Source organism: Pyrus communis, chromosome 6, assembly GCF_041283825.1.
Source record: "Pyrus communis isolate YQ-2024b chromosome 6, ASM4128382v1, whole genome shotgun sequence".
Taxonomy (NCBI): Eukaryota; Viridiplantae; Streptophyta; class Magnoliopsida; order Rosales; family Rosaceae; genus Pyrus; species Pyrus communis.
The window spans coordinates 7,925,569-8,067,054 of record NC_142570.1 but is presented as its reverse complement, the minus strand read 5'-3'; the positions used below and the strand labels follow the sequence as shown (position 1 = coordinate 8,067,054).

At 37.9% G+C, this 141,486-nt stretch overlaps 13 protein-coding genes, 1 long non-coding RNA gene, 1 other non-coding gene and 1 pseudogene across 22 annotated transcripts in view; 9 read left to right on the top strand and 7 right to left on the bottom strand.

Annotated features, from left to right (window-relative positions):
• Nucleotides 1–239, bottom strand: part of LOC137710293 (importin subunit beta-1) — a 4,978-nt gene extending 4,739 nt beyond the window's left edge. The window contains exon 1 of the mRNA XM_068449225.2: nucleotides 1–239. This exon is cut by the window's left edge and continues 68 nt beyond it. The gene's annotated coding sequence lies outside the window, so the exon portion shown is untranslated.
• Nucleotides 240–24,870: 24,631 nt separating this feature from the next.
• Nucleotides 24,871–28,758, top strand: LOC137709875 (luminal-binding protein 5). Its single transcript, XM_068448853.2, has 8 exons — nucleotides 24,871–25,138; nucleotides 26,079–26,346; nucleotides 26,433–26,647; nucleotides 26,741–26,983; nucleotides 27,064–27,543; nucleotides 27,652–27,806; nucleotides 27,911–27,993; nucleotides 28,088–28,758. The coding sequence occupies exons 1-8, from the start codon at nucleotides 25,081–25,083 to the stop codon at nucleotides 28,587–28,589; spliced, it is 2,004 nt and encodes a 667-aa protein (XP_068304954.2). The 5' UTR covers nucleotides 24,871–25,080; the 3' UTR covers nucleotides 28,590–28,758.
• Nucleotides 28,759–31,021: 2,263 nt separating this feature from the next.
• Nucleotides 31,022–36,821, bottom strand: LOC137710775 (glutamine-dependent NAD(+) synthetase). The gene is made up of 13 exons (XM_068449898.2): nucleotides 36,314–36,821; nucleotides 35,690–35,995; nucleotides 34,965–35,188; nucleotides 34,711–34,814; nucleotides 34,364–34,498; nucleotides 33,854–34,022; nucleotides 33,305–33,440; nucleotides 32,774–32,912; nucleotides 32,454–32,630; nucleotides 32,159–32,326; nucleotides 31,872–31,967; nucleotides 31,546–31,674; nucleotides 31,022–31,444 (listed from the first exon to the last, which is right to left on the bottom strand). The coding sequence occupies exons 1-13, from the start codon at nucleotides 36,505–36,507 to the stop codon at nucleotides 31,220–31,222; spliced, it is 2,202 nt and encodes a 733-aa protein (XP_068305999.2). The 5' UTR covers nucleotides 36,508–36,821; the 3' UTR covers nucleotides 31,022–31,219.
• Nucleotides 36,822–37,703: 882 nt separating this feature from the next.
• On the top strand, nucleotides 37,704–45,197 carry LOC137710370 (ABC transporter F family member 3). Its single transcript, XM_068449326.2, has 18 exons — nucleotides 37,704–38,160; nucleotides 38,727–38,942; nucleotides 39,228–39,417; nucleotides 39,545–39,753; nucleotides 39,913–40,059; nucleotides 40,415–40,543; nucleotides 40,644–40,745; nucleotides 40,864–41,010; nucleotides 41,283–41,345; nucleotides 41,506–41,552; nucleotides 41,661–41,720; nucleotides 41,878–41,960; nucleotides 43,197–43,291; nucleotides 43,527–43,613; nucleotides 44,102–44,189; nucleotides 44,459–44,544; nucleotides 44,693–44,755; nucleotides 44,863–45,197. The coding sequence occupies exons 1-18, from the start codon at nucleotides 37,960–37,962 to the stop codon at nucleotides 44,983–44,985; spliced, it is 2,136 nt and encodes a 711-aa protein (XP_068305427.2). The 5' UTR covers nucleotides 37,704–37,959; the 3' UTR covers nucleotides 44,986–45,197.
• Nucleotides 45,198–45,521: 324 nt separating this feature from the next.
• TRNAG-CCC (transfer RNA glycine (anticodon CCC)) lies at nucleotides 45,522–45,592 on the bottom strand. The gene has a single exon. It is a non-coding gene; the product is annotated as a tRNA-Gly (tRNA).
• Nucleotides 45,593–46,381: 789 nt separating this feature from the next.
• On the top strand, nucleotides 46,382–46,859 carry LOC137710865 (uncharacterized). The gene has a single exon (XM_068450018.2). The coding sequence runs from the start codon at nucleotides 46,432–46,434 to the stop codon at nucleotides 46,660–46,662; it is 231 nt and encodes a 76-aa protein (XP_068306119.1). The 5' UTR covers nucleotides 46,382–46,431; the 3' UTR covers nucleotides 46,663–46,859.
• A 1,081-nt stretch (nucleotides 46,860–47,940) lies between these two features.
• LOC148696214 (uncharacterized) lies at nucleotides 47,941–48,464 on the top strand. Its single transcript, XR_015963530.1, has 2 exons — nucleotides 47,941–48,077; nucleotides 48,274–48,464. It is a non-coding gene; the product is annotated as an uncharacterized LOC148696214 (long non-coding RNA).
• A 2,465-nt stretch (nucleotides 48,465–50,929) lies between these two features.
• On the top strand, nucleotides 50,930–55,280 carry TRE1 (trehalase 1). 2 transcript variants are annotated; one of them, XM_068449928.2, is made up of 12 exons: nucleotides 50,930–51,834; nucleotides 52,774–52,893; nucleotides 53,031–53,146; nucleotides 53,269–53,369; nucleotides 53,475–53,584; nucleotides 53,684–53,756; nucleotides 53,841–54,008; nucleotides 54,098–54,185; nucleotides 54,317–54,416; nucleotides 54,505–54,718; nucleotides 54,916–55,018; nucleotides 55,184–55,280. In XM_068449928.2, exons 1-11 carry the CDS (start codon nucleotides 51,191–51,193, stop codon nucleotides 55,003–55,005), a joined length of 1,824 nt encoding a protein of 607 aa, XP_068306029.2. In that variant the 5' UTR covers nucleotides 50,930–51,190; the 3' UTR covers nucleotides 55,006–55,018; nucleotides 55,184–55,280. The 2 variants fall into 2 exon arrangements, with proteins under 2 accessions (XP_068306029.2, XP_068306028.2); XM_068449927.2 differs by having other exon boundaries at nucleotides 54,916–55,280.
• An 11,083-nt stretch (nucleotides 55,281–66,363) lies between these two features.
• Nucleotides 66,364–69,214, top strand: LOC137711449 (short-chain dehydrogenase TIC 32 B, chloroplastic-like). The gene is made up of 9 exons (XM_068450691.2): nucleotides 66,364–66,378; nucleotides 66,455–66,626; nucleotides 66,711–66,942; nucleotides 67,076–67,155; nucleotides 67,242–67,398; nucleotides 67,850–67,931; nucleotides 68,044–68,131; nucleotides 68,224–68,270; nucleotides 68,378–69,214. The coding sequence occupies exons 2-9, from the start codon at nucleotides 66,503–66,505 to the stop codon at nucleotides 68,579–68,581; spliced, it is 1,014 nt and encodes a 337-aa protein (XP_068306792.2). The 5' UTR covers nucleotides 66,364–66,378; nucleotides 66,455–66,502; the 3' UTR covers nucleotides 68,582–69,214.
• A 2,313-nt stretch (nucleotides 69,215–71,527) lies between these two features.
• Nucleotides 71,528–75,099, top strand: LOC137711352 (uncharacterized). Of its 5 annotated transcripts, none has more exons than XM_088695692.1 (13): nucleotides 71,528–71,717; nucleotides 71,808–71,947; nucleotides 71,995–72,068; nucleotides 72,283–72,356; nucleotides 72,441–72,535; nucleotides 72,752–72,849; nucleotides 72,942–73,025; nucleotides 73,313–73,393; nucleotides 73,516–73,599; nucleotides 73,722–73,817; nucleotides 73,910–73,992; nucleotides 74,372–74,460; nucleotides 74,610–75,099. In XM_088695692.1, exons 3-13 carry the CDS (start codon nucleotides 72,027–72,029, stop codon nucleotides 74,948–74,950), a joined length of 1,167 nt encoding a protein of 388 aa, XP_088551818.1. In that variant the 5' UTR covers nucleotides 71,528–71,717; nucleotides 71,808–71,947; nucleotides 71,995–72,026; the 3' UTR covers nucleotides 74,951–75,099. The 5 variants fall into 5 exon arrangements, with proteins under 5 accessions (XP_088551818.1, XP_088551817.1, XP_088551816.1 ...); XM_088695691.1 differs by having other exon boundaries at nucleotides 71,538–71,717; nucleotides 71,803–71,947; XM_088695690.1 differs by having other exon boundaries at nucleotides 71,542–71,717; nucleotides 72,267–72,356.
• Nucleotides 75,100–75,383: 284 nt separating this feature from the next.
• Nucleotides 75,384–79,999, bottom strand: LOC137710615 (uncharacterized). Of its 3 annotated transcripts, none has more exons than XM_068449684.2 (9): nucleotides 79,823–79,999; nucleotides 79,575–79,710; nucleotides 78,012–79,238; nucleotides 77,754–77,844; nucleotides 77,434–77,591; nucleotides 77,296–77,347; nucleotides 76,782–76,861; nucleotides 76,596–76,689; nucleotides 75,384–76,485 (listed from the first exon to the last, which is right to left on the bottom strand). In XM_068449684.2, exons 3-9 carry the CDS (start codon nucleotides 79,179–79,181, stop codon nucleotides 75,899–75,901), a joined length of 2,232 nt encoding a protein of 743 aa, XP_068305785.2. In that variant the 5' UTR covers nucleotides 79,182–79,238; nucleotides 79,575–79,710; nucleotides 79,823–79,999; the 3' UTR covers nucleotides 75,384–75,898. The 3 variants fall into 3 exon arrangements, with proteins under 3 accessions (XP_068305785.2, XP_088551813.1, XP_088551814.1); XM_088695687.1 differs by having other exon boundaries at nucleotides 79,803–79,992; XM_088695688.1 differs by having other exon boundaries at nucleotides 79,575–79,723; nucleotides 79,823–79,940.
• Nucleotides 80,000–83,972: 3,973 nt separating this feature from the next.
• LOC148696213 (guanosine nucleotide diphosphate dissociation inhibitor 2-like) lies at nucleotides 83,973–85,547 on the top strand (annotated as a pseudogene).
• A 22,208-nt stretch (nucleotides 85,548–107,755) lies between these two features.
• On the top strand, nucleotides 107,756–110,498 carry LOC137710500 (dof zinc finger protein DOF1.8). The gene is made up of 2 exons (XM_068449541.2): nucleotides 107,756–108,539; nucleotides 108,995–110,498. The coding sequence occupies exons 1-2, from the start codon at nucleotides 108,516–108,518 to the stop codon at nucleotides 109,910–109,912; spliced, it is 942 nt and encodes a 313-aa protein (XP_068305642.2). The 5' UTR covers nucleotides 107,756–108,515; the 3' UTR covers nucleotides 109,913–110,498.
• A 3,071-nt stretch (nucleotides 110,499–113,569) lies between these two features.
• On the bottom strand, nucleotides 113,570–115,971 carry LOC137710633 (uncharacterized). The gene is made up of 3 exons (XM_068449708.2): nucleotides 115,518–115,971; nucleotides 114,432–114,580; nucleotides 113,570–114,015 (listed from the first exon to the last, which is right to left on the bottom strand). The coding sequence occupies exons 1-3, from the start codon at nucleotides 115,692–115,694 to the stop codon at nucleotides 113,877–113,879; spliced, it is 465 nt and encodes a 154-aa protein (XP_068305809.2). The 5' UTR covers nucleotides 115,695–115,971; the 3' UTR covers nucleotides 113,570–113,876.
• A 4,337-nt stretch (nucleotides 115,972–120,308) lies between these two features.
• On the bottom strand, nucleotides 120,309–122,851 carry LOC137710656 (BTB/POZ domain-containing protein At3g05675). The gene is made up of 2 exons (XM_068449740.2): nucleotides 122,398–122,851; nucleotides 120,309–121,792 (listed from the first exon to the last, which is right to left on the bottom strand). The coding sequence occupies exon 2, from the start codon at nucleotides 121,728–121,730 to the stop codon at nucleotides 120,435–120,437; it is 1,296 nt and encodes a 431-aa protein (XP_068305841.2). The 5' UTR covers nucleotides 121,731–121,792; nucleotides 122,398–122,851; the 3' UTR covers nucleotides 120,309–120,434.
• Nucleotides 122,852–137,701: 14,850 nt separating this feature from the next.
• LOC137741624 (uncharacterized) lies at nucleotides 137,702–139,678 on the bottom strand. Its single transcript, XM_088695685.1, has 4 exons — nucleotides 139,242–139,678; nucleotides 138,675–138,746; nucleotides 138,237–138,380; nucleotides 137,702–138,070 (listed from the first exon to the last, which is right to left on the bottom strand). Exons 1-4 carry the CDS (start codon nucleotides 139,444–139,446, stop codon nucleotides 137,985–137,987), a joined length of 507 nt encoding a protein of 168 aa, XP_088551811.1. The 5' UTR covers nucleotides 139,447–139,678; the 3' UTR covers nucleotides 137,702–137,984.
• Between the last annotated feature and the right edge of the window lie 1,808 nt (nucleotides 139,679–141,486).

Below are 141,486 nucleotides of genomic sequence, written 5' to 3'. Positions count from 1 at the left end.
CGGAAGATGGAGGAGGAGGAGAGCAGAAGCGCGGCGACTCTGAAACCCTAGCAGAGTGTGGGAACAAAAGCAAATATGCCAATATTGTAAAAGCTGGGATTTGCAAAAAACAACGATATCTTGTTTTTATGATTTCTCCAGGGTTTCCACGCGGGGTCTTCGGCGAGTGTCAGCGAGTGGTTTAAGGAGGGAGAAGGGGATTGGAGGTGAGGCGGTTTGGTGGGGCCATGGGTGTTGGCGAGGATGGGCTTGGGCTGGCCGTGGTTTGGTTGGGCGTGGTTCGTACGATGTTGTGGGACGTGTGGGATGGGGTGTCACTGTATTATTTAGCACCGTTATTATTACAGTTGTTTATTTAATTTTGTATGATCCGCTGAAAGGCGCTAATCAGTGTTCGCCACAAAATTTCATTTTGTAATTTACGTGTTGCATTTGTGTTCAACTGCAATTTTCACAATGTATTTAAACATGAGAAATGCTAAGGAGTTAGGGGACTCTCTCTGTCACCTCATCATTTAAACGTCAATTCTTATGCTAATCAGTTTTTCAGGCTTTCATTGTGTCAAGATGTGAATGTTTTCAATGATGACTTTCGACCTCCATAGAGTCACTCGTCGCACAACAATAATTTCATTGACGGACTTAGAGTCGTTCTCCACTTGCACATCTTCGTAATTTCTTTTATCAACAAAGTTTCCAAAATGTTGCCTCATGTTTAGTTTTTGTCTTTGAACTCTTCATATTCGTTTCTTCCATCCTCCAACTTAACTTATACATTGCATGAATGCTCCTTCCACCAAATTTGTCTTCTTTACCGTCAAATTTAAGGGTATAGTGGTCTATTCATGACATGCCCCAATCCCGATGTCCGAAGAACAATGGAATGGACACATGTTGGCCGACACCCGAGAGTGATGCAAGCCATTTCATGAATGCATATGCCGAGAACATATGAAACATGCATATAAATTTTACACGTAACTATGCAATGTAATATTCAAATACCAACCTTACAAAATAATAGTGATAATACATGACATGTTCAAAGCATATTACTAATTTGAAATACAAGTGGAATGAATATTAGAAAATGTGATTACAAGAGGAATGGGTCCTACACTGAGAGGACTCGAAGATTCCAATGCGGGAGTGCCTGGACGCCAGAATTGTACGCCTCGATTCTAAGTCCTGAGGGGGCGCAAACAAAACATGAGTAGACCAAGTTGATATATAAGTAATACTGAAACAGTTATTCATCAACGTATTAACCCCCAAAGTTTATGAAAACTCAATATAACATAATAAGTAATAGGTTTTCTGAAAACCCTGGCATGCCATAAAACCTTTCATAAAACATATATCATAAATAATGTGCTTAGCAGTGTTATCATAATCGACCAAAGCCACTACATCACCTGACCGAAGTCAAATATAAATATTTTCCGACCAAAGCCAAATATAAATATCTTTTGACCGGAGCCACTACATCACCTGACCAAAGCCAAATATAAATATCTTCCGACCGAACACAAATATAAATATCAATCGCCCGTAGGCTCATAGTATGGATAACCATTAAGTAAGCACATAAAATCATGAACATAATCTTTCCAAAATATATATCTCATTGGAGCTCCATAGCTCGAACATCATATCATAAATCCATGTTCATAAATATCTCAGTAAACATAAATTTAATAAAGCGACCACGTTTTATGAAATGTTTATGAGTAAATCGGATTTACGCTACCCCCCCCCCCCCTAAATTTATCGTATTTTATTGTATCAAACATATGAAATTACCAAATTGCCCTAGAGGCATGAACGTTGACCGTTGACTTTGACCCCGTTGACTTTTTTGGGTTTCGGCCGGGTCCCCCCATTAGGTTCTTCAATGTCCTGAATCTGTTTCCGACATCCGTTTTCCCAAAATCAATAGTTTTGGTAAAGTGTTATTAATTTTTACCTTTATATGCTTAAGTGCATTTGTTTGTGACGTTTCTGTCTTCGCTAGTTTGCACGGCTCGTCGACGGCGAAGTATATGTGAGTGGACCTCCTTCCAAAATGCATGATTTTACTATTAGAAATGCATACATAAAAAACATGATTTTATGGATACGTTTTATGCAACGTTTATGAGTAAATTAGATTTACGCTTTATGATATATCATGCTTTACTGGAATTACATTCACTGATATTTTTACGAATATGATTTATGATATGATGTTGAGCTATTGAGATCCGATGAGATATATATTTTGGAAATATTATGTTCATGATTTTATGTGCTTATTCAGTGGTCATTAATAGTATGTGCCTACGGACAAAGGATACTTATATATGGCTATGGCCGGGAGATATAGTGCCTACGAGCGGAAGATATTTATATTGGCTTCGGCCGGGAGATGTAGTGCGTACGAGCGGAAGATATTTATATTTGGCTTCAGCCTGGTGATGTAGTGGCTTCGGTCGGAAGATATATATATATATATAGCTTCGGTCGGGTGTTGTAGTGGCTTCAGTCGATTATGATACTACTATTAAGCACACTATATATGATATATGTTTTATGAAGTTTTATGGCATGCTAGGGTTTTCAGAAAACCTATTACTTACTATGCTATCGAGTTTTCATTAACTTTGGGGGTTAGTATGTTAGTAAATAACTGTTTCAATACTACTTATATATCAACTTGGTCCACTTATGTTTTGTTTTGCACCCCCTTAGGACTTAGATTTGAGGCGTACAATCCCCGTGTCAAGGCACTCCCGCATCGGCATCTTCGAGTTCTCTCGGTGTAGGACCTATTCCTTTGTTCATTCAATTTTATATTATTCATTTTTAGTGTCTTGGATTAGTTGTATGATTTGAACACGTTCCACAATTGCATATTCATTATAATTAAATTTACAAGTTTCATTTATGTTAGTTATTTATTTTTAGTTCTCATGCATTCTTTTATGGCTTTGTCCCCTTCGGGTGTCAGCCAGCATGTGCCTACCCTGGTATTTGAAGGATATCAAGGTCGGGCATGTCAATTCATACAAAAAACAATCTAATTTATTTAAAAATGAGAAGAGCTTGGCTCCTTAAAAAGGTTAAGGAGGAGTTCCTCCTCAAAACACTTCATGACCTACTCACAGAATTTCAAAACAGTTCATATTATAAATTATTACGAAAAGATTATCTCTATAAAATATCAATTAAAACTAAGACTGTTTAGTCAACTCTTAAGAAATTACGATTATAAGCATGAAATTCTATGAATAAGTCACAAGATATTTTAAGAAGAAGTTTCTCCTCAATCCTTGAGAAGCCAAGTCTTTCTCTTTGAAAATTTCACTTTTTTTTTTTTTTGGATGAAATTTCTATTGTATCTCTCAACTTAATGGAAAAGGTGACAAAGTTAACATGAGGGAGTTTTAACGAAAAGCCCATGGTACTGTTCACTTTAACGGAAAACCACATTTTTACACTAAAAAGTCAATCATGGTACTATTCGCTTTACCCTTTATTTTGTCCTTATCATTAAAACTCAAAAATTTCAAACCCTTTTCATTAGTTTTCCTTTAACATAGGGCGACTCTAACATAAATGACTACTATTTAAAAAATGATATAATTCGAGGATGGGTGAGAAATTACTAGTAAAGTTCAAGGACGAAAACTAAACTCGTGGCATAGTTCAAGGACCTCTATTACAATTTAGCCTAACTTAGAGACAAAAGCCTCTACTAATCGCATATGCAACAAAGTTTTTCAAGCTTTCGTTGTGCCAAGATGTGAATGTCGTCAATGCTGCTTTCGACCTCCATGGAGTTACACATCGTAGATGAAAATATCGATGACAAATTTAGAGTCGCCCTCCACTTGCACATTTTGTAATTTTTTTATCAGCGAAGTTATAGACATCTCATAACGTCGCAAATTTTAATGGAAATCATAAATCCACCAAGATTCTTAACACCGGCTAAAATAGAACTCTCATCATGAATAATAAAATCATGCATACTGTTGATTCATTACTGACAGGGCAAACTTTATTTTGATCATATTTGAGGAAAGTAAGAGAACCGGATCCCCTCAGGACCCAAAGGAATTGAGCTCAATGATCAAATGATTTGGGCCATTGAAATTTAATCTAACGGCTATAATTATTATAACTTTTAGAGAGCCCCCTATTTGTAGCGGTTGGATCAAATTTCAACGGCCCGGATCATTTGATCCTTAGGCTTAGATTTTTTGGGTCTAGAGGGGATTCGGTTCCGAAAATAAGATCCATTTAATACTTTGAGCATATCTTCTAGGGACATAACTTGGCTGCTGAAAAAATCAGCAACAACTCCTGCTGCTAGCAAATCACAGATGGACACGTGTCCAATCTGTAATTAAAAAATCAATTACTTGGACACATGTCCATCTATAATTGGTCAGCCACAGGAGCTGCTGCTGATTTTTCAGTAGCCAAGTTGTGTTCATCTTCTAGCACTAAATTGTGAATTAGAAGCAACACATTTGCCTCAAAGAACTCTTTGCAAGACGAGTTGGGATAAGAAGAAAAAATAGCAATCGAATTATTATAATGAGTAACTAGATTAGGTTCACACACACTATGTGTGAGTATAAGCATAACATTTTTAAAAAGAAAAAATATATATATGGAAAAGTGAGAGAGAGGAGATTTTTTTTTTTTAATTAGAGATGCTATGATGACATGTGGGTGAGGTTATAAACAACAAAATTTGGTTTGTGCAAAATTACACTACTACTCATGATTTTATTGTGTGATAGAAGATCAAATTATTTTTTCACTCTGTTTTTGTTGACAAATAAAATTTCGTTAATAGGTCGTTTAGATATTAACAATCAAATGACTAAGAAAAAACATAATTCTACTCACACTTCGCAAAATTCCCCCAAAAAAAACACAAATGTTGTATAGTTTCTTCATGTTGGGAACACAAAAGGCACATAAAATCAGCATTATAAATACAATTAACAACTTTTAATTTTGTTCACTGGGTTGATATGTGCTTAATAAACTACATTAGGGAATCGGTTACTTTTAATTTTGTTCACTGGGTTGATTAAGGCATTACATTTTGGAAGAATGGTTAAGGGCAATCGTAGGATCATAAATTTTTGGGCCTTGACACGTATAATTCAGAGTGATCAGAATGCCCTAAGTGTGTAGGCAAAACCAAACTAAGGCTCACTAAACCATACAGTCCGTACTTGGGTGCTTCAACATGCAACAGAGTGGTAAACGGGACCAATTCCATGAAGGGGATTGCTCGTCTCCCAAGCACAGGAAACCTGTTCGGGCTTTGATTAGGAAGAAGCCATGAATATCTTTGGATATGTATAATTGTAAAAAGACTATGTTCATGTATCATGTTGAATATTTTCATGCAATCAAGGGCTGATAAAATATCAAATTTGTATTTTAGAAGAACTTGATTGGCTGAAAACGAAATAAAGCCTTTAAAGGCAATTTGTACAAGATTCTTCTCGGAAATCCGGAATTTCATCGAAAAGAACAAATTGAACCAATAACAAGTATATTAATAAAATAAATAAAAAGTTAATCATAATAAGAATGATTGAAACCTAATATTCCCATGATTGAGGATAGACAAGCTCTCCTAAAGCGCAACGTTATAAGCATGATGATAATGTGTTGTATGCCTATTTAACTGAAGAATTATAGAGAGGGTGAGAGGGACGGCAAGCAGAGAGAAATTGAGAACTGGGTGAATTCTGTAGCAATTTGATGTTCAAAATAAATTATATAGCTTAATGTGATATGAGTATAATTTATCGCACTATGGTTGAATTTTAACTAATTGTGCCTTTATTTGTAGTAATGAGGAAGGGAGAATCATTGTCTTTCAAGTAATATATCACAATCAATAAACTATCTAAAAGATATTGTAGAATCCAATACAATCTACTAGGCTTCCTTAAGACTAAAAACTGGAGGTCTCGAGTTCGAAACCTGTTGCTGGTGTGGAAGCAAAATTTATAGCCAGGGGGAGGCTGAAATGCCACTGTGAGTCTTCCTGGCCCCCATAAGGGGTGGATAACTATAGCTTGCCACCAGTTGTGAAAATTTTGATGATTAAAGTTTTAGTTTTTAAATACTTATCGTGTTGGATGAATATTACTCGCAATGTACGTCGTAATAACTTCCAATGTGTGCATGAATAATCTGTCAATTTCATGCACATGCAACATGCAAATTATAGAATTTGCTTCATTATCGTTGCGAGCGAACAAATATATTTGGAGCCCTGGCCTTCTAAAAACGCATATAATTCACTTTTTTCTTTTTTCTTTCTTGGATTGTATTTAACCAACCTACGGAGTACATGATATGAGTCATATGACATATATATGCATAATTTTTTTCTCTGAAGAAAAAAATGAAAACCTAAACTGATGTATTTTGCCAATACTATATATTTTTAAGAGAGACTATACACAACCATTGAGAGATCAATTCAATTATACTCATATCACATTAAGCTATATAATTTATTTTTAAACATCAAATTGGTAAATGATTTCAAGACTCTCAGTCTTTAAATTTAACATATAGTTGATGCGTCTATGTTTGTTCAATTTTTATCTATACATATGAAAAATAAAAATTCACATGCAAAGCATGTGTGAAAGTTCCGAGTATCATTAATGATATCATCGACCATGGACAGAGGTGTAATGAAAACCTACTGGGGGCAGAAGCGCCCCCCACTCATGTAATTCATTGTTATTGCAGACTGCAATTATATAGATACACTTGTTATATTTCAAGAAAGTATATGTATTTAATATCAAGCATGCCTTCATATCAAACATTATATAGCATTGATTCTCGATATATCATCATTTAAAACCATTCCCATTATCATATGGGGCATAAGCCATACCATAATATGGTTTTTTTAGTTGTTTTTCGAGTTGCCTCCATTAGAAGAAATTTATAACTATGTCCTTGACATCGATCCTTCAACTTATTAACAAAGTGATTCGTCGATCCAAACGTACGTAAGCCCTAATTTTATCGAGTAAATAAATCGGCCTTAAAAGCTAATTGGTTCCGCTAGCGCAAAATGACATCTCAATTTAATGCACAATGTCTAATGTAGGGTGAGAAAACATATTTCAAACAGGAGGTTAAATATAACTGTGGACATCGAAATTTCGGTGAAATGAATGTTGACCAATAATCAAAATTTCAACACTCACGTGTCACATAAATTTTACATGTAGCGTGTGACTCAATGAAAAATCGAAATAAATTGGAAAAGTCATCAAATAGGACACGTGTCATTACTTGGCAGAAATGATTTATTTCATCTGATTATTTAAATCCAAAAATCAAGTTTTGAAATTCTATAAATAGGAAGCCAAGGCATTCATTTAGGGGGGAGAAAAAAAGGAAGAAAGGGAGAAAGAAAGGAAAAAAAAAAGAAAGAAAGGAAGAGGAAGAGAAAGAAAGAAGGGAATTTACATCACACCAAAACCTTGAAGCCTTGAAACTCTAAAGCTCTCAAGCAAAATCCCGAAGGATCAAGAAAACAATCTTCGTTCTTTGTCAAACCCTCCTTCAAGGTCAAGCCCCAACGGCCCTTGAAGAACTTCCGCCGACTCAAGATCAAGCCCCGACGGCCCCTTGAAGAAAGTGTTCATCATCCGTTCGTCCTAAGATCAAGCCCCAACGGCCCTTTGGATCAACAACCTCAACAAATCCACACATCCAAACAGTCTTCAAGATTAGGCCCAAAAGCCCTTGAAGATCCGCTCATCCATCAACCCTCAAGATCAAGCCCCGACGGCCTCTTGAAGAAATCCATACACTCAGTCTTCAAGATTAGGCCCAAAAGCCCTTGAAGATCCGCTCATCCATCAACCCTCAAGATCAAGCCCCGACGGCCTCTTGAAGAAATCCATACACTCAGTCTTCAAGATTAGGCCCAAAAGCCCTTGAAGATCCGCTCATCCATCAACCCTCAAGATCAAGCTCCGACGGCCCCCTTGAAGAAATCCATACACCCAGTATTCAAGATCAAGCTCAAAAGCCCTCGAAGATCCGTTCATCAACTGTTCATCCCTAGATCAAGCCCCGACGGCCCTTTGGATCGACAGCTCATCCACAAACCTACACCCTACGAAGATAGAATCAGAGGATCAAATTACAAAGAGATTGTAACCCCAAAATCATTAAACACAAAAATATATTTTGTTCGCGTTATTCTTGTCTCTTGTTTTCAGGAACTTTTTCGTGTTTACAAATTTGGCACGCCCAGTGGGACAATCTCTACCTCTCATCTCTATCCTCCAATCATCAAAAAACGCAAATGGCATCAAGAAAGGATCAAGCTGTTCCTGCAATCAAAGCAAAGAACAAGAACATCATCGCCGCAAGTGGTGATATTTCGGGCATCGTAACCCGAAGTAAGGCAAGAGCTCTTTTTGCCGCGGCTTCCGCCCCTGCATTGACTCTGTCAAAGGAACAAGAGCACCTGAGGTACGAGCCTGTGATCACCCTAGCCTCGCTAAAGGCATCAAGGGGGGAAAGCCCGAGGAAATACTCAGAGTCCCTACTCTCCGACGCTGATTCGAGCGGCAGTACAACCATGCAAGTTATGACCACTGGAGCAACTTCAATCGAGGAGCAGCTAGCTCAGATGAATGAAGCAATCGCAAAGCTCACACGGACTGTGGAGGAGAAGGACTTGCAGATTGCCGCACTTGTCAACCAACTAGATGCGCTGCCCGACGTGAAAGTCGACCCAAATATTGGCCTATTAAAGAAAGAAGACGACGAAGAAGAGGAGCCACCAGTGGAGAAAGTTGAAGAGAAGCCAAAGCTAGACCAAGAAACGGCATTCATGGGATCTCTCTCTATCCAGCAGCTACAGGAGATGATCGCAAGCACTGTCAAGACACAGTACGAAGGAAGCTCGCATGACTCCGTACTGTACTCAAAGCCTTACTCCAAGAAGATTGATGCTTTGAAGATGCCAAGGGGTTATCAGCCCCCAAAATTCATGCAGTTCGATGGAAAAGGCAACCCGAAGCAACATGTCGCCCATTTCATTGAAACTTGCAACAATGCTGGGACAGAGGGAGACTACCTCGTCAAACAGTTCGTGCGTTCGCTGAAAAGTAACGCTTTTGACTGGTACACTGACCTCGAACCTGAGTCTATCAACAGTTGGGACCAGCTAGAAAGGGAATTCCTCAACCGTTTCTACAGCACTCGTCGTACTGTAAGCATGCTAGAGCTGACCAGTACGAAACAGTGGAGAGATGAACCTGTCGTCAACTACATAAATAGATGGCGCTCCTTAAGTCTGGATTGCAAAGATCGGCTTTCTGAAACCTCTGCCATTGAGATGTGCGTTCAAGGCATGCACTGGGGGTTACATTACATCCTCCAAGGCATAAAACCAAGAACATTCGAAGAGCTAGCAACTCGTTCCCACGACATGGAGCTGAGTATCGCTAATCATGGGAAAAAGGAGCCAATTACTAACTTCAATAAGGAGAAAGTATTCGCCCCAAATGTAGACAAGACCGGGAAGAAGCCCGCTAAGGAAGCTTTCACCGTCAACGCTACCCCCATCAAGACCTCTTCAGCGCCCATCAAGACCTCCTCAGCGCCCATCAAGATCTCCTCCAAGAAGAAAGCGAAGGAGATAAAGACAAGTGAGCCTTCTCGCACCCAAGACAGATACAAGAGCACCTTGAGAGAGTTGGAACAGAAAACGTACCCTTTTCCTGACTCTGACATGGCTGCCATGTTAGATGACTTGCTGGAAAAAAAGGTGATTGAGCTACCCGAATGCAAGCGTCCTGAAGAAATGAATCGCACAAACGATCCTAGGTACTGCAAGTATCATCGTATTGTGAGCCATCCTGTTGGCAAGTGCTTCGTTCTCAAAGAACTCATCATGAAGCTAGCACAACAAGGGCAAATTGAGCTCGACCTTGAGGACACGGCCGCAACGCATACCACTACAATTGCGTTTGGATCGTTTAATCCTGTGCCTCTCCAAATGACACCTGACCGTTCCCGTGAATGCTTAAGTTGCACGGCACCTCCTACACAACCATCACTGGAGAGAAGCGACCAAGATACACATGCTAATGATGAAGAAGGATGGATATTGGTAACCTACAAAAAGACAAGGAAACCAAGACCACAAGTCATACAGCCAAAGGTGGAACAAAGAAGAAATCACCACGGCCGCAACAATGCGAAGCCTAAAAGAAACATAAAGCATAATAAAACAACATATGCTAGGGAACCTATGGAGCATGAGCCACGCATTCCCGTTTCCTTGCGTGAGTACTTCCCGAATGACTTTTTCCAACAGTGCACTACCGTGGCCTGTCACATGGTTGAAGTAGAAATAGAAGAGCCCTCAAAAGGCAAAGCTATTGCCACTGAGGTAGAAAAGACCCTTACACCTGGAGAAGGTCTGCCAACACACTTTAGCATCGAGGAAGCGCTACCATTGCCAAAAAAGATGCGAAGAGCACTAGCAGCAGTCTTGGCAGGTCCCGACGACCACGAAGTGCAAGAAAGTAACGACGAAGGCTCGAAGCTTCAGCCACATGAATGTGCCACATGTTGTGCCACCCATGACGTAATTAACTTCACTGACGAAGACCTACTGTTAGGATCAAAGCCTCACAACCGTCCTCTCTTCGTCTCCGGGTACATAAAGGAATACAAAGTCAACCGCATGCTTGTGGATGGTGGGTCAGCCATAAACATCATGCCAAAATCAACAATGACCATAATCGGCATCAAGGTGAATGAACTATCCCTGAGCCGTCTGCTGATCCAGGGTTTTAACCAAGGAGGACAAAGGGCGATAGGTATGATCCGAGTAGAGATGACCATGGGAGAGCTCAAATCAAGCACGATATTCCACGTGATTGATGCAAGAACTTCCTATAGCTTGCTCTTAGGAAGACCTTGGATCCACGCAAATGGGGTAGTGCCGTCCACCCTTCACCAATGCCTAAAATTTTACCGAGAAGGAGTGAAGGTGATCCAAGGTGATACCAAGCCATTCACCGAAGCCGAATCACACTTTGCAGATGCCAAGTTCTACATGGATGAAGAGACGGTACCCGAAGCCCTTCCGGAAGAGATCAAATCCACGGGCAGAGCAGCACCTAAAAAGCAGGAGTGGCAAGCCATGCCTAAAAAACAAAAAGAGCAGGCCGGGCCATCTTCAAGCAAAGATGATGACGAGTTTGCTAAACCTGCAACAACCAAAGGGAGTAGGATGCCGTCAGAAGGACCGAACGCACCCATATTCCGGTATATCCCAATGTCAAGAAGAAAGAATGGTCAATCTCCATTCGAAACTAGAAAAGCCGATACACAGTGGCACACGGATAATGTGAACTTGCTCAAGACAAATGCAGTTTTGCCTTTGACACAGCTCGGGGGTGCTAAGGTCGCAAGACTACCACAAGGCTTCATAAAAGCTCTACCAAAGAAGGTGGAATCAAGCTTTCTTCCAACCAAGAGGACCGAGGAAGGTTTCGACCCTAACGCCTACAAACTCATGTCAAAGGCCGGGTACGACTTCGCTTCTTCTGCGGTGGCTGGAAAGAAGGTTTCAAACACTGTCAATGACGAAGAACGTAACCTCACCAAAACTCAAAAGAAGTTGAAGGAGCATGGTTACGGAGTTGACAACAACAAAGCCGGACTTGGTTTCACACCAAATGCACCTGTGATGATTTCAAGCCAAGCGAAAAACACTAGCACTCAATATGTCAGCATGAGCATTGAACAAGACCAAGAAGAGCCTAAACCCTCCCATCGGACGTCGGTCTTCGATAGGATGAGCCAGTCAAGCTCCAGAACTTCAGTGTTTAATCGCATTGGTGGTCAAGACCGAACCTCTGTCTTCAAGAGGCTTAAAGCGCCGACATCCCAAAGCTCTGTTTTTGAAAGGTTGTTAAAGCTTAAGAAACAAAGCAACACAGTTATCTCTCCTCTGCAACGATCAGCTTCAGAAAGATTTGAAGATAATGAGAAGCCTTTTGGAAAGAGGAAGACAACACCAAAGGGAGAAAAGCTCGATGGGTTAGGAGGAAAAGACGACGTTCGAAGCTTGATTCCTTCAAGGATGAAGCGCCAAGCAATCCTAGAGGTTGACACAAAAGGACCATTGAAGGTAAGGAGGCGCATCATCGTCCACACTGGCAAATCTTCATGCCAACAAACCCAAGAGAACGGCACTGAAGATGAAATCCCTAAGAAAGATGTCACTTCTGGCTCTTTCGACTCAAAGTCTTCACCTCAACCGCTGGGGGCATGCTCCAAAACCATGTCAGTCAAGTCAAGCGAAGATGAAGGATGGATTCATGTCACTCCGAAGAAGCTGCACGAGAAACATATGTCTTGTCCACAAGTTCACCAATCGGAAAGGGGGCAAAGCAGCTACCGTCAACCTTCAAAGCTACATGAAAATGTTGAGGATGATGAAATTACAACACAAAGATCGTTCATGCGGGATCTTTTCTTCCTCGAAGACGTCTTCAATTTCTCGATCAAGGCTCCTTGTTATGAAGATTGTGAGGAATGCATTTCGAAGAAATTGGACAAGCAGCAACCATCTTGTCCACAAGTTTATCAGTCGAAAAGGGGGCAAAACAGCTCCTGTCAACCTCCAGAACAATGTGAAAGTGTTGGAGATAATGAAATTTCGACACAAAGATCGTCCATCCCCATCACAATGTGCGACCTCTTCCCAGAAGACTTCTTCAATTACCCGGTCAAGGCTCCTTCCTATGAAGATTGCGAGGAACGCCTCTCCCAGAACACCAGACAATCCTTATGCCGACAAGCTCGAGAAGGCAGCACCGAAGAGGAGATCCAAGATGTTTTCCACGTCACGGTTCAAGAAGGTAAAGAAGACGAAATCCCCGAGGAAGATGTCACTGCTGCACCACCACAGCTCGAAGATGGGGGGCAAGCCACAATCGATGATCTCAAGGAACTCAACTTAGGTACAAGCAAGGAACCAAAACCTATCTTCGTAAGTGCATTATTAAGTACATATGAGATAGAGGAGTATTATCAGTTGTTGTTAGAGTACAAAGACGTCTTTGCCTGGACCTACAAAGAAATGCCCGGCCTGGACCCTATCATCGCTGTTCATCATCTTGCGGTCAGGCCTGGAACACGGCCGATAAAGCAAACTCAAAGACGCTATCGATCTGAGCTTATCCCACAAATCGAGGTCGAGATCGACAAGCTAATCGAAGCAGGCTTTATTCGAGAAGTGCAATACCCCAAGTGGATCTCCAACATCGTCATTGTCCTTAAAAAATCAGGACAAATACGTGTTTGCGTAGACTTCCGGGACCTCAACGATGCTTGCCCAAAGGATGACTTCCCCTTGCCAATTATTGAAATCATGGTGGATGCAACCACTGGACATGAGGCATTATCATTCATGGATGGCTCTTCTGGGTACAATCAAATTCGCATGGCCCTCGAAGACGAGGAACTAACAGCCTTTCGTACTCCAAAAGGTATCTACTGCTACAAGGTAATGCCCTTTGGTCTAAAGAACGCTGGAGCTACGTATCAACGCGCAATGCAGAAAATCTTCAATGACATGCTACACAAAAATGTAGAATGTTACGTAGATGATGTGGTGGTTAAGACGAAGAAAAGATCAGAACACTTGAAGGATCTGCGAATAGTGTTCGAAAGGCTGCGAAAATACAACCTCAAGATGAACCCGTTAAAGTGTGCGTTTGGCGTCACCTCTGGAAAATTCCTCGGCTTCATCGTCAAGCACCGTGGTATTGAAGTAGACCAATCAAAGATCAAGGCCATTCAAAGCATGCCCGAGCCAAGAAACCTGCACGAGCTGAAAAGTCTACAAGGACGGCTAGCCTTCATCAGACGCTTCATCTCTAACCTCGCAGGGCGTTGTCAACCGTTTAGTCGCCTTATGAAGAAAGATGTTCCATTCGTATGGGACAAAGCATGCCATAATGCTTTTGAAAGCATAAAGAAATATTTGTCAAGTCCACCTGTCCTGAGGGCACCTGTGCCCGGGAAACCACTCATATTGTATATTGCTGCTCAGGAAAGTTCAATCGGAGCACTCTTGGCGCAAGAGAATGAATCCCAAAGAGAAGGAGCACTATACTACCTCAGTCGAACTCTCACCGGCGCTGAGTTGAACTATTCCCCAATAGAAAAGATGTGCCTCGCTTTGGTGTTTGCCATTCAGAAACTCAGACATTACATGCATGCTTACACCATCCATTTGGTTGCTAAAGCCGACCCTGTCAAATACGTTATGACTAAGCCAGTCTTGACAGGGCGACTCGCTAAATGGGCTTTGCTTCTTAATCAATATGAGATCATCTACGTCCCAGCTAAAGCCGTCAAGGGACAAGCGCTAGCAGACTTCCTTGCCGATCATCCAATCCCAGCTGATTGGAAAATCTCAGATGACTTGCCTGACGAGGAGGTGTTCTACATCGACATCTTCCCGACATGGACGATGTTCTTCGACGGATCCGCACGAGCAGACGGAGCAGGGGCAGGAGTAGTATTCATGTCACCACAAAGGCACATACTACCTTACTCCTTCCAATTGAATGAGCTATGCTCCAACAATGTTGCTGAGTACCAAGCATTGATCATCGGGCTCCAAATGGCGATCAACATGGAAATCACAGCTCTTGAGGTATATGGCGATTCCAAGCTCATAATCAATCAACTCTTAACTGAATATGAGGTGAGGAAAGATGATCTCGTCCCATACTTCCGGTTAGCGACCCAACTGCTACAAAGGTTCGAAGCTGTGACACTAGAACATGTGCCAAGAAAGGAAAATCAAATGGCAGACGCTCTCGCCAATCTAGCCTCAAGTATGACACTAGGAAAAGATGAAGTTGCAGACGTGCCAGTTTGCCAAAGATGGGTGATTCCTCTCGTTAATGAAATGTTACTAGATGATACAAATGTCATCTCAGTACTTCCAGTCGATGCTGAAGAGTGGAGACAGCCGCTGATCGACTACTTAGAGCACGGAAAGCTTCCAGATGATCTTAGACACCGTTCCGAAATACGTCGACGAGCACCTCGCTTCCTTTACTACAAAGGAACACTTTACCGACGCTCTTTTGAAGGACTGCTCCTGAGATGCCTAGGTGAGGAAGAAGTTAATCAAGCCATGGAAGAAGCACATTCAGGTATGTGTGGGGCACATCAATCTGGACCAAAGCTACATTTCCAGCTTAAAAGAATGGGTTACTACTGGCCGAGCATGGTGAAGGACTGCCTGGAACACGCCAAAAGGTGCCAAGCCTGCCAATTCCACGCCAACTTCATACATCAACCGCCTGAACCATTACACCCTACAGTTGCTTCATGGCCGTTCGACGCATGGGGATTGGACGTTGTGGGACCAATTACGCCAAAGTCATCTGCAGGGGAAGCTTACATCCTAGCTGCAACAGATTACTTCTCCAAGTGGGCTGAAGCCATACCTTTAAGGGAAGTAAAAAAGGAAACTGTTGTTCGTTTCATCAAGGAGCATATCATCCACCGATATGGGGTGCCTCGCTACATTATCACGGACAATGGAAAGCAGTTTTCCAACCGACTCGTGGACGAGCTTTGCGACAAATACAAGTTCAAGCAGCACAAGTCTTCCATGTATCATGCTCCGGCCAACGGCCTCGCAGAAGCATTCAACAAGACGCTGTGCAACCTCCTGAAAAAGGTAATCGGCCGAACAAAGAGAGACTGGCATGAAAGAATAAGTGAAGCACTTTGGGCATATAGGACTACACATAGGACTCCTACCCAAGCTACACCTTATTCTCTCGTATATGGCGTAGAAGCTGTTCTACCGCTTGAAAGTCAAATCCCCTCACTAAGGATGGCTATACAAGAAGGCTTGACTGATGAAGAAAATGCAAAGTTGCGCCTTCAGGAGTTGGAAGCGCTGGATGAGAGAAGGCTCGAAGCTCAACAACACTTGGAATGCTACCAAGCACGGTTAGCCAAGGCATTCAACAAGAAAGTCCGCCCAAGGTCTTTCCAAGCCGGAGATCTCGTGCTGGCATTGCGTAGGCCTATCATTACAACCCATAAGACAAAAAGCAAGTTCACATCAAAATGGGATGGACCCTACGTAATACAAGAGATTTACACCAATGGCGCCTACTTAATCACGGCAGAAGACGGGTTGAAGATCGGCCCCATCAACGGCAGATTTTTGAAGCGCTACTACCCCTAAAGCAAACGCGCCACGCTCCTGGCCCGCAAGAGCATAAACTGTGTACGGCAAAATCATCATAAAAAAACCATCACTCATTTGAACTACGTCATGACTTGATCCCTCCTCAACCAAGGGTACGTAGGCAACTTGAAACTTCAAAACTTCAAGTACAGTCACATCTCAAAAAAAAAAAAAAAAAAAAAAAAAAAAAAAAAAAAAAAAAAAAAAAAAAAACGCTTTGAAGAATAAAGAGCAAATTCAAGAATGCAAACATTTTATTTCTTTGAAGGAAAAAGTCTGATTACAAAAGAAAAAGGGCGGAAGACACTACTTGAAAACTATGTCCCTAAAACTAAGGAGGCGGTCTTCAAGCAAGCCTTCCAAAGCCTTCAAAGTCTCTACCTCAGTGAGAGACAGGATGGGCAACTCCATAGCCATGTCTTTCTCTTGTTCTAGGCGTGAAATCTCCTCTTGGCATTGAGAAAGTGTAGCTCCCTGCTCCCCGAGAACACTTTCAAGTTTTGATGCCTCGATGCCAAGCTGTTCTTGTTCTTGCATCAACGTATCTAGATGTACCCGGACAGAAGCTAAAGAAGTCTCTGTAGATTGATAATCTCCCGAAGCAGCTTGCTGAGAAGACCGGGCTTGGGTTAGTGACAAGTCTATTGCAGCAAGTTGGTGAGCTCTAACATCTGGACTCAACTTCTTCGAGGAAATAACACGCAAGGAAGAATACTCAGTTGAGGCGGCCATAATTTCGGCGATCTTGATCTTCAAGGATGAAGAATCAATGTTAAGATTGTCAATTGCAGAAATAAGTTTCGACAAGTCCTCTTTAAGCAACGCAAGGTCCTCCGACGGGCATTTCAAAATCCTCCCCTCAATATGGCTCTTGATATCCATTGCCGCACGAAGATTGATGCGATGAATAAGCTGCTCAGTACCACTAAGGTTTGGCCCTCTCAGAGAGATCTCAGAGCTAGCTGGCAAAGGTGTATAATGCATGACGGGATCTTGCATGCCTCCACCTACACACGGCAAACTTGGGAAACTTGACGAACTTGGGATAAGCTCTGTACCAGGTGGATCCCCAATCTCCTCGCCTGTGGGTAGGTCGCCTCCAAATAGCATCTCCGTATAAGAATAAATACCTGTGGTCGCCAAGTCAAAAGAACAAGAAGGCCCAACCTAAAGAAAACAAAGAAAGCTGTTAGAAACAAAAGCTAGAACAATGAAAGCAGAAGAAGTCATAAGAGAGAAGAAGATGCATACGTCTTTCTCAAACGACACACTACCATCGAGTTGAGGGAGCCTAAACACTTCTTTCTTCTTATGACGAAAATTGACATCGCTATCAGCCTGAGCGCCTTCAAGACGTCGCTTGTTTAAAACTTGTTGACCCTGCCGCAAAACAAGTCCATCTTCGTGCGAATCAACTTTATCACCGGCCTTCAGATACATCCAGATGTTGAGAAGACAAGCGTGGGCATTGAGGGACTAAAACCACTGGTCTATCTTGCAAAGTAGCAGCACTCGCGCAATCAAAAGATATCAGTTGTGTAGGAACCACAGAACACCCCTCCTTCAATACATTGAGGTGTGAATGAGAAGAATTGGTACCACTTGCCATCCCCGAATTCTCATAATATACCTTTGACCACCAACTTATGTAAGCACGGGTTACTGGACTACTCTTGAACTCGTCTTTTGCCGGCAGGGTGATAGAAGCATTTGTACATGCACGGGTACAAGACTCCCAATGCATATACACGGCTTGCAAGGAGTCTAATTGGTTTCTTTCCTTCAGCTTGCCTGGCACATGTTGGACAAAACCAAATTGCCTGCTGAAACGGTGGGGACTATACGGCTGAACAATGCATCGATCTTCTTGCCGCAAAGAAACATACCCTGAGCGAAGACTTACAAGGTAAGATAAGTCTGAGAAGCGAAGATGCGAATCGTCCATGATGCCTCGCCGCACCGAGCCAACTCTCGCCAGATAGTCCATCTTCAAGCCTTCGCAGCTTCTAAACAGTGCTTGCGCCTGGGAATCATCGAGGCTCTTCGAAGAAAGCACGCCAGAATGCTTCGTCATCAAAGGCCCTGACTTGTTTAGAGTTGAAGAAAAAAAATGAGTACCGAAGTACTCACCCAACCAACCATACACATAATGGTAGGGAAGAACCGCGGCACGATCTTCAGTGTTTGCTGAGTTCGAAACAACACTCAAGCCATTATAAATATTGGCCAAAACCGGGATAGCAAGACTGAAAGATTCACCTGCAGCCATCTTGCTAGCAACTTTGAAAACCCCAGGACGAACAAAGTTGACGTCGCCGATTGGAAAAACAAACTTACAAAGCCAACAAGCTAAGAAAGCAGCTAGGTAAGATTCTTCCACATGCTCTGATGCTATGCCAAGGTCCTCAAACGCTCTCAACTCGGCAGGGGAACGGCGCCTAGCTGAACCAATGGCACCAGATGGATATGAGTCTCCCTTTGGCTTAGTGGTTTTGTTGCAACTTCTTCTCTTCGAGGACTTCTTGTACCTTGTGTCCTCCCAATACCAGAAGCGGATCCATGAAGAAATCTTCACGCCTGATTTACTTCGAGCATCTTGGAAAAGCTTGTGATATGCCCAAAATAAACAGCGACAACTCGCAGGCAATCCTCGGTTATTGCAGAGAGAAAGTTCCTCCGCACTAGGAACGACCTCGTCATAAAACTTACCTTGGATTGGCAATCCCCCTATCTTGTGGAGATCCCAAAGTGAAATTGACATCTCTCCTTGAGCTGTATGAAGCGTGTTAGTCGCTGAACACCAATGCTCGAAGAACGCATGAAGGACAGAATGATGGAGATCATAACTAAACAAAGATGCGTACATGGCATGGTAAAGGCCCATGCTAGTAAGCACATGTTTAGATCGGCCCAAGACATCTTCAAGCCACTCCCAATAAGACTCATCAAAAACAGCTTCTCCGGTAGTCGACAAGGCATCATTCCAAGCCATAGCTCCGCTGCGGATGTGATCTCCGAGAAGCTTAAACGAAGCCGGATGACTGTCATGAGCATGGTGTGAAGGGTTCAAGATAAGAATCCCCGGTGAGCACGCCTCCCTCTTCGTATTTGATCGAACAAAGTTTGCCACCTTCCAAGATACTTCAGAAGACCACGACTTAATATGCATGGAGTTGTCTTTTGTAGGAAGAGCAAGCGCCTTAAGGCCAGTCAGTGGGGCGTAAATCTTCAGAGTTGTTCCCCTATCTTGCGAATCATTTTCCTTCGCAAGAATGGTAATGGTGTTGCTCTTAAAACATTTGAAAAATACCATGACCGCAAAAAAAAAAAAAAAAAAAAAAAAAAAAAAAAAAACAGCCACAAAACTTGAACAGCAGGACAACAGACAGTGCAATGGTGTGCAGCGATGACGGTGCAGCAAGCAGCAACAAGAGGCACAACAACGTCACCACCGAGGAAAATTATGATCAAAAGGCACTACACAGCATAAACTCGCTGCAGTCTTTTGCATAACCCCACACGGTAAAAGTGACACACTGCAACAAGCTCCAAGCAGCGGCAAGAGGCACGGCAACGTCACTACCAAGGGAAGACTGTGACCAAAAGGCATTACACAGCAAAAATCCCTTTGCAATCTTTGCACAACACCACTCTTTCTACACCACCAATTTACGCGTTCCTGGGTTCTTCGTCGATTTGGCAGCCTCAGCCTTGCAGATCACCATATAAAAAAATTAATAAAAATATATATATATATATATATATATATATATATATAATAAAAAAACAAAAAAAAAAAAACACAAAAAAAAAAAAAAAAAAAAAAAAAAAAAAATGCAAGAACAAAATATAAAAGACAAAAAAATTTTTAACGAGGTTCCTCCACAGTCAGTGTAACTGGAGTACGTCCTTGGAGCAGTAGGAGCTCACCCAATAATCCACTATCAACCAAATGGGAGTTTACAAAGTGTTGGTAATCTCACAGCCCAAATAACCCAATACACCCAAAAGCTCTCACACACCAAAGAAACAAATAGAGGAAGAAATATAATGAATAATTTCTTCTCTATACATATAGCTCAAAGCTATTACAAACAACAACTACTTTGGTAGATGATTACTAACCAAATGAAGCAGCAGCTTCTCTTCTCTATTTGCAGTTTTTTTTTTTTTTCTCAGCAGAGTATTGAGCTCTCTCTTCTTCTCTATTTTCTCCAAAACCGAAATGAGCTATCTTCACTTTTTTTTTTCCTTTGCTTCAAGGGCTATTTAAACCAACGGATGTGGAAGAAAAAAACAAAAACACTTTCCTGTTTTTCCTCCCTAAAACAAGGAAAATGTTTCTCCTTTTCTTCCTTTATAATTTTTTATAGCCAAAAGCATTTGCAATTGTTGTCTAGCTGAAAGCATAGCCAAGTTGGCCACTTTCCAACATAAAAAAAAAAAAAAAAAAAAAAAAAAAAAAAAAAAAAAAAAAACTTTGGTGGATCAGTGCCACCGAAGGAGGAAAAAAAAACTTAGTGATGTATATGTTTTATTTGTATTTAGCACAATACACTGAATAAAATAAAACATGTCCATTAATCTTCAAGAAATTACAAGCATGAAAAAAAAAAAAAAAAAAAAAAAAAAAAAAAAAAATACAAGATTGGAGCTTTCACAAAGGATGTTCACGTGAAGCCCCATTATTTGGCAAAACTCTCGGAGCGGAAGGCATCAGAGCGGGAGGCATCGAAGATAGAGCATTCGAGGCCTCAATACTTGGCCAAACACTGGAAGACCCAGGAAAAATGTGCCTCTGGAGGAAAGACGAAAACCTTTGACGGTCACTTTGAATCTGACCTTCAGACTCTTGTAGCTCATCAAGCTTCCTCTTCATGCCCGTCGAATAGTTGTTTGCAAGCACGTGCAAACTTCTATTCTCATACTTCAGCTGCTTGATCTCTTGCTTGAGACTTTCCACCTCTGCCATCAACGATTCAACCTGACGGGAGCAAGCAAGTAGGCGTTGGCCCATGTTGGACACAGAGCCTGCACACTGAACGCTGAGAGCGAGGGATTCTTGAACGGCCAACTCATCGGACCGTCCTGACAGCAGCCTACTATCTTTTGGAGTGAGGAGGTTCCTAGCTACTATTGTAGCTGTTGTGGCGTCCTGCATCACGGAGTCTTCACCTGTAAGAGGACCGTTAGAAGATAAAAAAGAAGGGCGCCATACATTACCTTGACCGGGTGCAACCGGATCGCTGCTGAGACTCAAATCTAAGCAAAGGTTCGATGAGTTAGTCATTTTTTTCAAAGGTGTTCAGAGAGAATGGGTGGATGAAGATAATTCTCAAAAGGCCGGAGACGATTTTCAAGAATGGGCAATTTTCAGAGTGTGTATGTTGGAGTGATCGATACCTCTGTAAAAAGCCAAGCGACACGACCACCGATTCAAAAATCCGGATTTTCCTGCGTGAAGTTCGGCGACGCGTTCGTGGCTTTTCAGAAAATGCGTTCAACTTTGTCAAAAGATATCTGACAAAGTCGAGAACACGTGGAGGCCATCATCGCAACTACACGTCTTTAGCCGACAAGCGCAAAGTTCGGCGACGCTTTCTCTGCTTTTCAGAAAACGCGTGCAACTTTGTCAAAAGTGGCGCTCGTTCAGAAATCGAAGAGGCGTCGTTCAGAAATCGAAAAGGCGTCGTTCAGATATCGAAGAGACGTTTGTCGACAAGGGTAAAAGAACGGTACCACCACTTGCTATTAAGAAATCCCTATATGTGTCGACCTTCGTCTTTTATGGCAAGGCAGACCTGAAGAAAATGCCCAACTCTTCCTCACCTCTGAGGGCGCACTCCCAGCAAAGCCTCTCGAAATACACAATTCTTCTTCTTCCTTTGAGAAAACCTATTCAACCTTTGAAGATACCAGATGCCTGGAGTACAGATGACCCAGGAGGAAACGATAGATTGAAGCATGTGCTGATTCATTCACCGCTTCTTCAAAAGCAAAGGTATCTCATATCATCAAGGGCGAAAGCAAAGGTATCTCATATCATGCTTTTTCCCTATCTTTTCCTTTGCCCTTGTTCTCACCTGCCAAGACAAGGACAGAGAAAGCAATATGTCGGAACCTCCACTCAAACCAGTTGCCACCAAGAAGTGAAGCACCATTTAAATGCAAAGGTTGCATTCAACTCCTGCATCGGAGGACAAATACTACAAGAGAAGATGCTAAACCTGCATAAGGAAATACCACTTCTGCAAAGGGGAGCAAGTAAGGCAAGTGAAAATGATACATCGAAGCATGTGGAGACAAGCACAACAAATATATGTGTTGATTCATTCGCTGCTTCTTCGAAAGCAAAGGTATCTCATATCATGCTTCTTCCCTGTCTTTTCCTTTGTCCTTGTTCTTACTCGCATGGCAAAGTGAAAGAAGCAATCAGCCGGCACTTGGAGTCAGTCTTCCGATCTGGAACCGACTACCTGGAATCTATTCCTGATTGCTTACCTAGTATTGCTCTCGAGTAGTCATCTTCAACGGTTGATACACTGCCAGAGAAGGGACAAGGAAACTTCAATCTTTCCGATTCGTATTCAATACGAATTGGAAAGATTGAACAAAGAAACAGGTCAGCACCTCCACTTCGTACTTGCCTGCCATATCCTGAAACCGCTCGTAGACCTTCGGGGGGAGACCAAAAGAATCCTGCTGCCCAGTTCAAGAGTAGCACAAAGGAAAATCAACGAGTGGAGGAGACCAGAAGAATCCTCCAGCCCAGTTCAAGATCAAGCCTCAATGGCCCTTGAAGAAATCACAAGTCCGATTCAAAATCAAGTGTTCACCACCCTTGAATCAAATTCAACTCCAGATAAAAGGAGTAAGTTCAGACCTTCGGAGGAGACCAAAAGAATCTTCCAGCCCAGTTCAAGATTAAGCTTGTGGAAAATCAACGATTGGAGGAAACCAGAAAATCTTCCAGTCGAACTCAAGATCAAGCCTCGATGGCCCTTGAAGAAATTTCCAGCTCAATTCAAGATCAAGCCTCGACGGCCCTTGGGTTGACATCTACATTAAGGGACTTCAAAACGCATCTTCTACACGTGACAAGCACATGTCTACGACGCGCCTTGAAGTGGGGGCATTTGTGGACATCGAAATTTCGGTGAAATGAATGTTGACCAATAATCAAAATTTCAACACTCACGTGTCACATAAATTTTACATGTAGCGTGTGGCTCAATGAAAAATCGAAATAAATTGGAAAAGTCATCAAATAGGACACGTGTCATTACTTGGCAGAAATGATTTATTTCATCTGATTATTTAAATCCAAAAATCAAGTTTTGAAATTCTATAAATAGGAAGCCAAGGCATTCATTTAGGGGGGAGAAAAAAAGGAAGAAAGGGAGAAAGAAAGGAAAAAAAAAAGAAAGAAAGGAAGAGGAAGAGAAAGAAAGAAGGGAATTTACATCACACCAAAACCTTGAAGCCTTGAAACTCTAAAGCTCTCAAGCAAAATCCCGAAGGATCAAGAAAACAATCTTCGTTCTTCGTCAAACCCTCCTTCAAGGTCAAGCCCCAACGGCCCTTGAAGAACTTCCGCCGACTCAAGATCAAGCCCCGACGGCCCCTTGAAGAAAGTGTTCATCATCCGTTCGTCCTAAGATCAAGCCCCAACGGCCCTTTGGATCAACAACCTCAACAAATCCACACATCCAAACAGTCTTCAAGATTAGGCCCAAAAGCCCTTGAAGATCCGCTCATCCATCAACCCTCAAGATCAAGCCCCGACGGCCTCTTGAAGAAATCCATACACTCAGTCTTCAAGATTAGGCCCAAAAGCCCTTGAAGATCCGCTCATCCATCAACCCTCAAGATCAAGCCCCGACGGCCTCTTGAAGAAATCCATACACTCAGTCTTCAAGATTAGGCCCAAAAGCCCTTGAAGATCCGCTCATCCATCAACCCTCAAGATCAAGCTCCGACGGCCCCCTTGAAGAAATCCATACACCCAGTATTCAAGATCAAGCTCAAAAGCCCTCGAAGATCCGTTCATCAACTGTTCATCCCTAGATCAAGCCCCGACGGCCCTTTGGATCAACAGCTCATCCACAAACCTACACCCTACGAAGATAGAATCAGAGGATCAAATTACAAAGAGATTGTAACCCCAAAATCATTAAACACAAAAATATATTTTGTTCGCGTTATTCTTGTCTCTTGTTTTCAGGAACTTTTTCGTGTTTACAATAACTAAGCTCTCTAAAAAAACCCTATGACTATTACCTAAATTTGTAGGATGAGCAAACAATACCGTTTTAAATCGTCTAGAGTCTTCATACGATGCGTTTCGCCCTCGCCGTGAGCGATACTTGTTTCTTAAGCGATGAGCACTTCTCGCATCTTCGCCATACACGTACACCCTTTACCAAGATCAACGGACCAGACCATCCCACATGATGGTCGAATATGATTGGCCAAGCTCCCAGGCCTCGCAACCTGATTGGTCCACTTCATCACAAATGACATGGTTCCACGAATTGCTACCGTCCGATGACAGACACTGAGTCACAGATGCGGACAGCGTACGTATCTACCCCTATAAAAGCTCGAGTGCCACGCGCGGTTCAACACTCAGAAACAGAGAACCAGAAACACCAAGGACTCCTCCAAATTCCCCCGAGAGGTCAGAGAAGCCATCATTCATTGCACTACGATATCGGACGCAGAGAGAAAACGCGGAGAGCTTTCGTACCTGCGCAGACGCCATGGCTAGCTCGTGGAGAGCTCGCGGATCTCTCGTCGTGCTTGCGATCGTTACATTCGGTGAGTGTTTCGGTTTCTGAGTGCTGGATCTGGTTTTGTATTTTGTTCGAGATTTTGTGTATTCTTGTTTTTAATCGGGAAAATGCGGTGGATCTGATTGTAATTTGATGTCTTTGAGCTCGGAAACGATGAGATTTATGGATCCAGGTTGAATTTTTTGTGGATTTTTATTAATGGATGGTGAATTTTGGTGTTCGTTTGAACTAATGGATTATAGTTTTATGCATAATTACGTTGAAGTGTTGGAGTAGATCTAGCTGGATTGAAAAAGTTATAAAATTGTTTGTTCTTGATTTAACTGTGTAATGATTGAGGTCCGTAAGTGATTAGATTGATATATTTGGCTGTGTAAATATACTTGTTTGAAATTTATTTACATGATTTCGTTTACATCAGGTGAAATCGAAATGAAAGATGAGAAGAATTACAATGTTTAGTATTTTTTATCGATATTAGGGTTTAGTAAGATAATTTGATGAATTTTGTTAAGAAATGGAATTTCCCAACGTTGAGGAGATATAGATCTTGCAACCGTTGTGGTATCGTTTCTTATGGCAATGTCATAAGAATTGTTGGCTGTATTGCTAAGAAACTATGCTTTATAAATGTTATGATAATAATCACTGCACAGCTTGCTGCTAGTTTCTGTTAAATTGTTGTGTCATTTGCTAATTGCGCGACGTGCCAATGCCTTGTTTGGAAGGAAATTATTTTGTGTGGTGATTGAACATTGTCACGTGATATAATCAATGTGTTATAATATTGGGTGAGCGGGTTTATACGTTAGGTTTTGTGTTATTATAACCAATTCACGCGGGTGGATTGATTATACCACGTTTCGTGTTACTACGCAATGATTTCTTGTTTTGAAGCAATACGTTATTATCATTTACCGTATGTGCTACTTATATGTACTAACATGGAAAGATCTGCATTACAGGGTGCCTTTTTGCAATTTCCATCGCGAAAGAAGAAGCGACCAAGTTGGGAACAGTCATTGGAATTGATCTTGGAACCACTTATTCCTGTGTTGGTGTTTACAAGAATGGTCACGTGGAAATTATAGCCAATGACCAGGGTAACCGTATCACCCCCTCATGGGTGGCCTTCTCTGACAGTGAGAGACTGATCGGTGAGGCTGCTAAGAACCAGGCAGCTGTGAACCCTGAAAGGACTGTCTTTGATGTCAAGAGACTTATCGGACGAAAGTATGTGCTTTTCTTTGTATGTTGATGATTTAAAATCTTTTGAGCAGGCTGGAAGTTAATACTGATTGGTGCTTATTCTTTGGCAGGTTTGAGGACAAAGAAGTTCAGAAAGACATGAAGCTTGTTCCTTACAAGATTGTTAACAGAGATGGAAAACCTTATATCCAAGTGAGGATCAAGGATGGTGAGACCAAGGTTTTCAGCCCTGAAGAGGTCAGCGCCATGATTTTGACTAAGATGAAGGAAACAGCCGAAGCATTCCTTGGGAAGAAAATCAAGGATGCCGTCGTTACTGTTCCTGGTGAGTAAAACATATATTTAACCTAATATCCTACCAAGTATATATGATTGTATTGGTCATATATCTGACATTGTTTTCCTTTTCAATACGCAGCATACTTCAATGATGCCCAAAGACAGGCAACCAAGGATGCCGGTGTGATTGCTGGGCTGAATGTTGCTAGGATTATCAATGAACCAACTGCAGCCGCCATCGCATATGGTTTGGACAAGAAGGGCGGTGAAAAGAACATCCTTGTCTTTGACCTTGGTGGTGGAACTTTTGATGTCAGTATTTTGACAATTGATAATGGTGTTTTTGAGGTTCTTTCCACAAATGGAGACACTCATTTGGGAGGTGAGAAGCCTCTCTGTTTAACTACTTGCTTATATTTTATCATTGTGGTCGGTTGCTGACGTATGTGTGCTTCTCTGCAGGTGAGGACTTTGACCAGAGGATCATGGAGTACTTCATCAAGTTGATTAAGAAGAAGCACGGAAAGGACATCAGCAAGGACAACAGAGCCCTTGGAAAACTCAGAAGGGAAGCCGAGCGTGCCAAGAGAGCACTCAGTAGCCAGCACCAAGTCCGTGTGGAGATTGAATCCCTTTTCGATGGAGTGGACTTCTCTGAACCCCTCACCAGAGCTAGATTCGAAGAGTTGAACAATGACTTGTTCAGAAAGACCATGGGACCTGTGAAGAAGGCTATGGACGACGCTGGCTTGGAGAAGCGCCAGATTGATGAGATTGTGCTTGTTGGTGGAAGTACCAGGATTCCCAAGGTCCAACAGCTTCTTAAGGACTACTTTGATGGCAAGGAGCCAAACAAGGGTGTGAACCCTGATGAGGCTGTTGCTTATGGTGCCGCTGTACAAGGAAGCATCTTAAGTGGAGAGGGTGGTGAAGAAACCAAAGGTAATACTCATTTCTCTTCTGACACAGATAATTTTGATATATTTGATAAAGCGGTAATTAGATGAACTGCTGTAGCAACCACTGACAAATGTTTACTGTGGTATTCAGATATTCTTCTCCTTGACGTCGCACCTCTCACCCTCGGTATTGAAACTGTTGGAGGAGTGATGACCAAGCTTATCCCAAGAAACACCGTGATCCCAACCAAGAAATCCCAGGTTTTCACCACCTACCAGGATCAGCAGACAACCGTCTCCATTCAGGTAATTGTTTTTTGTCAATTTGATGATGATAAAATGATTAGTTTAGTGTCTTCATGTAAATGGATATCGGTTTCTTAATGGATTCTATCCCGCTTTGATCTCAGGTCTTTGAGGGTGAAAGGAGTCTCACAAAGGATTGCAGGAACCTCGGTAAATTTGATCTTTCCGGAATTCCTCCAGCTCCAAGGTCCGTATACGCTGGCATTCAATCTTCCCTTATGATTTGCCACCCATTTGTTTCCAATGATTCTAACAGTATTTCATTCCTCTCTTGTGAACAGGGGAACTCCTCAAATCGAAGTCACATTCGAAGTGGATGCCAACGGTATCCTGAACGTCAGGGCAGAAGACAAGGGAACTGGTAAATCCGAGAAGATCACCATCACAAACGACAAGGGTCGTCTCAGCCAGGAGGAGATTGAGCGCATGGTTAAGGAGGCAGAAGAGTTTGCCGAGGAAGACAAGAAGGTGAAGGAGAGAATCGATGCCCGCAACAGCCTCGAGACCTATGTCTACAACATGAAGAACCAGATCAATGACAAAGACAAGCTTGCTGACAAGCTTGAGTCCGATGAGAAGGAAAAGATTGAGACCGCGACAAAGGAAGCCCTCGAATGGTTGGACGACAACCAGACCGCCGAGAAGGAAGACTATGACGAGAAGCTCAAGGAGGTCGAAGCCGTGTGCAATCCCATCATCTCAGCCGTCTACCAGAGGTCAGGAGGTGCCCCGGGTGGTGCCGGAGCCTCGGAGGAGGACGATGAGTCACATGACGAGCTTTAAAAGAGTAGTTTATTTCATTTTCATCGAACACAGTTGGAAGCGGTGAGGAGAGAGAGGGGTTATAGGTTTAGGGGAAGAAGACTTTTACTGTAATTTTTCCGATGGGATTAGAAGAAGCCGAGGGCGACGAACATCGACTCTCTCGGCTTATCGGGTCTTTTTGTTAGAACATGTAATTTCATTATTTTGATAAAAAAAAAAAAACAGTTTCAAAATTTGATTTGTCGTCGGTCTTCATTGCTGGTTAATATCATGCATATGCTATTAAGAGCATATTTAAAGAAAATGTTAAATTTTAAACATAAAATTTGAATTTGACAATTTATATGGTATTTTGATATTTTTAAAATTTTGCTCTTCATTCTGTATGTTAAATTAAATATTATTTTATTACACTATTTTCTTTTCTATTTATTTTATTAAACTATTATTTTATGTCCCTTCTTTCTAGATTTCTCCTATCATCTTCGTCCCCACCGAGTCCTCCTTCTCGTCCACCCTCTTCACCTCCTCTCCCTTCCAGTCATTCACCATCTTCATCCTCGAAGTCTCTGAGACGCCTTTCGTCGAACACCTTCAGTGCAACAACTCGGCCTACCCGCTCACCATCAAAACCTTCTATCTGGACTTCCTGATCGACGACCCAGAATGCGATTTGTTCAGATCCAACGGCGGGGATGTTGTCGTTGTTGGGTTTGTGTTGTTTTTCCCAAATTACTCCACCTTTTTGGGGAAGCCAGGGTTTTACATAGAAGACCTGTGTTGTGAGGGAGTGCTATAGGAGGGAGGGGCTGGGGGAAGATGCTGCTCTCAGCGGTGGTGAAGCTGGCGGTGAAGATGCGGTACGGCAGAGTGGATGAGCGGCGCTTCTCAGGTTTGAGTGAGAAAGGAGAGTTGTAGATAAAAAAATATTTGACTCTGTTGTCAAATTTGACAGTGAGGGGAGAGCTGCTATTTCATGTTAAGCCACATCAAGTTTGATTTTTAGTTGGAAAGCATTGCAACTTTTTTTTTTTTTATACTGTTATGGCTGATTTAAACATTTTAACATCTCATTTGAAGGTGCTCTAAATTATCTATTAATTAATAATTAATAGGGCTTAAAAGATGATTAAATGCATGCATAATCTGCTTTACGAACCAAGTACGAGTCACAATAAGAGAGTATTTATGTGCCCGTACAGCCGTTTGTTCCAAAATTAATAAGAAAATATAAAAAGAAGTTGTTATTAGTATTTTTGTTGGAAATTGTTATTAGCTCTTTTCTTGGTCACGAATGAATAAATCTACAACGTTTTTAATTTTTATTTTGGGTTTAGAAATGAATTTTTATTTTGAGTATTAGAAAGGAAAGACTCATGATGTCAGCAAATAGAGATAAATGCTATTAATCGCTTAAAGCAGTTCCACCGGGAGGTGGTTAGGCCGGCACTCAGCCAATCCACTCCAGCCCGTTCCATTGCCTGGCACCCAGCCCAAGCTGGTCTCCAGGCCAGCCCAAAATTGACAGACCTTGAGACCGGTCGATCTGACGTCAGCGTGGCGTTGGACGGCATATGATGTCAGCCTTTTTTTTTTTTTTTTTTTTTTTTTCTTGCGCCAGAGAGGGCGTTGTTGTGGAGGTGAGGAGCGGAGCTGGTCGAGGCGGGAGAGGGTGTCGGGAGGGAAGGAGCCACGGAGGGAGAAGGACGGGAGGACGAAGCGACGACATCAGAGGTGTGGAAATGCAGGAGGATGAAGCGACATCGTTGAAGGATAGGAGGTGTAGAGGAGCTTGTTGTTGAGGTTGGCTTGGGATTTGAAGGACAGGAGGGCAACGACGTCAGAGGAGGTTTGGAGGCGGCGGTGGGAATGGATTATCTGTGCTGGGTGGATGGCGTGCAGGAATGGAGGGGAAGGGAAATGTGGAAGATGGGAAAATAATAATATTTTAATAATAATAATATATATATATTTTTTATAAAGTCAGAAAATAAAAATAAAAATATTATTTTTTATTATTTTATAATAATAAAAATAATATTTTAATAAATTGACTAGGCTATTTTTTTTAGGGGTGGAGATGCTTTAGCCTATTACTATTCACTAGAGTATATTACTGTTCACTTAAGTGGATAAATACGCTGGGTGCTGGCGCAAAGTCTTAGGGGTGGAACTGCTCTTAAGAAGGTCGTGAGTCGTGACGACTGACGGGAGCAAAAAAAACTCCCACTTCTCTTTCAGAAAAATGGAATTTTCAGATCTTTTTAGGGGAGCAAAGGGAAACATGACCTTGCTACAATTGACTCTTGGGCTCTTGTCGATGGGGTTCAAACTCTCGAGTAACGATTTCTCATTTCTTGTGCTACAAGGCTACGGGGGTTTTAACTCTCGAAAAATAATGCATGTGCAATAATTTCCGACATTTGCAAAATTATCAATTCTAACCACCATGAATAACGTGAATCATTTATTAGATTCAATGAAATTATGTACAGAAACCTTGCATGAGCAATGAAGGTTTCATACACAGCTATAAGAAATTGAATATATGTATTTTTTCGCTTGTTAGTTTATCATTTTTTTTCCCTTTTTTCTCTTTCGAAGAAAGAAAAGGAGGAGGAGGAAGAAGAAGATGAAGAAAATAAACCCTAGAGTCCAACATTTGGATTGCCTGAGCCTGCTGCCACAACTCCCATCCCACCTGCACCATGTGGAGCATCAACCAACTTGTCTTGGTCACTTGAATCTCCCAAAGGAAGCCTGTCACCGCCCAACTCACGTACGAGATCATCAATCTTCCGGAACTGATACGGCCATCTCGCATTGTATAGAAATTGGCGAAGGTCAAACCGATTATCCTCGGGTGAATAACTCTGCATGAAGTTGAAATAAAATGAGATATTCCAATTGATGCTTCAGAACACGGATAACATTTCAGACTGAACTTTGTTTCTTAAAGTTGTCATGTTTATACCTCAGCGTGATAGGAAGGTGTTAATACGGTCATTTTGTGTCGATTGATAGAGTAGTACTTGAAAAAGTGCTTCACTTTCTCAGCCACTTCTCCTGGAGTCAATTTTGCACCCCATCTGTAGCAGAGATTCTGCAACAAGGAAATCGTATTATAAGATGAACGTCCTTAGAGAACTGCAAAAGATTTCACTACTTTACAGAATTGACAATGCAACAGGTAAACGTGTCCTCTGAGAATTCCATGTAAGAAAAATACTATTTGACGACGGAAATGGGAATAGACCAGCCCATACTACTTAAGCGGTTTCCATAAAGCATTAGACTAACCTTGAACATGGACATGGGACCACAGCGGAAAATTTTGCGCATCCTTCCATAGACGGAGAGTTCCTCATACGTCATTCCCATGTCTACTTCATCCAGCTGTTATACACAGAACAAGTTATTAAATTCACCTATCTCGTATGGATAGGACAGGTGCCAGGACTTGGGAGCAGAAAACATTTTCCGCAGGTACTCCCCCCTATTACATCTAACATGTTTCCAGGAACAAATTTTACAGTTGAGGAAAAATTACTGATAATGCAATTGGATAGGTAAAGACGAGCTACTACCTGACTATAATTGGAACGTATAGGCTCCAGTTCAGCAGTGGGTGGAGCTGCTTCAATATCTGCCAGTGAAGCATAACTAAGATGCATGGCAGCCCATCGCAAAAATGCCCGAAGATCCTGCTTACTAATGCTTCCAATAGGATTTATATCAGCTGCACTGCAGTCATACTGTACAGGAAAAAGAAGAGTACTCAGATATAAACCAGTAGGCAGATCAAGTTTATTAAGATATGACAAACCGCCCACAAGTAATAGAATTTATTAGCATACACCACAAGAAAAAATTCTACAATACCTTGGTGAGATAACCACGCAATGCTTCATCCACATTGGAGCTACCCAAAACAAGATAAAACCCAGGTTTGTTATGAACCCAAGGTAGTAGTGATGCAAACATAAAAGCCAGCACCATCCTTATTCTAGCTTGAATGTTTTGCAAACCTAAGTTCTCACTGTTAGATCCGCCATCTACCTATCAAAATAAAACGAGGTTGAGGATTCAATTTCAAGCACAATTATTTACAGTTTTAATGCAATGATGATCAAATCCCAATTACCATTATATAGACATTCAAACATGACAAATGGAGTAATTTGATGCCAGACAGTTTTTACCTTGTATTTTGGTCGTTTTCCTGTTACTGTTTGAAACAACGACAGAAGTGCGGAAACAACACCATCTATGGGAACGTCAAGATGCCATGAGCCAATTTCATCTGCTAAAACTTTTGCCCGTGACTTTGTTTCTTCAGAGCTGCAAGGAACAAACTACATTAGTATCATTTACGAGCACATACCTGCACGATGTTGGGATATTTAGAAATCTGCTGCAAGTCTACAACGGAAATTTCACTAATTTGTAAATAATTGGTTCTCAGGCGTTACTAAAATCCAAAGAAGGAAAAAATTATGATGCCTTCCCCATTTTATTGTATTTCCTTTTCATATTAAATGATGACATTCAATGTTCAATAGAAACCACAAAACATTAAATGTTAATCTTGTTGTAGCATCCAAGAGAAGATTTTAATGCTCCTACCTGAAAAACAGTTAATGCACTGGAATTTGCAACATAAGGAAATCAGACGCACACAGAATAGTGCATGGCTCACACAAGGAAATAGTATATGTGTAAACTGAACCCACCTGTTTTCAGATCCCATAAAAACAGTATAAAATATGCGTTTTGCGAATTCTTTGCTGTCAGTAGGATACAGTCCATTCTTGTATTGTCCAATCCGTATCGCGTCAGCTTTGACTTGTTCATCCCCATTTGCAATTTCTGCATATATGCATCAGAAATGAATGACACACATTCAGAGGACAATATTTTCCCGGTAGGATAAGAGAGATGTCGTTTCTGCCTCTGCACCCTCACTACTAGTATAAGTTCAAGGGAGAGACTACCTGATACCTCTGTTCATCCTAACCTAAGATACTGGTTTTATGAGTAAGTTGTGAGCTAAGACTACATTATGGTTCAAAATATGGCATATGTATTTCTACGACAATAGTATTTGAAAGGCAAAGGATCAATGCATGTAATGTTTATCATACGCCTGTAAAAAATGGTTACAGACCCCATCTACCCATCCAGTAAGTAGTCCTTCTACATTAAATGCAGTGCATAGCCCAAAAGTCAATGGCAACAAAAAATGAAATTATTGTACACAAATTTAAGATTGAAAAACTAACCTTTTACTACAAGCTGGCACATGCAACCAACTATAGCAGCTACTGCGGAGCTATCAGCTCCACCAGAAAGAGGAAGCAGAAACCCAGAAGCTCCACTTCTTCTTAAATAGTCCCATAGCCAGCAACCAGGACCAAATGCTATTTCCTCCTCAGGAGAGTGATACTTAATCTGCAAATCATAAGTTATATTCAATTGTATTAATAAAAACCATGTTTACTAAGTACTGTCAAAACAACACAGCTTATCCACATAACTAAATTTTCAGGTGAATTTAAAATTTAAACGGAAGTCTTCCAAAGAAATCATGATAAATTTTTGTTATAGGGTCAGAAATACACATAGATGCGAACTATAAATATTTTTAGGCAAATTCTTGATAAACCAACACTGAGAAACCAAAGGATTTTCTACAACGTTTCAATAAATCACTACCCTTTTGACAAAGTAAATAAATAAATAAATCACTACCCCAACTACTTGAGTTGGTCATTGCTAGAACTGGAACTCACCTTCAGAGGACTAGAAAGGCACATTTTCAGATTAAAAGACTGACAAAGGTTGTATCGTGCCTCCACGAAAGGAACCCTGGTTTTGCAGCTCGCTTGCTCTTGGAAGCTACTTATCGATCCTCTAAGACTAGCAACCTGCCATTAAGGAAAAAGAAAAGTAAGATATAGTCATTGTAGGAAATTCCAGGAATCTGTGTTAGTAGAAGAAATCCAAATTCAACAAAATGAGCAACCATGTATGCGTTATTTGGTAGAATAAAGACACTGGAATTTAATGTAGCTTTTAAGTGGAACATTCAGATACAAAGACGCTCCTGCACATACAATCTGTGAAAAGAATAACATACCGCTTCTAAATCAATTTGGGCAATCACAACCTCAACATCCTTCAAAGAAAATTGTGAGCCTTGAGCAACTACATCTCCATTTACAACGACACTAGCACATCCATCTGCCAAAAATTAACCATAGTTCAACAACCAGACAAAATTCATTTACAACTTTTTTCCTTGAGCATACAGGGCTGATGCATATATTTACTAAGCAAAATGCATAGCCGGACTGAAGAAAAACATCCATCAATTAATGTATTCTCACGTACCATAGTAAAGGCGACCACCATCACACCCCTGGTGATTGCTGTACATGTACACTCCTCCACGAGTGTGAGTAGCGCCTATAAAAGCACGAAGACGAATATCAAGCTTTCTAAGTTGGTGATGACTCCCACTTGCATTCATAAAAACTTCAACCCCATTCAATGCAAGCTCGGCATGAGGAGGACTAGGAGTAAAAAGTTCTTCACAAATTTCAGCAGCAACAGCTCTAATAAGGGAACAATGCTTAAGATTTAGAATTTCCACAAATCAGGTTTTGACTGGAAGAGAATACTATACTGCAATAAGATTACAACTCCTACAACACTAAGGCTGGCCTTGGAGCCATCTGAATTGAAGCACATTTTAGATAAAGTGATAGGATCAACCAACAACTTCTTCTGCACAAGGCACACCTTACAATGTGTTATGAATTTACGAATTGTGATGACATTAATACCACAACACGGGCAACTGGTTAATAATCATGAATTGTGTAGTTTACTCAGTATGTCTTATGAAATATCATTAAGGCGATTTTCAAGGGAGTTGCGGCGCTCATTCTTTATATCTAGCAGTTACAAAACTGACGTGGAGGGAAATTTCTAATAATTTATCTCGCCTAACCAATCCTAAGTTTCATTAGATTTGCTACAAAAGCAACATATTATACACAAAGTCGTAATACAACTGACCAACTGACAATAAAGCAAGTAATATTGGTACTTACGTGTCTAGAAACTGTATGTACCCATAACCGAAAGGCACGGATTCCTGCGACAAAGTCTCAGAAATTTCATTTGGCAACTGAAAGTCCACAAATTGGTCTCTTTGTTTCCACGCCGTAAACCAACGAAGTTCCCTGTAATTACCATCATTCGCAAGCCACATTTTCGGGCGTATCATGATAATCTTTCTGTTCATACAAATTATCTGACAGTTGTAACGCTCCGACCCTTTGATCACAGGCATCCCAAAGCTGCACAATATGCCATCAGTCCAATCCCCAACTAACAGCTCTTTCAAGCATTCCCATCTGCAAACAAAAAAAAAAAAAAACAGACACATTTCTTGATCACCACCAAATATTACCATTAACAATAACTTAAAGTTAAAACCTCCACCGTAAATTTATCTTTTAACAAACTTTTACCACTTAATTCATCCACAAATAAGAACAAATTAAAATTCTGTCTTTCTATCACTTAAAACTTAATTCTTACGCAAAATGCGAAACCCAATTACCAATTTGGTTAATTAACCAAAATAGGGGCTAATCTTATTCTAATTTCACTTTTTTCTTCAAAAACAAAGATTTAACAGATGATTTGAAACGTATGGAGTGAGAACTTACGCATGATTAACAGTGTCAAGCTCGAGGAAATGGTCTTCGCAGCCATAGCCAGTGATCTCAAGCTCCGGACCGAGACGAATCACGGCGCCGGCCTCCTTAGCCTGAGCTATCGACTCCTTGATGTTCTTCATATTGCAGTCGTAATCCATAGCCCATTGGTTCAAATTACAGGTTGCGACCTTCAGCAGCCTCATCTCGAACACCTTCAACTCTCCGCGAATTGAATTCTATGGTTTTCTGAATCGATTCGTTGGATGAGAGAATCAGAGAAAGCTTGGATATAAAAGCTTCGGCCGACGTGAGCAATGGTGTAGTGAACCGGGTCAACCCGGTCTAGTTATTCCGGTTTTGACACGTTTGAAATTTCGGGGTTCCAAGCTCATGTGGAACCGTGAATCGCACGCCTGTCAAAATTCAAATCGGAAGGAGCCGAGATTTTTCTACGTAGATACATAAACTCATATTCTGAATATATTGAAAAAACTGAAAACTTCTAGGAAAAGAGGGCAACACGGAATAGATTGATGTGTAAGTTACATACGATTGTATTTTTTTTTTTAATAAACGATATTATCTATTCTAATGGTTAGGAGAGTGAGTTAAGTCTCGTAATGAGTTAATAATAATGTGGTTCTAATTCGCTTTTGGCAAAAATAGAGTCTAAGATCTCTTACTTACAAGTGAAAATGAATACCATTAGAATGTATTTACATGTGCAATAAAAAAAAAAAATTAAGACCTCATTTTGAAATTCACCTCAAACTCGAAAAATCGAATCTAAGATCTTTTACTTACAAGTGAAAATGAATATCACTAGAATGTATTTACATGTGCACTAAAAAAAAAAAAAATTAAAACCTCATTTTGAAATTCACCTCAAACTCAAAAAATTAAGCCCTAATTATTTTACAAGTTGATATTCTTTATTCTATTATAAGATATTCGGAGGTAGAACGAATATGGTTTGAAGGTTTGAAGAACCACTTGATGTAATTTGTGACATTCTTTTTTAGGATAGAACTCATAATTTAATTTTGGTACGAGACATTCTTTTTCCTTTCGTCCAGCTTGAAATTTTTGACAAAGTTTTTATCGATGCCCATCTAATTGCACCCATCGTACTTTACCTCAAAAACACCGAGAATTTCCCATACTCCACAATACTGTATAAAATCCATGGTCATAGCTATAAGTATTTTCATTTTGACATAATTCTAACAGAGTTAATGAAAATGATTATAACTACACTTTTTAATGAGTTAGGAACCAATGGCCATGGAAGTTTAGTTGAATAACCATTGCTCCAATTGAATTAAAATTAAGGACCATTGCTACAATTTTTTCTATATACTAATATGAAAAATAGGGATGAACAATGCCCAACGTTCCCAACCGGGCCAATCCAATCTAGCCCGATTGTTAGCCCTCCGGCCCCGGCCCAAATATATTGGGCCGAACCAAAACCCCGCCAATTTTACATGCCTCTTATCGGCCAGGACGCCGTCGTACCAAGCACCCTCCTTTCTCCTCTCTGCAAAGATAGTAAGGGCTAGCCGAGCTTCTCTATCGGTTTCCTTGAATCTCCCAAAACCCTTGCGCAGTGAACCAAACGGATATTTCGTTCTTCTGGATTCGGATTCGGAGCAATGACTGTGGCGAGCTCAGTGGTCCACGAAGTGTTGGGCCGGCGGGCCGAGGACGTCGACGAGCCCATAATCGAGTACATCGTCAACGTCCTCGCCGACGAGGACTTCGATTTCGGCGAAGACGGTGAAGGCGCCTTCGAAGCTCTCGGCGAGCTCCTTGTCGGCGCCGGCTGCGTTAGCGACTTCGCTGAGTGTCGCTCGGTGAGATTTTTATTTTCCTTTAATTTCATTTGGTCTGTTTGGCTGCTCAGAAAATGTTGGAAAGTGGAAAGGAAAGTAAAACTGGTAGCTGTAAAACGTTTATTTTGAATCACGTTGATCATAAACGACTTGGGTTTTTCTGAATTGTTGGGTTTATGTTGTTTGCTAGGTGAAAAGATTTCTGATTAGGCTGCCTGTAGAAATTAACAATGTTAGTTTGTTGATTTCGGAATACGTGGTTTCGCAAGCTTGATTTTTGTATTATTCTTGGAATTTGTGGAGGTTTGATGTAGGTTTGTACTATGATATTCGACAAGTTTGCGTTTTTTCATTTAATTTGATTTGGTCCATTTGGCCAGTCAGAAAATGCTGTATTGGAAAGTTTTTAGAACTGGTTTTCGTATGAGTAGATTACTGGATTATTTGCTCCGCTAAACTCTAAAGCATTTGTTTGAATAGGCATTTTGTTCTTAGCTAAGTGAAAAATTATGAAATATTGGTTCTTGGAAACATGGTTTTGCAATCTTGAGTTTTGTATTGTTCTTGACATTTGTGGGTTGATGTAGGTTTGTAGTATAATAACAGAGAAGTTCGGGAAACATGGGTTGGTTAAAGCAAAACCGACTGTGCGGAGCCTATCAGCACCTGTAAGAATGGATGATGGGATGAATGAGAAGGTAGCTCCAAAGAAGAAGGTTGAGTTGATTGATGGCCCTGTGTTAACTGAACGTGACCGAGCTAAGATAGAAAGGAAAAAGAGGAAGGATGATCGCCAAAGAGAGGTAATGTTTCTACGTGAGATATGATTTTGTCAATGAAATTGGTAGAATTTTAGTATGTGAGTTGTATTATTATATCCTAATGTTTAGTGTGATTTTTTTTTTCTTTTTTTTTTTTTCTTTTTTGTGTGTGATATTGAGGAGCAAGATTATTGGTCCATGTTGAGTTTATGTGCTTAGATTGAGGTCATATGCGAGCTAGGTTGTTGTTGGTGCTGAGGATTTAAATATTTGAAAGATTGGTTTAGTTTTTTCTAATTTTTATATTTTCTCCTTTTCAATGTACAGCAACAATATCAAATACATTTAGCAGAAATGGAAGCAGTCAGGGCTGGAATGCCTGTTGTAAGTGTAAATCATGAAAGTGCTGGTGGCCCAAATGTCAGGGATATCCGTCTGGAAAACTTCAATGTTTCTGTGGGTGGCCGTGATCTTATTGTGGATGGTTCAGTAACACTTTCTTATGGAAGGCATTATGGTGAGTGTATTTTCCAGTGTATTATGATCCTCTTGCCTTTGTTTCCAAGTTGAGAGGGCCATCTGTAGTTGTAATATAACTTTTCAGTAGGCATTTGACATTATTGATCTTTTCACGATTCATGAAGGCCTTGTGGGAAGAAATGGTACGGGGAAAACAACTTTTCTTAGACACTTGGCTATGCATGCCATTGATGGCATTCCTAGGAACTTCCAAATATTGCATGTGGAGCAAGAAGTGGTGGGTGATGATACAACAGCCTTGCAGTGTGTTCTTAACACTGATGTTGAAAGAACTAAGCTTATGGAAGAAGAAGCTAGTCTTCTTGCTCAACAGGTTGAATGCACGTTGTTCTTAATTAGAAGGGAGCTGCTGATGTTGAAAAATTTAGCTTTTCTGTTTATTTTTTATTTTTGTCACCGAAAAAAATTTCTGAATGAATTAGAAGTTTATATTGCTCTTTCACTATGCTTAATAAATTATTTTAACCTGAAGAGGGCACTGGAATTTGAGGACTCAACAGAAAAGGGCAACGGGGAAGTTGAGAAAGATGCCATTGGTCGGAGACTTCAGGAGATATACAAAAGGCTTGAGTTCATTGATGCTGATTCAGCAGAGTCACGGGCAGCTTCCATTCTTGCGGTCAGTTCTCCATTTGTTGCTGCATAAGTCTCGTACAATTATCTGCTTGGCTTAAGCCTGGTCTATGAAATTTATGATGCTTAGGGCTCTGATTCAACTCTCCAAAAACTAGAATAAATAGCAACGAAAAGAAGTGAGGAAAGAAGTTATAAATGCCATCTTGTTCGAGGTTGAATTTCTTTGCTGTTATACTAATAATGATATATCACCAAGCCATCAATACTAAGTAACAAATGAAACAGAAAATTCTGCCTGCTGGTGGTGAACCGTGCCATTTAGGTACATTTGGATGGAGAAATACTTGTCATCTTGTTCTTTATCTCAGTTGCCATCCTACTGACAAGGAATTTTACAGGGTCTTAGTTTCTCTCCAGAGATGCAGCGAAAACCAACTAAAGCATTTTCAGGAGGATGGCGAATGCGAATAGCTCTTGCTCGTGCCCTGTTTATAGAGCCTGATTTGTTACTGCTTGATGAACCCACGGTCTATTGTTCATACTCTTTAGTCTGTTCATTTTTTCAGCCAATTTTGTGCATGGTTTTTTTTTTCCCACCCTCATGTGTATTTCCTTTTCTATTTTCAGAACCATCTTGATCTTCATGCTGTCCTCTGGCTGGAGGCTTACCTGGTGAAGTGGCCAAAAACATGCATAGTTGTTTCTCATGCTAGAGAATTCTTGAACACGGTAATTTATGTGATTTATTTTCTTATTTGTTCATGTCAACTGCATTATTAATTAGTGTGGTTTCTATAGCACATTAGAATATGCTTTATACGTCATTCCATGTTTTCTTTTTTGGCAGGTAGTCACTGATATCCTACATCTTCATGGGCAAAAGTTGACTGCTTACAAAGGGGACTATGATACATATGAGAGGACACGAATAGAACTAGTGAAGAACCAACAGAAAGCTTTTGAGGCCAATGAGCGTTCAAGAGCACATATGCAGGTTTTTCATCATACAATAATGACAAATTGATGCTATTATTTATGCATTTTCTTATTTTCGTGATATCTACAGCAGTTCAACTTAGCTTTGGAAAAGATATTTAGGGTAGTTAGCCTCTGTTTACTTCAACCAGTGCGGCAGTCTGTTTAAAACATATGGACGGATGTCCAATTACTCTCTTATTTTGTCTTCCTGTTCCCCTCTTTTTGACATATGTTCTGCATTTTAGTAACTTACGTTTGACATTCAATTTTTTTTACTTTGATCTACAGACTTTTATTGATAAGTTCCGCTACAATGCCAAGAGGGCCGCACTTGTTCAGTCAAGAATTAAGGTGATTTTATAGTATTCTTGCATGCTTACCTTTATGAATCCCGCTTTCATGGCCATTAACAATTTTTATTTAGAAAAATTCTTCATGTTTAAATTGGATTGCTGTATTGATCTTATTGTGTTAGAAATAACTGATCTTCCCTCTTTTTACTTTTGTTTAGGCTTTGGACCGGTTGGGACATGTGGATGAGATTGTAAATGACCCTGAGTACGCACTAATTTGTCTTCGTGGCTTATATGGATAATAGCATGTAAAAACAATATTTCTAGTTCTCTTTCCCCCTTTATGTAATGCCTCTGGCCTTTTCATTTGCAGCTATAAGTTTGAGTTCCCAACTCCAGACGACAGACCTGGTCCTCCTATAATAAGTTTCAGGTTTGTCAGCTCATACAGTGCAATTTCACCCCCTTTCTTGGGTTCAGCGACTCCCATGAGATCCTTTGCTTGTTTTACTTTTTACTTTCAGGTTTATGCTGTTTTCATCTCTTAGATCAATTGCTTATTGTATTTTTCTGGTGACATGTGTTTGCAGTGATGCATCATTTGGTTATCCTGGCGGACCCGTTTTGTTTAGGAATTTAAATTTTGGAATTGACCTTGACAGCCGCATTGCAAGTAAGGAGGCTAAGTTAATCTTGTCTATTTGAAAATTGATATATTGCTTGATAGCTTGCATATTAATATAGGGTATATTATCAATTTCCCCCCTGAACTTGTGATCATTAGCCAATTTCCCCCCTCAACTTTAATTTTGGCCAATTTCCCCCCTGAACTCTCATGATTAGTCAATTTCCCCCCTCAACTTTAATTTAGCCAATTTCCCCCCTCAACTCTTATAATTAGTCAATTTGCACCCTACTGTTAAATTTTTAATTTGATCATAATTAAACAAGTGTGTGTAAGAAACTAAATAAGATGTATGTTAATCATGTTCCTATATCTTTATCCTATTACAAATAGATTAAAATTTAGAATTTTACAATTTATCATAGATAGTATTATTAGTCATAATAAATCAGTATGGAGTAATTTTATTTGATTTTTGACGATACAAAATTGATAACAAAAAGGATTGATGTGTAAATTTTTGTATGTGAATACAATTTTCTTTATAAAAGTGAAAGCTAAGTTCAAGTAAATTGCGGAGAATCGAGCTTTAGTAAAAAAAATGGCTAGTCTATTCATAATTTTCGACTCCTTATTAAGAATAACCCATTTTATTGAAATAGGTTTGATCCATGAGTTTAGGATTATTATTTCTTTTTGTTATTATTTCTTCTTCTACATGCTTTAAACCCGATTCATAACTTTTTCTTATAATCAACCCATGTCACATACTAACTGTATTATGTTTTTGTACATTTTACCCTATATTATGCAGGTGAGTTTATGTTAATTTTAGTACTTTGTTGGAAGCTATTAGAAAGATTGAAAATTAAGAAAAGAATAGATGGAAAATTAAAAAAAAAAAAAATTAACAGTAGGGTGCAAATTGACTAATTTTGAGAGTTGAGGGGGGAAATTGGCCAAATTAAAGTTCAGGGGGGGGGGAATTGACTAATTATGAGAGTTGAGGGGGGAAATTGGCCAAAATTAAAGTTCAGGGGGGGAATTGGCCAATGGTCACAAGTTCAGGGGGGAAATTGATAATATACCCTATTAATATATTATGTGTTCTGTTGTTGAGAGTATCTTCATATTTTGTGTTTCTAGTGGAAATATGACAATTCATTCAATAATTTAATTTTGAGGCCTCATTTTCTTGGGAAATATGGATTCTTCTTTTTTGGATGAATAAGTTGGAATTAATGTGTTGCTATACTTATTGTGCTTGTCATGATTCTTATGCAGTGGTTGGGCCAAATGGTATTGGTAAATCAACAATACTCAAACTAATTGCAGGGGAGCTACAACCAATCTCTGGGACAGTTTTCCGTTCGGCTAAGGTATCTTGCATGTTTCTTGGGATTACTTTTACTGGGTTACAATTTTGAATTGATCATACGAATTTCAGATTTCAACTAACATGCACAGGGCTGTCCACTAAGTTATTTTAGTTATAGATAGTACTGTTTATTTAAGCAAATATGGTATTCTGCTACTTAATTTCATTATGTGCTTTGTGTACTAAGAACACAAGGTAACTACTCTTGACCATTGCATCTCTTTCACTGTTTACAGGTACGGATTGCTGTGTTCAGTCAGCACCACGTTGATGGGCTAGATTTATCTTCTAATCCCTTATTGTATATGATGCGCTGCTTCCCAGTGAGTTCTTGATGATACCATTTTCCTTCTCTTTCTATGTGTATGGAAAAACTTTTCATGTTTCTAGAGGTGGTATACTGAGTTCTCTTTTCTAGGATCCTGCTAGTGAACCCCTCTGAATCCTTTTCCATATCCAGAATAGGATAATTTTGCTTTAAATCTAGAATATAATCAGTGGACCTGATCTATTTTATCTGCAACCTAAAAGGAATATTTCGCCGCTTTCCCTCTCAAATTCTATATCATTGAACAAGACTTGGAATTGATACCTGTTAATCATTTGCCAATGGGGACAAGTTTCCATTCAATATCGTAACTTCACTACTCGCACAAATTTAGTTTTGGGTTGGGGTAGGTCTCTTTGGATCAATCCTTCGTGGTGCTTTTGTCTCATTAGAGCGAACAATCTTGTTAATCAGATTTAGCATGCTTTTACTATTTTTTTGTTAAAATTAATCATGTGAAGTAATGAAGAATCCTTTTTGCAGGGAGTACCTGAACAAAAGCTCCGATCTCACTTGGGTTCTTTAGGTGTCTCTGGAAATCTTGCACTTCAGCCTATGTACACGTTGTCTGGTATTCTCTATTCCATACTGTGAATTTGTTTAAAGAGATTAATTGATTTCTAGAACTATTAGTTTACTTGAACCTCTTTAAGATTGGCATGGTTTGCCAAGTTGAAAGACTGGCCGGGACACTTACACTAATTTTGTAGACTACTGAGATATTTACTGTTCATTCTTTAGCATCCTATGCTAGCTGTGAGTTTTACTGAAAGAGTCAATTCCAGTGTTGCTCTATGAGTTTTAACATTATTCTCGAAATACTTGAATGGGGTATATTAGGTGGTCAGAAGAGCAGAGTTGCGTTTGCCAAGATAACTTTCAAGAAACCGCACATAATATTGCTTGATGAGCCCTCCAATCATCTGGTAAGTCATAATTCTCCTTCTCATGATTCTACTGCTCGAAAGAAGTAACAATATTTTGGATTACGAATTGCTTGCATAAAATGAACCGAAGAACACTGCCTTGCCTGATTGCGTGTTTGTTCACATTGCAATGGCTGTTGACATGTAGGACTTGGATGCTGTGGAGGCACTAATACAAGGTCTTGTGCTCTTCCAAGGAGGCATTCTCATGGTATTTCATTTCTAGTATCTTCACAATTTCTATTTGCAACGAGAGCTTGTATACGAGAATTATTTGATGTACTAGTATGACTCATAAGCGTGTTTTCTTTCTTACAGGTTAGTCACGACGAGCATCTGATCTCTGGAAGTGTGGACGAGCTATGGGTGGTATCAGAAGGTAGGATACAACCATTCGATGGCAGTTTTGAGGACTACAAGAAGATACTGCAGTCGTCGTAGAAAAAAGTTATCAGCATTTCATCCATCTCATGGCCGATGACTACAGGACTGCCGGAAGAACACGCAATCTGGAGCGTGTCTTAAGATAGCATATACGTGTTATAGTTTTGTTTCCTCCTTAAATCGAATGGTTGAGTAATGTTATCTGATTGATATGCCCTTACTAGCCTGTCCTTTTATAATTTGAAAATAATCTTTTTATTACAATTTTACGTCGTTGTGTTTTATGGTTTACAAGTTAATGAACAAAAATGAAGAGTATCTATTGTAATGTGCAACAAGATTCATATGCGCTATAATTAACTCGAGTTACATTGTCTCTTTTACAGGATAAAACTACTTTAATTTACGAAAAGCGGGACATGAACTTAAGTGCAACGAAATGGGCTGATAGCTCACTAACCAATTGGGATAACGCAGGCATGCAAATGACATAGAAGTTTTAGCCCATAGAATTGATATTAGAACAAAAAAGTCCTCATAAAATAAACACTTGGCCATTGAAAAGTTGGTTTATAAAATAAACAAAAAATAAATGCGCATCCAGGGAATCGAACCCTGGTCAGTACCGTGGGAGGGTACTATGATACCACTACACCAGATGCGCTTGTTATAATAGTTGGGTACAACTTTGATGATTTAACTCGAGATGGAGAGAAAAGAAACAAGAGTGTCCCTTATGGCGTGTGTACTAATCGATAATGGAAAGTGAAAAAAAGAAATTGTACTCATTCAAAAGGGAATGTGTTTATTAACATTTTAAGATTCAAGATACAAATGAGATCCACACAAAATTGAGAATTAGACTTTAAAATTTTCATATTAGGCCTTTCACAGTAAGATATAAACAGTGAATGATATCAATATATTGAACTCATATTGGAATACACTTCTAAAATAGGCTAGAATATTTGAGTGTGATACCAGTATATTGAACTCATGAGATTAATATATTAAATCCAACCCCGTCTCTTTCTCCTCCTTAATCCGACCAATTTCCACCGGAAGACCTTTGACTTCGGCAACATCCATAACCCATGCTCCTTGCTTGGTCATTGCCGATTTGTAACGTGTCATTATTGCTTTCATTTGACAATAATTAATAGGGAGTTTTAACGAAAAGCCCGCGGTACTGTTCACTTCAATGAAAAACTACATTTTTACACTAAAAAGTCAATCATGTACTATTCATTTTACCCTTTATTTTGTCTTTATCATTAAAACTCAAAATTTTCAAACAATTTTCATTAGTTTTCCTTAATTAATAACTACTCATTCACCCATACGTGAACGACTGTTTCTTACCTCAATTTCAGATCATATTGGGCCTTGCACTCTCTATAGCCCAATTCAAATTAAAACCGCGTCCCAACTATATATATAAATCCAAAATCACGTCATCAAACCTGGCATCCCAATTTTGAGAAAAAGGTGAAAAGTAAAACGATGGAAAACGTGAACGGTATCATATTCCGGGAGACGCTTGACCAGGTGGCGAGCTGGCTCAGCGTCACCGTGTCCACCGCCTTCTTCTCATCCCTCGAGCGCTTCTCGTGCGTCAACCTCTCCACCACCGACTCCGACTACGAAGACGACGACGAGGCCAAGGACCGCCCTCTCACCCTCACCAATCACAACAACGAACCTCCAAACGACGTCGCTAATCTCCCCGTCTGATCTATCCCCCCCCCCCCTCTCTCTCTCTGCGGTATTATCTTCGTTTGTATTTTAATTAGGGTTTATTGAAAACAGCTTGTGGTTCTGAATTTCATGCGGGTGTGTCAATGTGTAATGGATGGGGAATGTATGAGCTACATAATACGGATTGCAGTAGAACATATTGAAATCGTTGATTAATAAATTTGTTTCTCTAATTCATACTTTGTTTCATAGGCATTGCAATTTTGTTGGTTGAATCATGCATGAACTTGTAGGAACTGAGGATTGAATCTCTGGAATTAGGTAGGAATTTGCAAATTAGGGATTTGTCTGGCCTTAATCGTTAATTATTCAGATTCGACGTTTTTATCGAGTTGAGTTGATTTGCATCATTGGATTGGAAGGGCATATAATGGTGGTTTCACTAATTCATGAAACAAACAAATGTATGGATAGATGGACATAATATCTTCAAGTTGATTTACAAATATTGTTTTAGTTCTTTGATTTACAATTATGCATTCAGGGAATTATGTTCAGGTTGAAGGGTTGTATCCTCATTAGATTACACATCAAGAGCGGTATGCTTAGTAAACTATACATTCAAGGTAGTGTGGAGAATATATCATACTGGCGTAATGGGACGCGGTCCCTGATTGAGAAAAGCAAGCAACGAAGCAGAAGGATGCGGAATATGAAGGGGCTGGGGATGGAGCCGATAACCAATCTATAAGATGCTACAGTTGGATTTGTTCAGAGTGGTGAACAGATCATTTCAAAGTCGATCACTTGTTCGATATGAACAGTGACGTGTTGTTATTTATCATTGATTGTGCTTGTAACTGGGCCTGTAGGTGGCACGGTCTAGCATCCCACATTCTAAAATCCTAGTGCTATTAACAACAATGCTGCAAATACACAAGAAGAAACATTTCTAATCAACTACTGCAAACACTAGAACAAAAGTAGTAGTAAAAATGGATGGTGAAACTTCACCGTTTCACCGCCATTATTAGTCTGCATGTTCCCTCCAACACAGTAGCATCAACACACACCTTTTGATAATGTACAACCTTGCTTTCTTCTCCTTCAACGTTCTCTTCGATGCCTGAACTTTGGTTTTCTTTTCCGGGTAAGTAGACTTCTCCATGAACTTGACTCCTCTCACTCCTCTCCTGGATTTTCACCTTATTCTATATAACCACTTTGTGCCTTGTTCACCCAGGTTATAAAGAAAGGGGAAAAGGAGATGAATCTTTTACATTGTGTGAGTTACTATTGGCTGACATCAGTTTCATTTGGAAAGTCAGTAAATTATGTCTTGGGGTGGTAAAGAAGGCCCTGAGAGAGTAACCGGTCAACCAGGGTGGTGCTGCTTTTCTGTTCCGGAAGGCTGCCTCTGCTTCCGCCTGGTCCAATATCCAGATTTCCAGGTTGGTTGTCTGCTAAACCTTCCCTTATTTTTACCGCTCTCTCTGCCTCCAGGATTTATTGCTTGATGAAAAGGACCATGGACCACAAGACCCCTTTTTAGAAAGTTTTTGGAAGGGGGTTTTGGTTCATGAATTTATTTATTTATAGGACTGCTAGATAATTGGATTTCTTATGTGTCCTTATGGCAACTTTCAGTCTCATAAGTCAGAGATTGTACGGCCTTTTGACCGGCCGTAGATCCTTTCAAAGTTGAACACAACTTTTTCAATCAGGGTGGGGAGCTAGATTGTGGTCATGATTCCATTCAATGCATTTTATCCTGAGAGATGTAAGATTCTGTACAAAATCGTCCAACACAGAAAATGGTCCAACATAAATTTCTCTTCTCTCTTTTTGATGCAATGAATCGGCTGTAAAGGTGCGTTTATAGTGAGACCTAGAGACCCAACTCGGTAGGGGTCACCCTTTTCATGGAGAGCAACTTACATGGACTGGGACGTCTCGTGGCATTGAACCTATTACAGGTAAGTCCTCTTTTCATGGGTTTGGAAAACTATTTACCCTTAGTAAACCGCTTGGTCAGTTTGGTTTCAATATTTTAAAAGTAAAAAAACCAACCTAAGCGGTCCTGAACCGGTTGAGAACTCCCTGAATTGGTGATGAACTGGTTTGAAATACTCCAGCGAGCGGTCCATATTTTCGGTGAACTGGATGTGTAGGTGGTGAGGGAGGATTAGTGCTTGTTTGGATGTGTTTTTAAAATGACTGAAAGCATTTTGGTGAAAATGTTTTTGGAACCAATCCTTAGTAAAAATGCAAGTAATTTTGAAAAAGCATTTAAAGTGCTTCCTGGAAGAAGCACATAACTAGTGCTTCTTGAAGAAAGCATTTTAAGTGCTTTTGGAACAAAAAAATATTTTTTCTAAAAGTGTTTTCAGTCATTTTAAAAGCATATTCAAATAAATCCTAAGATAATAGGCAGGTGAGGGATATTATTGGGCTCAAATGAATGGGCCGATATTGGGTTAGAAATGGGTCCACTAAAATTGTTGAGATACAAAAAGTAGTAACACGAAGCCTAAACAAAACTCTCATCACTGCGTATAATTACATTCATACCCCCATGCGAGCACCCCAGCACCTCTGCCTTTTTATTCTTCTCCCCCGACCATATAGAAAGAGTCCCTAGTTATTGTATTTTAGTTAATAATTATTATTTATTTTATTTTTTGGAATTGCATTTTTGAGTGGATTATTTGGGTGAGCTCCCTCCGATGATGAATTTGTTGCTCGTTAATATAAAAATATCGTTCCAATTTCTGAAGCTGTAAGAATCGCAGCTTTCTTCCGTGTGGAACTGAAGGGATATCTGAGGGAGGAGCTTAACCAAATTACTCAAATACCCACCCGACCCACCCCTCCCTCCTTTCGTTTTCTTTCCCCCCTTATTTTTGTCTCCTTTTTACTTTTTAATTTTTTTCCCTTGTTCTTTTTCTCGCTTTTATTATTCCCCTTAAAAATAAATTAACCTGAAAATTGGACGACGCGTCGTTTGTTTGGAAAATCCTCAATAGTAAACAATGTTTATCTTCTCTCTTTTGGGGATTTTGGAGGTCGCAATTGTCATCACTCGACAAATGGAAGATGGGAAAAATCAAAGTAAAAAGGGCGGACAGGTGGTGGTTCGGCCTAAATCCTGATGGTCAGCCGTATCTCGTTCCTTGTAAATATTGTGTTTTCAATCTCATTTATAAATTCATAATCTGAACCATTTAATTTCTTAATCTTCAATTCAAAATTATCTTTACAATAAAAATATCTAAATTGACGGAACACAGTAGTGTCCAAATAGTGTTTGGTGAACTGTTACATTAAACCCCATATAAAAAAAAAGTACTGCACTTTTACATTAAACCCCATATAATTCTGGAATTTGCCATCGCTGTACGAGTGACGAAAATCATAAGTTTTTTTTTTTTTTCAAAATAGCCCTTGGGAAGAAATTGATTTCATTTTAGATGAAATCAGCATTTAAAATATTGATATAGGTGAAAATATCTGAACTTAAAGGACATTCCGCTTCATAAATAAAAAAATGAAGAGGAATAATATCATAGAATATCGATATCAACCGATTTATTGATTGAAATGACTAAGACTAACCCCTTATATATATATATATATGTTTGTAGGAAAGAAATGGTCCAACATGAGAGATAAGTTGCATTCAGGTTGAATCCCTCAAAACGAAAAATTACCATCCTTTAACTTTAATATACCAAACGAGTCCTATAAATTAGGATATTAATCTTTTTGTTGATTAGCATAACTTTTGGCAGCGTATATGCAACACAACTTTTCTTACACACCCCAACTTTAGAATATCATAAGTTTTGTTATATACAATAATATAATATACACACACACATGCATACAAGATCTCGTCTTTATGCACACTCTGGTTTAAAAAATTTCTTGTCACATGTAGTCAGATCTATTCCAACAGTGAAAAAAAAATACAATAAATATTCTCCTCCACGGTTAATTTTATATCGAAACAGTAAATGATCACAATATTCTTAAACTATATTTGTAGATGGAGGAGGCTATATAATCCACCATGATACAAGTATTGTTATAAGGTCGTCATTCAGTATTACAGTCTGGTGGTATTTCTCTTCACTTGGAAGTGAGAAGTTTTAGGTTCGAATCTTTTAAATGACGAATTCGATACCAAATTAGGTTACTTATTGTGTGATTTAATTCAACTTTTCTCCTTCTAATGTAAATATATCGATGTGCTAAAAAAAAAAAAAAAGTATTGTTATAACGTCAAAGCTCAAAACTTCAAACCGACACTTTCCCTTTGTTGTTTCTATCTTTGTCACGGCATCCCATCAAAAGATTGAACATTGGATTTGTCAAGAGCCAAAAGGCACTCTCTTGTTCATTCAACGAATACTGAGAAGTAAAAACGCGATTCCAACCTAATTCCAAAGTGCCGGCTTTTGTCCTCTTTCCGATTCCGACTTCTGTCATCTTCTTTCTTCCACCTTCATCATGTCGACCATTTGCCCACTCTGTTTCCACTCCCATCACAACTCTTCCAACAATGCCGGAATCACGGTTTCCCAACTGTGATTACAACTCTCCATTCCCGTTCCTTTCTTCTCTGCTTTTCCTTCTATTAGTCACGACTACAACAACGGTGGCAAAAGCCTGGACCATGACCGGCGCTAAAGCAACCCCTCCCTGCGTTTCCGATTCCGGCCCCGTAAAACCCACCACCCCATTGGTCGCTTTCCTCGAAAAACTCCAAGAAACTGCCCTCGCCACCTTCGGGAAAAAAGATTTCGACCCCAAATACTACGTCGACTTGTCGCTAAAGCTCGAATTGCCGGCGACTCAGAAGGCTTTCGATCAGCTGCCGCGGTCGGCGAGTGGGTCCGTGTCGGCCAAAGATTTGAAGGAGTATGTGGATGAGTACTTCGGTGGTGCTGGGGAGGATATGGTGGTTGCAGTGCCGGAGGATTTCGTCCCGGAGCCGGAGGGGTTCCTGCCGAAGGTGAAGCACCCGGAAGTGAGGGCTTGGGCTCTGGAGGTGCATTCCCTTTGGAAGAACTTGAGCAGGAAGGTCTCTGGTGGGGTCCACAAGAAGCCTGAGTTGCACACCCTGCTTCCTCTGCCTGAGCAGTTTGTGATTCCTGGTTCAAGGTTTAGGGAGGTTTATTACTGGGATTCTTACTGGGTGATTAGGTAAGTCATTAGTGTTAATTTCCCTTCCTTGTGTTTTAATTTTTGAAAAAAGGAGAGTTGGATTGATCATGTTGTTTGAATCATGTGCACATGTAGCCATGTTTTCTTCTGAAATAGCTGAAAACGCTTTCTATCGACCAAAAATGCTTATGACAAATATTTGGCAAGAAAAAACTTAAAAGCATTTATAGATTGGTCATAAAAATGCATTAGAGAAGCAGGTGTTAAATGCTATTTTCAGAAAGCACTTCGCTTTTTTAATAAAATTTTAACTTATTTCTAATAAAAACGCTTTTAACAAATGTGCTTATGAATAAAAGTGCTTCTTGGGTAAAGAGTTCAAAACCGTCATTAATATACTTGCTTGACAGTGCATGTCACATGGCAGCCGCCCACGTGTTGCATTATTGTTTCTTTTTGAAAAGGTGACATTAATTTATAGTGTGAGTTGAGAATCTGATTCTATTGATTACTTGAGCCAAAAATCCAATCGACTTTCTTGTGTAAGACTAGCTTGGATGATTAGGTCCCTTTTGATAAAAGCCTTGTATGCCGAGTGGGTTCCTGTCTTTTTTTGCAGGGTAGGGGTCCTAGGGGATGGTTGGTGGAAATTTAATGCTCTGAAACAATGGTTCTTCATTGGATAAACTGTAGCAATGGTCACTAAATCATACCCCGAGTTGCATTTTCATCCCTAAATTACAATAATAGTTGTCGAGAGAGTCGACTGAAAGACCCTAGAGTGCAATGTGTGCCTTAATTTGAGGACAACATCAATTATTACAGGAATTCAATGACGAAAATGCAACTCCGGGTATTATTCATAGACAAATTTTCATTGCTTGTTCATTTGGTGTCATCATGGATGGAGTAATCTCGTTTTCTTTTTTTATCAAACATGGATGAAGTACCCTTTGATGGTGTTAAGATGTTGTGCAGGGGCTTGCTAGCAAGTAAAATGTATGATACAGCAAAAAATATTGTGACCAATCTCCTTTCCTTGATAGAAGAATATGGATATGTCCTAAATGGTGCAAGGACCTATTATACTAACAGAAGGTAATGCTTCATTCGCTTCCTATTTTTTCTACCCTTATTGTTTCACACTTTTATAACTTTTAATGCAAGCAAACTTTTAACAGGATTAATCTGTCACTCACCACTTTTATTCCTTCTCCTTTGGGAAAAATTTGCAGCCAGCCACCACTTCTGAGTGCAATGGTTCATGAAATATACAAGCAGACGGGCAATGTGGAATTGGCTCGGAAGGCTCTCCCTGCACTGATCAAAGAACATGAGTTTTGGAATTCAGGTATGGTGAGAATCTGTGTTGATGAAAGGTTCACATTGTCTTGGTTGCCTTCTCTGATGTTTTTGATAAACTTATCTGCGGTGGGTTTTGTATAGTTCTAATTTTGTTTTCTGTTTCTGTAGGTATTCATAAGGTAATTGTTCAGGATTCTGAAGCTCAGAATCACACTTTGAGTCGATACTACGCAATGTGGAACACACCGAGGCCTGAATCTTCAACCATTGTATGTCCTCTCTGCGTGCTTTATTCGAGAAACATTTCTGTTGTTTATATCAATGGCGGGAAACATTTATGTAGTGTATCCCTTTTAACATCTTATGCCTGTCAGGACAAGGAATTGGCTTCCAATATCTCGAACGCTTTTGAGAAACAGCAATTTTTCCGGGAAGTGGCATCAACTGCTGAGACTGGATGGGATTTCAGTACAAGATGGATGATGTAATGAAGTATTTTGTATATTCATTACCTTCTAGGAATGAGTCAACCTTTAAAATTTAGGATGCCATATAATTTGAGGATTTTGTTTTCTTGTTGCAGGAACCATTCGGATTTTACAACGTTGGCTACCACATGGATTTTACCTGTTGATTTGAATGCATTCTTACTAAGGGTACGTCTCTCGATTACTAACAAAAGAAGCCCCTGTATATCTTATTATCTGCAAACATTACAATCTGTTTATCTGTTGATGCAGATGGAACATGACATTGCCTTCCTTGCAAAAGTCACAGGAGACTCTAAAATTTCTGAGCGCTTCCTGAAAGCTTCTGAAGCAAGGCATAAGGCCATAAAAGCTGTTTTCTGGGATGTAAAGAAGGGACAATGGCTAGATTACTGGCTCAACAGAAACACATGCAATGCGGTATATAATTGTATAACTCTTTGATTTTCTGATAGTTATGAACTTATGATAGTGGTTATCTTAATTTCTTCACATTGATATGCTCGTAGGAACATCAAACATGGGAAGCTTGTAACCAGAATCAGAACGTATACGCTTCAAATTTCGTCCCTTTGTGGCTTGAGCCGTTTTACTCAGGTTTGTGCTTCCAAAATTCCATCATGCTAAACCCGAAATCTTAAACATGAAAGTATTCCGCTATCCATTTCATATATTATCTTCGTATACGCTGTAAACTAAGAAAGCCTTTACCCTTTGTGTGAGTGAAGATGCATCTGTGGTAGAGAAAGTTACAAAAAGTCTTCAAAGCTCAGGACTGATTTGTCCTGCTGGTATTGCAACATCCCTAACAAACTCAACACAACAATGGTAAGCAAAAACAAACTAAATTCGAATATATATTAGTTTTCTCTGGAATTACATTGCAAAATTGCTTGATGGGAGCTTGTGAAAACAGGGATTTTCCAAATGGTTGGGCTCCACTCCAACACATGATAGTTGAAGGTCTGTTAAATTCTGGATTAGAAGAAGCGAAATCAATGGCGGAAGACATTGCTGCGAGGTGGATCAGAACCAACTATGTTGCCTTCCAGAAAACACACACAATGCATGAAAAATATGATGTGCGAGAATGTGGAGCAACCGGTGGTGGTGGTGAATACATACCCCAGGTATGCACTTAATCACTTTTTTTTAACAAGACGATATCTTAAACAAGTCTAAATCTTTCGGGAAGAGGGATTCGAAATTGATCACTTTAATTGTATTAGAAATTAAGGCGATTGTTTTATTCTCTATATAGATGTTCTTTAGGTGCTATCAGACTAATATGGTTTGTTTAAATCTGTTTGTGTGTATTGCAATGCAGACTGGATTTGGGTGGTCAAATGGAGTTGTATTGGCATTCTTGGAGGAATTTGGATGGCCTCAAGACAGAAAGATAGATTGTGACCCTTAAGCACTAGTACACGGTATTATAAAAGAGCGACCCAAGCCAACCATGCTCTCTGCTTTGCGATGGTCGAGATGATTTGATATTATATTTACCAGTTTTGGGATGTAGAAAATTGAAATTATTTATGGCATGGAGGCCTCTACTAGAAAATTTTCCCAATTGTATGTCTCTCTCTTGTCAGATGACGGATCACGTTATTGATGTGTACAATATGTGAGAAAATCTTGTATCACCAGTTTGCTTGTTCGACGAATGAGAAGATGTCACGATGTCAACAACTATGGAGTTGCAGTATTGATGGTATCAATAACATGATAAATGCCTAATGTCAGTATCCATGGGCTACATTACGTGTTATGTGTGGGCCTATTAAATCGGCCAATAGTTTCGGGTCATACATGGTTGGGTATCCGGGTCATGATAAGGACTTGTATTGCTTGATACACTTTGTGGGGTTCAGCTTCCACTCAGATTCTTAATATTAGTTTTGTGATTAGGACAGAAGGGTTAGATTTGCCCTAGAAGAGGCACCGATTGGGATCTTTTGATTGATTGATTTTACAATAATTTCCCAGAGCTGGTGGAAGTTGATTAATTAGCTAATCAAAATTTTGCGTAATTGTTTGATTATTATACTAAGATCAAATCTTTTGCGCTTAAAATGGGTGTAGGTTCTATGTGGCTCAATAAATGACTGATATGGTATTTATTATCTTAATTTTTTTTAATTTTGTTGTTATAAATTTAATATGTGTCAAACACTTATTGGGATTACAGAGAGACCACACTTATTTTAGGTGTTGAAAATTTGATCTCGATCATACTCCAACTCATACATGACAAGTAATTAATATTTAATTAATTAGCTAATTGAAGTAGTGTGGAAAGATTCAGAATAATTAAGGCTAGAATATTGAATTCAAGTTTTATTTTTATATATCTTAATTAATTGATTAGGGCCCAATCTTATGTATGTAGTGGGTGTGGGTGAGTTTAAGAGATAATATATCCTCTAAATGGTGGAGAGATGTTTGTTTAAGTAAGGAGTAGGTTTGGCTGTTGCGTTGTAAGTAGTAATTAGCAGTTCGTGTTGGGTTTTAGGGGAGGATAATGACTTTATAACAAGAAAAGAAAACCAATATGCACACACAACTTAGTCATCACACGTACATGCTCTGACTCGGATCATATAAAACAGATTCAGCAGTGAAGCAATTGGATTTGATCCTGGTGCATGCGGTATCATTATTTTTAATCTAAAAGAGAAAAGAAAAAAACCATTATTAATGTGGTAACTTAGAGGATTTCTGTTAAAAATATGTTGTTAGAATTGTCTTCTTCAATCCCTTACGTTTCGGATTTAAACCATTTTCCTTTTTTTTTTTAAGCATGGATTAGTAGCAAGCTTGGTTAGTAAATTTAGGAAACCATATAGGTGCGTAAATTTGTTGAAAAATATTTCTGTTTTGTGTACACTTCTCAATTATACGGAAAATACATTGGCAAGAGAAAAATTATACAAAAAAATACCTATTATTTTTTTTTTAAACCAAATGTATTTGGGAAATTTGGATAAATAATCAAAATTTGAACCCCATATGGACTTATAGCCACACTTTGAAAATTATGATAATTATAACCAAAACCTGATGTGAAAGTACTATTATACCCTATTTAACCATATATGTCTAGGGTTGGTTCGGGTTGGGATCCCGAACCGAAACCCCTAACCCGAATCCCAAACCAAAACACTTTGGGATGGGATTTTATATCCCGAAACCGAACTGAAACTATTCATTTCCCGAAATTCGGGATTCCCGAAAATGTTTCGGGATTTTCGGGAAACTTTGGGATTGGGCCTTGAAGCCCAAAATGTTGGCCTTTTTAAACTTTTTACAATTTTAAGCTCTTTAACAAGTAAGCCCACCCATTTTTCAGGAAAAAAAAAGTTAACAATTGCAGGCTTGTAGCCCACTGCCCGAACATCCCACCTGTTTCAGTTTCACAATCACATAAATAAATTCAATTCAATCAAAGTTCAACACAATTTCATCTCATAATTTCAATTTTCATACCAAGCAAGCAACAACTAATAAGTTAAGCTTAAGATCACAATTGTCTACCAAACTAGTTACTTAAAAGTGCATGCAACCAAAATGAAATAAGTTAAGTTTTACAAACCAAACTACCGAATGAAAACCACTTTGAAATTTGGTTTGTAAGCAAAACATAGTTTATAAGCAAAAAAGTGCATGCAACCAAAATGAAGCTTAAGTAAGTTCATTCCCTTTTGTCCCTTCGGCCCCTTCCCCTTGTTGATGAATGACCCATTGTCATTGATGGTGAACCCCTTCCTCTTGTTGATAATTGAACCCTCCTTTGTGTTGGTGTAGATGCTCTTGAAATGGGTGGTCACGGAGGTAGTGATGGGCGACGTTGAACTTGAGGTGGTGGAGGAGGTGGCATTTCACAATAATATATCACAACCACAGTTTAGCATATATATAATATTCATATCTCATATATTGATCACACACACACACACACACACACACACACACACATATATATATATATATATCACAACCATAAACTGACAGAGTGCACATTCCATAAACTAATCCGTAAACACATATATATCAAACACATATTTATCTATGATCCATAAACTGACAGAGTGCACATTCTATAAACTGATCCATAAACACATGTATATCAAACAAATGCACGCAGAAGGAAACTAACATGCTGCACAGTTGGCAATAGGAGAATAGGCTGAATAGCTATAGCGTGCTTTGATGAATATGCTTTGATAAAATAGTAACAAATGCAGTAAGGAACTCACACTTGCTCTTAGATATTAGTTTCATTATATGATTGCCTATTAGTATGCATGAAAAACAATACTTCATGTATGACACTGAAGATGTATGTTGGTTTTTTCTTTTGAAAAAGATTTTAAAGTGGTTTTTTGGTTTTTTTTTCTTTAAAAAAAAAAAAGATTTCAAAGTGGTTTTCTAGTGTTCAAACTTCAAACGGATTGAGAAATAACTTGTTTGTCATAAGAATAAAACTATTTTAGTTATAGTTTGCAATGGAATAACTTAATAAGCATGCAAATCATAGTCAAATTTATGAAAAGGATATCCGATAGTTTCACAACTGTTTAGGCGAAACTGATTTTCCATATGTTGAGATAAATTTGGGTTTAAGGGTACTTAAAAATAGCGAGTACATAAAATAAAACAATATATGATGCAGCTTTTATGGCAAAGCCCTGCACTTACCCACTCTAATTCGAAACCCACAGTCCTCAAACCCTCACACATTCGACAAAACCCCAGTGAAAATCAAAAACCTATACCTGGATTTTGGGACTCGATTGGTGTTGGATTCGTGTCTTCTTGTGTCTGCGTCTCTGTGTGTGTGGCCGGCTGGATGAGCATTGTTGAAGTGGATGGAGGACGGAAAGAGCAGCGTGAGTTGATGGAAGAGCGGAGTGGTGGGAGCACGAGCAACTTTGGGAGATTAAGTGTGAGACTGTGAGAGTGAGCAACTAAGAGACCACAAATGGCCTAACTCCATGGACAGTTGGATTAAATCTTAACCAATCCAATGGTCCAAGTAATTTCTAATTATAAATTAAAAATAAATAAATATATATATATATATATATATATATATATATATATAATATTTGGTTTGGTTCGGGATTACTGAACTCTTTCAAAGCTGTGGCCGAATCCCAAATCGAAACTTTCGAGATGGGTTCAGTTTCGGGTATCGAATTTTTCAGGAAATTTGGTTCGGGCATTTTTCAGTCAAATTTCGGGACGGGTTAGGGACAGTTCGGAATTTTCAGAAAAATTTTACCCCTATATATGTCTGCAATATCTCAAGCTTTTCTTTTCATGTCAAGTGTTGTCGCTGTGTTGCTCTGCACTCGCACTGCAATGGAGACACAAGCTTCTTTCTTTTTATTCATTGCAGTAGCAACAGTAGCACCTTCTTGCCTATAATTTCCTCTTCAACCAACAACGATGCCATTTCATCCCCAAACCATCGTAGGTACCCTCTCTCCTGAATTTTCCCCAAAATCTGACTACATTTTGTTTAATTAATGGTGTTTTGGGATTGAAATGGTAGTTGGGTTATGATCCTTCTGAAGACTCATTCATGCTCGAGGCCAACTAAAAGCCAAGGTTTGTAAATTTGTAAAATTTCCAACTTCTAGGCTTTCATTTGTTATAGTATCTCACCGGCCGCGATGGCGCTTCAGGCGCTCGTACGATGGCGATACGGAGTAGGAGTTGGTCAGGGTTTCTTGTAGAAGCCTCTTGTTCCTAAAATCAGAGCCCATGATTTGCTCCACGACTGCCACGGATTGCTACATTTTTTGCAATGGTTGGACCGTACGATCCACGATGGAAATCATCATTTGCGGATTTTTTTGTAATACTTTTTAAATTTTTAATTTTTATGGGTTTTTGTTGGGTTTGATGAGATTGGAACTTGGAGACTAGCATGAACTTGGTTTTGAGTTTGAAGCACCTATTGTCTTTTTGGATCTTCTGGAAACCTTATTTTTAGGGTATATTAGTACTTTCATATCAACTTTTGGTTATAATTATTATGAACTTGAAATGATGGCTATAATTTTATATGGGGTCTAAAATATGGTTATTTTTCAAAATTTCCCAACGTATTTCGATCACTATGCTTTTTTGAATTGATCATAAGAGATAAGGGCTCGTCCTTTCCCAAACCCTTTCCTAGATCTATCAAAGGTGAAGCATTGAAGTTCCACAACGGGTAACACAAATGAACGAGTTTATTATTATTTTTAGATCTTGAATTTTAATGAGTTTTTCTTCGTTTTCAGCAGTTCATGAAAGAATGAATTGAGAAAAAACCTATGAATGTACTTGCTACAAGAAAATATCTTATGATAGTCAATATGGGCCCCCACCACTTATCAATGCATGATATTCTTTGACTTATCATTACTCTAGATGGTGAAGATGTTATTGATTGTAATTATCACATTCATATTACGTACTCTTGTATTAGCACATTTTTTTTTTCTCACATGTTTCAATTATCTCTTATAGAAAAAAAAAAATACTATAAAAAATAATATTTAATGAAGAAAATTTTATTTTATTTTCTGTAAAATTTACCAAATTATACAATTACATGTTTTATAACTATTATACTCATCCCAGCGGCGGATCCAGGATTCTAATATTGGTTGGTCATAATCAAGGTACAGTAGGTGTTCGTCGGCGGGCTGGCTGAGGCCTAGCGCCTATGTGCTTGGACAGGGCCTAGAGGGGCCCTATGCAGGGGCTTAGACGGAGTATGCGGATTTAAGTACATCTATTATATATTTTATAGATAAATGCCTATTTACATTAAAAAAAAACTATATTTGTATTGAGATTTGAGTTTACTTTTTAATTAGGTTTTTTTTATGTAACTTATAACATGCAAAAATATGATAATTTTTGCTTTAGTATTTTAATGAATTCGATCGTATGATATGATAATTTAAGTGATTACGAGTTCGTAATACTTTACGAAATATTTTCTAGATGTCGTATGAATTTATAGTGAATTTTAAAAGAAATTACGGTGTCAATATGGTGTAAAAAGGTAAGTGGCCCTCTACCACAGTGGTGCGGATGAGTGTTGCTCTTGCACCATGATATGGGTTTGAACCCCGTCGGCTCCCTAATCTAACAAATCTATCGTTTGACAAAAAAAAAAGGTATAAAAAGTATTGGTTGAGTAATACATCATTGCTTTATTAATTAAAATGTTAGGGGGCATTACATGATTTGAAAACAATTAGAAAAAAGAAAACGAAAAAGAAAAATGGGGACTTGGTCACATGGTAAATGGAGAGAAAAAGTCTTCATTCTCATTGAAACCAAGGTCCAAGAACAGCAGAGCCATGGTGGTATTTCTTCTTGGTTCAAAGCTTATGTTGCACAACATATGCATAACCATGATGGTCTTCTCTCTTCTACCACCTGCTCAGACCGTTGGGTGGTCCTCATAGGTCCTCATAGGCACTTTTTCAGACTTCTAGATAATTCCAGAATCACCTGAGTCCATACATTTAGCCGCCTCAGCTAATCCCCTATGTTACTATAATATATATATATATATATATATCCCATAGCAAAATATATATATTTTTTTTTTCTGTGTATGTATGTGTCAAAATGGTGTGACGGTGAAATGATGTAACCTTGGTTTATAAGAAACTCCTTAACACATTATTGTATATTAAACCAAAGATTTAATTAATTAATTTGTGATTGAGTTAAAGGGATGATTGAAGTCATCAAATGGAGATTAGTTTAGAGTAAAAGATTGGAATCCCTGAGCTCTAACCATAAGGGAAGAGGGACCCTGCAAGATTCTGCAGGGTATGCACAAAGGAGAGAGTGGCAATCATTGAATCATGGTAGCATTCAAATGGCACCTCAAATATAATGCATATATGCTTTTGATAATACCAAATGGGTTTATTTTTTTCTTATATTTGAATTGGGAAATGAGTGAGTGGAAAGTATATAATGACCAAAGGCTCCAAGATTTTGCATATTATATGGAGAAAATTGGAGCAGTAGTTTTTAAATTTTGCTCATTTTGGTCTTTGAATTAAAAATTCGTTAGTATTAGTCTCTGAACTTATTATAATGCGGAGTAATGGTCTTTTTGGCCAACTCCGTTAAAACTTCCATTCATTTTATAAAGGGACAAAAAATGGATGGAAGTTCTAACCGAGTTAACCAAAAGGACAATTGTTCCACATTATAACAAGTCCAAAATACCAATACTCACGGATTTTTAGTTCAATGACCAAATCTCCAATTAAGCCAGAGTTCAAAGACCACTGCTCCAATTAGCTCTTATCTAAATAAGGTTAAACAATGATCTTACGGAATTTGGTCCTGTCTTAATCACTTTAATTTGATTAGTCAAAAAAAGTTGGCGAACTAACAAAACACCCAAATCCAATGTGTTGATCGGAGGTGGGTGGGTTGTATTCAAATATCGAATCAAATATTAGGAGGCAAATCAGAAGGAAAAACAACTTTATTGGGGCTGCTGAGAAGGTCTGCTCCATGGAAGTTTCACACATTATGAGGCTTCATTGGAGTGCAACAGATGAGCTTGCAAAACAGGACCATAACCCCAATACTTAATACATAATTTTTTATTTATTTCTTGTCTCTAGCTAGTAATTATATTTAATGAAAGTGCTCTAATAAGCAGCATTTGAACTTGAAGGAAATGCTCGCCAGCCACTGATTTTAAACCTTTTATTACACTCCAAAATGATTTTCGTTCATTTTAAAATTGCAAGTCAAGAGATCACACCTAGCTAGTCGGTGCATCATGCATGGCTTCAATTCAAACTTCATTTCTTATTAATTTTTCAACTGGATATTCGGAAAATGAGAGGTTAAATGCAGAATCTCGAGAGTAGTGGCGAATGTTCTTAATAATCCAAGTTATATATAATTTATCAAACTCCTGCAACTCGAAAAGCTAAATTTAGTTCTTTCTTTTTTTTCTTCCGGTTGTTGAAAGAAGACTAAGATTTAAGTTAATTAATTGTACCCTTTTCTTTTTCTGGTTTTAGAGTTGGGGCCAACGAACAACCAAGAAGATGTGAAAGGCTGTATAAATGTTTCCACCTTTAGAGATAGCAGGGCGTGATAAATACCTAGCAAGATGTATGAGGTGCCCCAGCATGCATCATGTTAGGATAGGATAAGAACACCTTTTTCATGATTTTTGAAATTTACAGATAATGTCTGAAGTAAACAGAACCATATATATAAATGATACACCGACACCTATTAATATATGGATTGGGGGCCGATGAACTGGATCTGTAGGGTTAGGACCTCATGATCACCATATTAATTCTAACCTAATGCTTTCTGTACTGAATCAAGGATTAAAAACAACAAAACCGCTTTACTATAAGAGCTTACATGTATACTAGCTAGGGTTCTCTCCTCTCAATGTGATGCATTTGGGTTTGCATGCCAATTCGAACGTCGCACTTTCGAACTAGACATCTTCCTCGGGCAATTCGATCGATAACGACTCGGTATGTAGCTGATGATAGGTTTTTTCATTGACCTTCATTTACTAGAAATCTTCCTTGGCCTAAACCCTAAACCACTATATATGATTGCATATACAGTATCAGTGCATATATAGCCTATGATATGAGTCCCACTTATGCGATGAAAACTTTGATACTACCGTTACCACTGACGAGTACAACAATACAACTTATCCTTGTTACAAAACCGGCTTTTAACGAAAACATGCCCAGGTACTTATATACATAATATTTTGCTCGATCACATACTCGATTTAAGAAAAAAATGCATGCTACTATGTGAACTAAACATTCATGATTCGGGTATTTTTCTCGACGTTATGTGGAAACTATATATAGAACTTAATTAATTGTGGAAGAATATTGATATGATGTCATAAGGTCCCCGCAGGAGGGCAGGGGCACTATAGAAATAGAGAAGTGCTTCAAAAAGCTAAAAATTATGCACTCCCATTGCCCTTTATTATCGTCCTTTTGGCTAATAATATAAAGGAGCTACCACCTCTTGTACTCAACTTTTCTCAAACTATTGCACATCACAACTAAAGTGTCCTAAAAGAAATAATATATTCTCTTTGATCAATTATGCAAATTAAATTTTATTATATTCATTAGTATAGGTCCGATTTTGCCAAATGTAAAGACATATATATGGTGTATGTGATATATATATATATATATATATATATATATATATATATGGAGGAGAAATGAAATGGTGCACATAGATATGTGATTGTTTGACATAAGTGGATTTTTTTGACACTAAAAATCGTTTTATGAGATGTAAGAAACAATCGAGTGATGCGGATGCATTATATATTCGTGAACTTACAATTTGAAGAGTAGAGAATCTATTTTACACAGAGTTGTCCAACTGAGTGAGATATTCGTATATGCATAACCTGTCTATAGCTGTTTTCATAAACCTAAACCTAAACCTAAACAAAACCTTAAGTACCTTTAGTGACTTCAAAAAGTTATGTTTTAAAAAGTGTCTTAGGTTATTAGGTTATTATTAAAGGATAATTGATTTTAGTGGCTCCAGAGTCAAAACAAAACAAAATAAAATCAAAACCTAATTGATTAGCAAGTTAAAAAAATGGAATAAATAATATAAAAAAAAAGAAAGAAGAAAAAAGAGGTTTGAACAAGAATGATTGACCGGAGGCGACTTTTATATCCCAAGAAAATGCACGCTTCGAGGTAGCAGGATTTGACCGATCTGCAGAAACTTGGAACCCTCACGTGCGATTCCCATTTGACAAATTACAGAAATTGGCACACTCTCTCGTACATTCATTTCATTCATTTGATTCCTTCACACTTGTGCCTTCTCTTCTCTTATTATCTATTTCTTTTTTCTTAATAAATTAAATTTCGATTCGATCCCAAATGGTTTACCAACTATCCCACGAGGATGTAACCTGTTTTTATTCGAGGCTGATTATTTTGAATTTACTTGCTTATTATTTTTCATTAATAAATAGCCAATGCCCATGCCTTTGCTTTGTTCATACTCTCATTAGGATATAAAACAATGTTTTGATTCAATGATTCCACCACCTCAAATTGTTTTACAAGCTCTTTATTGTAGAATTATTACATATATCTTAATTCAGAAGGGAAGGACAAGATTTTGCAGTGAAGAATTAATATTACATACATCTTATTTTGGATTATTACTTTTTAATTTGATTAATGCTTTGTCGAGATTTTATAGTTGGGTCAGCACTCTGTTTCGAATAACACATATGTTGTTCTAACTTAGTCATCTGCATATATCGTCAGGCGTCAAGTGTTTGATTTTATCATGTAAGATCTCAGTGCAATTCAAAGTGAAATCATTCAAATAAATTGTATATAATATTTTCAATATGTTTTAGGTGGTATCAGAAATTGAGAAAAAAATTTCTCTTCTCAATTCATTTCTGATTAATGATATCCTTCTTGCAAGATTATTTTTCTAAACCAACGTAGGAATGATAAAAATAAATTGTTTCTATAACTTCTTTTTGTTTTTATCTTTATTCAAGAGATCGACCATCAAATTGTCATAGTGAGATAGTGGATAAGTGTCCTTAATATTAAAGCCACAGATCCCTTTAAGTTATAGTTTTCAATTTCATTAGATGATTGATTTAGATTTCCATAGTTCTTGTTTTTAATATCTTAATGTCAATTATACAAGAAAAGTGGAAATTTTTTTTATTATGCCCCAAAAAAGGTATCATGTGTCATTATATAATGAAGGGGAGTTTTATTTCTTAGGTAGATTTTTAAGACAAGTATCTCATAACTTATATAGTGACAAATGATGTATTACCCCGTATTCCACAGACACTAACAAATATCTCAACAAAGTAAGTATGATCTTTTTTTTTTCGGTGTCCTTTAACATTTTATTAAAGGATATCTCAAACAATGTTTAGAAAATTAGTATGTTAAAAGACTTTTAGAAAAAGATAAACAAGAAATAGAAGTAGATTATTCGGTGCATTATTGCTACTTCTTTAATTTAATGGTTCCCGGCAGGTGCAGCTTGTTATTTTTTCATTTCAAAAAAAAAGTTTTTAATGGTTTAGATGCTATAAAAAAGATGTAGTAAATGGTTTCACACATTATTGCTTGATTCTTTTCCATTAGTACAATCAATCATAACCCTCATCTCCCAAAGAAATATATAAAACCAATTCAACCGCCCCTCAATCTTTAAAGAAATAATTTGTCTTCATTTGATTGGATGAGATATCATGTTCGCCTCATATACGACGAAAGATAAGTTCGATACTTATTATGATGTGATTTTATTATGAGTTCGTTTGCATGTTGTAAAAATATCTCTGCATAAATATGAGAGGTCAAACACTAATTAGTTAGTAACTTATTATGATGTTATCTACGCGTTTTAGCCTTTGCAATATTTGAGTAATAGTTAATTAAGTAGAACGGTTATGGATTAGCTCGGACCACAAATTTAAAATACACCGAATTAACGTAATCATGCAAAATAAAAAATTTAATCTGATCTATCAATCACTGACAAATATGTAATCCTCCCTCTGCCCTCCCCTTCTCTCAAACTCGCTTGATTCCCTCCACCGTAACCAAACCTTCCTCTCTCTCTCTCTCTCTCTCTCTCTCTCTCTCTCTCTCTCTCTCTCTCTCTCTCAGTCTGCGTATGTATTTAATGCAAAGCGGCTCCTACTTCTTCAGACACAGTAAATAACCTAACCAAAAACGTACGTGGTTTGCCTCTCTCTCTCTCTCTCTGTCATTTGTTTTGTTGTGTTATAGTCAACGTGGTCAAAATACACTAGTATCAGTGATAACAGCGCAAAAAAAATGCTCGACACCGTCAAGTACCTAATCGGCTCCCCCGGCGCCAGCGGCTACGGCTCAAAGAGTACAGCCGAGCAAGTCACCGACGCCTCCCCCGATCTCAGCCACATCACCGCCATCATTACAGGTACGTACTCCCACGCCGGATTACGAATTGTCCAACACAGTTTTCACAATCTCTGACGATCGTGCGGTTTTCGGATTATATCAGGTGCTACGTCAGGGATCGGAGCCGAGACGGCTCGAGTTTTAGCCAAGCGCGGGGCCAAGCTGGTCCTCCCGGCTCGAAGCCTCAAAGCCGCCGAGGACGCCAAGGCTCGAATCCTCTCCGAGTTTCCCGGCTCCGAGATCATCGTCATGGCTCTCGATCTCAGCTCCCTCGCTTCCGTCAGGAGCTTCGCCTCCGAGTTCGAGTCCCTCCGGCTGCCTCTCAATCTCCTCGTGTAAATGTTCTCTTTCTTTCTTGTTTTCTGTTTTTTTTGTTTGTCAATTTCTTGTTTTCTGTTTGGTTGCCGAGAAAATGCAGGAAAAGAAAAAGAAAACTGACTAAAAAGTGTTCTTTTGGTTTTGTCTCAGAAATAATGCCGGAAAGTTCGCGCACGAGCACGCGATTTCCGAAGACGGAATCGAAATGACCTTTGCTACTAATTATCTCGGTAATTATTACTATTACTCCCACTAAATCTAAAATTAATGTTAAATTTGTGGATTTTTTATTCAATAATTATTAATACTTTTTCAGGTCATTTTCTCTTGACGAAGCTGTTGCTCAACACAATGATTGAAACGGCTGCGGCTAGCGGCGTTCAAGGGCGAATCGTGAACGTGTCGTCGGCCATTCACGGCTGGTTTTCTGGCGATATGATCCGATATCTTGGCGAGATAAGCAGAAGTGGAAGGTCATTTATATTATAACATGTGAATTTATTTATTTATTAGTACTATGATTTTACTAGGTTCATAATACATGAATTATGTGGAACTGGAAATCCTTATGAGCAGCCCATTCGGGTCTTTCAAACTTGATCCAACGACTGCAATTATTATAACTTTTAGAAATGTCTCATATTTGGAGCGTTGAATCAAATTTTAACGGTTCGGATGGGCTGCTCAAGAGGATCTCCATCCTGAGCTCAAGAGAGAATCCAGTTCCACAAAATGTAACGAATGTTACATAACACGTTGATTAATAACACCAGTCGAGTTGATACAAGAGATCAGGAACTGTAGCCGATCGATCGAGTTGGATTTCATTGTTATTGTTTAAGTTGTTTAAGTGATTATAATTCATTTGTCTTCAATAGTTTGAATTTTTTTTATCTGAATTGGAAAATTTGTCTGGAAGCACAGCCAGTACGACGAGACGCGTGCGTACGCGCTCTCGAAGCTCGCCAACGTCTTGCACACCAAGGAACTCGCTCGCAGACTCAAGGTTTGATGATTAAAAGGAGATTTTGTTTTTTTTTTCTTTGTGTTTTTCTTCAAATTATTGTCCCTAATTTGTTTTGTTTATTTGTAATTAACTTATTGTTTTTACTAATCAGGAAACGGAGGCCAACGTGACCGTCAACTGCGTGCATCCGGGTATTGTTAAGACCCGCCTCACCCGAGAACGTGAAGGTCTTGCCACAGGTTCGGTTTTATTCACAAGAAACTATGAATTGATTAGTTGAAATATTTGTGTAAAACTTTTGTGCTGAATTAAAAGAGTTTTGAATATGTAGATTTGGTGTTCCTGCTCGCTTCAAAGCTCTTGAAAACAATCCCTCAGGTTAGTTTATGGGTATAACCGGATGATTATTTTGGAGTATCGATAACAGTTTCGTTAATTACATTCTGCATGTGATAACATTAGTTTCGTTATTTGTACTATTAAAGGCTAGTGCGACGACATGTTATGTTGCGACTCATCCTAGGCTGGTGGGCATGTCTGGGAAGTACTTTGCTGATTGCAACGAGACATCGCCGTCGAAGATGGGGTCGAACTTAAGCGAAGCTGCTGGATTATGGTCCGCCTCTGAAATCATGGTGTCCAAGGATTCCAGTGCTATCTTGGATCCAAGCCACCAGCTGGAGCACTAAAAGAATGGAAAACGGATCGTCAGTTATATATATAGAGAAACAGAAAAGCATCTTAATTATATAACTAGCTAGTTCTTACTTAGTGTCTGTTAAATTAGCTAGCTAAAATACAGTAGTAAAGTGGAGGGGAGAGTTAATTAGGAAAGAAGGAGGAGAAATATTTATAATACACTGCTAGGTTTGAACATAAATAGTAGTTTTAGTGACATGAATATATAAATATGGTCTTTTTATCCAAAATGGTGTCTGAGATTGACATAACTTCTCACTTGGGTACATGAGATTTAAAATCGATAGAAGTGGTCCTTCAGATTGTCCACCGTCAATCAATTTGGTCATTCTATGAGAAATATCTGTTAATTTAAGGGTATTTTTGTCAAATCAATCCCTCCTCCTGAACTGGTGGTTTCTTCAATTCAACGGAGATTTTTTTACAGAATGACTAATATGATTGACGGTGGACAATTTCAGAGGCCAATTCTATCGATTTTAAATCTCAGAGACCAAAGTGAGGAGTTATGACAATCTCAAAAACTATTTTGGCTAAAAAGTCTATAAATATTTAGATAAAGAAAGGCTTTTGATGTATGAGAGTTGGAATCAAGTTATGACCAATGAAATTAAAGTTGTTTATTTTGTTGGTTTCTATATCATTTTTGAGGTGTACGTTATTAGATGATGCTGGTCTTACTCTCTTAGAATATTGGATTGGTCATTGGTGCATTTTTAAAAAAAATATTTTTTTTAAATACAAGCCATGTTAGAGTAGAGAAATTTGAAATTAAGATCTTGAGTAATGTTCTTAACTACTTAAATCACAAGTATTTTGCATTCATTACTGTATACATAAACAATGATTTGATCGAATTATTTAGAGTTAACTGTGGACTTTGGTTGGAGATCAAGAAAGTTCTTGGAACCCTAGTTTTGTATTAACTAATACATGCATGTACTTGAATAAGATATATATTGGTTCTTCTTCACGGAAAATATATCTGTTTTTATTTTTCCAGGGCATGCATGTGGAGGAAATATATTATGTTTGTATATATGGACTAGAAGAAGAAAATGATATATGGAGGATATTAAGATTTAAGGACATGCATGGGGTCAGTTAGTTGCATGTGGTGGTGGTTTAGTTGCATGTGGTGGTGGTGGTGGTTGTATTTTGAAGAGTATCTTTGGGACTACTGTGATGGGGTGTACTACCAACATGCGTGCTGAGTCTGGTGACTGTCTGTAACTGATGCATGCGTTCAAGGAAAGGAAGTTTCAAGTCCTCAAAAGCCTTTCCAAAAGTAAAATTTGCAATCTCCAAACGTTACATGCGGACAGATCCAGAAATTTTTTCATAGGTAGACAAGGTATAAAAGTATGTTGGTAAGTTGGGATTTAGCCATGGCGCCAGAGGAATTAAAGAAGGAAGTTGAGATAGAAAAATAGTGAAATAGGTGAATTTTAGTCAAATGAGCCTTCTTTCTTGCGTTCGTGCATGCCTGTACTGCCCATTGTGGCCTTAACCATCTGTTGGGCGGGCAAAGTTCGGTTCAGTAAGGGAGACTTTCGAGGTTCCATCGTTGCCATAATATATACGAATCCGATCTTGCATCTGTGGGATTTTTAGTTCACTAATATTATATATAATATACGTATGTTTCTTGTTAGTACATGTCCTATGTCCATGAAATATAACATATATACTTATTTATCTTATTTTCTTATATTATAATATGTAAATTAACAAAAAAAAGTCGTGGATTATTTTGTGCAATGGTCACAGTAGAACATTTCTCAAAATAAATATAAAGGAATAGACGAGAGGGAGACCTTTTATTGCAAAGAAAGACAGGAGGGGTCTCTCTGTGAAATGGTTAGGTCGAAAAACATAAAGCCGGGGTTTACAGAAACCCTAGCTAGCTATTAAGTGTCTCGATCAGAAGGACTTATTAAAGCTTCCTGTTATCTCTATTTACACACGAATTCCCAAAGGCCAAGGCTAAATGGAGCATGCAGACCAAACACAGAGCAGTTAATTGTCCGAGTCTTCCCTCTCTACAATTAATATGGTTTGCTTCTCCCTACAGTTAGTATCATCTCTGTCTCTGCCTAACATTTTTCATGTATCTCAGTTGATTACCGAGTCGGGTACAAAATGGATCAACAATATTATGATATCGAAATCGCTAATTATGAGAGTTCAATCTATGACATCTATAAGTGATCGAAGAGAAATATCACTAAACCGTATTATCGGAATGCTAAACAAAGTGAGGCCACAATAGTCTTGAAGAGAAAACCAGAGGGATGAAAAGGTTCCCGTTTATGAATTTTCTGTTATTTCGTTCCTTATGAATAGTATATAGAGAATAGCTGGAGGCACATCTTCCTGCACATTGTCAAAGTTCTACCATATATCAAGAACTCCAGGTCTAAAAAAGATCGCAAACATTTCAACATCTGTGAAAATACTCTTGGAGCTAGAATTTAAGAAAAAATTAAAAGAATTACATAGTTATCTCTACAAATTAGTTGTAACATACGTCCCCGATTAATATGAAAAAAAGAAAGTGAAAAAAGTCTTGTCCTGCGCTTGTATAATAGCACCATATATAGAGCTCCCAAACACTTGTGCTAGGGCAGCCCTTTGCACACCATTCCCTTCAATTCGCTCGAGCACATCCGTCATCGTACTACCTCCCGAAAACACTCGCGCACATCCGTCATCGTACTACCTCCCGCAAGCTGGTATAAGACTTGTCTATCTCATACCTGAACAATTAAGTAAACATCGGCTTAATGTATTATATTAATCACACTTGATCAATACATGGCCCTTGTTTAAGCTCTATAAAAGCCCAAACCACATGTAAATGCACCTCCACATTTAAGCCCAATCAAGCCCAAAACGCTAAAACCCTGAAAATCGCATAACCCCCGAAGAAAGTTAACAAAACTCATCCATCCCAGCTCTCTCGATCGATCTCCTCCCGCCAACCGGAAATGGCGACGACTCTGCTCCCAGAGACCGCCCAAAAGATCCTAACCCAAGAAGCCCTCCGCTCCGCTGCCAAACAATCCCAGCGCTGCCTCACAACCCCGGTCCGCCTCCGCCGCGCCATCAAAAAATACCTCCGAGGTCCCCTCTCTGTCTCTCTAAAACTATGTATGTCTATTATCTGTGTAAGTTATGCAAATTTAATTTATGGGTTTTGGGATTTTAGGGCAGGATGAGCCCCACATGAAGAGGAAGGTGCTGAGGCTATCGTAATCCTTCAGCCAAATCAAGGATGTGAACTCGCAGCTTGTTACGGCGACTTCACAGCAGCTCGTTGAGGACCCTTTGCGGTCTGTCGACCAATCGCAGAGGTGGAAGATCAGGAGCAACTATGGAGATATCGGTCTCACCTACAGAGACGACGAGACCATTGCTTATGTTGCTTCCAGGATGCCTGCTGTCTTCTCTGCCTGTCACAGAGTTCTCAAGGAGGTATGAATTGGGGAATTTTTTTTATCCGGGTAGTGTTGTATGATTTTGAATTATGCGTATTGGTGCTGTATTTGGTTGGTAGCTGAGAAATGGTGGAAAGTAGAGGAATTTATTTTCAATTTTGCTGGAAATGAGGTGCTTACCTTCAGTTTGATACGTTATTGTGCTTAAGAGTGTGGATGGTGGAATTGGATGTAGAGTTGCTGTTTTACAGGTTCGTAGAAGGATACCTGATTTCTCTCCAGCTAAAGTATTGGATTTTGGAGCTGGCACGGGCTCGGCTTTCTGGTGAGAAGCTCATTTGGCGTTATCTTTCGATTGTTAATTGTGTGTAACTATGAATTTGGTTATGATGTAAATTGAATGATATAGGGCACTACGAGAAGTCTGGCCACATTCCTTGGAGAAAGTTAATTTAGTGGAGCCATCCCAATCAATGCAGCGGGCTGGGCAGAAGCTTACACAAGGTTCTTGACGATTTGAATGTTCAAACTAGTCTTGATATTATTTTGCCAAAATTTTTTTTGTAATAATATTTCCAGATAAATTGTCTATAACCTGCAGTCGTTAAAGAACCAATCTACTAAAACCTTTAATTTCCTATTGCAATGTTTCATGCATTATCAAAGAGTGTCACGGAGCTCAATAAAAAATCTGACCACTTTATGGCATGGTTATTTTAGGTCAGAAGAACTTGCCACTTATTCGTAGTTATGATAGCCTCCAGTCATTGACAAAAAGTATCACCAAGTCAGAGCGAGAACATGACCTTGTAATTGCTGTAAGTTCCTTAAATTTTAAACACCATGTTTGCCTTGGAATATTGGGTACGAATAATAACTTATCTTTGTACTTTGTTGCAATAGGGTGAAGTCCTATGTGTTTGGAGAGATACCATCGCTCAAGGATCGAATTACTATAGTACGTCAACTATGGGATCTTACACGGGATGTACTGGTATATTTTACTTTTGCATATGGATGAGTTTCGTGTTTCACTATGATTTCATGACAGAACAATTTTGCTTGATCTTATGCCCTGGTTTATGCCATTAACAAAGAGGACAAGTATCATGTGGTTTATGCTCTTCTCACAAACAATTTTGAAAACAGTGGCAAAAGAAAGACATACTGAATCTTGTTCACTATCCATGTTTTAATTGTTTTCATGGCAATTTTCAGTTTGGAACTTCCCAATTTTTAGCCTAATATTTTTACTCTTTGATTTTTCTAAAATTTTTGTAGGTTTTGATTGAACCTGGAACACCGCAAGGATCTAGTATCATTTCTCAGATGCGTTCTCATATATTATGGATGGAAAAAAGGGTAAGTTGTTTTTCTTGTATTTGTTCTTTGAGATGAATTTTGAGTTAAGATGCTTGTTCAATTTATGTACTGGGATTGTGTCTCAGCAATCATGCATAATTGACACACTCATCACTTATTAGAAATGCCGTAAATCTAAAGATGGAACTGAAGAAACTTCAAAGGACTTGGTGACTCAAAAGAGTGGTGCATTTATAGTTGCTCCGGTGAGTATGAGAGCTCTTTAGCTCATATTTTTCTGTTTCGAAACTAATATGTTGCCCAGCTTCTCCTTTGTTTTCATTAAAACTGTGAATTCTCATTTTATTTTGTAGTTTTTTTGATGTAGTGCTCTCATGATGGACAATGTCCACTGGAAAATGCTGGAAAGTATTGTCATTTTGTTCAGCGCTTGGAGAGGACATCTGTTCAGCGTGCATTCAAGGTTTGTCCTTAAATCCATCCACAATCATTGGATCCAGTTGTGAGTTGGAACCTGCTCTTTAATTGATATTACCTTCCTTGATATTTTTGTAGCGATCCAAGGGTGGGCAACCATTACGTGGCTTTGAAGATGAGAAATTTAGCTTCGTTGCATTCAGGCGAGGACAAAGACCACGGTTAGTACTTTTTGTGTTCATGTTCAAAATTGTGGAATGTGGGATCTCTAATATTCTTCTTAGACAATGGATGCTGAAAACCCCATTCTCATACAGTTATACAATGGTTTAGTTAATTTTTATTCTGGTTTAATCTTTCTCCATGTGGTTTTGTTCTGCCTAACTGAGTGTCTTTCTTATAAACACTCTTTTAACTGTCAATGACCTTAATTAAGTGATAATAATCATAAACATTTTGAATTAAGCCAATCATTAACTTCTTAAATAAAATAATTCCTGTCCAAATATGTACTTCCCTCACAGTTTGGTTCTTTTTATTCATAAATATACTTGTGTCAGGAATTCTTTCTCTGATGGTTGCACTTGGTAATGTGATTAGGGAACCTTGGCCGCTTGATGGTATGAAATTTGAGACTTTAAAGGAGCAACATGCTAAACGGAGTCCAGAAGATCTCGAGATAGACCTTGGTAATTCTTAAATGAGTATCCTTCAGTATAAACATCTTGATGAGCCCCCCCACATTACGAACTGTGATGTATTGCATTAATACTAACATTCTGGCCATTTGTAAACAATTATTTCTTTGGTTCTGAGAATTTTTGTTTGGCCTGGACAGATGAGTTAATTAGCTCGCAGCAAGCTGACCTCGTTCCATTTGAAGAACCGAATCCAGTTAACTATGATTCCGATGTTATGGAAACTGATGTGGTGGGTGAAAATGACAAAAACAACGAAGAGGAAGATGAAACAGGTCATGCTGATCTTGGTGGCAGTTGGGGTAGGATTATATATATGCCTGTACGAAGGGGCAAACAGGTTACAATGGATGTTTGTCGATCAACCAAACGGGATGGTTCAGAAGGTGAGCTTCAGAGAGTGGTTGTCACAAAGAGTAAGAACCCTACATTACATCTGCAGGCCCGAAAGTCTATATGGGGAGACTTGTGGCCGTTCTGAAGATGTAAATGTCCGTAGTTATTCACGTTGTAACCGCAATGTATATGGAACTATGATGTTATGTTGAATGTTTATTATTTGATTCTATGTACCTTATTAGACAAAGTTTCATCAATAAGAGATGCCACTGTGGTCTATAATCCTCCAAATCCTAGCTATGAGCTATTCCATTTCTCAGAATTATTAAACGCACCAAATTGACCACATTGATGACACTCGTCTGTATTAGTGTCAGTTATGTGTAGCTTAACCCTAATGTTACGGTAGATCCGTTGTGTGGTATTAGTATTTGGTATAGTTTGAAACAAAGAACTATCGAGGGTTCGAATCCCTCTTTAGCATGAATATCGTTGTATGTAAAAAATAAAACAGAACAGCATCAACGTTATCAGATATATTCGCAGTTCTGATATTCAAATGTGAGAGAGAGAGAGAGAGAGAGCAACTGCCCCCCAAACCACCCAAAATTTAATTTTGATCAATGGAATGTCAAGAACACAGTATTTCTAAATGCAGGCTTTTATAAGATGCCCCACGGGCACCTGTATCTATACACACACTTGTATCTATATACACGTATTCTACTTCCAGGGATCTACAGCAACATGAAAGTCCAAAATTTCTTGAGCTGAAAAACCAACAAATTAAAGAATCATACAATTGACTTGTATAAGATGATCAACTACAAAAACCAAAAACCAATCCCCCAGCCACCTGGTGGGACTGCACTTGAATCGTATAAACGGTCGCCACCTGGCACAACCCGACTGGACTATAATACATTTGGAAATCTTCAGGGGCACAAACTAGGTAAATCCACCTTGGAGCTGTCTTTTGGCATACTGTCAGTAATACTGCATTGGACAAGCACCAAGGGTTATTTAACAATTACCAGCTCTGTTTGCAAGGATGCAAAACCACTGCCTAAAAAATGCAGTCTCAGGGATTTTAACGACGAATAGGTAACCCGTAATTGTGGTAGGTTCTAATCCGTCCATCCCAGCCGGCAGTGACAATCACAAGGCCCCACATGTGAGAAGAACCAGACATGCTCTGGCAAGCTTTCTTCAAAAACTTGTACTCGGAGCTACACATCGCTGGGGAAACGGGTACTGGACTTGAGTTTACAAGCTTCTCCTCGGGCCAAGTGGGGGTACCCCTTGGCAAGGACTCGAGCAAAAACCCCCGACCCAAAGAGAAGCAATCGGGCGAAGAGAGGTGCATTTTCTGATCTAATTTCTCATCAAAGTTGAGATGCTTTGGTGGATAATCAAGGCTACTTTGTGGCACATCCCCAATGAATCTGGGGGATGGAAGTGTTCCCGGCAAGCTGTTTACACCATTCCAAGGTATAGCAATGATGGAGTTGTGGGACACGAAACTCTCACAAGACCATATTTTCCTCGATCGCGAAGAGGTCATGTCCTGGCTATTGAAGTTCCAGATGTGTACATTTGAATCATCGCTTGCTGAGACAATGTGCTTTCCGTCAGTGGTAAAAGATGCGGACGTATGGTTTCCTCCATTTCGAAGACCTAATGAGGAATGATAAAACATTTAATGAAATAATCATTGCAGACTTTGGGGGGTGGGGAGTAACAATAACTATAAACAATTAAGAAGATAAGTAAAAGATGATGCATACCCCTATATTTGCAGACGATATCTCTCCCAGAAATTACACGGACTGCTGAATCAGCAGACGTCACCATAACTTTGCTTGGGTTGCTTGGAGAAAACTGAGGAATCATATTTACATTAGTATACTGTACACCACATTCCATAAAGTGAAAATTGAAGGAAAAAACTTCAAGATTTTGTCCATAAAAACCTGAAAGCCGGTTATCCTTTTTCCAGGTGACTTCTTTTTGCCCTGTATGTTTATCGGAACATCCAATTCCATATGGTCATCTGAAAATATTGAAACCACGATCACGAACTACAAAGACAGAATAACAAAAAAGAGCAAAAGTTGTAAGGGCCTGTGGATAGATCTCGCCCTTGCAAAATTGGCTTGCAAGAGCTCATACACTAACCCCACACGTTTTTATTTTTTTCAACGTGAGACATTTTCAACATATCACAAGCACGTTCGAAGGGCATGTAAGGATCTAACATTAGATATTTTGCAATATCAGACCAAACAAAACAAAAGAAAAGATATTTTGCAATGACATACCAAGATAATCATCTCAAGTCAGTGCGATTTTCAAGAAAAAAAGGAGATTAACTAGCATTTAATTATTAGGAATTCCCAGTTTTCTGCTATGCTTAAGAGTTGGGTTGTAGTTAGAAGCGTTATAGTGGCCTACTATTCAGAAAAATTGACTATCAGGTCTCCATACCTATGATGTTAAATATGCAGCAATTTCCAGTCATCAAACCCACAATTCCTCCCTACAAGTATAAAGAAACAAAGTTAAACAAAATCCAAGTAGTTTTATGCTTAATTTTTCATTGCCAAAGCAAAAAATCCAACAGACCTTTCCGTCAGGACAATAAGATATAGCAGTGACTATCTCGCGAACATCAATATAATCAACAACCAGACAACGAACAATTTCCCAGATGCGAACTTTTCCGTCTATTGAACCGCTGATGAAATAATTATCATCCAGAGGGTTGAAATTAACACATGTCACTGCATCAAATATCACATCTTTAGACAGATATTGCAGAACACTTCAAAATGGGACAAAGAATTGAGATCAAATGATATATATATACATACACACACACACACATATATATATAACCTGTAACTACAGTATTAAAGATAATGCCAACAAGCGGCAAGGCTCACCAAAATTACTGTGAGAAAAAATTCTCAGGCATCTGTTGCATCCCACTTGCCATAGACGGACCGTCTTATCAACTGAGGATGAGAGCAGAAACTGCAGCGCACACAAAAGGTGCCATTAGTTCAATCAAGTTCAGTGAATCAACACTAACACTGGTGCAATGAATAATTGCAATAGGAAATAAAATCCAATTTCCTACCACTCTAAAAATAAAGTAGCAATATTAAAAATGAGATAGCACAGCCAAAAGTATCACTAACCCCTTTCGTTGACCATGAGAGATCTAAGACCTCCCCTGTGTGTCCCCGGAACTCATGAAGAGGCTTCTCCAATAAGCGAAATACCTTTGGAGGGAAAATGACACAAGCTGACTCTGATGATCGCCCCAATTGCTGCGCCTTATTCTGTTTTTCTTTATTCACATTTGGAGAGTTTAACTTGGAAAATGGATGCATCTTGAAGTATAGAGAAGAAGGATCAGAAGCAATATCAAATTTGTTGAATTTCCCATCCTCAATCACCTTCCACACTCGCACGATACCATCTTCACCGGCACTGGCCAAGTATTGCCCATCAGGACTGAACTTCATGGACAAAATTGAACCCTCATGTGCCGAAAAGTCTTGCCCAGCATATAGTGAAGATAGTTCCTTGGTCCGTTTTTTACTTGGATGAACTCGGACTCTTCGCATCCCTACACCTGATGCAGATTTAAGACTGATGGGATTCAACGGAGCCTCATGTTTATCAGCAATGCAAATCCCAAATCCTAATTTCCTAAACCATCGCCTTTTAACTTTCTTCTTCGAATCAAGAAAGAACCTAGCGTTATTAACTTCTCTCTGTAATAATTGCTCAATCGAAGGAGATGGTGCCGCTGCACTATGAACTTCCTCATTAACCAATTGATTTAGCGCAGCTTGACCTAATCTGCCAAGCCTTCCATCATGACCTAATTCATTCACAATGACATTCATTCCTCTGTTCAAATTCCTCATTGCAGATGTGGAATGAGTATCATCCAAAGCACCATTTCCCAGTGGCTCCCGAGCTTCAGTTGACAGAGAAGACACTGTAGACTGACTGGAGCAAGACGCCACTTCCAATCCCGAAGTTCTCAAGACTACCCCGCTATCTTCCCTATATCTATCAATAATTTTAATTCTGTCAACAAAGATATCTTCTGAGTCTTCTGTCATCGTCGAATGCGAATCCAAATCTACACCCATCCACTCCAGGAACTTATGGCGGCGCTCATGCACACTTTCCAGGTTCTTAGCCCAAACCTCCTCATACCTTAAGAAACCTGAAGCACCAGAACTAAAGTCCTCACAGCAATCTGAACCCCAATCCGAAACCGAAGAGAGGTCCTCTCGGGTATCATAAAAATGATCCTCACGCTCTTCACTAGGACTCCCCAAGGTCCCCATCAATTCACTGTTTTATTTTCCTTTCAGTTTTCAACCCATGAAATCCTGAGTCAAAATCTAACCAACCAAAAAATAACAGAAAAATTCAGACACTCAAATTATGATCAAATCTCTGAATTTGATACCAGAAGAACCCAAAAATTCAATCTTTTCCCTTATCCAGAACCTGAAATCTCAATTTTTTTTCCCAACAACAACATCCACAAACTGCAAAAACAAAACACAACCCAACACAGATCCTGAAATGATCTTATCCCAAGTCCAAACATATGACTTTCTCTAAACAGAAGACAAACCCAATTGCCCAGATCAAAAACCCACCCAACAGATTGTTTCCAAAAACCAAAACAAAATCTGAAACAGGTACAATTGAAAAGGCAGAGTTTTGCTCACCTGGGTCACTACCAAATTTTGGTCAAACCCCAGAAATCTTAATTTCTCATGGGGATCTCCACTTTCCCAACCCCTTCCAACTTCCTTTCTCTCTCTAGCAGCAACAACAGTTCCCGCTTGGAGAAGCAAAGAATAACTACAGCATGAAACTTTAAACAAATCAAACAAACTAAAACAATAAATGTAAAATAAAACAAACAAGAACAGAGAAAAAGGGCAAAAATCTGCCTCGGATTGTGCGCCAGTACCAGGAAGAGAAGGGAGTGGAAGGTGTTCGCGCTCTCCTTGTTGTTTGCGCTGCGTGTCTTTTTTCTCTCTGTATCTTTCCTCGACAAACCACACTGCTGTGTGATACAACTTGATTGGTACGGATCTCTCGCGCTGTCTCTCTCTAACCCACCTTTGTAGTTGTAATTATAAACTGTGGACTGTTCTGATTCCCCTTTTTCTTTTTCTTTGTAATTTTCACTTAATTGTGTTTTAATTTTAATTTTTTTTTTTATACTTTTCATAATTTTTTACGATCTCCAAGAGAATAATTTGCATTTTGTGTGAATATTGTGGGCTTTTATTTTTATTTTTATTTTTAATTTGGAATTTTAATTGGAAAACGGTGGGAGGAAATTGAAGACCTTTCTTTATTTTGTTTCTTGTTTGTTGAGTGATTTTTGGTTAGGCGGATTTTTTTGACTAAATGTTGGAATCATGCAATTTAATTTTCTTAATTCGCCCAACATTTAGCAGAGTCTAGGGATGTGGAGAAGACTAATAGATGGTTCAATATATGGGGTAAGAAATTCTATTTACAAGAAAGAAATCTATTATGTTTTTTCACCAATACTAGAAAGAAATCTATTGAATATATTGAACTTGCATGTAGTTTGTAATATTTGGAAAAAGAAAAAAAGGCTGACGCTATTGGCACTTCAAAAAAGTGATTATGCATTCTTTCGAATCGTATTTATCCTAAAATATTTTAATACGTTTAGAGTGCACAATGATATTTTTGAACTGTCAAAATAACTTTTAAAAAGAATATTCTTATAACAGTTACATGCAAATAATGACATATTTTGTTGTCAATGAAATTGTAAAAGTTCTAAAAATTAAATTAAAATTAAGCTTCAACTGTCTAACGTATGTGCAAACAACCAAGAGTATAGCCAAGTAGTGTAAGTCATAGGCTCTAGCCCACCCCAATTTTCAAAACATGAAAAGAAATGTTGTACAAGTATATTTAGTAAAGTCAAGTCTAGTATTGCCCAAACTAGAATTAACCTACCTCTAACTCCTAAATTTCATATCGAAGCATTCTACCAGCCGAGTTCGTAGACAAACCCTAAAACTTTTTGCGTTGTTGATGTAACCCTAGCACATTGTCGTGCATGTGCTACCGCTGCTGCCAGTTACTGTCCTCAGGATGATGAACGAAGGAGATGAGAGTTTTGAGCAGAAGCCGAAAGAAGGGATCTTGAGTTCAACAAGTAATCTTATGTTGAACTCAGTTAATTACGATCCAAAGTTATATCTCGGTTGTGCTAAGTTTAATAAACTTGAATGGATCGAATTACCCTCTCCTTCGAATCCTTATGCGTTCTCAATGGAGAACAACGATGATTTGAAGTGTACTTATTGTGGTCAGAATCGTCATATTGAGGATACATGTTTCTTAAAACATGGAGTACCCAATGAGTCTCCAACCCTAAGAAGTAGTTGAAAGCTAAGGATCGTAAAAAGTGAACGTGGTAGTGTAGCAACTCCCAGTACAAGTAGTACCAAAGGAACGGAAGTCGCCTCTGTATAATTCCTAGCTTCATCTCTGCGAACAATATCCTTGTTTAATAATAGACATACTAACAAATCAACTATCCATTGTTTAGTGTCATGCGCATATATGTATTCCTCGTGCCCATCGTCATGTAACAAGTTTATATTATTAATAAGATAAATCTATGAGACATGCACGTACGACAGCAGGAGAAACCTTATTTTCGAAATAAAAAAGAAAAATAATTGATTTTAAAATTTTCTTACTACCAACAAAAAAGGGCGTTGACCAACCTTACCTTTGTTATCATCCCACGTGTCACCACCCCATTTTGACTCTGTAGTCTTGGTCGTCATATTTGAACTGAGACTTCTTCTTCTTGCAATGGCCAATGGAGCCCCTTTTTGAAAAGTTCAAGTTATCTCGGAGTTCAAACAAATTAGGTTAACAGTTTCCCAGAAAAAATAGTTTTTATTTTTGTGTTCTCAATAAAAAAAAAAAAGAAAGAAGGGAAAGTTGATATATGAGCATAACCGGCCACTTCTATCCAAAAATAATAATAAAGATAGAGACATACATTTCTCATTTCTTAATATAAGTGTTTGTTACTTAATGGTTGTAGGTAATGTTCTTTTCAAGAAAATTAGATTATAGTGAATCTACTTAGGAAGGAATTGTTACACATCACATATATACAGCATTGTTTGAATATATTTAATCAAACTGGAATCTTCTCCTCAATGTTGTAATATTAGAAATGCAGTTTTTAATTGTAATTAGGTTTTTACATCAACGGATTTGATACATCCTTATATATTGTACAAACGTTTACATTGGAATTTAAAGAATCATATTTCTACATGAAGGGCAAGGAGTTTCTCATCCATAACACCTGACCTAAGTAGCAAAGAGTTTTGACCGGGGTCGGCCCAAAGCAATTCTATTGAAGTTTGCAGTCTTGAGTCTCATATTAAATAAAGAACGTTTTCGAAAGAAAAATTGTGTCATATTAAAAAAACTTTGTTAAGTAAAGCTTTACATTACATTGATACAATTGCCCGACCCATAATCTGGCTAGGGCTCTCTAAACCCACTAAACTAGCCTTGGTTGTGACAAGAAAAGTGTTTTTTCATTTTTTATTTTTTTTATTTTTTATTTTTATAAAACAAGTTGTTGGGGGTTGAACTTTGAAACAGTTAGCATGCCACTTTTTGGTCCTTCCTAGTTCCTAAGCCAGGCTACTTTGAACAAGCTCCAACAATTACCTGTAAACTTTCGTTACCATATGGATTGCCCATTACCCCATTATTTCTAAAATAATTGTTGTTAGGAACTAACACAACGCATAAAGACTTATCTCATTCAATTTCATTTTAGCTAGCTTCTCCGCATGTACTTAATTGTGAAGCTAAATAGGTTCTTTTTCGACGTTTCATCCTTTATTTTTGTAAACACTCAACCTTGCATTAGTTTGTGTTGCTTGCTTTAATTTCGGCATCCATTCATATTAGCAATCGTAATTTACCTATTTGTGATCATCTTTTGTAGTGCAATGTAGAAAGACAAAAGTATATCGAAGTGTGTAGGAGAAGAAAAGAGGCGTGTCAAAATCATCACTCCTTTTTTAACCTTTCCGGTTCTTAATGCTAGTTTGATATCTCAATCCCAATTTTGCTATGATGAGTCTTCGTTCATTGTTCTTTACTAATAATTTTTGTGTTGTGTCTTTTTTGACTCAGTTGACGCTAAAAAAATATATTGCATTAGGAAAAGGGGGCGAACAAAGATGACTTGGAAGAATAAGTTGGAAACAGAAGATTATATTAACTCTGCATACAATACAATAGGGGTGTGTTTGTTTGGCATCACTAGCCATCATTGGACTAGACTAGACTAAGTTTTAGTCTAGTCTTATGTTTGTTCCCTACCTGTACTAAGTTTAGTGGGATTAGCAGGGACTCGCCTCGACTGAGTCCCTCGCTAACAGGTCTTAGCGAGACCCCCCGATTTGGAAAGGATTGCTAAGCCGCCCTCTAATCCCGTCATCTCCCTTCTCCTGCGATTCGATCCTCGCCCTACTCCCTCATTGTCCAGCTCCCTCATCGTCGTCTTCCTTATCCTCATCTCTGCATCCTGCTCGCCCTCATCTGCTCCTCTTGTCTGGTAAACTTCGAATCCGACATTATTTCTTCGATTTTTTTTGCAGATCGTGATATTACTGGACTTTATTTGATTTAGATGTTTTGGGTTTGAGAAATTTTCAATAATAGACCTCTGCACTTGAACAAATTAGGGTTTTGATTGTTAGGGTCAAATTGAGATTAGAATTTGGGGTTTTCACATTTTATGCCATTTTCAGTCCCAAAATGATGATAATCATCACGAAATTGCCATTGTAAGGGCGGATGCAAAGTTAAATTTGTAATTTAGGTCTGGTTTCAACAAATTTTGGTATCATGTTGGACTAGTGTTTTTGGATTTTGGTATCGGGTTTGAGAAATGAGTTGAGTTGCATTTATTAACTACACTCACAAAGGCACTCACACACTGTCTTGTATAAATTTCATCTTAAACCTTACGGGTGGGATCTCAATTGTTGCAACAGGTTCACAAGGTTCCAGCAACTGACATGAAGGTCCTTAAATCTCCACTCATGTGTCTGTGTGAAAAGCGTCGTGCACGCAAGTTCATCCTATATGTTCAAGATTATAATGAAACTGATCCTAAAACACATGAGGGAATGGACTTAACAAGAGTGACAACTAGAGACTTCATCTTATGCCTTACAAGTATGCATATGGTTGTTTTTATTTATAGGTCTGCAAGGGACACAATATCTTCTCTATTCTTCTGTATCTTGCTTGAAGGGTGAAGAAAAATGCTTATTCCCCAACACTTATTGAAAATTTATTGCATTTTGATAGGTTAGGAAGGTTGGTAAAGTTGCAAAAGCTATTGCCATCATGAGCCACCCAATTCCAAACACCAATGAATCTCACTCAGTGTAGGTTATCCTGCCACAGAAGCAGTTGGGTTGCAGATCAGATATGTGAGTTCTCTTATCTTTTGTTTGGGACCAATATTTATTTTGCAATGAATGCCGTGTGCATGTTTGAGAAGGTCCTTTGTAACTGTTGCTTTAGAAAAAAAAATCCCATGACTAGGTTGTGTTATGCTATAGCAAGGAAATGGGTTTTCTTTAATAGGAAGAAAGGAATGGTATAGTTTATATGCATACAATGTCTAAACCACAAATTTTAAATTCCTGTTGTGTAATTGGATATGCAGTTGCAATGTTATATCGGGTAGAGGGTATAGTCAGTTATATTATTCTATAACTATTGGAAGGGTTTCGTGGTAACACTTGCTTGATGCATATTAATATTATCCTACTATCATTTTGACTCCAAACTATTACCAAAATGAGAAAACAGTGGTATTTAGAGCAGGCCTCTGGGGAACTCGTGTATACTTTGAACCAATAGCTTGTTGGTAGATATTTATTCATCCCGAGTTATCCCTGTTTCTTTTTTGATGTATTTTCTTATTACTGGTGGCCAGTTCTTTGGTGCTTTATTGACCGAACATGTATCTTTTATGTTGCTCCTACTCTCACAATGTTGCTCCAAAGGGAAAATTTATTGCATTTATATTAACAGACGCAGAGACTGATCATCCCGAGACTGAGCTAAAGCCAAGGATTGACCTTTTAGGGCCTATTGACGAGATATTTTTTAAGACTTATGACAGATATGAGCCTGATAATGAACCCACTTTGGACAATTGCTTTATATCAACCGTAAGTCTTATTCAAGCCTTGACCTGTACTGGGAACTCTTCAATATGATTTATGCACACCTGACAAAAGGATTCTTATGTTTAACAGAGTTATGATGCCTCCACACACTTTGAGTGCACTGTCTTAGATGTACTCAACATGTACACCTTAATAACAGGGAAGTTAAGAAATAAAATTTTATGCATTGCCCAATTAGTTTGGTTCTGTTGTTTTCGATTTCATGTCATCCTTGAAGTCAATGGATATTTCTTGATTAACTAACATGCGTTTGTTTTTATTTTTTTATTTTTACTGTTTCATAGAACCATGTTTTTCATATAAGGTTTAACCAAAATTCCTGGAATGTTTGAGCAGTATCTTGACCTCAGTGTGGACCTAAGTGCTGCTAGTGCTGTAGAAGAATGAATAACAAAGCTGCATGCGGTGCTTGTAGTGATAATTGTGCTTTGTTCCAAGTACACTGAGTTGCTTGAGTTACCTTACCCGTGGTGGTGGTAATCCTCATGCCGTGGAGGATTATATAGTTATCACTCACTTATAATCATAGACTTGATATGTTATATATTGTCATTTAAATGTACTTCAAGTTTCAAACGTCGTTTCAAATGAAAACTATGTGTCTAGATTTCTGACATGCCCTTGTGTTGGTTCAATGTATTTTCAGGTTGCGGAGTATGTGTGGAAGCATGTAAACAAAATGATAACTTGTCAGAGAACCATTTCTTTCAAGTTAATGATGTGTGGGGTAGATTCGATTCTAATCTACTAACTTTAAACCAAAGGTGAATAATTAAGAAAAACGTTTTGAACCCTGTCGATTGTTGGGAGAGCACTTTGTTATATTCATGTTTGGAACAATGCTACTCTTGAATCATGTATGTTTCTTTCGTTAGCAAGAAAATTTGGTTTTTGTATTTTTATTGAGTCTTACTCTCATCCAATATTATTAATTTTAATAATATCTTTAATAAAAAAGCAATTAAAATAGAACAATAATGTATTCCTAGTCTGAGCAAACATCAAACTGGTGACAGTACTGTTTTCATTATCTTGCTTCTTAGTCCGACACTGCACCAAACGCTTCACTAAGCTAGTCCAGCTTAATCTAGTCTAAGCCAGTCCAGCTTATCCTCGTAGTTAGTCCAGTCCGAGACAGTCCGGTGTAACAAACGCACCCTAAGAGTGTTACTGCGTTGAACTTTCTTTCGCGTACGTGGAATGACAAAAATTTGTTATACGAAAAGGGGGCAATTATTGGATTGGATCTTAATTTAATTAAATGTTGGCTTATGTCTCGATACTTTGGTAAAAAAAAAAAAAAATCACCTGTGGCTTTGGTTTTTCTTAAAATTGTCCCTCCGTTGTGCGTTGAGTCACTATTGCTACAATATTGATGTTACTAATCGAAAATATAAACGTCGTATGAATCAAATTTGATAAAAGAGCTTTACAATGGCTTCATTCATGATTTAATGTTTCGCTTAAACTTATACTAAGCCCAACGGCCCAATATGTATACAAAGCCTAATCCGTAGATGGGAAAGGATTTTGTTTTTTTGTTTTTATTTTTACTTTTATTTATTTATGCCCTTACTCTGTTCCACAATAAGCTGGCATAGGAGTAGTTGGCCTTTTACTACATTTTTTTTATAACTACGGTTGGATTTACGACATTATAAACCAAATCTTTTACAGAGATAAGATCAACTAACATATGATTTCACTTTCCCGTAAAATGTAAGGAGGCAGATGCGCTATCTTATTATTTGCGATTTTCACAAAACGTTAAATGCAGCTTCAAATGATATACATCTTAAGTGATAAAGAGCATTTTACCCTGCACCTGATACTCATGCTCATTTTCAAAAACTGTGGGAAAAATGTAATGCGTCATGGTAAACTTCATGACTAATATTGAATTCCATGGGAATTCAAATTAGAGTGCAAATGGGCAGACACTATTTTGGCCAACCACACATGTATCTACCAATTTTTTTTAAAAAAAATTTGACTGCGATTTTAAGATTTAAATGGTGTGTGAGTTAAATGATTAACAGTATCTACCCATAAATCTGACACACATGTTTGATTTCTCCTCACCCATGTTAAACTTTAAAAACTATGGGGAAAAAAAATGCAACTGACTCATGCTAGAATTCATGGTTAAAGTTGAATTTACTAGGCCCAACCCCAGGCCCAAGAAAATAAGGCTATTGTACCAAGGATCAAATACACAAGTAGAAGTGCAATTTGTCGAATGTTCTCTTATCTTATATGGTAATTGAATCATTGATCGATCATCAGGATATCTCAAGATTTGAGCAATTGTCATTATTTTCAACCCTAAGAAGAAGAAGAAGATAGCTTATTAGACAAGTACTGCACCGCCACAGACTAGAAAGCCTGATGGCGGAGGTGGTGGTCGTGCTGGTGGCGGTGGTCCAAAAGTAGCAATTCTGTGCGCCCTGTTTAGGAAGACTGCATATGGCCTATATGGGGCTCCATTCTTGGTGGCTTTTTAGGTTAGTGCGGTGGTGAGGCCCCCTCCTTTCCTGTATTATGGACGGTAGTAATGGTCTAGTCGTACTATCGCTGGGTTTCAGAACTACTGTTTGAATCTAATCATGTGACCCTTCAATCTTTCATACGGTTGCAACGTCTCCATCAACTTTTGGCCTTGCAGTAAGTAGTTGACTTCATATGTAGTTGATGGTTGGTTACTTGGTTTGGTTCACCACAATTTAATCCTAAACAATTATATTGTATTCCTAGCTAATTAATGGAACTTTGACATGTTTTCCAATTCGTTTAGTAGTGGCTCAACTTACCTCTGATAGTGTAGTTCTACCATGAACTAATTTTCTCCTGCGAATGAGAAGATTTTCACGCTAGGTCGTTAAGTGCGGAGCGGAGAATTGCTGAAAGCATCTAAGTAGTAAGCCCACCTCAAAATAAGTGCTCTCCTATTTTGATTTCGCCATAGCCTCCCCTAGCATATTACTCCTCTTACATTAGTTGATACTTCAAAGTGGTTTTATCTGGAATGAAACAACAAAAATGGATTCATGAGAGTTTAGCACTTTCATTTACCAAAAAAAAAAAAAAAACACATGTTACATTCTCTTATGTTGACTTAAAATGATGGCCAGAGATCATGCATTGTTAAAAGATATTCGTGGCATCCAGCAGCATCGACGAATGTTGGTATAGGACTCATACCCACCCACCCAACTATATGTTATCCAAGTATTTATTCCATGCATTCCGACAAATATAAATCAAACTATATAATATAAATATGTGGGATTAAATTATTAAAGAACTCCCCCCGCTTCTTTTTTGTGTATGTCAACTAGTTAGGCAAATAGGCATGGCAAATCCATGTCCAATGTTAAGTTAGCAGATCAAGGCAAATGCACTTCTTTTTATTTGTGCGTGCTCGTGTATGCATTACTAATAATTGCACATGCATTATTAGTTAATGTACACACACACACATATACTTAAAATCATGCCTTGCATTATCGATGGCCAGAATTTAGCATATCATTTCTAAAACAATATATAAAATTACTACACCATGGGACGCGACCAAAGTCATGCCAAACAATTAGGTAATTAAGGTGATTGATCTCAATCTTCTCCAACTAAACCTAATGATAAAGTTTGGTGTTTTACATGACATAGCCAACTAGTTACTAGTATTGTGAGGTTGCATGTTCGAGCATGTGAGCGTATAACCCAAAATCAATTTATACTAAATAAAAAAGTCTCGGCAGCAGGAATTATGGTTCAAACGCCGGCACCTCATTTCCTTTCCATATCTTTTAATGCAAGACTTCTACTCTCTAATGTATAATATTTTCAATGCACTCCCTTTTTGTTGAACCGTTTCTTAAACCTAACATATGTATGATTTTTATTAAGAATATATGATTTATTGTCAAACATATAGCATGTAAATTTTCTTTCTTTGATGTGAAATTCACTCTTAACAAAGTCATGTTAAAATGAGTTAAATTTTGATTAATCAGCATGGATTAGCACGTGGATATCAGTTTCAAAATTTAACCAGCAAAGTAGGCTGTTTTGGGAAATGCAGGTGGTGTGGACCATTTTGAGTTTTGGCTTTGATGCCGGCCTTGTCGATTTCAATAATAAGCGCATGGCCTGCCTACCGATCTCCATGCTTTTAAGCCCCGTTTGCATAATTATTGAACTCAACAAATTGATCATGTGTTGATGTTGCACAATTCCAACCCCATCTCGTATTTGTTTGACACCTGCATCAAATCAAGCTACGGTCCTCCGAGTTCAAAACTTCTACACTTAGGCCATCTCCAACCGATTAGGCCAGAGGCTCATAAGGTCAAAAATAACACGAAAATCGTCTCTAACCGAAGGCTAGGCCAAAGGGCTTGTGGGCCCCATCGGACCACAATTGCAGAATCGAGCCAACTGGCTGGCCCAAACCAGCTAGCCAGCTCGAGCTGGTCTAGAAATTTGAAGCCCAATGGCTACTAGCTAACGCCAGCTAGCTGTTGGATTTGAATTTTTTTTTTTTTTTACAAAAATTTAAAAAAAAAATTAAAAATTCGATTTTTTTCCCTATAACTACTTAAGCCATTAAACGACATTAAGTAACATTAAACAACATTAAACAATATTAAACAACATTAACTAACATTAAACTTAAACAACATTAAAAAAACATTTAACAACATAAAACTTAAATGCCTACTCCATGCTTCTTTTGGTCCAAAGATGTGCAACAAGATCTTGTTGTAGGTACTTGTTTGTGGCATGTGAACGTATCATCCTATTGCACCTCATGTACTCGTTTAACGAGATATTACCAATTCTTGGATCAAAAGGCAAATTAGGCCCATCATATATTTTTGCACAAGCCTTCCTTGACCTATTTGGATCATCTTGGTTGTCATCAGATTCTCCATCAATATAGCCATCACACTCATCCTTCACAATCATGTTGTGTAATATGATGCACGACATCATGATGGAGTTCAATTTACCTCGACTCCACCCTTTTGCCGATTCCTTGATGATCTTCCACCGTGCTTGTAGAATAACAAAAGCTCTCTCAACATCTTTCCGGTATGCCTCTTGGTGTAAGGTAAACCATCTTTGGGGTGTCACCCACATGGTTTGGAATTGCTTTGACACGTGTCGCCCACTTTGGGTAGATGTCATCTGCCAAGTAATACCCCATATTATATTGACGGTCGTTGATGTAGTAATCAAGTTGAGGTGATTTACCCTCCGTCAGGTTATTGAAGAAGGGTGAACGCCCAAGAACTATAATGTCATTTTGGGATCCAAGGACTCCAAAGAAAGCATGCCAGATCTATGTGTCAAACGAGGCAACCGCCTCTAACACAATAATTGGCTTTCTCAACCTTTCGTTAAAGCCTCCTTGCCATTCAATGGGACACTTCTTCCACTACCAATGCATGCAATCTAATGACTTTATCATGCTCGGAAAGCCACGATCTTCAGCTTTGCGAATGAGCCGATCCAGATTTGCTTGATGTGGTTCACGGATGTACTCCTTTTTATAAAGGTGAACAATTGTGTCACATAATTTAGCAAGAGTATCAAGGCATGTAGACTTAGCGATACCATATGTATCATCTATCGCATCAGCTGGGGAGACATAGGTCAGCATTCGGAGTACAATAGTAACCTTTTGATGAGGTGAGAAACCATGGCGGCCTGCTCTATCCGGCTTCTGTCGAAAGTATGGATTGACATGCTGGACATCATGAAGTAAACGCTTGAAGACATGACGCCTCATCCGGAAACGACGTTTGAAATCTTATTCTGTGTACATCGAGTTGGGGTTGAAGTAGTTGTTCATCAGATCGTCATGCATTATCTCTCTATTTCGTGGTTTGTAGAGCGACCAGCAACAAAGCTACCCCATTGAGGTTGTTCCTCAATTGGCTCACACGCCATGACCCCAGCTGCCATATATGATGTGTTGCGTCATGCTTCTTCTTCTTCATCAGACTCTTCATTTTCTCATCTCATCTACACCTATTTTTCTTCCAATTCGAAATTGGATAAGGACCCCTAGTTGGAATCTGAATTGGATCCAAAGTTGGAATTCATTGCAAACTTAAATTGAAAGAGATTGAATTGAAATAGATATTAGAGAGGGCAAAGCTGAAGGTGTGTGAATTATAGCCCAATATCCACCCTATTTATGGACATTGGAAGTTAAAGATAAGAAGTGCCATGCAGATAAAAATCCTATCTAAAATTCCTACAACCAATTACATCTTGATACGTGGCACTCGAAATCCGAGACGTAAAATTATTGAGATTCCTTATCGACAAGAAATCTACAAAGTTACTCACATATCGACACGTGACACTCGAAATCCGAGACATAAAATTATTGAGATTCCATATCAACAAGAAATTTGCAAAGTTACTCACTTATCGACACGTGTCACTCGAAATTCAAGACGTAAAATTATTGAGATTCCATATCGACAAGAAATCTGCAAAGTTACTTACTTATCGACATGTGTCACTCGAAATCCGAGACGTAAAATTATTGAGATTCCATATCGACAAGAAATCTGCAAAGTTACTCACTTATCGATACGTGTCACTTGAAATCCTATTCGAAAAATTATTGAGATTACATCTCGAAAAATTATTGAGGTAGTCTAATTTAAGTAACCATATTAATTCAATTAAAATAATAAATTATGTTTGGCCTATGACCCTTGGCCCCCTTAGTTGGAGATGGTTTTTTGTCACAGGGCTACGTTTGGCCTATGACCCTTTGGCCCCTCGGTTTGAGATGGTAAGAAATATGGCATGACACTGTTCATTAATTTTTTTTTTTGAGGGTCATAGGACTAAAATGAGCCATCTGGCCCTACTTCGGTCAAGATGGCCTTATTCTATGTGTGGCAGCATTGTAGCCTTTATTTTTAAAAGATATCTGTTAATAAACTTAACTCTTCTTAACTTTGTTGTCACAAACTTAACACGTGTCAATTAATGATAGAGACCACAAGGGCCGCATGCAAAATGAGTGTAGCAGATTTGATCTTCGGTCCCCAGTGGCAGCTTGGGGTGCTATATAGCCCACTTATTTCAAGGAATACTTTTAACCTTCATCCCAACCCCACTTTCCCTTGTCCCTCTTTTCTCTCGTATACTTTCGAGCTGAACTCACCTTATGTTGAAGTGTTGAATTCGTGCCTAATTAGTCTAGTTAAACTGATATGTTCGCTATATCCTAGATATTTCTTATTATATAGTTTGTTTGAGATTGCTTACTGAAATGTTAAAAGTGTTTTCTGACAATTAAAAATGCTTACAACTATGTACTGTTGACATAAAAAAATTAGAAATACATTTTGGTTATAGAAGTACTTTCTAGAAAAGTAGTGAGTTTCTTCAAGTAGCACGAATTTTTAATTAAAACTGTAAAACATGGTTCGAATAAAAGCACTTATATAGTAAAAGTGTTTCTAAGCAGATTTACAACAAAAGTCGTCCTAAAGGAAGCCATAATTATTTCCACTTGTTTATGATAAGATTAAACTTATTTCACATAAAAGATGAAATATTTAAAAGTAAGAGGCTACCAAATTTGTTATGACATACCATTTGACTTAGGGTTAAAAGTATGTTACTGTCTCATGTAGTACCGAGGTTATGTTAGAATGGGAATTAGTTTGTCATTAATGTGTTGTTTGATACATTTTATTTATAAAAATAAAAAAATAAAATAAAAAGAAAGAAAAGGAATTAGGCTAGAAGCATACATGACACATATGTTCTCTTTTTATCAATATATGTTCATGTCTTAATGTTTAAATTTTAGCTTTTAGATTATGTGAAGAACAATATAATGTTAGGGAGACTCTATATTTTTGAATAACGATAAAATTCACATCACAATCATCTCTATTAAAAAAATAATTTAAATGTGATTTATAAAATATGGTCTCTCTTTAATATTTTTCAATAGAATAAAAAGACGTCGCATAAACACACACATACATGCAAGCCCTACATGCATATCTCTTTTGTTAGACAAATGGAACTATAAATTCTTGCTATACATGTGTAATTACTAGCTAGTTACTTGACAAACCATTTGGACTACAGAAGTTCAAACCCACTATTAAAGTTTCTAAGATCTATCTATATATGTTCACGAAGTACATAGAAGATGGAAGATGTCATTTATTAACTAGAGAAAACATATACGATATATGAAAGAAGATGTAATTTCAACTGAGATTTAGTGGGTCCGGAACAAAATCTTGCACGCTAGATTCTAAGGAAACCTGGCCAAATCGGACCTACGAGTTCACATTGATCGACGTTTACTTTGACTATTACTCTAAGTTGGATGTGTACATGGAGGGAGGGAGGTTTTGAAACTTGAAAGGGATGTGTAAATTGCGTTGCGTTGTTGTGTATGTGACAAAGTCATCGTCCAAGTTGCTACAAAAATCCTTTCTTCTGACGTGGAAACCCACTACCATATGCGATCCACGTCAACACGGAGGACCACTCACGTGACATCATCTGCATCTGTAGGCACATATTAGGGTTTGGGTTGGGAAAAAGAATTTTCTGATCTTTATTCGATCAGACGGCCGTGGATGAATATCTTTGTTGAAGATTCCTTCCTTCCTTGGTTGGGTTTACGGTTTTGGCCATGCGCATGGATATGTGAGGTGGGGCCCACCCACAACGCTCCACCACCGCCCAATTTTTGCGAGATTTCAAATGGCTACATAGTAAAAACACGTCACGTTAGGTCAAAATTATGCTTCTTTCTCCGCTTTGGGGTCCTACCAGCGAAGATGCCCCCACATCCGACGGCTTCTATTCGCCGGCGTTAGACCACGGAACTGGTATCACGGTTGTGTAGAGGAAAGGTGTCTACTCCACTTGGTACTTATTCAAGTTTGATCTTAGTAGAAATACAACTATACAAGCAATGACAAGTTGAAACATGGAGGTTTTTGTGTGTGTGTGTACAGAAACATGGAGGGTTTGTATTGGTTCTTATAACGTTGGATTTACATTTCTTTCGTAAAGTGGGGTTTATATTTTCTTCTCTAACGTAGGGTTTTTATTTGCATTGTTCAAATGAACACAAAATTGAAATTTCATGCACGTTCAGTTGTTTCTTCAAGTTTCAACAAACAAGTTCAAATTAATTAAACAAACTAGAAAGAGAGAAGAAGAGGCGCGCCTGCCCGCCGGGAGGGAGGGGGAGGGGGCGTGGGTAGGGGGTGACGAGTTGAAAGGATCGTGTCGTCCAATATATAACGCCTACATATGTGGAAACCTGGGGGCGATCTTTTGTTGTTTTCCTCATTTTCTTAGCAAGATAAATAAAGAAAAATGATTATGTTTGTTGTAAACTGGTTTGCAATTTGAGTGAATTGACGACCGTTGGATAAAAGATTGGGGAAAAAGCTGCCAGTGGACAATCGGCCGGTTGGATTATGCAGAAGCTTCATGTGTCGCACTCATGCCTAAACAACCGGTCAACCTAGCTATCAGATCAATCGGCCGGCATTTCATGCATAATCCTATTTAGGCTAGTTGTGACTATTTGGACTAGTCTTTCGTTTGCTGTTTTGATTCTACGTAACCCTGAGTCCTCTACTATATATACATAGGGAGGGTTTTATGTGTGTTTGAGATCAAATTGTAGAGAGACCACAAGACACAAAGGGAGACACTTATTAAGACAGGCTTTGTGAGAGCAAAGGCGGGTTTTCCTATAAATGAAAAGGCTTTCCTTCTAGCTAGTCAAATATTTTAGGAATCACCAGAGTGGACGCATGCAAGTTTTAGGAATCACCAGAGTGGACGCATGCAAGTAAAGTGATTTGAAGAACTTCCTGATATATTCTTTTTTAGGATAGCAATACTGTGTAAGTTGCATGGTGTGGGACACTCTTTTTTCCTTTGACCGGGTTGAAATCCCGGCAAAGTTTTTATGTAGACCCATTGTTAGCACCCTATTCTTATTATTTGTATGTATTCCTTCATTATCAATGAATACCGTACTTCAACTCAAAAATTTAGTGTTATTATTTCCTTTGATACAAACTCTACATGGTAGTACAACAAATAAAGGTCAATGTTGACCAGTTAATAATGATGATCCATGTATGGCACACATGTTGATCAACCCTAATCAAACATACGCTAAACACAATGGCGTAGCTAGAAATTATTCGGCGAGTGTGCTAAGCTAAAATTGTTACTATGAAATCAAAATTTTAATCCTATGTTGCCTACATAAAGTTATATAATAGTAAAAACTTGAATGTAGTAATTTGAAGCAAGAATTTTATGCTATGTTTTCTAGGTTTTCAGCCTTCAAAGCTTTCAAGTAAATAAAATAAAGAACCATTTGTGGTATGAAAGTTTTAATTTATTACTATTAAATATAATATTAGTTAAAGTGATGAGTTTATTTAACATCTATTAACTCTTATTATTCTTAAAAACAACCTTACAAATAAAAAATTTCATTTGTTAAGTGGAATATGACAATTAAAAATCACAAACTAACCTAAAAATTAATATTTTTAAGCTTGAAGAACCAAACTCTCCCTATGCTATAGTCTAGGAGAGCCTTGTACTTGGCTCCGCCCTTGGCTAAACACCACACAATACCAATGCATAAATATATACTTTTTTTGTTAAAGAAAAAAAAAACAACGCTTTCTATCTAATTAAACAAATGGACCCTTCTTTACCAAACACTTTCAGAAAGTCATGAAAACGTCTTTAAAATTCAAATTGTATGGGACAATCGTAAAAGTACTAATGATCATTTTCAAACAAATTACAGATGAGTAGGACAAGATGTCAACTCCTTTTTAGTTTAAACTTTAATCCAGGAATTTAACTGTGACAAAATAACTTGTAAGGTATTGTTGTAGCAGTTGTACTTGTGAAGGGAATTTCAAATTTTCACGTATTTTTTAAACACAGTTATCAAGGCTCCAACCAATTCGTGTTTACCATTTGTTAATTTTCAGTAGTGACCATAATATAGCTATGCCATTTTTTATGCATTCATTCATATATGTTATAACGCATAGACCAGTAAACGGGTCGGTTCAATCTGACCCATTAAGTTAACGGATCATCCGAACCTGATCCGTTAAGCTAACGAGTAATCCGTTAAGCTAACGAATAATAATTTTCATTATTATTATTATTATTATTATTATTATTATTATTATTATTATTATTTTGCATAGAGTTTATTTTTTGTTGTTAAGACTTGACTGAAATTACTAAAACATTATCAACTAAAGGGTGCTAACGGGTTGACCCAAAGTGACCCGTTATTTAACGGGTTCACCCGTTAGCGACCCAATCCGTTAAACATCCATTCAAATACTAATATTAACGGGTCAGATCGGGTCCAAAATGCTAGGTCTAATAACGCATAAAGCATTTATAAATATCATATGATACATCCATGAAATAGTAATATTATCGTTCACCTAAATGATAACATTAGATAACTAATAACACTTGTGATTGTTACACAACGAAAAAATTGTTAAAGGTTGGTCCCTCAAGATTGAGAAGAAGATGATTGACTCAATTCACCTAGTGGCCAATTCATAGTACTTTGTGATTATGGTTAGAACCGTTCACAGTATAAATTACTATATAGACAGTTCATAATTCATTCACCGAATTTGTTTCATCCATTGTTATATAGTTCGATGACAAAATGATCTCATATTTATTTGATTTTTTGCAAAGATAATCATTATATAATGATTTATAATATGAATAGTTCTAATTATAAGCATGTAACTAAGAAGTTGGGTTGTGCTCGTGCTCTTCGTTTCATGAATCGACTACATAGTGAATTGAAGAGGAACTCCTCCTCATTCATTGAATAGTCAAGTTAATTTTGAAAAAAAAATCGGAGGGAAGTTTGGGCAGAATTAGGCGGGGGTTAACGTGGAAATATGATTAGGTAATCTGAAAATATAATACCAGTTGTGATCAGAAGGGAAGAAATATATCACAAGGTCCATGATCGATGAATAGAGTGCCACTAGGATCCTCTCCAAATTCTTTTGGTGAAGGTTTTGGGAATCTGTAAATTGTGTTCATTCATCATACATTGCACAGTTAATTTTTATCAAGTACTGTTTGTATTTAATTTTAAATAAAAATATTTAAAATAATTTCTAACAGCACAATATACAATGAACGGATATGATTTACGAATTTTCAGAATCCTCACAAAAAGTATTCGGCGAGGATCCAGATTCAATAGAGTGGCAGAGAGGTCCCATTTAATCAAAGGAAAACTAATGAAAAGAGTTTGAAAATTTTGAGTTTAATGATAATGACAAAATAAAGGGTAAAGTGAATGGTACCAGGATTGACTTTTTAGTGTAAAAATATGATTTTTCGTTAAAGTAAATAATATCGAGAGTTTTTCGTTAAAGTTCACATCGTTTAATCAATCAAAGCCATGTTGACCAAAGAGGAGTCCGCCCAATCAGGACCGTTTAAGTTCAATCATTCAGTTCCCATTCAAGTTAGCTAGATGTCCATTTAATCAATCAAAGCCATGATGACCAATGAGGAATCCACCCAATCAGGCCGTACAAATTCAATCATTCAACTCCAATTCAAGAGTAACAATACATTTATTACATATGTACCATTATTTGTACTATCTCTTTAACATAAAGTGTGTCCCCCAATATATGTGATCTCATCTTTATTAGAAAGATGGTACAAAAATTGGTATAAATACGTGGTAAGAGTAGTATTTTCGACCAAGCTAGCTGGATGTCAGGGTGCTCAATTCTTAGTACACGTGCCATTCATCTACTAAACCAGCACGGGCCCTTTGGAATCTTAAGTGACACAATTGAAACAACCGGTGAGTCTGCTATGCATGCATGTGCAAGGTTAAGGGAATGTTTTGGCACTTCGGTTCAGATTTTGAGAATTTCCAAGATGCATTTTTAGGCTCTTGGAAAAACTAATTAACTAAGAATATGTCAAAACTATCACATAAACATATAATAGTAAAAAATGACAGTAAACTCTTTCCGATCGAGATTTCAATTTCTTACGTAGCGTTGAGTCACTTGAAGGCAAAGTTATCTACTGTCAAATTTAATAAATTTATAATAGATGTGATGCAATAAATAATAAATGTGGTTGTGTGTTACACATATTTGATTGGTTGTCTCAATAATTGGTTTCTGAAAAGAGATGAAAAATTATAAAATAACATTATTTTTTAATATATCGAGTGGAGCAAAAATTGTATAAAATGTCTAATTGCCAAATAAGTAATCAAATATATATCTTTCAAATTTTAAATTTGACATCTCATTTACAGATGATCTTAATTAACTCTTAATTAACAGTTAGTAGATTACACGTTTTTCAAAACTCTAACACATGACACACATATTATATACATATGTAATTTTTTTTTTTTTTTTTTTTTACTTTTGACGTTCAAAACATGTTATTTTCACACATTTCTCAATAATATAAATAAATTCACGTATTTTATATTTTTAACATATTATTGAATGATAAAAAATATATTTTAAATAAAAAATAGTAATATTAAAAAATGGCAGAATTTTTAAAATTTTATTTTAGCAAAGTTACCAAATAATACATGTACTATACCTGTTATGTATTTTACTAACTGCGCTTCTTAATCATTGTGCTAAAATATGGTGTGATATCACTAAATCATGAGTTTGAGCAGTGACGGAGCCAACATGGGATTATAGGCAGCTCATGTCTCTAATAGCTTTATAACCCTAATGTATACTTATTTGTATATTTATATGACCCCTAAACACAACTACGGCAAACTAAAAGAATGAGTTAAAAACACTAAATTACAAACTGCTACTTCTTTTGTGCAACCCCTTGTACAATTATTTGTAAATTTTCTTGTTTCTTTCTTTTGTCTTTCTTCTCCTATTTCCTATGTGCGACTTTATGGTATACAAGTATTTGATAAAAAGCCTTACTCGATAGTCCTTGGCAAAAAGAAACAAACTGCGACATAATTCGGCAAGTACCCACTAGAAACTCAACGAAATGATCCAATAAAGTTTTTTTGGCCCAAAATTATAACTCCATTATTATAAAATTCTAATTCCACCACTGAATTTGAGTTATCATCATCCTCGCGTTCTTTTGCATTAAACTATAAGATCACGAATGATCTGCAACATAATTGTGTATGTATGCTTGGAATGCAAGAATTTATTTTGTAATCGTTTTTTTTTTGTCAAATTATCAAATGCTAAATAATTATACATGAGTGCTCTTCTGAGCTCCATATCATGAAAACATTTTGTAGACGTACGCGTGTTATACTTTGGACTGAATCTGTTCAGCCAGAGAAATATATATGCAATTAGCAATTCAGCATTCCATTTTTAGTCGTCCACTCCAACTTAATATTTTTTCAATGACAATCATCAAAATATTTGAATTTCAAACAAAATGTAGGCCGCGTGGTTAGTCATGTACTACTGATATCATTCAGAAAAGAGGTATTAGACTATTAGCCAATTTACTCTCGAAATTGTAAGGCACTGTTAAATTTCCCTCCTAAATTGAACTTTTATAATTATCCCAATCACACCGTGCCGTTAGATTTTTCAATTTTTCATCCACTATGCCTTTTATCTTGGTATTTCTTAGGGCAAAAGGTCATTTTTCACCTCACCAAAACCCTATCCCTGTTTTATTCTTCTTCTTGCTTCCAATGGCGGAGTTAGGAATTTTTTACCGGGTGGGATAGCTTAAAATTTTAAATCTTTATAAACAAAGAAACAATACAATATTTTTCACAGTATCAACTACCTTAAGAGAATTTTCACAAGGTGAGCCAAGAATTTTCGTTATTAAACAAATACGTGTTAAACTCAAATGAGTACATGTACAAGAAGCGATGAGAAAAATGATGTAAGAAAAAGATATGGTTATAAAGTTGTATTATATAATTTTATATAATTAAACCGAGAAAATTAGGATTTATTGACTAAATATATGGTGAGTTACATTCGAAAATCAATAAAAATTACATGTAAAATTTTATTTTTCACCTAAAGCTATACCTAGGCTATAGGTACCGTTTGGTACGTGGGACGAGGCGTTCCGTCCCACGTTTGGTATGCCTAAAACGGGTGGAACGCGTTGTTCCACGGGACGAGTTTTGGGTGAATTTTCGTTCCACCTCCACCCCCTTGGAACGACTCGTTCCACCTCCACCCCCTGGAACGACTCGTTCCACATCCGTGGAACACAAAATTATAACCTCTCCATCTCCTTCTTCTTCCTCCTCGCTTCCATCCGAGGGCATGGGGAGCTATCAGAAACGGCGACAGTGGCGGGGACCAAAGCCGCACCAGCAATGGCGACACTGGCAGCGCCCTGGTGGAGAAAGGCCTCAACTTCGCCAACTACGTCTGCACCTATGCCTTTCGCTACCACCAGAAGGAGAAGCTCTCCGATCGAGTCCGCATGGACGCTTACTACAACGCCATTTTCAAGAACAAGCACCACTTCCATGGCAAGGTACAACATCTTATGAGCTCACTACTTAATTACTTTTCCTTTACCATTTGTTGTTATGCTGTAAAATATTTGGGATAAATTTGGTTTTAAGGCCAGAAAGAACGAAAATTTACTGAAAAAGTTTTGAAATTGAGAGGTACCCACTTGTTTTTTCCCGACGATTTGTTCGAAATCGGTCTGAAACATTTCTTATTTGTTTGATTTGGGTTGGGGTTTTCTGTTTTTTGCAGGCGCGAAACAACAGTTCTGTTCTGTCCCTGCGCGTACCAAACATACACTGAACCTCCGTCTCGTCCCGTCTGCGTACCAAACGGTACCATAACCCATGGTAGGCCTTAATATGGCTCCGCCACTGCATGCTTTGTCATTTTTGCATCTCCCCCTCTCTCTCCTCTATCTTGCCGACCCATTCACTCTCCAACCAGTGCCTCTCAAAGACCCTAAAACCCAAACGTTTTCTTCTTCTCCTTGCTCCTTCTTCTTCCGTTGGATGGAATATCGAAAAATCCAATGACAGAAGGTGGTGGGGCTAGTTATAAAAGTCCAAGAGGGGTAATTGTCTAAAATTAAAATTACATGTGAAAATTGATAATGACTTACAATTTTTTTTTTTGGGGGAGGGAGGGGTCTCGCAGGTAGGGGGATTGGTTGGATTTAAATTGGCCAATATAAAGTTATAGTAATTGTGAGACCATAAATTCTCATTGACTGGAGTAAGGCGGAATGAAGTAACTATGCCTTCATAGTCCGGTCATGGACTAGACGACTCCAATTGGGGTGGGGCGTATAAACGACCAACGGTATTGAGAATGACCTACTCGTTCCACAAGACACGAAACTTGAACCAATTGGGGATCATATTGGTTTCCTATATTCTTGGAGATTCCTATAATGTAGGGATTAACTTGAGCCATAAATAATCAAAATCCTAAAAGGAAATAATATCTAATGCTAGATATTATTTATGATTCATTATCCAAAAAGGTTTCTCTCTCGACTAATATAAATACACCATCTTAGGGTCCATAGAAGGTATTTAATATCCCATATTGTGCACCTCACATACATATCACTTTCTCGCTCTCTTGCCCACTACTTGAATTCTATAAATCCTTACTAACTTGACCGTTGAAGAACTTTTCCCAGTACCACACCAACACCATATGAATTTTATGGTTGTTCCTTCTTGTAGGTGACCGATCAAAGAACTCTTTGACATGTGGCGGTATTGAATTTTGGTTCCAACAGTAAAAACAATGTCATTATGTGTCATTGACTATAATCTTTAATCGAAGTTGCGGTTCCAGTATAAAACCACTTAACAATATAGAGAGTGGTCAAACTCCATTTCTCCAATGTGGACTTTTATCTTCACATCTTCATAACCTTATCTTGTGGTAAAATTTTTAGATCTAGCATGCTCCACCACCAATGTCACTGATATTGTCTCAAGTTGTGGGATTTATATAATACTTATATTGTATAAAACACAATTTTAATTGACCAATATAGGGTGTGTTATTGTTATGTGTTTTAAGTCTCACATCGACCATTTCACTTTCTTCTCCCCTTCTAGCAACCATACAAAAAAGGGCTTTAGAGAAGGGAGAAAATGCACCAAATGAGACAGTGATTCGGAATTCGTTAATTTTGTTAGGTATGTTCTATAACAAATTCATTTGTTTATATTATAGATTTCCGACACAACTTAACCACTTTATTGCTCGATGTTGAATTTTATCATAAAATGTCTCGGTGATATCAAAAGTGGAACTCCCACATATAAATTGTATATTAATTTTGTAGTTCTCCGATGTGGGCTCTATTCTCCAACATCTTGAACTATAAATTTTGATGATTATAATGTATTAATATTTTAAGAGGTAGTTAATTAGATCCAGGTAGAAAAACCCTAAGCTGCTTTTTAGATTTAGTCAAGTTGTTGTAACATACATATAGCATAAGGAGACTACAAAAAAATCCAAGAGAAGTATATATAAGATAGAAATGAATACGATTAATTTTAAGAGAGGTAGATTACAAGCAAAAAGAAAGCTCTACAATATAACACAGGCAGCTAAAAATGATTTATCTGTGATATAGGTATAGAATCTATAGATTATTAACAAAAAAACATGCAATAAAGGTGTACATAATTGGATTTATATTGACGTGGAATTGTGATCATCTGACATATTTTAAAGAAGTGAATTGTTTTTAATAATAGCTAACAAAATTAGATTAATATTGAGTTTTCTTTACTTAAATCCTAATGTACTCAAGATGTGAAGTCGTGAAGTTAAATGAAGTGCTACTTCAAGGGCGGGGCTAGCAGGTAGCACTCTTTAATTGGTCAATTATAAAACCATACTTCACCTCAAAATGTAGTACCAGAACACCAAAATACCCAAAAATGTAGTAGTTGGATGTAGGCTTTCATTGAATTGTTCCCTTTATTTTTATAATACATACAATATTTCATACACCAAGGGATGTGGAAGTGGGTTAAGCTTCATAATAGGCTAGTCATGACAATTTAGTTTAAATTCGTCTTTGATAAAAATCAAACATAATCCTCGCACTCACAATTGAAAAAGGAATACCACTATACCATAATACTAAATAATAATATTATTCTTTTATTAATTTAATTATATACATCTCCTGAATTAATGGCTCATAACTAGAAATTGGAAATTAAGTGGATGCTATTAGTAAATGCTGGCATGTAATATGTTCAAAGCTGATGTTAGAGAGTCAGTTTTTGGAAAGAGATGGGTTTTGATTAAGTCGGCATTGAAGAGGAGATGCAAAACCAGTAGTTATGTAGTCAAGTCGCTTTTCATACCTGCGTTCTTGCTTAATATATACGACGCATTGGTATCAAATTTATTACATATCTATGAGAGCAAGCTTTTATTCTAGCTATGAATTGAATTAGTATCAATAAACAGAAATATTACTATAATTATTAAAAAGATGGGGAGAGTTTAAAAACTACTACATTAATTAAGATATGTTGAAGTTTCAAATCCGAAACGCATAGGTAGAAACCGTAAACCTTAAACTTAACACTTTTTCCACAATAATATTGGATCACATGCACATGAAAAGGAAATATTAAAGTTATAGAGTAACATAAGTTTGTAACATAAAAATATAAAAAAATCTAAAAAAGAATCCTTTAGCGATGCAGCGCGTAGCGGGCAAAACGATATATATTGGATCGAAGGGAGCACAACCTTCCTCGATTTTGTTGATTCTCACAAGAATGCCAAGCATACATGGCGAAAAAAAAAAAAGTGACTACAGCCAGATCTAAAATAAATAAAAATCTAAATTATCTAATTTATCGAAGATCCTAAAACTGAATCTAGAAAATAAAAATAACACAAAATTTAGAAATCGATTGCCTTTTTTCAATCTCCATCATTTAGTGAAAAAAAAAAAAAAAAACAATAAAAAACAAAACTAAGGCAGGGTGACTCTAAGGGCATTGGGTGTGTTCCTTCCGTAGCTACCAATGCTTTGTTGTTTGACTCTAGAGGCATTGGGTGTTCCTGGAGTTTTTTCCTCTCCTAATTTTATTTTCTTGCCCTGTACCAAGAATGGTATATATATGACGTGGAAGTATTAACACCGTCAAATTCATCACACATGCTACTTTGTTCCTTAATTAGCAAGACTTCATATGTGTCAAAAATAAGATTATTAATGTCATGTTCTGAAATATATCAGAATCTCTTTTAGGTGGTCATGAATGTACCTTTTAACATAAGTCCATTGATCGATGGATGATATTAGAGTGGGGTTGAATTCTCTCTCTAATTCTCTTATCACTCACACCCGACGAATTACTAATGTTGTGTGGCACATAGATTAGCCAGCCAAGTTGACAATTTTAGTTTGATTTTAATTTTTTTTGGTTTGAGGAACTTCCGAATTTAATCTGTGATGCTTTGTCAGAAGATGTAATTCTTGATCATCTCAATATATTCCATTGTTTCTCTTGTTGACCCTAGAAAGGGAACTGTTATTAGCATTCAAAAAATTTCATTCTACACTCCTCACAAGTGTATTTTTCTTTCTAATTATCAAAAATTTGAAGTGCAAAATGACATTTTTGGAGTGCCAATAACAATTCCCCTTAGAAATTACAAAGCTTATGTGAAGTGCAGGCTGAGTAACTACATCCTTCTTGTTGATCCAGTCATGCCAACTCGCGACTGAGCTTGGTCGGGTGAGTATAATAGATGTGGTGATGTGATGTCGAACGCGCTACTGACTTTTGCACTAAGTGACTAGGTCGTGGAAGAACCTGATTAACACCTCACTTTGCTGAAAAAAGATAATAAAGTGATCTCATTCAGCGAGAGAATCAAGGACTCCTCGCCGGTTTGGATAGGAAACCAACGAAACAGAAGCATCATTGTTATTCCAAAAGGAAAATGCTCCTAGATCGCCTGATTCTACGACTTTAGTGTTGTTAATCTAAACTAAATATGTGTTGACGGAACGGTTAATTAGTATTTTCTCAGATGTGTGAGAAGGTTCCGCGTTGAGCATTTGAGTTTGTGTGTTGAGTTGAAGAGGGTTTTCTACGTTACAAAACCACTTCTATTTATAGGGTGGATTTTGTGATGGCCAACTCTGCTAAGTTATAAAATTATGAAAATATTCTAATTCTTCGACATATTGTCTGAATACACTCGGAATTATTCTCGGCCGAAACTCTATCGCCGCCAAATCTAGTCGTCTTCGACTAGGACTCTGAACCTAGATAAATTATGAGATTGATTCAACCTTTATTCGAAGACCAATCTTGACGATTTATTTTTCTCATCCAACAACTTAAAATATATGAACCGAGCACGTGCAAAATCGGAGTCCAAACACGTCTAGAAAAACCACAAGTCGTGAACATTTCTTACCCGAGTTTGCTAAACTCTACAGTTCTACCATTTTTGCACGTGAAAAATACCCACATAGCCTAGGTCGAAAAAATTATTGAATTGTATTCCTGTATAAAAATGGTTGAATAAAGAGTTGAATGTGTGTGTGTGTGTGTGTGTCTAGAGACTCGGACAGAGCGTCAAACATAAGTGCATTTTGATCCCCAAAAATAATCACAGACTTCAAATCGTTAAACTTTTCATTCGACACTTGAGGTTGAGTCAATGGTAGGGTTAGTGGATAGAATGGTGAGTAAGAATATAGTAGGTTTAAAGTTGGAGTCCCTCCAGTTTAATCGAAAATAAAAGGATTTCCGTTGATGCAATTCCCCATTTTAATTTCATCAACTCTTAGCTAATTAATTTATACCATTTATTGAGCTGCAGAAATTAATGGTAATGTAAATATGTATGACCCCATGTGGCAAGTAGCATTGCCAACAGGGATTACCATATTCATGCCTTGAAATGAATGGTGAGTCATTCCAGATACGTCATGCAGAAATGGTTTGTACACGATGATATACAAAAATCATTGGAGTCTGTTTGTCCCTCAAATTACAGTGACATATGTAGTATCTATGCTCTAGTTAGCTGGCTAGCTAGCTTAGTTATGTAGCATCAGCAAAACCCTAAATCAACTTGGACAAGTTCATTGCCTTAATTTTGTCTGTCAAATTTGACCCATGTAGATTTCAAGGAACACAAAATTAATGTGGATTATTGTGGTATTAGGGTTTGTAGTTTTTACGTGCATTTGCAATGCATGTTACTAACAAACATTATTTCTCTTTATAACTAAAAACAGATTACAAACTAGAAGAGAAACTGAGAAAGGGTTAGGGTGATTGAATGGAATGAGAGAAAGCCCGATTAGCTAGCCGTATTTTTTGGTCAGAAAAAGGGCAAAACCCCTTTACCAAAAGATAATTTATTAGTGTATCAATTCGTGTTTCTAACACGCAAAATTTTTTTACAGAAAAAATCCCTATACCAAAAAAATAATATATTATTGTATCAAGTTGTGTTTCATCATGCTAAAAATTTATACCAAAGTTCAACCCGCAACCACAAGGCACAAAGTATGATTTTAAATTGTTACAAGACCATCATTTTTGGGATCGGATCCTCTTCAGATCCCTTCCCTAGGGATCCTTCAATCACGAACGTTCAATAAAAGAGGAACAGTCAAGATTAATTTGATTTTCTTTTTCTCTTTACAGAACTACCTCTTTCTTTTTCATCATCTTCTTCATCCTCTCTTTCAATCCTCACCTTCTTCTCTTCACCGATCTCCCAAAAATTAGTTTCAATTTTTTGTTCATAATTTCTAGTAAATTGACGTTTCTTGCGTGACATCTTTCTCTCTCCGTCCCATCTTGCTTCTCAGTGTCACCGTCCCCTCGCCTCCTACATCTCAAATTTCAAAACAATTATAGTTGTTGGTCTCAAGCAGAAAATCAATCAAGCCAACTCATTACACACCCCAAAATCCTATCTTTACCCCCGTCCTCCATCCATAATCCCTACTTCTTCTCCTCACCCAACAAAAAACACCCATAAAACCCCCCCCTTTTTTTTTTTTTTTTTTTTTTTTTGTATTTTCCAAACACCCTTATAACCCATGAATTAAATTTTCTGAACAGCCAAGCAATTGATTGCAGGGAGGAAGAAGAAACTTGTCAGATTTCGTATTTGATGTGAAACCATGAAACCAAGGGAGGGAGAAAGAGGAGAAAAATAGCTTGGATCGATCTTCGCTTAAGCAGTCTTGCGAAGATTAGAATTTGAAGACTTGAGGAGCAGCCCCTAAACTGGGAGCCGTAGAGACGGCATGCTTGTCACTGCAGTGTTGGAAGAGAAGGGAGAAGAGGCGGACATTTTGATGCGAAATTGGGTTCTAAGCTTTTTGATGGAACATGTAGCCTTAGTTTGGTATTGAGGTGATTCTGAAAAAAGTGACTATCAAAAAAAGCTAGGAGCTTTTTTATGTTTGGTAAACATTCAGCTTCAACTTTTTTTCACAGTTTTGGGTGAAAAAAAAGCCAAAAACACAAAGCTGCAAAACCCAGCTTTGAAAAACCAGTTTTTTTTCACATCTGTTTTACATAAAAGTTTATCAAATACTATAATATTGTTTTTTTTTTTTTTTTTTTCAAAAGCACTTTTACAAAAAATTTTACCAAATAATATACTGCTTTATTTCATAGCTACTTATTCTCACATTATAGCAGAAACAGTTTTTTTTTAAAGTACAATAACACCAAACCAGCCCGGAGAGAGAGGAAAGAGAGACTTTTTAATGTTAAAACTATTAAAGAAAATTGATTACTAGCCGTAGGATATCATCTAACGGCCATGAAATGATTGGTCCGGTGGCTCCGTTGTGAAGGTTCCGGCGAGGGCCCGAGCCCATCATTTTTAATTACTAAATCTGCAGACAAATATATTCCCACTCGGAAGGTCTAGAATAAAATATTTTGAAAATGAAAGAATATTAGTATATTATAAAATTAGACTAGACAGAGCAACATTCTCTCTCTCTCTCTCTCTCTCTCTCTCTCTCTCTCTCATACACTAGCCAACACATAAAGCAAGGGCCATACGTACAGAACGTCCACAAACAACCCTCACTCCTCTCAAAAACATTCTTTTCTATTTTGTTTTCCAGCTTTTGTAACCAGTTTCAAGAAAAGTGAATTTTTCTCTCTTTTTGAGGAAAACAGTTTTCTTCTTCTTCCTATAGGCTATAGCTCTTCTTCCTTGTGCACTCAAGTTTTCAGCCATGGATACTGCTCAGTGGCCACAGGTAGACAGATTTTTTACTTTTCATTTTTCTTCATTAAACCCCATTCCCTCCTCCTTCTCTTTACTTCTATGAATATATACAGTCATCTTTTTGTTCATTAATTGAATGGCCTCGTGGATCCTCTTTTCTTTCTGTAAGGATATTGATGCAAGTCCCCACTCAGTTTTTGGATTTAGTTTTTATCACTTCTTCAACATGGTATTTCACTTTACCTTTTGTTTAGGTGATAAAGTAAAAAAGAGCCCAATTATCTTTTGTTGTTTTTGTTCCTCTCCTTTTGTTGCTGGCTCATACAATTTTCAAAAAAGTGTAAATTGAAAAGCAGTTCCTTCAGTTGTTTTGTTTTGCTTGTCTTCTCCCATTTCTCTAATTTCACAGTATTCCTACTGATCAAATACTATTTCTTTTGTTTGGTCTGAAATTTATCTTGTTCTTTTTTCTGTTGGCTTTTTTAGGGAATTGTGGTGAAACCAATAGAGGAGATAGTGACAAACTCATGCCCTAAGCCTGCAGCAGCTAATAATTTGGAGAGGAAAGCAAGGCCTCAGAAGGAACAAGCCCTAAACTGTCCAAGGTGCAACTCCACCAACACGAAATTCTGCTACTACAACAACTACAGCCTCACACAACCAAGGTACTTCTGCAAGACTTGCAGAAGGTACTGGACTGAAGGTGGGTCCCTCAGAAGCATCCCAGTTGGAGGTGGTTCAAGGAAGAACAAGAGATCTTCATCCTCAAACAATTCTCCATCAACAACTTCTAACAATTCTTCTTCTTCCTCAGCATCCAAAAGGCTTCCTGATCTGATTCACCAAAACCCTAAAATCAACCAAGCCCAAGATCTGAACCTCACTTTCCCATCCACTAATCAAGATTTCAGGAATATTATCTCTGGTCACTTGCTTAATCACCATCATCAACAACTTCCAAACAACAACATCAATGATCAAAGCACCAACAAGCAGCAAAACCACATCTCTACTTCTTCCCCAACTTCTACTACTACAACTACAACAACATCCCACCTTTCTGCCTTAGAGCTTCTCACTGGATTGACTTCTAGGGGTTTGAACTCCTTCATGCCTATGCCAGTCCTATCAGACCCGAACAACAACTCTGTATATAATAGTCCTTCTGGACTAATTAATCCGATGCAGGATTTCAAGCCAACTCTTAATTTTTCACTGGATGGGCTTGGAAGTGGATATGGGAGTCTTCAAGGTCATCATGTTCAACAGAGCAGTGGGAGGCTTTTGTTTCCCTTTGAAGATTTGAAACAAGCTCCTTCAGGAGGAGGGATTAATGAGCAGAACAAGCAGCATGGAGATTCAACTGGGTATTGGACAGGAATGCTAGGAGGAGGATCATGGTAATTAGTAACAAGAAGAGACTTGCATCCTGGGTTTTTTCTCTCTTATTTCTGATTTTAAACTTTTTATTAGTCTTTGGCTTTTTGGGTGGGTGACTTAATGTTTGGATTTCTTCATAACTAACAGATAGGATACATGGGTTTTCTTAATATTCTTCATTTCTCCTTCTCTTTTTTTTCTTCTTGGAATGGCCTTTACTCTTTTGAAGTTAGATGGTGGTGGGTTTTTGAAGCTTATTTTAGATATGGCTTCAAAATGGCTTCTTACGTGTAAGGAGCTGAGCAGTGTTCATAAAAAAAAAGGGCGTGGAGGATGGAATCTATGATATCAATCAAGACCAGCCCAGATTTTTTTTTAGGGTAGAAAAAGTAGAAAAGAGGCATATGGCATGCACTGTATAATCATCTGCCCTTTTTAATATTTCATGTAATTTCTTCTAGTTCTATCACTACAAGAAAATCAAAGGGCATCGCGGTCCACTGAAATGTGCTACTAATTGGTTCGCTTGGTACAATAAATAATATGTATAATTTGCAACTTAGTTTGTAAGGATCTGAAGTGGACACTTCAATGTAATTGTTTATCTCCATGCATCTATTTACACACACACACACACATATTGTTGTTTTAGGAGGATTTTAGTTTAAGGTTTTATTCAGAAACAGAGATTTATCCAGCCATTACTCAAAGATCTCCATGAAGCATATGAGCAAGAGGGGAGAGCTTGCTAGCTGAAGAGCCAGAGAAGAACTCTGATGCCTTCCACATGACTTCGTAATAAACAACTTTTCAAAAAAGCAGCTTCTGGCTTCTCTCCAAGTTTTAATTTAGAACCACTAAACCTTCTACTTAAACCAAAAGCTCACCTATTGACTACATATCTAAACAGTTCTGAAGACTCCCCCTCTAATCTCTATGTCCCATTTCCTGGAATGATATCATTGCTTCCATTCCATTCCACACCCCTTTTCCTTTTTTTTCTTTTTTTTTCCCTCCAGTGAAAGATTGAGAGAAAGAACTGACAAACCCTACTTTCTTTGGTCTTTGTTGGGACCCACAAACATTCCCCTTGGCAAGTGTGCTAGAGAAAGAATAATACACCCCACTAAGTTGATCCATCTAGATCTGAACTCTCAAATTTTTTAGTTTTTTAAATTTCTTTGTTTCTTGCTGTAAGCAACTTGTGGTGTATGATAAAAAAATAATGGTGTTATCCACACATTTATTTTTATTTTTTACATTTTTTTTTTAATTTTTAATAATCAGATTGAATAAATTAAAGAAGATTAATAGATAAAAGTAAACAGAAGTGTGAGGGTGATAAAAAATGGTGTGTGAATTATAAGACCACCGTTAAAAAAATAGAATCCGCATAACATTTTTCTTTTTTTTTCATCATTTTTTGTTTTTGTCTTTTGATTGTATTTTAATATTTTCATTCAAAGAGTCAAAAAATAAATAGAAGCGAGAGTAAAAAAGAAAAGGCTAAATTGTAGCAAATGCTTATGATCTATAACACGAGTTTCGTTTTTGCTTCTGAACTCTATTAATAGTTTCCTTCCTCAAATTATGTCATTCGTTGCTCTATTAGTCCTTTTCGTTAAAGTACCATGAACCATCCACAAAATTTCGTGTTTATGATTGGATCTCCTGAATGTATGACTACATGATCTTAGTTTTAATTGGAACTCTTTAATACCCCATAAAGTATTTTGAGGAGGAACTCCTCCTTAACCTTAAGGAGCCAAGCTCTTCTCTTTTTAAAATAAATTAAGTGTTTTTTTTTTTTTTAATTTTTATTTTTATTTTTATGAAGCTTAAATTTGATAGAAAAGAAGACATAGTTGATGGAAAGAACACTCATGCAACATAGAGTTAAATTGAAGGACGAGAGAAATTAATATGAGAACTTAGTGACGAAAAATAAACATAAAAGAAAGTTCAGGGATCCTTGCTACCATGCACTCAAAAGAAAAATAATGTATAAATATCAATTGCATGTATAATAACTAGCAAATGTTGGATGTACCGTAATAACCTAACATGGATGTCATTTTCCAGCCAAATTTTGACGGTTTATTTATAACTTGGTAATCCAAATTAGTTTCTCCGAGGGCTTTTTGGGTAATCCAAACATGTCTACAGTCATTACAGATCACTTTAGTCCAAGTTGACATATGAATATGACAACCCATTTTCCTATAGTTAATCACCACGAAATGAAGTAGGATAATACTAGGGGTGTCAAAATCCTAAACTAAATTTACAAACTAAATTATGTGTCATTAATAAGAAGTAAGTATGGTAATCAACACTTACTAATTCAATTATCAATATTCACGTTATTTGGTTTGCAAAATTTAGTTTAAAATTTTGGTCTCCCTTACATTATCCGATGAAATATAATGGCCATCCCAACTATTATTCTAGAATAAAAAAAAATAATAATAAAAAACAAAAAAAAAGTAGGAAAGAGGATGGAAAGTGGATTTGAGTAATCAAATGTCGTTGGTGGATGTGTTGTGGTTTGGATTCTTGTGTGTTGGGTTTTTGTGCTTAGGTTTTTTCAATGAACAAGATGTTTTCCAAACTTATCTCTTACATTTCTTGAGTTAAAACCACAGAAGCATCCTTTGTTTTTGGCAATGCGTGAAATATCTGCCTGCTGCCCTCTTTACATTCTTGGAGACCTATAATTCCCATAACCTAACTCGTAGGATAAAGAAGTATGCATTTCAAGGGGTGAGAGAAATGAGCGGTGTTATTATTGTACACGAAAAAATTACGTTCTTCAAATGTATGATGTGTTGGGCACGTCATTTTATAAATTTTATTTGATAAAACAACGGGGGTAAAGCGTGGGTATGACACCTTATTATGCAGTTAGTCAAAATTACTTTCACAAAAGCATGTGACCTCTTGTATTTTGGTCTTAATTATCTAATCCCACCACATCGATCACACTTTGTGTGAGAGTTTCCCTTACAAAACATGTCATAACCAAGTTTTCTTTGGCATGGCGAATCATTTACTGAAAATAAATGACCAAATATTTGGTGGCGGACGTAGCATTCGAGGGAGAATTTCATAGAACAGGTCACTACCACTGTGGCGTCCCAAATCACTAATGCAAGGTTATGTGCAAGACTTTCTCCTTATGACCTTGTATTTGTGGTTCAAACACCAAAGTGCCAGTGAAACCGTACCATCTACGTCCTTCTCGTAGCATCGCCCCATTCAAGGTGGCAAGACATTACACATAGATTCTTTGTCTAAAAATGAAGATGTCTAACATCACGAGGTAGAATAGGACGAACGTTTGCGCTTGACGAGGGCAAAAATTGAAAGATCATAAGAGTTAAATGTTGTAGTCAAACATATGATGGCTACATTTATACTTAAAATATGAGAACCCAAATTCAAATTCTCTTTTAACAACACGCAATAGTCCAGAAATGTCATCTCAATAATCCCAATCTTGCCCAACAAGTAAGTCCGTCCCACCCAATAGGCCCTACAGACTTGGAAGAAAAAAAGAACCAAGATGGAGAGTGGTCCAGGGTCCATCTTCAATTATGTTTCTACAGCATTATCGTCAACAGGGACGGGAACCGGCCACGATTAGAAAAAATACACCCAAGGATTTTGAGAGAATATAAATACGGGGTAACGAAACATAAACTTTTCTATCTGGAAACAAATAAGAGCAGTGAAACTCAGCAATGATAGCACTTACAAAGAGAAAATCAAATGCAGACATTTTCCCAGTCGCCCGTCTGGTTTGAATGCAACAGAGCAGCGAAGGGGTAAAAAATTTCACTTCATCCAAAAAATAATACATTGTTTCCAGTTTCAACATTTCAACAGGGATTCTACCGTTATGTCTGAATTGCCAATATGATTAGGGCAAGGGAACTCATATGATTGGACCAAGAAAACTATAGTCAAGCTTGATCGTTTAGAGAGATCAGTGATCAGCGTTGATTCCGAATATACGAACCTTGTGCATGTTTGGGAACTTTGCAACTACCAACACAAAAACTGCTAGCGTGTTAAAGATGAGCATTGGATTTTGATAGTCCGTCGTGTGTGAGGCTATCAAGTACCTGCCAAATGAAAGATGATGGATAGGTAAGCAAAATAGATGTCTTATTGAGTTAGAATTATTCGATACAGTAGCATCACACGTGAGAAAAAAGTTGTACATCCCATGAGCATTCTGGTCTAACATGTCTGAGTGCATTTCTATAATTCATAAGATCAAATTAAGCTAACCAACAAACGTGTGACATCTGTATAACAGCTATGTTGAATTAAATGGTTCACTTTATTCTGAAGCGCTCACCGATGGGACTTAAATTGAGGGACACTGTATTTAATGGTTAGACACAAGATGACTATTGTAAGAGACCATCAAGGGAGCACCGCTGATCTCCCCGTAATGACTAGAATTCATGCTTGCATTTTCAAAATCCAAAAAGCGATCTGCAAGGCTTATAAAGAAAAACTTCCAAGTACTTACAACACAACAGGCACGACAGTTAGAAATTTTCTGTTTCGAGTGAGTTGGTTGCCATTGTCTATTTGCTCCCACCATGTCAGTGCATTGTAGATACCCTGATCATCTGCAAATGGTGTTCCTTTCTTCCAGTGGAAAAAGTGATAAGTAACCTTAAGACAATCATAAAACATGGTCATAAGTAAATCAGAGTATCAATAACTAAACTATAATAAAGACATCAAATCTACCATACAGATCATAAGATAGATAACACATATTCGACGACCGGTTAACCTCCAACAAGACATCAACTATTTACTTTTCTCAAGAAGATGCATAACAGATACTTATAACATAAAATCAGCAGCCCCAAATTTGAAGAGAGCTTCAACTCAACTCAATTAAAGGGTAGTGAGAACTCAATGAATTTTTCATTTATCAGTATGAAGTTTACAATTCCAAATTACATTAACATTACGCAGAAACACTCTGCCTATATTCCTCAGATAAAAGTTGTTCATTCCCCTGTACCCAATGCTCAGCAAAATCTGCGCTCAGCATCCAGATACCAATCCCGTAAAACTCAATCTGATTTCCTGGTGTTAAATCATAGATGCATCCCCGTCTACTGATTTTGATTCTTTTGAGAGCATATTATTGAACAGAGACTTGTTTATCAATTCTACCCCATCTCTACTGCAGAACTGAACACGAGAGTTTATTCTCCTCCGCCTCCTTGTGAACTAAAAAGATTATACAACTATACAGACCGATATAATAAAGTATATAACTTCCGAGATTGTTCACAATTTCATCTAATCAGTTAGAGACTCCCGCATCTTGTCTAGTGTTTAGAAATTTCTACAATTCGATTCAAACGTAACATAAATTCACATTCAAGTATGATTTATTCAATCCTACCCAGTTCTTCATCAATCACAACAACCCTACACCATTCGTCGATTCAGATTCACAATCACAATCAAAGTAATTAACCTAATCCACCACCATAATTAACCAAATCGAACAGGAAAAAATAAGCAGATTAAGTTAAATCTTCGAACAAATAAACACAAAAGACTGAAGAGAAAGGAAGAGAGAAAATACGAGAAAGTGGGAGAGGTGGACGATAGTCCAGGCCATGCCGGGAGAGCAAGAGAAGAGGCAGAGAACGGTGAGCCACGAGAAAAACACCATAAGAATGTAAGTGGTCCAGACTCCGGGGTACGTGAACCACTCCGTGTTCCGATTCAGATCCGTCGGTCGCACCGCCGTTACATACATTTTCCGATCCTTTTTTTTCTGGATTTTCTGAATTTTTTGGGATGATGAAACGAAATCAATTAACCGGTAGAGACTACGAGATGGAGATGACGATTAAGATTAACGACGACGATGATGGGAGTGTTAATAAGGAGCAGCTGCTCATCATCACCGACGTCAAAAACGAAAAGAAAATAAGACGATTTGGGGAAGTTGCGTTGCAGGACGGATTGAGATTCGGGGGATTTTTGGGGTTGGCGACTTTGGCGTGTGTTTTTTTTTTTTTTTGTGGGGTTTATTATTTATTTAGGAATTTAGAAAGAAAAAAAAATGGAATTGGAGCGAAGGAGTATGATTGATGATGAATATTTTTAGGAGGCGTTTGTTTGCCCTCACTAACTCGGATTGGACTGGACTGGACTAGCTATTAGTCCAATACTGTGTTTGTTTCATGCTGGGACTAACATTAATGAGACTAAAGGGGACTAGCATGGACAAAACCCTTCACTAAGAGGTCTTAGTGAGACCCCCCAATAACCATGGGACTAACTAAGACTATCCTCTATTTCTCGTCCTTGTCATGCTCAACGACCACTCCCGACAGACTCCTCGTCATCGCCGGTCACCTAAATCAATCATTAACTTCCCGACTCTCTTTCAGATCCATTTCACAACCAACTTTCATATAAAATATACCAAATTGAAGCTGGGAGTGACAAGATTACGATTTTACTTGAATCGAGGCCAAAAGGTGGTCGAATGTGGCCGAAAAATGGCCTGGAAGTCTCGGCCTGTTTGGGCTTCTTCAAATCCATGACAAATTCGAGCATGCAAAGCTAAGATCTCGGTCCAGGGATGGTGATGAATTTTTTGGCGGTGCTAACTTCATCCAATTTAATGAGGGTTGGCCAAAAAACACATCAGGAAACCTGCAACTCGTCGGGAAAATTGGAGCCATGAGGTTCCGTTCGAACAACGTATAGCTAGAGAGGGAGGGAGGACAGAGAAATAGAGACTGGAATCAATAAGGAGTTTGACCAGGAATGAGAAAGTGACATGAATTGAGAGGTTTGAGAGGAAAAAAAAAGGGAGAGGGTGGGACGATGAGAGAAGAGGAAAAGAGTGGGACGGAAATGGTAGGAAAAGATGGAGAAAAAGATAAGATCATAATAAAATATTAATAATTTATATATTAAATAAAATAATATTAGAATTTGTTATTATCCAGCTTCTTAGTCGAATACTGCACCAAACGCTTCACTAAGTTAGTCCAGTTTAGTCTAGTCTAAGCCAGTCCAGCTTAGTCCTTGAAGCTAATCCAGTCCGGAATAGTCCGGCGCAACAAACGCCCCCTTAGAGAGCTTTAATGAGAAGAGTTTGTGCCAACAAATATTTAACCAAAAACAATCTTAAAATGTTATTTAATCAAAATAACTCAAAGTTTAATAAAAAATCATCTAAAACTATTGTGTACATATACCTTTTTCGTGCCCTTATCCTCCTCTTCCTCGTCATCGTCCTCATCCTCTTATCTGCACCACAAACAATTTATAGTGTTAGTATTTTATTCCAATCAGATCCAATAAGGACCTACGGTCCCGATGATGTACGTACATGTCAGGCATCTATAAATAGCTGAGATTCATAACCTTAACTTAGGTCTTTATCTTAGGTTCTTGTTATATCAAGACTAAACATAAGGTGCACCCAAAATTATGAGCATTTTGGAAGAAAAATATTAGATATGCATTTCATACGCATTCAACAATGTGTTTTTTGGTTGTGTGAGGGAAGTATGTGTATTTTGATTTTTCTTCCATGACTTTCTTCGTTTGAGACTTCATTACTTTCTGAAATAGTGCCACCATTTGTATTCCTTTACCCCTTGGTTTATTTGTTTCTCTTTTTCCTTGGCTTCTTATCTGGAAACGGTTAATGTGATATAATAGCTTTCTGGTATAAAAAGACCCATTGAACGTAGAGGTTAATGCCGAAAGTGCAAATGCATAGGCATTGGGCATTCTTTCATTTGGGAAATGTATTACTGTAATACATGCTTACCAAATCAAAGTTGAAAAATGAAGCATTCATCGGAACAAAACCGCCGAAACAAGTTCAAAGAACTTTAATGGTAGAAACTGGCGAAAAAGTGTCTGGAAACAAAAAAAGAACCAAAACATAAAACTGTTTCTGGAGAATCCAAAACATAACAATGTTTATGAGAAAAAGAAGGAAAAAAAAAATCAGATACAGTGTTTGTTTTATCTGTGTACAAACAAACACTGTATCTAGAAAGAAAAGAACCAAAATCCAGAAACAGTGATTTAAATTCCACAACCAGTGACTTAGATTTCAGAAATAGTGATTTAGATTCCATAAACAGCCTATGTTTTAGCCTTTGATTGTTTCTTTTCTTTCATGCATCAGTTGATTATATTTAAGAAACATGATACTTATTTTGCTTTGAATCCAAATACAATGAATTTCACTATTTTTTTTTCTAGCTTACATTTAAGAAACAATGTGTCTATTTCATTTGGATCCAGAAACATTGACTTAGATTCCAGAAACAGTGTTTCTTAAAATCCAAAAATAGTTTATTTTTACAATCCAGAAACAATGACCCGTCGTTATTATTGAGTAACATGCAGATCTCAAATTTATTTTCTGGGGAAACAAACGATGAACTCCACTGACGAAGAAAAATTGACAAACTGTACTTCGAATACATTATGAATAATAACGACGATCACATTTCAACGAAATAATACAAAATATAAATTAAATAGCATGAGGATATATATTTTTGTTTCAAAGAAAAAGTGTCTACAAAACAAAGATGAACTCCATTAACAACGAGAATCTGGAACTCAACCTAAAAAAGTTAAGGGTAAAATCGACAAATCATAATTTATTATAGTTGGACCATTTTTAGTTGGACTACTTTAATATGGGCCTTGTACTAATCATTAAATGAAACTTATAACGTGGTTTTTTTTTATTAAAACTAAAATTTTTCAAGCTCTTTTCATTAGTTTTTTTATATTTTTAACGGTCGGTGATGGAGTTGGTGCGAACAGATCCATTAACCTTACCTAACAATGTATAATATATTATATAAGGCTCGTTTGGTGGGTTAGATGAGATTAGACCTTAGGAATATGATTGGATTGACGAAGACAAGATAGGATTTGTAACTCATATACAATGATAGGTTGGATAAGGATTCATAAATTATCATATCTAGTTATGTTCATCTCACATTTTGACACAATAAGCAACAGACTGTACTCAAGTCTATTTTAATTGGTCACAACCTATCATAACTAGCCCACCAAATAAGCTCATAAGAGTCTCATTCTCCTAGGCTTTAAGGTCCAAGAAAATTGTGTCCACCTACCGTTTGATTTTAATCTAATGGTTCATGATCATTTATTTTTAGGATGACGATATTCATACATTCATTTTTACTTCTTACACATACCGTTCAATTTTTGACCGCCAGATCGAATAAATTGTATATCAAGACCACCTAATTTTTATTGCTGTAGTTTCTTCTTCACTGGTAGATTAAGATGAAACAGTATGCAATTTTGAACCATGAAGTTTAAGAAAACGAGACTAATATCATAAGTACATTTTTGTTGGTCCACCCAAAAATCTGTTATGTGGAGAGATTTTCAATGTATTTAGTACATAAATACACCTAAAATCATAACACAATTGAAGAAAGATCTATAAAATTTATCCTTATATTATGACACGAACGGTACTCGACTATATTTCGGTAACATAGAAAAATCTTTGTTTTGCGCCCCACCGACATCCTACAATGTTTCCAACAAAAATGAATTATGATTTTTAAAAAGACGTGTGTTTTCAAAATATCCTTTGTTTTGTTTTTATGTTTTTTTAGCAGCAGACACGTTTTGCAGCCGTATTTATTTGAAAATATGTTTGGAGGAATTGCTTTTTATTTTATACAAACGACAGCTTAATAGTTTAAATTGTTAGTTTTTATGGAGAACGAAGATCGAATCCTGCACCAAAGTACATAAACATTATTTCTTTGAGCATTAATAAAATGAACGAAGAAATAAAAGAAAACAATTGGATGTCTGTGATGATTTGGGTCAACATTTTTTTCGTATTAGAGGGTAGCCTTCACATAACAATCCGTAATTTAATACTTGAAAACTTGACTTATGTTTATTAGATGCAGTTGATTCTCTCCCGCTCTCTTTCACATGCCTTTATAAATTCCACATAAATAAACATACAAATTGTTCATTAACGCGAAAGCAATAAAGATAATAGGGTTAGGCTACCCAACCTAACTCCAAAATAAAGTGAAACGAGAAATCTCAAAATGCAAATTAAGGTCATTATTTGGCCAAAGACACTAGTTCTCTTTAAAATGACGGATTATGGTCCCAAATCAAACATCAAGCTCTCCAAATTCAGAATCTTTTAAACGTATTTTTCTTGTGTTGACGCTTGCCGAACGACTCCATAATCCAAGACGCTAGTTGTTCTACATCACTTACCCAAGTACAAACAGAAGCATTCTACAATGTCAAAATACAAGAATTAACATCATATCATTTGCTTGTGTTGTGGGGGAGAGTAAATTACTAAATTGTAATGCTTGGAAAATATATTGATATAAAGCTCAATTTTCATCAAAGACCAATTAATGCCCTTCCTATTTCAACAGAATATTAATTTTACAACATATAAGGAGGCCAAAGCAAAAACTTTTCAAAGGCTAACAGTTGCATTGCCAGCCCCATCCAATCCCTCCACTAATCTTCTCTTTGCAGACTTCGTTCTAAAACACCAGACCTCGAAGGCCTCGCTCAAGTCCGGATACTGGACCTGCTCGGCTCCCATCCAGTCTGCCAGAATGTCCGCTTGATCATTTGACGGCAATGCCAGCACCAAGGTCACCATGGCCCCTTCAATGCTCTGGCACAAGTCTTCACTCATCTTGTATGGAAAGCCCGTCTCCTCGCTGCCCTTTGAGTCCAAGAGCGGTTTCATCTTCCTTATATAAGGCAGCCATGTCTTTAGTAATGAGACGCGGATTGGAGTTGGAAGAATCACATTGCCATAGCCAACTGCTTCCAAGACTTTAGCAGTCACTTCTATGAGCTTAATTTTCAAACCCCACATAAAAGAATCTAGTTTCTTATCCTCGATTACTTCTAAAACGTTACTTGAGTTTTCAGCCCAGTTGGATACGAAATCCTTCATCAAATCCATCTTCCCAAGTATGTTAAACATCCACTCAAGATCAGACAAACTATGCAATATTTTCTCCTCTGCCCTATCAGATACAAGGTCAGGCTCCAAAAGTAGGGCAGACAACTCCTTTTCAAACGTCGAATAAATCTGCAATAGACCCATTCTCAGCACTGATTTTACTTCATCATCAGCTGTGACCAACGGTGCATCCTCATCTTCTCCTAACATGAATTCAACTTGTTCTTGGGCAGAAGTCTTAAGCTCATTACCGAATGGAGGGCATGGTTCGGAAATGGATGTGGCAACGCGAACCGCTGAGACAAAAACGTTTTTGGTGGCAGCTAAATCAACAGGTTGGATCCTGGCTAATATCGGCATAGCTATTGGACCCAAATTTGAAACTGCTTTTAGGATAAGTTCCTCTTCTTTGTCCTCCCAAGGAACAGCCTCTAAGTACTGGATGCAGCAGCGTGCAATCTCTTCGCACTGGAAGGCAACTGCTACGTGAAGAATACCAAGTGCAGATTTAACAGAATCCAACGAGTCCGAAATTGAGTCTGCTGGAAGATAAAGCAGCTTCAACAGGTTGACATGGTGATCGTGGTTAACCTCTGAGCAATGTATATTGATGCAATCACTACAGCTCGGATGAGAAAGCCGGTTGGCAAAGTACTTGCTCCTATTTATCAGAACAGAGGAGTGGGAATAGAACCGTTTCGGTATCCCTTCTCTATTCTTCAAGCATATAACAACGTCACTAGTTTTCCGATCACCAAACCTGCGGGGCTTGGTCTGTAAAGCTTCGTCCATGTGCGCGAACAACGCTCATGCTTTATGATATCGAAACAGCAAAAATTCGGAGTCGTTTCCAGCTGCAAATTAAGATTTTCTTAGATACTCGGTTCACATAACCTAAACAAACATCAACATAATGTATATAAACTTGCATATTGTATACAATTGTATGCAATGATCTATGTCACCAACTGACAACAATCTTCTTAATTTTTCAGTATCCAACATAGTTAACAGATAATCATTACTTAATCAAAAAGGAAATTAAATCAAACCCACCGACAAGAAACAAGATTATTGCAGCTAGAAAGCACCTCAATTAACCAAACAACTCAGGATTTACTTAACATAAACCATTCAATTAAATCAAATTAACAAATCCCTGGTTGGATTCTGTAAGCTAGTAATGACAATAGTGATAGTAATGATAATAGTGAACTAAACACAGAATAAGAACTAAACCCAAATATAGCTCCAATAAAAAAGAAAAATTCTTGATTTCTCACAGACCACAGGTAAATATTACTAAATAATAAAAACCCATCAAATTTATCCAATCCCCTTTCAATTATTTGGAGCAAAATATTCAAAGTTCCAATCTTTTTATTGCCTCAAATAAAAATTCCATTTTTGCTTTTCAAATTGGTAATTCTGAAAGAATACATAAATAAATAAAACTCACCTTTAATTTTATCAACCGCAGTAATGGATCTGCAGTGTTCCAGTGCAAAATTGAATCTGAATTTTGCTGCAATTCAGAAGGGTTAAAAACGCGCAGAAGAAGCCCCCCATTGGAGGGTCTGATTTTTTGAGTTGATCCTTTCAGTTGTGAGAGCTCCGAGGAAATAGAAAGCTTTGGAGTGAAACGCAAAAGTTTTCAGACTGACCAAATGGCCCTTGTGTATGAATTGTAATTTAGGATGATGTGCTGCAACATCAAGAAGTCAAATTAATATGAATTTGAAGGGCAATTTTGTGCAAGTAAACATGGACATTAGTTCTCTACCCTAAATTGGGGAACAGTTGTTTGGTGGAGACAACGTTATTTGTATCTGATTGGATCTTTGCATCAACTTGGCAAATTGGCATGCCCACTTGCTCTTTTCTTAAAGGATGAATGATTTCATAGCTACTTTACCTTGAAGTAATCTTGTTCGGTTCTTTAGAGGTAACGAATCACTTGTTTCATCTAACATACGGATCACAAATATTCAAAAGTAACTCATTAAAATCATGAAAATAAAAATTCAGATACAAATATCAAACTCCTTTTTTCTGCAATCTTGTTTGATTTTTTATAGATACCAATTGAAGTGCGAAAGATCTTGGGAGAGACAAGTATACTGCTATAGCTGACTCACAAGCTCATTGAATAAGATTTTAAAAACGAAGAAGATGTCCAATGAGAAAAAGGTAAACTGAGGCAAAAGGCACTAATCTTAGACAATCGATTCGGATTTATGTTAAGGTGCTCAATTACAGAGGCTATCTATCTCTTACGAAGATTTATAGAACGATAAAAGATATACAAAAGGATTTGCATATGGTTTTTTTATAGATATGGAAAAAGCATATGATAAGGTCTCAAGAGAAATTTTTTGGATGATTCTAGAGAAAAAAAAGGTGTACAAGTATCATATATTCTGACAATAAGAGCAAGCCCAGCGTGGGCACATGCTCGGGGGATAGGGGACAGAACAAGGGCCCGAGGCCCGGTGGATCAGCTCCAGCGTGGGCAAGCCCGAGTGAAGGTGAAGGCCCGAGCTCCGGGCCTGTGGGGAATTGCCAGCCCAAGAGCCTGAGGCCATGTGACGTCAGCGCTGACGTCAGCCTGGCGTCAGGCATTATTTAATTTTTTTTGTGTCAGGCGCGTGCACCCCACTTGTGCGTGGGGGCGCATCGCCGACACAAAATAAGAGAAAAAAAAAAAAAAAAAAAAACTTTTTCAGTTACCGTTGGGAAGCCACGTGGCTTCCCACGGTCCGTTCGATCTCAACGGTTATTTAATTTGGACCGTTCGATCTGAACGGTAAAAAAAAATAAAAAAGTCTTATTTAATATCCACCGTTCGATCTGAGATCAACGGTGGATATTAATATGCTTTATAAATAAAAAAATAAAATAAAAAATAGTTTTAAAATTAAGAAAAGTTACCGTTGTGACACATGGCACAATCTGGAGTGTTGGAATTCAAATTTTATTATATCCAACGGCAGAGATTAATTAATTGAATAAAAATTTAAAAAAAATTGTAAAAAATTCAAAAAAAATTCTGAAAAGTCTGAAAAAATCTGAAAAATCTGAAAAAATTGTTTTTACTTTTCTATAAATACCTTCTCATTATCATCTACCTTACACAACAATTTCATATTTTCTCAACTACTTTCAATCACATTCCTTTCTTTGTCTCAAAGTTTGAATCCATTTTTTTTCAACAAAATGACCACTGGTGCAGGTACGAATTGGTCGCTTATTGAAGATGTTGCGTTGTGTACTAGCTGGGTTGAAGTTACTCATAGTTCGCTTACAGGTAATGAGATGCAGTTGCGAGAAATGTGGAGTCTTATTCATACCAATTATCTTGAGAAAATTGGTGGGAAAAGAACCAAAGAATCGATGTCCAGTCGTTGGAAATTACTTAGTCAATTGTTTAGTACGTGGAGAGACGCCTTGGCACAAGCTAGTAGTAATATTCGAAGTGGGGAAAATTACTCGGATCATGTAACAATATATTATTTATTTGATACCCAAATTTACATTATAATTATTTGTTTGTATTATTTATTTGTTACCTACATAATTTATTATTTATTGTTTGTATTATTTATTTGTTACCTACATAATTTATTATTTATTGTTTGTATTATTTATTTGTTACCAACATAATTTATTATTTATTGTTTGTATTATTTATTTGTTACCTACTTACATTATAATTATGTTGTTTGTATTATTTATTTTTTACTTATTTTCATTATAATTATTTATTTGTATTATTTATTTGTTACTTATTTTCATTGTGTAGGAACTTCAAGCACAAGCTTGGTACGCTGCCAAAACCAAAAGCAAAAATAAATCATTCAACTGGTGGGAATGTTGGAATATTGTCAAAGATTGTCCTAAATTTAGAGTTGTGCCAGTCGGTCCAGAAGTGCACATGAATAGCATACACTCTACACCCGATCATGTCTCGCATGTTCATGAAGATGATGTAGAAGAAGTGCCCGAAACGCCCCTCCCTGAACAAGCGCCGGGTTCGACCCGTCATCCAATTAGGCCGCAAGGTAAGAAGGCTTCAAAGAGAAAAGGGAGTGCTTCCAAGAATGATTATGCAAAGTTCATGGAAGAACTTACTCGCCAAGGTGAATTGACTTTGGCGAGGGAACTGCGAAATATGAGGCTGATAAGGCTAGAGAGGACGCAAAAGCAGCAGCTATTGAGAGAGAATTTCAGGCTAATGAGAGAGAAAGAGAGCTATTTAGGCAAGAAAGGGAACATGTTAGAGAAGAAAGACGGGCTCAACGAGATCGTGAGATTATGAACACGCCTTTAGAAGGGAAGTCTCCAAATTCTAAATTTTTTTGGAAGTCAGAGAAAGCGGACGTGGTGCGAAGGAGGCGTGCAAGAAAAGCGATAGCAAGCCAAGGTGGTTCTAGCACCACAAGAGAAGATCATCCTAGCACCACAAATTGGTTAAGTGATGATGAATAGAGTACTTTTTGTAATCGGAGCCCATAAGTTTTCAATCACTTTGGGTTGTAATTTATTATTTATTGTTTGTATTATTTATGTTGTTTCCAATTTATTGAATATTTATTCAAATTAATTTGGTAAGTTATTTATACTAAGAGAATATTTATTGAAATGACAAAAACACACCAAATAAAATTACATAAGCATACAGAATAATTAAAAACTCACTAAAAAAATTACATAAACATACCAAATAATAAAACACACCAAATAAAATAACATAAACATACCAAATAATAAAACACACCAAATAAAATAACATAAACATACCAAATTCAAAAAAACACACTAAATGAACTTAATTATCTTCAGCTTGTTTCAATGCCCACTGGTGCTCTATCAAGTCAATTTGTCGGGCATTGTGCATGTTTGGCATTTGAAATGCAGTATATCGTTGAATGAGCCTTTCATTGTAACGTCCATCCCTTTGTAATGGCTCATGTTGCACAGGCTCATCGGTGGCGTCATGAGCACAATATATACGTGTTCTTGAATTGTTCATCGTGTCTGGCTCATATTCATCAACGGCTTCATAATTGTACTCATCTTCCACAATCATGTTGTGAAGAATGATGCACGTCATCATGATGGATCGAAGCGACTCTACATCAAACAATCTGGCAGCACCCCTGACGATCGCCCAGCGAGCTTGGAAGATACCGAAACAACGCTCCACATCCTTCCTGCACCCCTCTTGACAGCTTGCAAAGTGTTTTTCCTTTGCACTTCGCGGACGTGGCACTGTTTTGACAAATGTTGACCATCGCGGGTAAATGCCGTCAACTAGGTAGTATGGCCCGTCGTACATACGTCCGTTCACCTCATACATGACTTTTGGTGCTTTTCCTTGCAGGACATCGTTGAACACAGGGGATTGGGCAAGGACGTTGATGTCATATTGAGCTCCCGGGACCGCGAAAAAGGCGTGCCAAATCCATGTATCAAAAGATGCCACCGCCTCCAGAATGATACTTTTTGCTCCTTTTCTGTCCCCATAAGCGCCTTGCCATGCACTTGGACATTTTTTCCATGTCCAGTGCATACAATCAATGCTTCCAATCATCCCAGGAAAACCACGCATCTCGGCCTTCTTCAACAGCCGTTCCAAGTCCATGTTTGTAGGTTTGCGGAGGTACTCAGCGGTGTAGATAGATTTGATTGCTCCGCAAAACCTCATCAGGGACTCAAGAATGGTTGATTTCCCCATCCTCGTTATCTCATCCACTTGGTCTGTAGATGCTCCATATGCAAGCATCCGCAAGGCAGCGGTAATTTTTTGCTCAGGCAGTAGACCCATAGCACCAAAAGCTCTTTCTTTTGCACGAAGTAAGAATCATGGTTGCAAACAGCAATCATGATTTTGTTGAACAAATGTCGTTCCATTCTAAAACGACGTCTAAAGTACGTATCAGGGAATGCACTATTAGGAACAAAATAATCATCCAAGAGTTTCATACCTCGTCGTTGCCTGCTTCTATCAAGGTTTCCAGAACGGCTGGGCCTGCAGATCTGAGCCATAGCTTGGACGACTCGACGGGAATGTGAGGCTCTGCCCATTCTTACTTCGTCATCTCTCCTTTTATGCTCCTCATCCTCTTCCCTCTCATTTCTTGCCCCCTGGTGATTGAACATTGCTTCTGATTGGTTAAACAATTCTTCCTCTTCCTGATCGAGTTCCCACATCATCCTTAAGGAAGAAGAAGACATTGTAAGAAAGAAACAGAAACTATGAATAATGATACAGATTTTTGTGAAGAAGGAAGCAGAAACTATGAATAATGATAGAGATCTTGAGAAAATTGGTGTGAGATTTGTGAGGATGGATGGTGGATTATATGGAGGATTCAGAAAGGATTAGATTGTACATAATGCCATGTGGCATGCCGTCATTCGTTACAAATCTGATGGAAATCTATCCTCAAAGATTGTGAATAGATTATGACACGTGGCATGCCGTCATTCGTTAAAAATCTGATGGAAATTTATCCTCAAAGATTGTGAACAGATTATGACACGTGGTGCGACGTGATTGGTTAATAATCTTATCAGAAATCCATCACCAATAATTGTATTTTCAGATAATGACACGTGGCATAACGAGTACGATTAAAAAATTTATCGGAAATCCATCCCCAATAATTGTCTTTTCAGATTTTATGACAAGTCGCGCAACGACAACGATTAAAAATCTTATCCGAAATTACAAATAAAATTATTTTGTATTATTTAATAATACTTCGGATAATGACACGTGGCGCAACGAGAACGATTAAAAATCTTATCCAATATTACAATTAAAATTATTTTGTATTATTTTATAAATAAATAAAATACTAATATTTTATTGCCTATTGCCAGGGCTATTGAAGTGTAACGGTGGAGATGCAAATGCTATTGCTAGGGCTATTACTATTCATTAAGGGTAGTTACTGTTCATTAGGTGGATTGAATAGTGCATAGCCTGGGGGGAGGGCTCCAACGCTGGAGTTGCTCTAAAGAATATGTATAATGGAGTAAGGACTATATTAAGAACTCATGAAGAACAAACTTAAAGCTTTCCCGTAACCATAGGGTGACACCAAGGCTCAACTTTTCAGTCCTTACCTTTTTGTATTAGTAATGGATGAGCTAACAAGACATATTAAAGATGATATCCCATGGTGTGTGCTTTCCTATATGATCTAGTGTTGATAGGCAAAATGTAAAACCCCTCCCCAAATTTAGTTTCTAATTTTACTTTTTCCCTAAAAGCATTTGAAGTTTTCATTTTGGTCCCTTTATTCCTATCTAATCCGGACCCTTCATTTTGTTTTCCCTCCTCCCTCACGCTGCCACGTGGTAGCCTCCTAACTCACTTATCTATCTCCATCTCTCTCGAATCTTTCACTCTCTCACCTCTTTATCCCTCTCACTCACTCTTACATCTCTCTCGGACCCTCCCTTTTTCCCCTTTCCCGATTAACACCCACTCACCCATCATCACACCCGAGCCACCCCGACGATGGCGCAGTACCATCACCACCTTCCTAGACTCCTTCTCTCACTCTCCCTTATCTCTGTGGAGCTTAATGAAGCCTAAAAACCCAGGAAAAACCTTCGGCGAACCCCGTGGGTTTCGAGCAAGATCCTGGCCGTCTCTGGCCACTTTAGGGTGCGTCACAGGTACAAATTCTCTTCCTCTCTCTCGTACCTTCCCTTTAGTAGCTAGATTGGTGGTTAAAATGGTAGTTGGCTATTGACCGGAGCATGGGAAGCTCCGGCCTCCTTCCCTGACGAAGAATGGGTCAGTGATCCAAACCCAATTAACTAAGGCCATTTGGGCCATGTATAAGACTCGGGCCTTAGGCCCGTTAAACCCAACCCAAAACCTTTGTTTTATTTTATGTATTTTAATTATTTAGTTTCTAAATCCCAAAGACCCTTGGGCCAGTCCGGTAAACCCTTAAAACCCAAAACCCTTTTAGTTGGGTCAGGCCTTCAGCCCAAGACCAAAGGGCTTCGACCTCTGAGCCTTTGACCCAAAACCCTTGGACCTAGGCCTTTGGGCCTTAGAACCCAACCCAGTGGCTAAGCCCAGGCATAAGAACCCAAGCCCAAAACTTTCCCAGGCCTAGTTGACCAAACCTTTGACCCAGCTCGGTTTGACTTAGACCAGTTTGACTGACCCAATTTGACTTGGACCATTGACTCGGTCAACGCTGACTGTTGACTTTGACCGGTCAACGGCCAACGTTGCCTTTTGTTGACTTTTTCGGGTTTTCGTCTGTAACCCCTCCTAGGCTAATTTCGACGTCCTGGGCCCGTTTATGACATCCATTTTTCCAAATTCAATTGTTTGAGTATAGTTTTGTTAATTGTACTCTTTATGTGCTTAGGTGCAATTAATAGCGACGATTCCGTCATTCCTATTTCGTATGGCTCATCTTCGACGGAGTATCTGTGAGTGGACGTCTTCTCAAATGCATGTTTTAATAGTAGAAATGCATACATGAAAAGCATGATTTATTGATTACATTTTATGAGATATTATGCTTTACTAAGAATATTTTGGAATACCATACTTTCTATTGAACCCATGTTCTTGTAGGGTATATGATGGATGACGATATACTATTTAGAACATGTTTTTACACACTTCTTTCTAGTATAGATGATGGATGACTTTATACTATGAAGATGTTTTTAAGATATATGTGCCCATATTTGGAAAGATTATATTCAATGTTTTTGTGCGTATCTAGTTGTCACTGTTCTGCCTACGGGTGATGATACTTATATTGGCTTCGGCCGGGTATAGGTTGGTGGCTTCGGCCAGAAGATACTTATATTAGCTTTATCCGGGCGTACGTTGGTGGCTTCGGCCGTATGATATTGATACTGATACCACTAGTTGGCACACTATATACAAGATATGTTTTACGAAGGTTTTATGGCATGCTAGGGTTTTCAGAAAAACCTATTACATGTTATGCTATTCAGTTTTCATAAAACTTTAGGGGTTAGTATGTTGATAACTGTTTCAGTACATATTATATATATATATATATCAATTTGGTCCACTCATGTTTGTTTTGCGCCCCCTCAGGACTTAGAATCGAGGCGTACAATCCCAACGTCAAGGCACTTCTGCATCGGCATCTTCGAGTTCTCTTGGTGTAGGACCCATTCTTTTATTCATTCAATTTTATATTATTTCTTTTAGTGTTCTAGTTAGTTGTATGCTCTGAACACATTCCTCATTTGCACATTAATTATATTTAAATCTCTTTTATCTTATTCATATTTTAGTTCTCATGTTTTCAATAAATGGCTTTAGTCACCCTCGGATGTCGGCCAGCACGTACCTACTCTGGTGTTCGGGGAACATCAGGATCGGGGGCGTGTCAGATTAGTATCAAAGCCTAGTTGTTCAGAGTATACTTAGGATCTTCTATCACTGCAGTAGCATGCGACTGTGAGTGGCCAGTGGGCCAATGCTGCCATTTTGTGCATATTTTGATATTCTAAATATGAGTTTGGTACCAAATTGATGTGTTTCAATTCTTAAACCTAAAGTTGGTTATTTCGGTTATTTTCATATTATCGGATATGGTTTGGAAAATGAAATGTGAACTACGAATGACTTGATCCCTTAGTAGGGTACGTAGGTAGTCTAATGAGAAGGTTAGATGCAACCATAATAAAATAACTGAGATGATTCTTTTCTTGAAATTTGGCTAAGAAAAATAGTTTAGGCCTATCTTAGTAATTAGCTTCCAAATTAGAAATTTTGAGTCGTTACAAATTGGTATCAGTGCGAACGATCCTACTTTCCAATTTGTTATATTCTTGAATTCTTATTGCTGTAAAATATGATATGCAATGTGAATGCATTATTTCATAATTTTTGTGGACAAAGTGCTATGTGAATTATGATTTGCATTGATATTGCATTATTCATTATTTCTATGACTAATGTGAAATACACATGTATTATGAACCTCTCACTAGCAGGAGAGTGAATATAGATATATTTTCGTGTTTTGATGATGTGAAATATGATTGAGGTGATATTGTTATATTTCACAAGTTTTATGAATCATGAGGCATTTATGTGAAATGCATATGTATTGTGAATGCATTATTTCAAAATTTTGTGAATAAAGTGGCATCCAGGTGATATATATATATATATATATATATATATGGAGGACCACTCGCGTAAGTGGCATGGTCCAATTTCCATGGTGATTATGGAATTTCATTAGTGAAAATTAAGATTTGCATTGCAGTGGCATATTTCATAATTTCTATGGTTATGTGAGATACATATATGTGCTTTGAATCACTCACGTGTTGGATTGTGAGTGCAGGTTCCTGTGGATTATGAATGCAAGTACCATTGATGATTTTGATGACCTGAGAGTGAAAGGGATTGTGAGGTTCTCCTGGGTTTCGATCCCCTAAACCTTTAGAGGGTGTTATACGGTCGGGTTATTCCTGCGGGATAGTCTATGTGGTATGGCCATTGGAAAATGGACAGTCCTAGATTGAGAGGCACTAGGATTGAGGGGCACCGCGAGCTACCTTGGGTTTCGATCCCCTAAACCTCTGGAGGCCTACACGGCCGGAGTTGTACCATATCCTATGGGGAGGGTACTTGGTTCTGGGGTGTAGGATTAAATGGACACTCTCGTTACCCTACTTCGTGTTGTTGTGGTCAGATTGAAGTGAGGTTAATCGGCCAGGAGACTGGTCATCAAATTGGATTATGTTGGCACACGAATTTTGAAGGTGAATCGTGGTGACGGCTATGTTTAGCCAATAATGGTAAGTGATTTTACCAGTGATTGTGATTTGAAATTCCAATGGTTTTGGTTGGAATTTCTTGTATTTGAATTGCCAATTTAAATGAATTGGCTTGAAATTGTGATTTTTGCCTAGCCACTGATGATTATGGCTTGGTATTTTGGTATTTATTTGGCCGATGATTGCTATGGCTTGAACTTATGACATTTGTCTTGCCATGGATGAAAATTACAATAATGGTAAGTGGTTTTACCAATAGTTGGTGTGGCTTGAAATTCTGATATTTATTTGGCCAATGATGGTTTGGCTGTAATTTATGATATTTGTTTTGCCAAGGATGAATATGGCCAAACTTTTCTGATGTTTGATATCGCCAATGATTGTGGCTAGAAATTTTGAGGAAGAATCGTGGTAATGGCTGCGTATAGCCAATGATGGTAAGTGGTTTTACCAATAATTGTGATTGGAAATTCCAATGATTTTGGTTGGAATTTCTAATATTTGATTTGCCAATTCTAATGGTTTGACTTAAGATTGTGATATTTATTTAGCCACTGATGATTATGACTTGAAATTTTGATATCTATTTGGTCGATGATGGTTACGGCTGGGAATTTATGATAATTCTTTCGTCAATGATAAATATGGCAATGATGGTAAGTAGTTTACCAATGATTGTGATTATGATGTTAATATTTATCTAACCAAACGTAGATGTGGTTGGTAAGCTAGTATTTATTTAGGCCTGAGGATTATGGCTTGATGTTTGGTATTATTTTGCCAATGTGTATGGCTAAAATTTTTTATATTTATTCTACCAATGAGCGTGGTAGGAAACCTAATTGTAAATGATTACTTTGCGGAAGTATTTATTTCTGGGGGCTTGAATAAAATTGTAGACCGAGGTTATGATTTTATTCACTATAAATGGAATGTTGGAATTAGCGTTAATTCCTTTTCCGTTATTTGAGGGTAGAAATCTTGAGGATGAGATTTATTTTAATGGGGGTCGAATGTAATACCCTAGAAATATTTAAAATATATGATTATGTGGAATTTTTTTTGAAAAGTGGAAAAGATGAAAATGTCCTAGTTGGCTAAATTGAATTATATGAGGACGTATGTTATCCTCATATATTTTATTTCTTGGTATATTTGGATAGAGCTTGATCTCACGAACATGTAGGCGCAAACCATTCGTGAAACGGAGTTATAACGAAGATGTTATTAACGATTGAAGTCAAGGACAAATGGTCAATTTACCATTTATGGAAGGCTCTAGATATTTGGAGCCAAATCTGGGATGCCACGTGTGTGGCTGTGATGAAGGAAGGAAAGAAAGAAGGGAACAAAGAGGGGGGAACCGGCCAATCAAGGAGAAAACAAAGGAGAGAAAGGAGGGAAGGGAGAAGCAAGCCATCGTTGATGACAGGACCAGTGTCAAAATGATCCTTACTTTGAACCCAATCGTTCCTCTTTCCGTTTCCGTCACAAAATATGATAAAATTGGTGGATTTCGACAAAAAATGTACGGAGTGGGCGCATTTGGCTTCGATTTGCCAAAATCCGAAGCTAACTCCTACCATTACCACCACCAATAGTCTCCCTTCAATGTCAGGAACAAAGCCTAAGCAATGGTTGGGGCGCCAGAGTGTGTTTTGAGGTTGAATCGTGAACGCCTATTTCAAAGGTTTCCGGCGGTCCAATGCTGATTTTAGGCGTTTCCTAGCCGAATTAGAGTTTGGCCCAGTTATGAAAATTACTCAACTAATTGAGATCTTCATACTTGTAAAATTTGGTAATTTTTGAAGTTAGTCGGAAAATTGGGTTTCCGTTCGCTGGAAACTGCCATCCGCGGCGGCACGTGCGGACGCGATTGGCCAGTGGGTCAATGTTGCCATTTTGTGCATATTTTGATATTCTAAATATGAGTTTGGTACCAAATTGATGTGTTTCTATTCTTAAACCCAAAGTTGGTTATTTCGGTTATTTGCATTAGGGCTGGGCACGGGCCGGGCCGGGCCCAATTTTGAAGGGACCGGACCGGACCTAAGTTCAAAGGAAACGGGGCGGGCCGGGCCGGGGATTACATTTTTCAATATAAGAACCGGTCATTACCCGGCCCGGTTGAAACGGGCCGGTTCGGGCCGGGTCCACGGGTCCCTTTTTTTTTTTGGTTGTTTGAAAGAAAAAAAAAATTGTACATATTTACAGATTGCAAACTGCACAGTTTGCAATCTGCACAGATTTGCACAGATTGCAAACTGCACAGATTTGCACAGATTGCAAACTGCACAGATTGCAATCTGCACAAAACTGCACAGATTGCAAACTGCACAGATTTGCACAGATTTGCACAGATTGCAACTGCATTTACGCATATTTTGCACAAATTCACCATTATTCACATCCAATCTAAATACAAAGTCCAACATCCAAGTTTATAAATTAACAATACATTCAAAATAATAATATTACATCTTCCAACATCTAAAAATTAAATCAACATACAAAATATCCGAAAATCCAAGTTCCAACACCCAAGTTCCAACAACAATCTTCATTGAATCTGTAAACAAAAATAGAATATAAACATGACATTTTTAACATCCAACATCATATTATCTATCCTCATTCAAATTGAATTATTGAAATTTAAAGTTTATTCATTTGAGTTTGAAATATTACCGCAATTCCTTTTCCTTTATTCGTTTGAGTTGTTTCAATTTCAGGAACACTTGATGAGATTGTTGAACTTGTAGATATAGTATTTGCTCTTTTTCTTTTATATTCTACAACAAAGAACAACCGTTAATTGTAAACCAATTAATATAAAGTTATAAACCAAACTATTAAAAACAAGATAATTACCTTCTTCACACTCTTGATAAAATTCAAGCTCCGCGGGACTTGCTTCATACTCAATGCTGCCAATTGGTTCACTTCTTATCCAATTTTGAAGGCACATCAATGACTCCACTGTTTGAGGAAGGAGACATGATCTACAAGGATCAATTACTCTCTTTCCTCCACTAAATGCACTCTCACTGGCAACTGTTGACACTTGAATTGGCAAGACATCTTTCGCTATCAAAGCAAGTGTGGGATATGTGGTCCTCCCTTTCAACTTCCACCATTTCAAAACATCAAATTGTGAACCATGTGGTACTTTCTCTACAGTGTCAAGGAGATACCTATCCACCTCATGTGCAAGCGCAATATCCTCGGTGTCTTCTAGTTCCTTTTCCCAATCATCCATGATTTGACTAAATATCATTGGATTTTCTGTTGGCACACTAGAAGATGATTGTTTTACCCTTGAAGAAGAAGTGTCAAGAACTAAATCTTCTCGACCCTTTTGTTGTGTTTGTGAATCGAAAGCTTCACTAGCATACTCATCACACATTGTCTTCAACAATGTCTTCACTTGATTACTTTTTTGTTCAATCTCTTCATCAAGAAGTTGTAATTGCTTTCTACACAAGTGCATGTAGTGCCTCAATTTGAACCTTGGGTCTAAGACAAGGGCAATTACAAATATTTGATTAAGGGACTCAATTGAACCAAAATACTTTCGATATTTGGCTCTCATGTTGAATGCCATATCACGTAGCACCAACTCTGCAGGTCCTCCAGTTTGCATATATTCAGGCAAAAAAAGTTTTTCTATCTCGTTTTCCACAGCAATGACATCATGAACAGCTGTGTTAGCTGTGGGATACTTAGTTGCACTAACTTTCAAAGTTACAAGATAGAAGACCTTTAAAAATTTCACAAACACTTCTGCACTATCCCAATCTTCCTCCTTAGGTGGTCCAATCCTCCCTTTACCCGCCACTTCTTCTCCTTCATCACTAAACACCTTTTCACTGAAATAGGTGGTGTATATATTGGCTTCATCATCTTCGATCATCCTTTCAAATGCTTTTTTAAACTTCAAGCAAGATTCTAGCATCATGTATGTGCTATTCCACCTAGTAGGCACATCCATAACAACTAGACCCCTACTATCCAACTTCTCATTCTCCACACATTTCTTGAAATAACTTAACCTTCGGGGACTTGATCTCACAAACCGCACGGCATTTCTAAGAGCATCCACACTTGTCTCTAATCTTTTCAACCCATGTTTCACTACCAAGTTGATAATATGAGCTAAGCACCTCACATGCATAAACTTGCCATTCATAATCACTTTACTATTAGGCCATTTCTGCATTTTACGAACAACATACTCAATTGCCACCTTATTAGCCGATGCATTGTCAACTGAAATGCACATTACCTTTTCAATCCCCCACTCAACCAAACATTGCTCAATCATCTTCCCTATTTCTTTGCCTTCATGACTTGAAATCAAACAAAAGTTTAGAATCCTTTTGTGCATATTCCAATCATCATCCACAAAATGAGCAGTTAGCACCATGTAGTTCAAATTTTGCACACTTGTCCATGTATCGGTAGTCAAGCTCACTCTATGATTGTGTATCTCCTTTTTTAACTGCTCTTTCATGCTATCATACATACTGAATAACTCCCTCACGATAGTTCTCCGAGATGGAACATGCAATCTAGGCTGGACTTTGCACATCATCCGCCTAAACCCTTCACTCTCCACAATACTAAAAGGTACCTCCTCCATCACAATAAACTCAATAATACCTTCCACACTTTCTTCTTGGCTCCACCCTTTAGCAACAAGCATGTTTTTGACATCCCCAGAAGGTCCAGAACTACCTAGAACCTTTTGCAACTCATCAGTTGGTTTATATGACTTGCAATGTTTATTGATATGTTTAATGTAAGTACTAGTCCCACCCCCACTAGTATCACATGCAAAAAGGGCGCTACAATGGTTACACTTAGCCTTCAATACTTGTACCTCCACCTTCTTTTTCTTTCCATCCTTTTCTACTTCTTGTATTTCCGAGACGGTACACTTAGTGACATGATCCCAAACCCAAGATCTCTCAGAAGAAGATCTCTCTAGTGAAGCTATTATAGTTGGTTGTTTTGTCTTTGGAATAGGTGGTGCTTTTCTTTTTCTGGAGGATGAGGGGTTTGGGGGAGGCATTGATGGTTTTGACTGTGTGGGTTGTGGAGGACATGGTGATGTAGCCGTAGATGATGCTACATTAGTACTACTAGGGGTACTTTGACTTTGAGATTGAGACATTATGTAAAAATCTGTAAAAATTAAATAATGGAACTATATTCATTAATCAAATAAAATAGCATAATCTCCATGTAAGCATAATCTACACATTATACATAATTTAAACCCAAAAAAGCATAATCTCCATGTAAATAAAATAGCAAATAATCTAGTAGACATAATTTAAAGTACATGCAGCAGCATGCATGCACTTGCAGTTTTTCTCATGTACTTCAAAATTCAAATCGTGTGCAGGCCAGTAACATGCAGCAGTAAGCAAGAACTCACCAAACCAAGAAATAAAAAATAACCATCCAATGCAGCAGTAACATGCAGCAGTAATGTGTGTGTGAGATGTATATGTAAGCAAACAAAATATAACCATCCAAACAAAAAATAACCATCCAAAACAAAAAATAACCATCCAAAGTTCCAAACCAAGAACTCACCAGTAAGCAAGCAGGATATGACTCAAAATCTTCCAATTTCCAAACTTTCTCAGTAATAAGTGGCTCCGGAATCTGAAACCAATTCCCAAACAATCAAGAAAATGCATATAATATTCTTGGAAATGCAGCAATGCAAGTAAATGCAATCAGAATTCAGATTTCAAAATTCAAATCGTGTGCAGGGCAGTAACATGCAGCTGCTAAAGAAACTGTTTTCTGCAATATTGGCCAAGTACTTATTGTGTGTGTCACTGTGTGTGTGTGTGTGAGATGTATATGTATATGTATTATATTATATATATATATATATATATATATATATATATATGCAGGCAGAAGGCCTCGGTTCTCATTCTTGCATTGCATACAGGTCCTAACTTCTAATCCCATTAATTTATATTTCCTTGAAGACTTGTTAACGTAGAAGATAAATTTTATCAAAGCCATATAAACTATCACTTTAGAATAAAACTTATACTAAAATATGAGATACAAAAGAGTAAATGTCAAAGGAGATACCTGAAATTGTCAATTAGAATAATTACTTCAAATGTCAAAGGAGATGTATATGTAAGCAAACAAAAAATAACCATCCAGTAAGCAAACAAATTATTATATGGTACCTTACTTATTGCAGATCTTACAATTGTTTGCTCCAGAATCTGAAATGCGAGCACCAAATAGGTCCAGATGTGTCAATCCTGTAAGACCTGCACCACCTTCGGCATAAATTCTTTGACTGTCTATATAGTTATGATTAGAAGAATTCAAGAACATGATTAATTTCAGTGGAAATCAATGCGTCGATCACAAGGTTTTCTACACAAATAGCCAATATTTTCCCTCTACAGCTTAAAAATACACAAAAATCCTTACTTGTAATAGCTGCAAGTCCAGCATCAGAAATTTGCCGAGCATCCAGATTAAGTGATTTGAGAGATGTCAATCCAGATAACCTTTTCAAGCCACTGTCAGTTACTAGGGTGAACGACAAGTTCAAACTTTCGAGATTTTTCAAACCTGAAAGTGATAACAGCCACCCAAATTAATGCTTAAAAAGAAATGCTTTCAAAAAGATGAACATGCACCAAATAATACAAAGTTTACAAACTGCTTAGCAGAAAAATTATGAGGTGCAGTTTAACTTTGAACACTAATGAGACCTTCAAAGAATTTGAGCCACAAACTAACAAGGTAGTAAATTCAAAGCTTCAGCATAATGTATAGCCTACAGCCTCACACTGAACTCGGAAAACATTCAGATCATAACCATGCAATAGTCTGAGACTCTGATGCAATGCAATCAATCATCACCTGAGAGATGACGAAGCCCGTTGCTTCCAACTTCAGTATCAGATAGCTCCAAGTTCTTCAAGAGTGTCAGCCCTTAATATAGAAACAACACGATAAAATCAGATAGGTGGCCATGTCTTTCAATCTCATGCATTTCTAGCAAACAAACGAAGCTAAAAAATGCAACTAGCAATGGTGTGGCAACAACAGCATGACATGGTGCCCACTGTACAACAGAGAAAATCTTAGTGGTGCAGATTCACAATTATAAATGACAAATTTTAGTCTTTTGTATTCAAACCACACAGGGTATCAGTGTAATGGAAATAATCTACCAACTGTAAAGAAACACAATGACATACATGACGACCGTGTGGAACAGAAGGAGCAGGTTACATACATCCGATCAGATCAGAGGTTAAAGAAGCTAAAAAATCAAAAAAATCCACCAAATCAGCAAGAACAAACATGAACATCCCAATATATTGAGCACAGATTACATACATCAGATCAGAATCATCAGATCAGAGGTTAAAGAACCTATTATAAAAAAAAAAAAAAAAAAAAAAAAGAGGTTAAAGAATTCACCTGAACTGGCAACGGCGATGGAGTGTTGCAGAGACGGTGAGGTGATGGAGTGTTGCAGAGACGGTGAGGTGATGTCGGACTTCAAGAAGAAAATCGAGGATGAGAGAGTCAGAGACGGAAAGGTTGAGAGGTCGATCGAGGATTCGAGAGAGAGCAGCAAACAGCAAAGACTCTCTATTAGGGTAAACCTAAAACCAACGGTCATGATTGGAAGGTCTGTAACAATTCAATCTGGGCCGTCCATTTCAATTACAAACGGGCCGGTTCGGGGCCCCGTTTTTCTATAAATCTGGAACCGGCCCGACCCTAGAAAAACATTACCTAGGCCCGCCCCGCCCCGTTTCCCCCTATTTAAAAACAGGACCCGCCCCGTACCCGCCCCGACCCGCCTATACCCGCCCCTACCCGCGGGCCTAAGACCCGTTTGCCCAACCCTAATTTGCATATTATCGGATATGGTTTGGAAAATGAAATGTGAACTACGAATGGCTTGATCCCTTAGTCGGGTACATAGGCAGTCTAACGAGAAGGTTAGATGCAACCATAATAAAATAACTGAGATTATTCTTTTCTTGAAATTTGGCTAAGAAAAATAATTTAGGCCTATCTTAGTAATTAGCTTCCGAATTAGAAATTTTGGGTTGTTACAATTAGTATGTTGATAACTGTTTTAGCACATATTATATATATCAACTTGGTCCACTCATGTTTGTTTTGCACCCCTCTCAGGACTTAGAATCGAGGCTTACAATCCCGGCGTCAAGGCACTTCCGCATCAGCATCTTCGAGTCCTCTTGTTGTAGGACCCATTCCTTTATTCATTCAATTTTATATTATTTCTTTTAGTGTTCTAGTTAGTTGTATGCTCTGAACACATTCCTCATTTGCATATTAATTATATTTAAATCTCCTTTATCTTATTCATATTTTAGTTCTCATGTTTTCAATAAATGACTTTCGTCACTCTCGGGCATTGTTCGAAAAATCAACTCTTAGCGCCGCCTAGGCCCAGCCTAGGCGCTAGGCGGCCACCGTCCCGATTAATGTCTAGGTGTTTGAAAATTAAGAAAGGGCGCCTAGACCTGCCGAGGTGCCCGCCTAGACCGCCTAGGCACCCGCCTAGGTTGCAACTCACTTAGGCAAAAAATAAATAACCTTCATTTTGCATTTTATTTTTTTCTGGATACTTAAATGAGCACACATTATATACTTGTTTCCCATGTTTTCATTATGTTCCACTACTTCATAATATATGTGTCATTCTATTTTGTAGTTTATGATGAAATTATATATATTTTAAGTATAAGCACACACTTATTTACATGAAATTTAATGAATTTAGTTAAATCCGCCTAGCCCGCCTAACCACCTAGGTGCTAGGCCCTAACTCGTCACCTGACTAGCGTCTAGCGTCTTAGTGGAAAGTGTTCGAATCTAAACGTTTTTGCATAAGTAGGTCAAAGACAGAGTATATGAAGTGTAAGTTCAATCCAATGGAGGTACAAATGAGATAGGAGTGAGGATCAGAGATCAGAAAGTACAAAAGATTGAACAATTTTAGTATCTTGGATTTATCTTGCAAAAGAATAGAGAATTGGATGGAGATCTCAACCGTAGAATATAAGCTAAATGGATGAAATGGAAGAGTGTATCGGGTGTGTTGTGCGACTGTCGTATGCCACTATAGCTCAAGGGAAAATTTTATATGACGGTAATTAGGCCAACACTTTATGGTAAGGAATATTGGACGGTAAAACATCAACAGTGTAAAAAATAATGTAGTGGAGATGAGAATGCTTTGTTGGATGTCTGGTCACACGAGAAAATACAGGATTAACAATATCTGAGGTAAAGTAGGAGTGCCCAATTGAAGATAAGATGAGAGAAAATCGGTTAAGGTTGTTTGGACATGTAAATCGAAGATCTGCAAATGCTCTGGTTAGAAAATGCAATTATGGGATAGAGGGTCAGAGCAAAAAGGATAAAGGAAGACCTAAGAAGACTTGGAAAAACACTTTAAGAAAAGAAATGGAGTACTTGGAGCTAATAGAAGACTTTGGCACAAAATTGAGTATGGTAATGTTCTAAAATTCATACAGTCAACTTAGTGGAATAAGACTTTGTTGTTATTATTGGTCCATTTTAGTATCATAGATGCACACATTTTTTTTATATAATATGAAGGAAATGAGATGATCCAATTGGATTTTGATATCAATTTTTTTATTTGGAACACTGAGGCCCA

Excerpts from the sequence above, each read along its gene's own strand:
- LOC137710633 (XM_068449708.2), bottom strand. The coding sequence starts at position 115,694 with ATGTATGTAACGGCGGTGCGACCGACGGATCTGAATCGGAACACGGAG. Across the intron at positions 114,581-115,517 it reads TCCACCTCTCCCACTTTCTC|GTTACTTATCACTTTTTCCA; the intron begins GTATTTTCTCTC and ends GATTGTCTTAAG. Across the intron at positions 114,016-114,431 it reads ACTGTCGTGCCTGTTGTGTT|GTACTTGATAGCCTCACACA; the intron begins GTAAGTACTTGG and ends TTCATTTGGCAG.
- LOC137711449 (XM_068450691.2), top strand. The coding sequence starts at position 66,503 with ATGCTCGACACCGTCAAGTACCTAATCGGCTCCCCCGGCGCCAGCGGC. Across the intron at positions 67,156-67,241 it reads CTTTGCTACTAATTATCTCG|GTCATTTTCTCTTGACGAAG; the intron begins GTAATTATTACT and ends ATACTTTTTCAG. Across the intron at positions 68,271-68,377 it reads TCTTGAAAACAATCCCTCAG|GCTAGTGCGACGACATGTTA; the intron begins GTTAGTTTATGG and ends GTACTATTAAAG.
- LOC137710500 (XM_068449541.2), top strand. The coding sequence starts at position 108,516 with ATGGATACTGCTCAGTGGCCACAG. Across the intron at positions 108,540-108,994 it reads ATACTGCTCAGTGGCCACAG|GGAATTGTGGTGAAACCAAT; the intron begins GTAGACAGATTT and ends TGGCTTTTTTAG.
- LOC137710656 (XM_068449740.2), bottom strand. The coding sequence starts at position 121,730 with ATGGACGAAGCTTTACAGACCAAGCCCCGCAGGTTTGGTGATCGGAAA.
- LOC137709875 (XM_068448853.2), top strand. The coding sequence starts at position 25,081 with ATGGCTAGCTCGTGGAGAGCTCGCGGATCTCTCGTCGTGCTTGCGATC. Across the intron at positions 25,139-26,078 it reads GCTTGCGATCGTTACATTCG|GGTGCCTTTTTGCAATTTCC; the intron begins GTGAGTGTTTCG and ends TCTGCATTACAG. Across the intron at positions 27,544-27,651 it reads GGGTGGTGAAGAAACCAAAG|ATATTCTTCTCCTTGACGTC; the intron begins GTAATACTCATT and ends TGTGGTATTCAG.
- LOC137711352 (XM_088695689.1), top strand. The coding sequence starts at position 71,968 with ATGGAGATATCGGTCTCACCTACAGAGACGACGAGACCATTGCTTATG. Across the intron at positions 72,357-72,440 it reads GGCACGGGCTCGGCTTTCTG|GGCACTACGAGAAGTCTGGC; the intron begins GTGAGAAGCTCA and ends TGAATGATATAG. Across the intron at positions 74,461-74,609 it reads AGATCTCGAGATAGACCTTG|ATGAGTTAATTAGCTCGCAG; the intron begins GTAATTCTTAAA and ends TGGCCTGGACAG.
- LOC137710775 (XM_068449898.2), bottom strand. The coding sequence starts at position 36,507 with ATGAGGCTGCTGAAGGTCGCAACCTGTAATTTGAACCAATGGGCTATG. Across the intron at positions 34,815-34,964 it reads TGGTGGTCGCCTTTACTATG|ATGGATGTGCTAGTGTCGTT; the intron begins GTACGTGAGAAT and ends AATTTTTGGCAG. Across the intron at positions 31,445-31,545 it reads CACCTTCCTATCACGCTGAG|AGTTATTCACCCGAGGATAA; the intron begins GTATAAACATGA and ends AACTTCATGCAG.
- TRE1 (XM_068449928.2), top strand. The coding sequence starts at position 51,191 with ATGCCGGAATCACGGTTTCCCAACTGTGATTACAACTCTCCATTCCCG. Across the intron at positions 53,147-53,268 it reads ACATGAGTTTTGGAATTCAG|GTATTCATAAGGTAATTGTT; the intron begins GTATGGTGAGAA and ends CTGTTTCTGTAG. Across the intron at positions 54,719-54,915 it reads GTGGTGAATACATACCCCAG|ACTGGATTTGGGTGGTCAAA; the intron begins GTATGCACTTAA and ends ATTGCAATGCAG.
- LOC137710615 (XM_068449684.2), bottom strand. The coding sequence starts at position 79,181 with ATGGGGACCTTGGGGAGTCCTAGTGAAGAGCGTGAGGATCATTTTTAT. Across the intron at positions 77,845-78,011 it reads TCTCATGGTCAACGAAAGGG|TTTCTGCTCTCATCCTCAGT; the intron begins GTTAGTGATACT and ends TGTGCGCTGCAG. Across the intron at positions 76,862-77,295 it reads CTGCATATTTAACATCATAG|ATGACCATATGGAATTGGAT; the intron begins GTATGGAGACCT and ends CAATATTTTCAG.
- LOC137710370 (XM_068449326.2), top strand. The coding sequence starts at position 37,960 with ATGACTGTGGCGAGCTCAGTGGTCCACGAAGTGTTGGGCCGGCGGGCC. Across the intron at positions 40,060-40,414 it reads GGGCAGCTTCCATTCTTGCG|GGTCTTAGTTTCTCTCCAGA; the intron begins GTCAGTTCTCCA and ends GGAATTTTACAG. Across the intron at positions 44,756-44,862 it reads TCCAAGGAGGCATTCTCATG|GTTAGTCACGACGAGCATCT; the intron begins GTATTTCATTTC and ends TCTTTCTTACAG.
- LOC137710865 (XM_068450018.2), top strand. The coding sequence starts at position 46,432 with ATGGAAAACGTGAACGGTATCATATTCCGGGAGACGCTTGACCAGGTG.
- LOC137741624 (XM_088695685.1), bottom strand. The coding sequence starts at position 139,446 with ATGACCGTTGGTTTTAGGTTTACCCTAATAGAGAGTCTTTGCTGTTTG. Across the intron at positions 138,381-138,674 it reads CGGGCTTCGTCATCTCTCAG|GTTTGAAAAATCTCGAAAGT; the intron begins GTGATGATTGAT and ends TATCACTTTCAG. Across the intron at positions 138,071-138,236 it reads TGGACTTGCAGCTATTACAA|GTCTTACAGGATTGACACAT; the intron begins GTAAGGATTTTT and ends AAGGTGGTGCAG.